The following is a 144,179-nucleotide window of genomic DNA, read 5'->3' as shown; positions in this document are numbered from 1 at the left end:
TCAGGTGGAGAAAGTAGGAACACTAATTTAGTGCCACTGAGTGTCTATTCTAGGCCCGTTGAGATGGCATGTCTCCTACACTGTCAGGCTCTCAGCCATCTGTCATTGTATCAATGCTGCGTTTCCATGTGCAGACTATTCTTTTCTTAACATGACTTGTTTTGCATAAACTCAAGAGGCCTGGTCATAATGTCTGGCTTTTTTTAAATGTGACACCAACAATACGGCATGCTTTCATTTTAGTTTCACAACAAAAAGCATTGCATGACGGTGTGGCTACATTTTGATTATGTATAGATGATCATTTCGGTAGGCTAAGAATGCAGTTGTGCTTTGACTTTTCTAATCACATTGAATTTCATCTTGCAAGAACCAGCATCCAGCTTCATACAGTGTGCACCAACAATGTTTCTTTGACAAAAATAGAATCAATAGAACCCAATCCAATGACTGTATACTTTAACTGCTTCTTGGCCACAAGGTGGAAGAGATATTACATTTAAACAAGTGGACAAACAAATATACATCAACCAAATGCTATAGGCCCCTATTTTATCCAAGTTGTAACATAGACAGAGCAACATTTTGCCTTGCATTAACAGACTAATTCGCAAATGCATATTAGTCTTATACATATTAGATCCAAATGCCTCTGAATGCAATTGGGTAGACCTACAGCCAGTCACAGAAACATAACAACTTAGTGCTGAGCAGCACAAGTTAAGGGGGTACTTGGTCTGTTTTAAAGTAGGAACAAAATAGCAGCCAGGTCACAAACTTTGTCATATTACAGATAAACAGTGCACTAAAGTATGTTTCTGGAAAACCTTTGAGAGAAATACAGTGACAGAATATTGATTCATATTCGATCAACGTCACATCCGCTTTTACAAAAACAAGCCGAAGCGAGAAAGCAGGAAATAGAGGACATTCCGCAATCAGCAGGGATGCAACGTGCACCCTCACATTTTTAATCCAGAGTATGGCAAAAACTTTGGGTTTCTCACATTGACATGACAATCTGTCATGGACACAGTGCTATGGAGACAGGGCAATGCAATGCTATAGTAACGGTAATACAGCTGACATGAGTGCCTGTCTTTCTCGACTGCGGTATTGAATCTCCGTGGTCAAATCAGCTGATGCTACAGCTGTCGTGCAGCCATATCTGTACTGACACTTACTTAAAGTCATTCAAATGGCCCAAATGGAGCTGGAGATGAGAACTGACAGGGAGAGCAGTGGCATATGTCTGGTTCTCAAATTATGTGTTAAAAGTTTTGTTGCTGGAAAAATTCCTGACATAACTGAGCTGAGAACATCTCTAAGTACAGACACAATTCAAGCATTTTTACTGAATAAACTTAGATATATTCAAGTGTAAACATTCACTATTTCTACCTTGAAATAGCTACATTCCTGAATACTTGTATGGTCACTCTATACATTTAGAAATTTTCTTTTAAAGGATTCAAAATTGCCCCATGGTCTAGTCTAGTTTCAAAAAGTAAACAAAAATTGAAGGAAATCGCAATATGTAATCACAATACTTGTCAAATCACAATACTTAAAAATCACAATACATATGGAGTCAGCACCTAAGTGTCTTGATAGTATAGTATTAGATAGTATCAAACTGGGAGAAAAAGCATATCATCCCAGCCCGACACAAGTTTGAAAGTTTGATCACCAGTTTCATGTCCCTGGTTCAGAAACTACGCTCAAGCATGATGCTCCTCTGTCAGTCTTAAACCTGCCCCACATGAAATAAATGGTTCTGATTGGCTCATCAGGTCAAGTTGGAAAACTCTCTGAAAATGAAGGGTAACAGACATGTCTGCCAGAGCAAATGGAACATGAGCTCTGCAGATATGTCTGGTTCCCAGGCTAAGCAACATTATCATCTCATTGGGGTCATGTTTCTGGGCACTTGATAAATGTAACTTGTTAATTCCAATATTTCCTCTCCAAATCTCTTTGAACCAGCATCATTCATTTTTCCTAATTATGTTATTATTCCATTCCTTAGCTTCAGCTAATATTCTTCAGCCACAGCCAACACACTTCTGGAGCCATAATTACTACAGTCTACAGCTTTCAAGTACTTCAAGTACTTCCCAACACCTGTAAGCAAACTTTGATGTGTACAATTGGTGGAGTTCCCCTTTGATATTAATTAAAGTTCCAACTCCAAATTATATCTCACTAATTATCTCCAGTACTGACAGTTGCTTAGTTGAGACAAGACTCAAGGGAAACAGTTTGGCAGTGAACAAAACAAATGTTTCTCTATCAAACAGTGAGAGGATATTCTCTAAATGATTTATTCATGGAAACAACAAGACTCAGTTGCAGGAAACAGATTGACACAAATAAGACCTTAAGCAAGGCCTGACCCACAGCCAGCCTATCAAGTTTTCACCAGTAACTTGGCAAGTACGGTGTCGACCAATAGGGAGCCTACTGCAACTTCGATCACACCATGTCATGTCACTGGTAAACCAAGCTGTGTTGTTTCAGGCACACTATGGCTGCACAAATGTTAAGTTTAAAGCCTGGAGATATTAAAATCACAGGCCTCATTAAGCTCAGTTATTTATGTTCATCTAAACCCCCACACAGTAACCCAGCCAGTCAGATCAAATGTCCCTGGCGGTGCGGTGGTCGTGAATTGTCGTCTAAATAACAGCAGCTGTGAGAGCCTGTCGAGTCGGGCTGACTGATGTCTTGGCTAAGGATGCTCCTGGATCACAATAAAACTGTCACAGACATTTTATCATCTGCATTCCCTGCTCACGACATTTCCACACATCTTAAATTTCCATGAGATGAGCAGCGAGACGGACACCTTCTCAACTTGCCAACTCGCATAGTGTACATCCTCTTACATATATTTCACTCCCCTGTGGACGTTCATTATCTCTATTAATGGCAAGAACTCTAGTCTTAAATGAAATCCTGTTCAACGTGTTCTGACACTTTTTGCATAAGCAAAAAAGATGATGGCGAGTTCAATCCATCTGCATCACACTTAAATGTCTTCACAAACTGGACCGACGACTGAAATTTGTTTGGATTGGATTCATGGCCCCTATGGGGTGATTTTTAAAGGATAATACTTTTTTTTATCGGTTCAAAAGGCAGTGCACTAAAGAGAAACAGAGGTAGCAACATACCATACATAGGAATAGAATAGATGGAAAAGGGAGTATTGACAAAACCTTTAGTGAAAAGATTAATTAAAAAAACTGGATATTTCAAAATTGTTAATAATGATTATAGCATATAATCCTTTGGCACAGACAGTGCAGTAGCGTTGGTACTAGTGTGGGCTGCACATGATGGGAGAATGCACTGTGCATGCGTAGGCTTGTCATTTTACTGAATTCCTATTTAATGGGAGGCTTGGAAATGATCTGTACATGTGATGGAAGAATGTGCTGCTTAATGCAGCGCAAGGTTTCCATTCAATTACATGGGCAAGCTTTTAACAGAAGATTCCATATGTCCTAGTATATGTATTTCTCCCCCAAATGAGCTTACTATTAAAAGGTACGGTTTTTCAATTTAAATTGTGCAAAAATTCCAGAGCTTAACTTCCTTGGAAATTTTCAGGAATTTTTCTATCTTATTGCAGTCTTACAGTGGTTTAACATTGGTGGCAGAAGTACGGTGAAGTGATGCAATATGTCCAGAGACATGTGAACAGCCAACTGACTGATTTCCACCAGAAATGTGTTTTCTCTAATCAGTAAGTCAGCCAGTGATCCTGTTCCTTTGCTGTTTTCTATTTACATGTGGTTCTAATCTCTGTCTATCCGTCTGTCTGTCCATCTGTGTGTGTGTGTGTGTGTGTGTGTGTGTGTGTGTGTGTGTGTGTGTGTGTGTGTGTGTGTGTGCTTCTGTCTGTTGCTCTCTGATTAGACACAACTGACATATATCTGGAATAAATACGTAATTAATAAATGAATAAACAAGACAAACAACAGTGATACTATTTCTGATGAAAAATAGAGCAAATGGATAGATTTTGAAATTTCATCATGTAGGGGGTCAACATTGAGGAACTCCAGGAGAACGGCAGGAAATTGAACAGGAGAATAAACAGGGTGGGCAAGTACCGTATGGGATGCATATTATATTATGATTATTATATTTAGATAATTTATTGTTTATATTATATAATATTATCTGAGTATGAGTGATCACTGTGAGTGAGAGGCATTAAGGGTGGAAAAAATAAGACCAGACACCAAAACTGCTGCCCTAGATCATGAGCCGTGCACAAACTTCTGCTGCTTACTCGCTTATTTTTTTTAGGGGGCAACGACAAAACTATGTTTCTTGCCTTTTAGTATTTAGGACTCGTTGCTTTGACTAATGATAAGAAATCTCTGAAAATACGGTTACATTTCCACAAACATTGAATAATCAAGGTCCTCAGAGGAAGAATATCAGTATTTTTGGTAACTCTGTGACAGAGTCTGCGTCAGTCCTGATTGTGCTCATTGTTCCTCTCTGTCCCTCCCTTCAGTCACCTCTAGTGCCCCATGCCCATGCATGTCCTTGTCATCACAGCAATTCTAGGTGCACTTGGCCTTTTCCACCTGTCCCAGTCACCTGACTCTAACATCCAGCCACTCTACTGTACTGTGGGCAGGAGGCCCTACAGTAACCCGACCTTTCCCGCTTACTCTCTCATCTGTTTCAACTTTCTCTCATCGACCATGCAGTACATATACCAGCCCCCTTTCCCCAGTCTCTTGCCAGATTGTGTTGCTTCTTGTCTTTTCGTTCTAGCCCCTGTTATCAAACTCTAGTTTAACCAAAACTGAACTGTATTACTCTGCATTTTAGAACTTTGAGTCTCTGCCCAAACCCATTTAGGGTTTCTGCCATATGGATCTGGCTTGGGTCCGGCTTGGACTTGAACTATATGGGTTCATGTAGCCAGGGGTGGAGATCCGATGTCAGGATTAGGGGGGACACACAAACATGTTTTTTTGGGTTTTTTTTTTGCCCGTATGCAACTAATACCATGCCACCATAAATCACAACTTAATTCAAAAAGTACTGTACAGGGAATCATTTACTGTGCTTACCTTTCTTGTTTAAACAGCCAACATATCCCTGCTTACTTAACTGTTATATCAGTAAATCATAATTTTAAGGGTCTGGGGCACCCCCAGTTCTTCTCAGCATCTTCCTTTTCTCCCAGTGTATGGGATTTGCACCCATGCAGCGTTGGGCGTGATTTTTTAGGCATGATCTATCAATGTTGCTAACAAAACATCTCCTTAAGTAACCAACAGACAGATTTTCATGAAATTTCGTCATCAAGCTCGTGCTCCCAAGAGGTTAATCCCATTACATTTTGGTGACCTAACCTTCAGGACACAATTTCAGTTTTCATCTCCAATCTATGTGTAACACAGTTAAGAAATAGTTTGTTCTTTTGTGTTGTAATGATCATTACAAGCTTTAGACTTGTGTTCTTGTATCTGTCTTTAGACTGTCATCTCCTTTTACTGGTGTCTGAAAAGGGAAATTACCTCTTGTAACATGATCCACGGAACATGGACAATCTGAGGGTGATCTAACCACGGGCTGGGGTGTGGATTTTGCCATTGATACGACAGCTCTGTACAGTCCGCAGTCATCCTGGGTGGGCGAGGCTGACCATGCCTTAACACGGTAATCTCCACAACAGGCTCAGCCCTTTGTTCCTCTTCAAAGGATCTTTGAAAGGGAAATATCCACCTCAGGTTTTACAACCAGAGTTAACCCCTAAGACAGAGCAGAGAAGTCCCCTCACCAGAGACCAGTATCCACAGTCCATTAAAGACGCTCAATGGCCGGATGACAGTTTGACTTTTTTTCCCTTCTTCTTTCTACTGGCGCCTCTGATGTCTTAGCATAACTCTGACAGTTATCTGGCTCCATTTGTATGCATGAAAATACACACGCACATACACACGCACGTACATAAGGGATAGTTTCATCCTGTGCCCTTATCTGAACAAAGCACATTGGAGGTCAGACGGACCAAGGCCATGACAATACAACTAGACAAACATGGACCTATCCTTTTAACCTTTGGCCCTGCCCCCCACCTCCAACCCTGACCACCGACGCCAAAAGAAAAAGAGGGATGGAGGGAGGACAGAATAAGGGATTTGATTTGATGAGAGCTGCTTTGAGGAAGCTCAAATTCTCTGATTTGAAATTTAAACGAAATGAGTCAGTGTTTAGAATGTACTGCTTCATGGAAACAAAGTCAATGGGGCTAATAACTTTTTATTATTTAGTTTATTTATAGTTGAGACTAATTTATTCGATCAAATCAGCGAGAAATAAAATATTTATGAAATAAAAATATTTGGGTGGAACTTTGAGAGATAAATTGAAAAGAGGAAGCATTGTAAATTGAAGAAATTAAGACATATAGTTTTGTAAACACATACATCTTGTACACACATGACATCCATGCAGACTCCATGCACTGTATAAGCAGACACACATTTCATTTTGATATCACACTATGCTGATTAGATACTACACCTTCCACTGATAATATTCAATTCAGGAAACTTAATATAAATGTAATCCTCAGCAGTATCCATTCACTTAAATGTTCAGTTAAATCTTATAGCTAATAATTTTATATTAACAATGGGTCATGAGACTGCCTGTAATAAAAAGGGGTTGTTTGTAGACATATCAGTAACTATAATAATAATATTCACATATAACATTTTTAAGGTTATTATTTAATAATAATAATTTAGTAATTATTTTTTATTGTTATACAATTACATATAGTATAATAAATCAATTCAAACTGTATTCCAAACATATCAGATGGGACCTGTTAACACCAAATAAATGAAATTGCACACACTAGACCTTTGGCTCTTGCATCCTCCCACATCGACCAACATTATCTTCCCCTTGTTCAGTTGTTCATTCCTGCTGGTGGATGTATGCTGTGGGCTACATGTGTTATATACGTTGACATACATACCGCATGAACACAATCCCCCTGGCTGGCCCGGCAGAAGCAGGGCTACATGTCACCATGACACGCAGACTAATGCAGGAACAAGCAGGACATGGATTAAGCAAAAATCCTACATGGGATTCCATTATGCTGCTGCGGTCATGATGGAGACTAGGCAGGTGTGCTGCAACAATGAGCTCTTTCAAATGTGGAAGTGGGAGCAGTGTGTGTCTGCGTATGTGTGTGTATGTTGTATTTTGTTAAAGTAATTTGTATCTTTGTTTATACTTTATAAAGAACAAAGCCATAACAATTTGTGTAAATATGCAACAGCCAAAAGCATTATCGTACATGTTTACACCGATACATTTCACACAATATGATCCACACAATTAATAACCAAAAAGGAGCAGGCTGAATCCCAAGGCTTACTTTTGCCATACCTATACAAACAATAAATATCCCAGAATATCAGCAAACGTGCATGTGTTCCTGGCCACTTGACAAGTGTAGCTCCAATATTCACCTTCCTATTAGGGAGAGTGAATATTTCTCTGCTTATGTCTCCACCAACTGAGAAAAATATCTGGCTTCTCTGCTGTTAAATGCTCCACTGTGTTCACCAGCCAGGCACTAACTGTGGATGGTGCTTAGGTAGTGCGCAGTTGGTTTATCAGTGAAAACAATTGCCTGCTGCTGCTGGAGACCAGGTTGATGGGAGTGCAGAGACCAAACCAAAACAACTTGCAGCCATACAAAAACAACACAATAAGTTGAAAGATGCAAACACTTGCTATAGAGCTGAGGGGAAAAACTGAGGTGGTGGTGATATTATTCTGTGGGGTCCTCGTTTTGAGTGACCCAATTCACTTTAAACATAGTCATTTGATTCATTGTCAAATACTGATTAATGCAGTCTTCAGGAATTGAAACCTCTTTTTTTGTGCTTTCACAAAAAAAACCTGTACTAAACAAATAGTCTACATATTTAGTTATGCATGTAACAATTCATCATTAACTCGACACAACAAATGACGCTCATATTAAAGGTTATTATTAAAAGTTATATTTTTTTTTAAATAATACACCCACGGGGCATTTTGAGGGGTACAGAATGAAAGTATTGCTTTTCCATTAAAATATATATTTAGTCTGAATTAAAACATTTTGACAGGTTTGACAATGACTTTCTGTCACGTTCTGTTTATATTTTACGAGCCAATAGTGGACGGCATTGTCTGTTGTTACAGAAAGAAGGAATCATTTTGAGTTGAGAGCTAGCTTATCGATTACACACCATTCAAAGGAAGACTTCCAGTTAAAGACTGGCTAACATTTAATACTGTTGTAGATTAATTAATTAGTCAAAATTAGTCATTACCCTGTATGATTCCTCACTTGACATGGTGCAGGCCAATCGCTTGATACACTCGACAACAAACCTGGCAACCCGACTGTTGGAATTATTTTTTGTTTTTGTGACTACGACACTAGAGGGTGGTGTTCTGCTTATTCTCCATATTCAACCTTTAAGTTTTCGTGCAATATAAAAATTCCAACATTTGCTGGAGATATCAAAGATTATTTGTTGTGATCAGGATTCCACCCAGACGCCACAAAATGGTAGCACTGTGTTTGTCTGCAAACCACAGATACTCTGTTTCTGAAGGGCTGCAACCCGTTTTGTGGTTTGGGTTCAAATAAGTATGTCTATTATGTCATTAAGTTTGTTTTTCACATGGGATGGGACACCAACCACGGTCTATGTATCTATCTGTATTGTGTGATGTCTTGACACAAGATAAGTAGATCCTTACAAGTAGAAATATGAGCATCACCAAAACCTTGAGAGCATAAGATATACAGTATATCTAAAAGATCTAGAGTTGACTTACAAAGAATTTTCATGAACATGTTCAGTGGGCTTCCAGAGATATTGCTATTCAGCGTCAGAAACCCACAACAGTCAAACCCAATCGTAAATTATGCTCAGACAAGACAGACCACACAAATGAAGAGGTGACGAGAGCAGCTACCTGTGGCGAGAAAGTCACTGAGGAAGGATAAAGATTTTAGAAGGCTGCATGTTAGGTTGTTGTTGCTTTAGGGGGGGTTGAATCTGTATGCTTTGACCTCCTGCTCCGCAACATCTTTATTTCATGGCTGACAAAATGAATGCCAACGTGGCGTAAGGAATTCTGCCTCCACATCTGATTTATGGTCCTCAGCTGCTGTCAGCCACCAGCTGGTCTTTAGATGGGCCTCAGAAAGACAGACAAGAGAGAAGGGGGCACACAAGTTGGGTAAAAGAGGTACAATATGAATAAGAAAAGGGGTTCAAATTAAGTGTTAATCTTTGCGGCTGACTTGCATCACCTTTTAATAAATGTGTGTCTACTTAGTATGGTAACTAGCAGCAACATAAAATCAAAATAATATCTTTAAGCAGAGCTCAATCACGCCTGCACTCTTATGACATTGCCGGACGCATGATGGACTGTTGAAAAAGGATACAAATTGATGCAGTAGAACCAAATATGTGGTCTTTTTTATTCCACACATTCTTTTCAAAAACAACCCTTTACATAACCCACCATGCAACTGGACCACCGACTGATTCAGGTGTGTTGTGTTGGTAGAGGCTAATGTACCCTCATGTCTGTAGCCTCCAGCAAAGATAAGGAGCGGGCTAGGTCTGGTAAGATCCCTTCTTTCTAACTCCACACCCTCAGATTTTTTATTATAAACTGTAGTCTTCAGACCCAACGCACTAAAACGACATCACTTAAGGACATTACTTAGATTACACACAGCTCCCCCTTGAGACACCAAAGGCTTTATACGACTTTTTTCACATATGCTGTAGTACTCCCCAACAACTGTAAACAGACCCTGAAGTGTAAAGTCGGTGGAGTTCCTGTTTAATACAGTGAGTAATCTGTTGCCCCGATGTGTCAAGTGTTCTCATATTCAGCAGCAGAGCTGCTGGCATGGCTAAATGCTTTATAAATTGTAGCTGAACCGTCCACAAACACTTAAAGGAACATTCCAGCAATTTAGTATTGTTGATTGTTGATTGAGTGTAAACCAGCCATACCAAATTAGTTCAATTTGACAGGTCCGTAAAATTGGGGAAATTTAGAAAGACGTGTAGAAGTTATTGTGCAAAATTGAATCAGCAGAGACTGAGATATCCTGACCTTAAATCCCTAGTATGTCCAAGTTCCAAAAATACTACACAAAGGTGAATCCTACACTTCCCTTAGTGCTACTCGAGTCTCATCTCATCTCATCTTCATCCGCTTATCCGGGGTCGGGTCGCGGGGGCAGCAGCTTTAGCAGGGGACCCCAAACTTCCCTTTCCTGGGCCACATTAACCAGCTTTAACTGGGGGATCCCGAGGCGTTCCCAGGCCAGTGTGGAGATATAATCTCTCCACCTAGTCCTGGGTCTTCCCCAAGGCCTCCTCCCAGCTGGCCGTGCCTGGAACACCTCCCTAGGGAGGCGCCCAGGGGGCATCCTTACCAGATGCCCGAACCACTTCAACTGGCTCCTTTCAACGCTAAGGAGCAGCGGCTCTACTCCGAGTTCCTCACGGATGGCTGAACTTCTCACCCTATCTCTAAAGGAGGCTCCAGCCACCCTCCTGAGAAAACCCATTTCGGCCGCTTGTACTCGCGACCTCGTTCTTTCGGTCATGACCCAACTTTCATGACCATAGGTGAGGGTAGGAGCGAAGATTGACCGGTAGATCGAGAGCTTTGCCTTCCGGCTCAGCTCTCTTTTCGTCACAACGGTGCGGTAGAGCGACTGCAACACCGCCCCCGCTGCTCCGATTCTCCGGCCAAACTCACGCTCCATCGTCCCCTCACTCGTGAACATGATCCCGAGGTACTTGAACTCCTTCACTTGGGGTAAGGACTCATTCCCTACCTGGAGTAAGCAATCCACCGGTTTCCTGCTAAGAGCCATGGCCTCAGATTTAGAGATGCTGATCCTCATCCCAGCCGTTTCACACTCGGCTGCGAACCGATCCAGTGAGTGCTGAAGGTCACTGACCGACGATGCCATCAGGACCACATCATCTGCGAAAAGCAGAGACGAGATCCTCAGCCCACCGAACTGCAACCCCTCCCCACCACGACTACGCCTTGAAATCCTGTCCATGAAAATCACGAACAGGATTGGTGACAAAGCGCACCCCTGGCGGAGGCCAACCCCCACCGGAAACGAATCCGACTTACTCCCGAGGATCCGGACACAGCTCTCACTTTGGGTGTACAGAGATTGGATGGCCCACAGAAGTGACCCCCTCACCCCATACTCCCGCAGCACCTCCCACAGTATCTCCCTAGGAACCCGGTCATATGCCTTCTCCAGATCCACAAAACACATGTAGACTGGATGAGCATACTCCCAGGCCCCCTCCAGGATCCTTGCGAGAATGAAGAGCTGGTCCGTTGTTCCACGTCCAGGACGGAATCCACATTGTTCCTCTTCAATCTGAGGTTCGACTATAGGACGAACCCTCCTTTCCAGCACCTTGGAGTAGACTTTACCAGGGAGGCTGAGTAGTGTGATACCCCTGTAATTGGCACACACCCTCTGGTCCCCCTTTTTAAAAAGAGGAACCACCACCCCGGTCTGCCACTCCCCTGGCACTGTCCCAGACTTCCACGCAATGTTGAAGAGGCGTGTCAACCAAGACAGCCCCTCCCAACCCAAAGTTTTCAGCATTTCTGGACGAATCTCATCAACCCCTGGGGCTTTGCCACTGTGGAGTTGTTTGACTACCTCAGTGACTTCCGCCAGGGATATTGACAATGATTCCCCATCAGCCTCCAGCTCTGCCTCTACAAAAGAGGGCGTGTTAGTCGGATTAAGGAGTTCCTCAAAGTGCTCCTTCCACCGCCCGATCACCTCATCGGCTGAGGTCACCAGCGTCCCGTCTTTACTGTAAACAGCTTGGACGGTTCCCCGTTTCCCCCTGCTGAGATGTCGAATGGTTTTCCAGAAGCACCTTGGTGCCGCCCGAAAGTCCTTCTCCATGGCTTCTCCGAACTCCTCCCACACCCGCTGCTTTGCCTCTGACACAGCAGAGGCTGCAGCCCTTCTGGCCTGTCGGTACCTTGCGACTGCCTCCGGAGTCTTCTGGGATAGCATATCCCGGAAGGCCTCCTTCTTTAGTCGGACAGCTTCCCTGACCACCGGTGTCCACCATGGTGTTCGAGGGTTACCGCCCCTTGAGGCACCTAAGACCTTGAGGCCACAGCTCACCGCTGCAGCTTCAGCAATGGAAGCTTTGAACATTGCCCACTCCGGTTCAATGCCCCCAACCTCCACAGGGATGCCAGAAAAGCTCCGCCGGAGGTGTGAGTTGAAGATCTCTCGGACAGGGGCCTCCTCCAGACGTTCCCAGTTCACCCGCACTACTCGTTTGGGTTTACCTGGTCTGTCCAGAATCTTCCCCCATCCTCTGATCCAACTCATCACCAGATGGTGATCAGTTGACAGCTCTGCCCCTCTCTTCACCCGAGTGTCCAAAACATGCGGCCTCAGATCAAATGATACGATCACAAAATTGATCATCGACCTTTGGCCTAGGGTGCTCTGGTACCACGTACACTTATGAGCATCCTTATGTTCGAACATGGTGTTAGTTATAGATAATCCGTGACTAGCACAGAAGTCTAATAACTGACGACCACTCAGATTTAGATCAGGGAGGCCGTTCCTCCCAATCACGCCTCTCCAGGTGTCTCCATCATTGCCCACGTGGGCTACTCGATAGTATCTTTCATTAAACTGTCCCTGCCTGGAAAACACTCACTCAAACTTCGTTTGTATGGCACACTTTCTGTTACAAAAGTTTTCGTCTTAATCATCAACTTACCCTGATGATATCATCAGAGTCATTTTGTTACACTTCAACAAACATCTACCTTGCACAACGGCTGGATTCTCACAATATCACAAGATTACAAATAGATCTTGTCAGGTTTCAAGTAAGCTTCAGAACAATCAGCGTCATGTGAGTAGCTACTGGCACCTACAACAATGGTTTAGGTCTGTGTGATCACACAGAGGGAGAGGTGACTGTTATTTCAAAATGTCAATGGCGGCTCATACAGAGCTAAGAGTAGATGCTCCAACAGCATCAATTATATCAGGACTGGAAACTATTTTTTCATTGAAAGAAATGCAAAGAACAGCACTTAAGGCTTTTCTTGATGGCAAATAAGTTTTTGCTCTCTGGCAAAAGTTTGACAGTTCATCCAATCAACTGCGAGGTACTGTTTGAAAGCGCCTGTCCTTTGCCAAACAGTTTCCAATGACAGCTTCTTTTGTTTTTCTTTTTGAAGTGGGGTGGTATGAGGTACTTATCCATAGTGTGTCAGCGACAGTAGATGACGTTAACACGCAGCCAGTTTGGAGAAGCAGGCAGGGTTACCAACATGGAAGCTAAGCATTGTACTGCTATGGATGGGGACAGCAACTTAACAGATTTTAGCCACATAAAGAAAGGCACACTTCAAAAAAGTCTACACTATATTTAGAATATTTTTAATGATTTACCTTGCCATCAGACCGCCTGTTCCTTTCCACTGAAGTCTCCACTCTCTCTCGTTCAGCCATTCAGTTTCCCCCTACAAAAGTACTTTGCCGTCAAAGGGATCCTCTTGTTTCCACAGTCAGTGAACGGCATTGTGTTATAATCACTTATATCTATTTTCTTTCATTTGTTTATTCTATTAACCACTGACAGTCTGAACAAAACATCTGGTCAGCAGCATAATACATAACACAGAAAATATATTGCCAAAGGAAAGGGCTATTTGTCTGCAAGGTAAAGCTGTGGAAATACTCTAAATATAGTGTACACGTAAACTGATATTTTAGGTGACTAAAATATATTTTGCTGCTACCGTGGTCCACAGAAGCTTTCTTGTGGGTAATCCTGCTTGCTTCACCTAATTAACAGCATGCTGACCAACATCTACTGTAGACAGGTGAGTCGCTAGCTAATGAAAACATCCGGGGCTGTAGCCCAAAAGTTAGAGTCCTTTTCAGATAGGGGTTCAGGGGTTTCTGCTCGGAGACATTTTTGAAATTGGGCTGATGAACATGCAATTGTAACATAGTTTATGGGACAGGAAAGGAAAGACCAATGGTCATGTCTGACTCCGTCTGGGCAGGCCTACTGAGTAGGTTAATGTTTACGTTAAGGATAGGAAAGGTCAGCACAGACACCAGCAGCCAGCCTAATAAACACTATTATGCATCGACCTGATGTCAAGTGGATCGGGTTGCATCCACTGTAGGTCTCCTGAAACTGTGCAAACTCGAAGCCATCACTGCTCCGACAGACGTTTTCTCTCCTGACAGGTATTTGAGTTTGACGAGTGACCCATTAGCTGGACACTTTGAGCTGAAAGCGTCTGCGGTTGCCATAGTGACGGCAGATATTAATAACAGCAAGAAAATGTAAAGCTGTCCTTGTGAATGCTCTATGTTTAGTCTTAATGAATGTGAAACATAACATTACCTACCTGATCAGTTTTCATAGTATTGTTTTGTACGTTGCTTGTTGTTACGGAAGAGAGCAATCTATCTCTAATTAATTTTCTAAATCTAATGCAATTGTCTTTGAAACCTGCTTGTGTAAACACATAATATTTTATTCACTCCAAAAAAATTACTTTTTTTAGGAGATTGGTAGTCATGCCGTTGTGGAAAAATAAATGAAAGTCAGGAGATTAACCCAGTGCACCACCAGCCACAATCCTGTCAGCCCGGTGTAGTAAAACATATCTCAGAGTATCTCCTTTGTATACAGTCTATGAGTATCTCTCTTATAAACATAATCCTGTTTTCATCATCTGCAGTCACTATGGCAACTGCAGAGGCACTTAGCTGAAAGTCCCCAGTTAACAGGGTCACTAGTTAAACCAAAACACGGCAAGTCAGTCTGCTTTAACTTGTCAGTGTGGACATGTATGTATTTTGCAGTTTTCACCTACAATGTTGCATCTGTGGCTGCTGGTAATGCAACCACATAAAAAGTCTACTGTACTTGGCTATTTTATCAATTTGATGGCACAGAGAGTGCTATTCCCAAGAGATCCGGGGCTATAGCCCGAATGCCCAGGTAACACTCCGACTACACACTAACTTGGTTTGGCAGAGCATCTAATTTGTGTAGCCTGACCATTGTGCAGCCTGACCATTCTGCAGCGCTGTGGAGATAGGTCTGGCATTGCTAGGATACTGCTAGTGCAGTACTGAACTTCTTAATTCTTCCTACTTCTTAATGTATAGTGATTTTAAGTGTAAGCTCATGGCAATGATCGCCTCTCTATAACAACTTTTCTTTTTTTTTTTTTGCTTACTTTGGTTTTACAGTCATGATTTTGACCATTATTCATTTTCAGTTACACTCATGTCTCTCTTTTCTGCGAAATGGAAATGACCAATAACAAATCTTTGAAAAATGAGAAATTAAGAAAGGATACAAGGGTGAGGCATTGGAGATCGAGTGGGGGGAAAAACTCAGCTTAGCTTGTTAAGAAAGTCATCTGAATTCAGGCCTCATTCCTTCCATTGATCTGACTGTTGAGAAGGAAACCAAAATGTTTGGCTTATTTTAGCCAATTAAGCTGTGAGAGCGCCAATTGTGGATGTGCTATTGAGCGTCTCTTTTCCCAAAGTGCTTATTGTCCGGCTGCTTGCAGAAGGATCAATTGGAGGCTCTGTGATCAGATTAGCCAGGTAATCAATGCTGGTTGCTAATATATTAACAAGGTAATTATAGTGCTGTGGAAGAAGTGGCCCCGCTGCAACAAATGCAACACACCATTATTCTAAGATATTACAGGCTTGAGTGAGAATGACAAAAGATACATCCCCCCTCCAAACCCACCACATAATTGTCTATTTTCTGTCTTACACACTAAACACACACACTCACACAAAACGTTGCCCCCTACTGCCCCTGTGGAGAAGGTGTTAATCACATTACTAATGATAACACTTCACACTCCTGCCATAAAGTCGTGCAACAGCAGGGCCAGGACTCTTAAATCTCCCTGCAGCTCACAGCAATTATTCTTCCACATAAACAGTATTGTCTGAAGCCTGGCTGAGAACGCGTGTGTCTCCACTGTATACCCGCATTTTACACACAAGCAATAGATGAGCATTTCTTGCTTTAACATCACATCCCGATACTGTCATCATTTCAAAAACTCATCACAATTAAATCATGTCGCACAACTCTTAAGTACACGATAATGCTTTTGGCTATCTTGCCTTCATCAGGCTGTTTCCCGTGGCTGTGTTTGGTTTCCAGATATACACATTGATATTTCATGATCACCATAGACAACATGTATATAAGACTTTGCAGTCATATATATCTTCGAATTTAATCAATTTTTTATGTTTTTCTTGTTTTTTTTCATTAATGGCTATGTTAATATGATATTAGGATAATCAAAACTGTATAATTCAGTCAACCAATGTACATATACATGTGAAATAGTGTGAACACCAAAATAATATTCCATTTAGTCCATGTCCCCACAGTGTTGCATGACACGGGAGAATACTGTTGGAACTTGAATATTAAATATGTTTTCCAGTTGAGAAAAGCGTAAGTGGCCCTCAATCATTATTGAACCACACTGGTGCAATTGGGCTCTTAATATTTAGCTAGTCCATTTATCTTCAATGCTTAGATTGAATAAGATGAAAGTGATATTCCCTTATCCAATTCAAATAATGCTAACCCTAGATTGACCTTCTATTAAATAGTGGAGTTTGAAGAATAGCTTTGCTAAAACAACACACCTGTTAATGCCAACATGTTATAGGCATTATTGGCACTGAAACAAGAACCTGTTCCTATGTAAATCTGCACACATCATTTTGATGTTAAGATTTCAGTTTATTTGACCAATGACTGGTGATTTCTTATGTTCTTATTCAACGGTTGCTACAGGATATCTTTGTCTCTTTCTGTCCTTTCAATAGTTATTCCGGTCGAACCATTTTGTTCTGCAATATACAGTAAAAAGAAAAACTCATAAAAAATAACATTTATTGTGAAAAAGATTTTCAAGAACCAAAATTATGGAACCTTCAAAAATATAGAGCTCCCTGACTCTACCCAATCAAGCTTTTGTGGAAGAGAGTTCAAACTTTGGAACATTAATTGACATATAACCATAGATACAGAGTAGAACATGCAATGTTGGTAAAGAGGAAAGATGAAACTAAGCTCACATGAGTTAATCTTGTCAATTTTCTCTTTTGACGTCAGGGAGCAGTGTGGGAGATCGTCAACGGTTTAGTAGTGCAAAGTATTCTCAAACACTGTCACGTTTAAAAGCGCTCACTGCTGTTAACTGTTTAAAGGCCCAGCACTGCTTTGAAGAGCTGTCTCTTTGTCTAGTGGATGGGGACAGGGGCTTAGCTGAGCTGCTTGGTATTCCCCCTGAGGCTTTGTGCCTTTGGCCGCCATATGGGAGAGAGAAAACAGCTATATAAGTACTTAAGCAAAGTTTATATTTACCCAGGAATTTTCTCAGCTTTGCTTTACTTTAGTGGAAAAACAATAACCAGGCTGAATCGACGCTACCATTATAAGCACTTATACAAAGTTCATATTAGCAATGGAAATTTCAACCTTGGCAGGAATGAGTACATAATGCTTCTCCTGCTGCACAGATCTGCTTTTCTCTCAACTCGGAGCAAGCAATGTTGTGAAGCCTAGTGAAAGACGATGTGAGAAAACCCCAACCATAATTACTGTTCTGCTTCTCCAGAATGTTGTGTCTGTTGGTTCCTTTTTTCATTCAATTAACATCTGTTTCCTCAAGCTATTTAAAGAAATAGTGATAATCAAAAAACCTTCAGTTTTCTTCCAGATAATGTTTGGAAAAACTGAAGACTTAAAAGGTGTGGAAAAAGTGCCTGCACAAATATAAGTTTTAGTGTTAATGATACTTTGTTGTCACATTTCAAGCTATTTTCACAGATGCAAATTAATTTTATTGTAGATTTAAAGTTTAGGAATTACCAAGAAGCTTCCCTAAATTACAAGAATTTAGAGAGATATTTTGCCTTTTTAAATCCAGCTCTGTGTTATGGCAATGCGGGTAGTGTGTGCAGATGAATTTTGTTTGGTTTCCCTTCATAACCACAGCAAACGATCTGCCCAAATCTGATTTTGACTGCTGCACACAATACCACATTACCATAACACAGAGCTGCTTTCGAACGGGGTAAAGCATCCCTTTCACTTACAGAAAAAAGAAAATCAACAGCAATATCTGTTTCACTGTTGTTTTTAATCTGGGTAATCCATATTTTTTTGAAGTAGAAGTAGAAGAAGATTATTCAGAGAAACAAGGACATTTATCTTGGGAAGACATGTTGCAGTAAATCTTACTTTAAATTAAATTTTTTAAAGACTGTGAGCACCACATACTGTATGAAGTTCCATTCACTTTCTCACCTGTAGCTGCTATATACATATTACATTGTCACCCTTAAATGAAAATCAGATTCAAATTAAAACAGCAATTGAAGTAGTTTATAAGCTAGCTTGCATACTCACTGACACCAATGACAGCATTTTAGGCCACAACTGGGGAATTTCGGACTGACAAGACTTTTCAAAGGGACTTGAGAAAGAGGATGTTGTTGGCTCCACTTGTTGGCTGAGTTATTCGTGTATTTGTCTGGATTGCAACATAGTAGAACATATGAGAGTTGTTTACCAAATAACTCCCAGCAAAGCTATCCATCTGGATAACTGAGCATCAGCCCAGTGCATGCTGGGAGATTAGACTGAGCCTGCTTGACTAAATATTTACCAAGGAGGCTGCTGTCAACACGTCTCGGTTACTGTTAGCCTCCATGTGTGCGTGTGCACTGCATGGGAAAAATAGAAGGTCTATCTGAAAAAGTTACTGGCTTGGAATTTTGTATATGTGGGAGGTTTCTGCGTACATTTGGCTAATGTCCTTTGTGTGGAAATTTTGTCTTTTCTTAAAATCTTAAATTCACAATTGAGTTAATGCAAGAGTCTTCATCTTTTCAAAGTCTTGATTCTGTAGCTATGAAGACACCACATGTTAGTGAAGTGTTTAAATTTGGAGGTGGGGTGGGAGCAGTGAAGTGGGGGTGTAATTGATTACATATGATAAGCGGTTACTGGCCTTTAATACTTGACTGTGTTTCTGTGTTCCGTAAGAGTGCAAAATTATTTGTGATTAAACCTCATAAGTTTCAGAGAGTTTTGGAATTGATCACCCACACATATGAAAGTCATCATAGATTAAACACAGAGAGGGGAGGGCTCTTCAAGAGTGCCTTGGTTAGTGGAGTCGCATGTTAACATAAAACAAAACAACACAGGGAAATCGCAATGATGGAGTCATTGTGGATTTAAAATGTTGTTATACTCTTAAATTGGATCAATACATTGATTTTGAAATGATTCTTTACATGACCTATATTAAACTAGTTCTGTTCTCACACAACTTGGGTCTTGTTTTCATAGTTTTAGCCATTGTTTCTAAGAGCATAGAATTATTTCAGGCATTCATCTTTCTGAAATTAAGAGTCACATCTGATTTGTGCATGGAGCACTTCCAGGCTTGGATGAACCGCAACTAGCAACACTTCAGCAAATATGCCGGACTACATCCAATTAGTTCAAAAGACAAAAGTAGACTAAAATACAAGCCAAAGGACATAAAAACAACAGGAGGTGTAAACTAGGACTCCTAAAGGGCATTTTGATAGGAAATATGAAATCACTGATCTTACAATTCAGTTTTAACCGTTGATTACCCTTTTCTAACCAATCGGCAGCTTATTTCACTTCACAAATGGATTGTGGGTCACTGTTAGATGCATTCGACAAGTGTCATGATTTGTTCCCAATTGTAGCGATGAAGCATTTCGGATGTGTCTGATTTTCTTCTTCACCATAGCAGCAGTGGCCAAGGTTAATGAATAGTATAGTATTTCGAGCATACTGCTATGCCATTGTGATGCTTATACTAAGTTAAAATCCTGTTAAAATACAAAGTTTGAAATAAAACGTGTAGCATTGTTACATTTGGCAAGATGCTTGTCTGTTAAGGAAAATGGAGGATATCACTAAATCAAAAACATGAGCGGGTAAGTTAGAGTGGTAAAAACTACCAACTGATTGTGTTTACTGTAGTAGCAGTAGTGTGTATGCCACCAGTGTTCTTGTACAATAAAGGATTATTACTGACATTTTTAGTGCACACTTTTTCAGGTGTAGATTCAAATATAATTGTTTAGATCAGTCGATCCCTAACTTTTAGGTTTGACATACCTCTAGCACCACCATGAGTTTGACATTTTTTGCTGTTGGTGAAATTCTTGGTAGCCTACCCACAGAATGATTCTGCTGACTTTTCTTCTAGGGCCACCAACAGGTCCACATTTATCATTTGGAGTGAAATATTTCTACTATTGGATGAGATGTCCTGATATTTGGTACACACATTTATGATCCATTCACAATGAATTTTAACTATGGTGGTCCCTTCAGTTTTCCTCCCTGCTCCATTATCAGGTGAAACTTTTACTTTGTCCAAAACTCCAAAACTAATGACAGTCCCATCAGCCTGAGCTGCTATTTGTGTTTCTAATTAGAAAATGTTACCATGTTAACATGCTAAACTAAGATGGAGAACATGGTAAATGTTATACCTTCTAAGTATCAGCATGTTAGCATTGTTATTGTCAGCTTGCTAGCTTGCTGAGGTCAGCATTAAGCTGAAAGTACCGCCTGTAAAAATGAGTCTAATCATTGAACGTCATCGTTTAGGCTTGGTGGTTAACATACATAAAAATATGTATGTATATACATATCTTTCTCCCTGCTTTCTCCCTACCAAATCATGATCTCTACTTTTTCAAATAAGCTGTTTCCACATACTGTTCACTCTGGCGGATAAAGGTTTGCCTATCTGATCTGAGTGCTCATATTTTTTCTCCCTGTTAGATTAATTTGGATATTGCCCAGATCTTAGCAATTACTTTGGTCAATATAATGTTATCATAATCAAAAGGAATGATGGCCAAAAGTACAAAAATTAGACAAAAGCTGTTATAAACTGAAAGAGTGTAGGAGTGTGCCAGATTAAAAAAAATGACAAGATGCTGCTTTGGTTATATATACATGCAAGGGATAAGTGCATCAGTAGTCATAAAGAACAAGTCGTATTTCTCTCGCTTCCCCTAAGTTTATTTATTAGGGTTAGTAGGGATGCTCTCTGCATATCGACAAATGTTTGTTTTCTGAACCATCTGTCTGGCATCAGAGAAGAGAAAAGAAGAAGAGAAAGAGAACTGACAGTATGAGAGAGGTGGAGTACCCAAGAAAAGACACAGAGAAGAGACAGTGAGGGATGAAAGGGGGGGGGGGGTAGCGTTCACAGCCAGCTCACTCTCTATTCATGGATCTTAACCAGCCATGAGATTGGCCCGGAATACCAAACACTGAGACCTCCCCGTATACGTCCTCCTCTTCCTCCTCCCCCTCATGGGTTGTCCCCACGTCTCCATCCCGACCCTGCTCATCTCCACAGAACAGGTTTCCAAGGCAACACTAAAGGAGGTCAGAGGTCAGGTGTGGTGTAGGATTGGGAGGGTGTGTGGCTGAACGTGGGTCCATCTGGATGAGTGACACAACATAATCAGATATCAATCCTACACTAGGTAGTAGGGTGAGAGACACAGCGAGAGAATGCTAAGCTGATTAGTAAAGCATTGGCTTGCTATTGATGTGTATTTTTTCGTGCTAGGATGGTGTGCTGGGGGGTTCGTGAAATCATATGTCACCCCTCCTTGATATTGACATTTACAGCAATGAACATAATGGAGAAAAGAGAAGTGATGGAGCCAGGATGTTGGATGATGAAGATGAACTCTTCTTTAAAAGATGCCAGATGGTTTGTTTTGCATGTTGGCACTTTGCCACAACAGAGCACAGTTTCCAGACCAGCCTTAAATACTCAGACAAACGTGCTAATCAACTAGGCATTAACCAGTATGGCTCTATTAGTGCAAATACCAAGAAGATATATTTTGGGATTGAAACTGGGATTGAAATGATTGAAAAGAAATCACTATTCTCTTTTGATCAATCCTGTTCTTGAATTTAAATAAAACAAAGTGGCAATACTCTAAATCAGAGAGATGTACATGCAGCATTTGAGCTCAAGAATTATTCATTTTTTAGGTACAGAATTATAATACCATCATTTAAGGCAATGAACCTGCACATTTAGGTTCTCTTGAGACAGATCACCACATTTTCTCAAATTTGCTCCTGTATCTGCACACCCAGTACTGTACCTTGATTACTTCATCTGTTCTTTTTCCATCAACAAATGCACTCCTGATACCTCCCTGCCTTCCCACAAATGCTAAGAACAGAACAACAAACTTTGTTGTTTGTCATTTTGCTCCAGAATGACACATAGAGCCGGTTTCTGATTTGACACCAGTATCAACAGGACGACATAATTTGTCAATGCCTTCCGAAATCCTTACAAATCACTACTGCAAACAGGATAAAAGCGTTTGTTAAACTGACGCCTCTAATGTTAATGTTTGGTTAGAATTAGGCATAAAAACGACTCAGAAAGCAACAACGAAAAATGAACAGCAGTCGGACATGTTGTTTTCCCATCAATCCACCCTGACCTTCTCCCTCTGTGGACTTGTTGCTTAAATATATATAACTCTATCCTACTATGCTCCTAATAAATAATTGCTTCCTGTTTTGCACAATTACTCAACAATCAATCAATGTTCTTTTCTGTCATGAAGCTTGGGACACCAAAGGCTGGCTTTCAAAACAAACATACAACCTATTCTTATTCTTCTTAATTGACATTTGTCTGAAGGAAATCTATTCCAAAACACCTTTATCATGGGCCGTGCTTAATCTGTGCAAAACAACAAGTAAAGTCACATCTGACTGTGTGTAAAGACATTTTTAAAGCAACACACCAGCAGTCATGAGGCGGCAGCATGGGGGAACAATGTCAGGGTACACATGTAGCACAAAAGGAGATACACAGATCTAACAACCAACAAACATAGACTGTATTGCTATCTGTTCAGCTATAGGTTAATTAGAAACATGCTGGTCATGTCAGTGTTGCAAATTATTTTTTGTTTTTCAAAAGGTTTCAGAAGACATATTATCAGGTTATCTTTATTTTTGCTAATATCTTTTCCCTGCATCTCTCAAAGAAGTGTTGTGGAGCTCCGAGGTGATGGTGTTTTAATGTTTTGTGTACACACTTTTATCAAGGGATAATAGTCTCAACTTATCCAGCGTATGCACTTCCACAATGACAGGCTGGTCTCATTTGCCCGGCTTTAAAAAGTTGCGTTAAACCACGTCATCCAATTTGCTGACCTCTGAGGCCATGTTTGAGTTGTGATCAGGGCCTGAAGTTAACTTTTTTGGCCACCAGCCACTGTGGCAGGTGGATTTCAAAATCCACCAGCCACAGTGGTTTTTTACCAGCCAAATTTTTTTTAGTGCCTAAGACTCAGAAAATGCATAAGAATGCTTCTTGAACTTGTACAGAATACACATTAAAGTGCTGTTGAGTTATTAACCAACTAAGTCTCATTAATGACTTGACATAATGACTTACAACTGTGTCTGACCTGGTGTGGCAGCGTTTGGAATAGAAAATAACAGAAATTAAAAAAGTAGAGCATCTCGCTGATCTCATTTATTTAGTTAACACCCAACTGCAATCCATTAGTCACTGTTTATTTGTCATTAGATACCCAGTTCCAACATTTTTTTTATTTATTTTAGATTAACAATAAACATTACATTTATAAAAAATGACTTATATGTTGATGTTGCTTTTCAAGATAAGACACATTTTGACTGAATAACATTTAGATAAACAACAACAATAACAATCATAATAATTAACAGAAACCAAACTACATTTCACTGTAATGTGAAGGTCAGGCACTGATTAAAAACCCTTTCACAGACCAAAGAGTGAGGGCTTTGAGTCTTTAAAGAGGAGCAGAGACTCCCCTCTGCTTCCTCCACTCTCCATACATACGACAATCTCCACAGTGCCTCTCCTCTGTTGTGGCATCGTACACAAGCCAGTCGTGAACCTTGCCATCCCTTTACACTTTTCACTTTGTATTAAAACATCTTTTTTTATTATCCCTTTAATCGTCCTCCTCATCCTCTTATTGTTCTGTTGCAGCCAGCGGCCTCTTCATGTCAGCAGTATGCTGCCACATTTTTAATTTTTCTTTGTCTCGTTTTTTTATTTTAAAAGTCCAAGAAAATGGCGGAGCTTGCTTAGCAACAATAGGCTACCTGATTGGTACACGCCAACATGGCAGATAGATTGACAGTTTCACAAAAGTTACCCTCATTTGGCGTGTGGGCGGGTGCCAATTTCATGCCCAGCCTATTTTTATTGTTAATGCTGGTGATGAGTCATGCTGTTCTTATCTATATTGCTAGCACGTGACTCTATGTATGTTGTGCAGCACTTTGGGCAACTAAGGTTGTTTTTTAAATGTTCTATAGGAATACATTTTGAGTTGAGTTATAGTTTTCCGCTTTTTTTGCATGGAGGCACTTGAAGAAGCACTCTTAACGCTCTTATAATCAATTATATCCTTAAGTTTCATTTTTAGTTAGTTTTGTGATCCGTAGCACGCACATGGTGACAGAGAGGTGACGTAATGCGTAAATCCAGTAACCCCTCCCACTCCTGGTAGAATACAGGAATTTCTTAATCCTGTGGGAACTGGCCATTTATATCACAGATGTCCTGAGATAAGACTATTTTACCCCACGTCCTAATCCCGTCCGAATAGGACTTTATAAATACTTTAACGCTAAAAAAGGTGGTTTTCACATGATGGAATACGGTGGCAACTGTATATTTCTTTGAATTCACTACATTAACCCTTTGACCGGAGTAAAACTGGATCAGCAGAATTTAAATCCCAGTTGAATATTAATATGAATATCTCTCCGGGAACCATCACCTTATAGTGGTGTAGAGGTTTGTGTGTCCCTGTGAACCTGAGGGCTGTGTTGTCTGGAGCCTAGTGCTCCTGGTAGGGTCTCCCATGGCAAAGTGGTCTCAGGCGAGGGGCCGGACTAAGAATGGTTCACAAAGACTCAATGGACAAACAAGGAAGTGGAAGAGAGACCCTGCCCGGAGGAAGCCCGGGGCCCCCATCTGGAGCCAGGCCCAGACGGAGGGCTTGCCGGCGAGCGCCTGGTGGCCGGGTTTGCCACGGAGCCCGGCCGGGCACAGCAAGAAAAAGTGACGTGGCACCTCCTTCCTCTTCATCCTGTGGGCCCACCACTCGCAGGAGGAACCACTTGGGTCGGGTGCGCTGCTGCACGGGTGGCAGTGAAGGAGAGGGGCCTCGACGGACCAGACATGGGCAGCAGAAGCTGGCTCTTGGGACGCGGAATGTCACCTCTCTGTCGGGGAAGGAGCCGGAGCTTGTGCGGGAGGTGGAGCACTACCAGTTAGATCTGGTGGGGCTCCACACACAGCCTAGGTCCTGGAACCGTACTCCTGGATAGGGGTTGGAGCCTATTCTTCTCTGGAGTTTCCCAGGGTGTGAGGCGCCAGGCAGGTGTGGGGATACTCACAAACCCCCGGCTGAGCGCCGCGTTGTTGGAGTTCACACCCTCTGACTGTTGTTTGTGCATATGTACCGAACAGCAGTTCAGAGTATTCGGCCTTCTTGGAGACCCTGAATGGAGTCCTGCATGGGGCTCCGGTAGGGGACTCCATAGTTCTGCTCTCGATCTACCGGTCAATCTTCGTTTCTACCCTCACCTATGGTCATGAAAGCTGGGTCATGACCAAAAGAACGAGGTCGCGGGTACAAGCAGCCGGAATGGGTTTTCTAAGGAGGGTGGCTGAACTCTCCCTTAGAGATAGGGTGAGAAGTTCAGCCATCCATGAGGAACTCGGAGTAGAGCCGCAGCTCCTTTGCGTTGAAAGGAGCCAGTTGAGGTGGTTCGGGCATCTAGTAAGGATGCCCCCTAAGCGCCTCCCTAGGGAGGTGTTCCAGGCACGTCCAGCTGGGAGGAGGCCTCGGGGAAGACCCAGGACTAGGTGGAGAGATTATATCTCCACGCTGGCCTGGGAACGCCTTGGGATCCCCCAGTTAGAGCTGGTTAATGTGGCCCGGGAAAGGGAAGTTTGGGGTCCCCTGCTAAAGCTGCTGCCCCGTCGACCCGACCCCGGATAAGCGGATGAAGATGAGAGAGGATGAGAGATGAATAAACAAATTAATTAATAATCAGCACTTTTATTGGATCAATCCTTTTTTACTTGCCTATTCTAAAGAACCACTCACTGGTCTCTGTCCTAAAGAGGCCAATCACTGGTCTCCGTCCGAAAGAAACCAGTCACTGGACAGGTTCTTGAAAATGGACTTGTCCAGGGTTTTGAATGTTTTCGGGGTGATTTCAAAATCTTCTCCTTTGATTTCAGCCCATATGTTGTCAAACAGACGCTGAATGACGGTCTCCCCGATTGTCACATTGCGACTCACCTTTGCATTGTTGGCGATCCGTGAAAGCAGCTTATCCTCAAGTATCATGACAGACATTTTCTTCTGTGCGACAGTTCCTGTCTGAGCTTGCTCGCTGACTTCCTGTCTGTGGTTGTTAGTGTCACCGACTTTCTGTCTGAGGTTGTTGGTGTCACCGACTTCCTGTATGAGGTTGTTGGTGTCGCTGACTTCCTGTCTGAGGTTGTTGGCGTCGCTGACTTCCTGAATAAGTCTGTTGGTGTTGCTGACTTCCTGTCTGAGGTTGTTGGTGTCGCTGACTTCCTGATTAAGTCTGTTGGTGTTGCTGACTTCCTGTCTAAGGTTGTTGGTGTCAATGACTTCCTGTCTGAGGTTGTTGCCGTCACTGACATCCTGTCTGAGCTTGTTGGCGTAACTGACTTCCGGTCTGAGGTTGTGGGCATAACTGACTTCCTGTCTAGAGTTGTTGGTGTCGCTGACTCCCTGAATAAGTCTGTCGGTGTCACTGACTTCCTGTCTGAGGTTGTTGGTGTCACTGACTTCCTGTCTGAGGACGTTGGTGTCACTGACACCCTGAATAAGTCTGTTGGTGTCACTGACTTCCTGTCTGAGGTTGTTGGTGTCGCTGACTTCCTGTCTGAGGTTGTTGGTGTCACTGACTTCCTGTCTGAGGTTGTTGGTGTCACTGACTCTCTGGCCTTTGTAAATACATCCTCACTGGGGCGTTCAGCTTGAGTGGTCTGCCACCAATTAATCAATCCCAAACATTGTGATGCTTTACGCCGTATGTCACCAAATAAGACATTAGGTGACGGGGAAATGCGTAGAACTTGTGGGTTTCCTTGTGGCGTTTTCCAAGAGGAGTTCAGTGAGTTCTGTGGATGTCAGGGATTTCTCACCTATTTGTCTTGTACCATTCTCTGTCCCCAGCATGGCATCAACGCCATCGATTAAGGACTTCAACGAATCCTTGCTCTCAGCTTTGGTGTCAGAGTTGCATTTGGGCTTTGCATCTTGCGCAGTGCGACAAATGAAATTTTTGGTGTACATTCTGGCAAAAAATTTGCCTCGGTCTTCACTCCATTCAAGAGCTGATTCTCTGTATGTTCTGGGTTGGCACTTGCAGAATCTTCCTCTTCCAGACATTTTTTATCAACGGTGCGATTGCATCTGTGATGTTTTCAATGTCCAGGGACAAGGCAGTTTGCATCTGTTTATACTCGGAGTCGGTCAAGTCTTCTAGAAGAGGTTCTGAGATTTTTTCAACCTCTTCCCTGATTTTATCCTGGATTGCTTGAGTTGTTGGATCCACAACGCTGTCCTGTGACCCTCTCAAGGTGTCCTCAGGGGGTTTTGGTTCACAGGGATCACCACTGCACTCCTCCTGATCCTTCACGGTGTTGTCCTGACTTGTTCTCTGTTCTTGTTCCCTTGTTCTCGGCCTACGTGGTCGAGGTGGGCACCGGACATTCATCTTGCCAATGAATGATTTGAGCATATTGCAGGCTTCATTGACCATGACATTCAGTTTGTTGGGGGGAGTCACACGGTCATCAAGATCCAAAGAGTACTTGTTGACTGAGTTGACTTTTTCTGCAATCGCATCAGAAAGTGCTTTTGACAACCTGTCTGAGCCGGCACAGCTGTCTGGGTCTTTTACGCCCTGTAAAGCTCAGAAGATCAAAGGGACTGTGTTGCCCAGACGGGACAGAACCTTCTCTTGAGAGATGACTTCTTTCTTGCTCGTTTTTGCCAAAATTAATTCTGACAGTAATCTCGTTAGGTCCAGAAACAGCTCTGCCAACAGCCGCTGTGCCTTTTCTCAACAATCCCAACTGCTCCTCTGTGATCCTTTCGTAAAAAGATTCAACCAGTGGAGAAGGTCCACTCCAATCTCAGGCAACCGTTGCTATGCACTGGGCACCTTAAGCCCGCTGTTGTTGTTTCTCTTTCTAGAGTCACTGGAGGTTTTTCTCATCAGTTGTCTGTTGGTGTGTTTGTCCGCTCTCAGTCCCTCTCTGTCTGTCAGAGAGAAGATATAATTCCCCGTATGGCAGGTTCATCTCCTGGAGCCCACACAGCCTCTCCTTTAGTCACATCACAGATGAAACAACAACATATCTTCTCTAAATAAAGGTGGATGTTCTAGTGTTCTAATGAGACTGTTCCCCCAATGTTTTTCATTGGTCGTTTGTTCAAATGTTTAAAAAATATATATATTTTTACAGTTATTTTGTATTTTATATTGTTAATATAAAAAATGGACGAAACTTTGTGTTCTGATCCTTAGACATTATGTTACACTAAAAAACAAGTTCTTAATAAAATTATAATATATCAGTACTTTTCATTTTTTAAGTATTTAACACAAGAGTGTACAAACAATAGACTTTACCACATGCTATATCATACTATATATTTTCAAGATATGAAATTACCTGGGAAGGATCGAGATAGAAGATTTTAGATATATTGCCCAGGCCTAGTTCCTTTGGACATCCAAGTAGTTGGCTACACTTTACAACTTCCCCATTGAAGTGGCAGATCAGAAAACACAAGTCATTTTTTCTCATATGGGTAGTTATGGATGCACTGACAACCTTCTTTTTTTTAACAACAAGCATCACACTAGTAATTTTGCTAATAAGCAGTAAACACAAAGTGAAGGTGGTGCTGATGGGAATCTCATTAGTATTTGGTCAGGTATTTGGTCCTAAACCAAAGTAATGAACTAAGTGAAAGTACGACCTGATGATGGTGCTAGATAAAAAGAGAATAAAACAGTAAGTAGTTTTCTTTGTGGTCACCTTTCTCGGAAGATGTTGTTTATACATTTATATTTATGCATGCACCAAAGATATTTTTTCATATTATTCTCTTATTTGTTTTGTGCCAACTGAGTCAATCAATCTAGAAAAAAACGGCGACCCACAGCAGCCTTTGCTCTGATCTTTGTGCCTTACACTTCCCATAGATCATTTGTCACGCTAACCACCCACTTCTATTTATTCCAGTCATCCAGATGTGTAAATTAAACGAGTGTGCTGGAGCAGTTTATCTGTGAAACAGCCACTGGATGGTCAGAGCTACAAAAGTTTTCATGCAACAGCTACAGGTTAAAACACCACTATGCTTGTTTGAGCAATCATATCGACTTAACAGAAAGAAGGTTCTTAACACTTTGCAGAATATGTTTATATCACATGCTGATCTAGTGATTTATGGCATCATGGAAATAAAATTACATAAAAAAGGGAGGAAGTGAGAGCCAAGCAGATGGGAATGTATAGCATGTGGGTGTTTTCAAGTAAAATAAGCTCTAATTATGCTGTAAAACGTAGCCAGAGGCAGGAGAGAACAATGCAGGACCTACGAAGGGAGACGGTGTGACTTAAACACTATCAGCTGTGCTCACACTGTCAGCTTATTCAACCACTGTTTACACCCCTAATCTGGCCTCTCTCTCTCTCTTTCTCTTTCTCTGTCTCTGTCTCTCTCTCTCTCTCTCTCTCTCTCTCTCTCTAAGTCATTATAGTCTCTTTGCCTGTCTTTATCTCAGTCTGTGATAGTGAAGTGTGGGAGAGTACATATTTACTGTTGAGAGGTGAGAAATTTCACCATCACGTGTTGGTAAACATGGGCTTTCCTGTAATCAGAGCCAAATATCATTTATTATCCACGAAAACTGTGGTATGAAGCATCTGTGACAAAGTGAAATAAAGTGTGCTATATCAGCAGAGCTATTCCTCCCATTTACAAGTAACTACAACTCCTATGTGATAGTGTTTAGTAACACTGTCATTTTATGTATTCATATCATCAGGAGGACATTGTTACAATATGATAATTACAGCATAATGTAATAAACATACGCAAAAGATAACATAGAATGTGTTGGGTGTATTACCATGTGATGAAGTTAAATAAGTAAGTTGATCAGTTCTCAACATCCTCATGAAAACTTTTCTTTTTGGTGAAACTTTGGCCATACCTTAAGCAAGCTGTTGTTTCATCTGCCAAAAGTAGACCCTTACCTGCCCAAAACAGATTAGTCTGTCTGACCTGACCTCCCAGGGCTGCATGGAATATCATTAGCACCCAGTTAGCAGTAATTAATGAACCCTGTTCTACTTTATTAGGACTGTCACCGACAAGAAATGGAGCAATTAGTGTGAGCGTGCTGCTTCCATTAATTACCACAAGTGCAGAACATTTAAGAAGCAAAGGTCAGACTCCTCATAGAGGACAGTATTTAGTGTCAGCTCCATTGTCTCTTGCTTAATGCTGGTACTCAAGACGAATGAACCCTTTCAGGACAAACGGTTACATTAAGCTATTTTTATAGAGACAAGAAGGCGGCTGTGGCTTGGTGGCAGAGTGGGTCGTCCTCTGATCGAGAGATTGGTGGTTCGATCCCCATCTCCCCCCGTTCCACATGTCGAAGTGTCCTTGAGCAAGACACTGAACCCCAAATTGCTCCCCGTGCTGCGCATGGGTGTGTAAATGTGGTGTGAATGGTTAGATCAGATTAGATGGTATGTAGATGTCCACTGCCATCAGCGTGAATGTCTGTGTGAATGGGTGAATGTGACAAACACTGTGAAGCGCCTTGAGTAGTCAGATGACTAGAAAGGCGCTATATAAGTACAAGTCCATTTACCAAGATGAAACAGAGCATCATGTGGAAAAAAATGTCAGATATAACCAATTGTTTCGACATATATGGATTAAACAACTTTCAGAGGACAATAGTAACCAAGTGTGTGAATAGAGTTCACGATAGAAGAGAGAAACGAGAGGATGCAAACACTAAGGTTCCCGAGCTGGGTCCAAACCCATTGGATTGCCACTAAACACTCACAGAGTGCAGCAAGGTTATTCACTCTCACTAACTAATTTGTAATTTACTAATAGCCTGTAAACAATATAATAATGATAATAACAATAATAATAATAATAATAATAATAATAATAATAATAATAATAATAATAATAATAACAATAATAATAACAATAATAATAATAATGATGATGATAATAATAATAATAATAATAATAATAATAATAATAATAATGATAATAATAATAATTCTATAATTATTATTACAACAATCATTTATATATATAGCACTTTTCAAAGACCCAAAGTCGCTTGCCGTGACATGAAAACAAAAACCACAAACATGAGAGGGGTAATGACAGTCATGGCGGGACAAGCAAAAGACACCACAAAACTTCATCATAATGAACTAATGTGCTAGTGATCAGTGTGTCATACTCAGTGGTGTAAAGTAATTAAGTATTTTGAGGCACTTGTACTTTACTTGAGTACTGCCATTTTATGCTACTATACTTCTACACCACTACATTTCAGACGAAATATTGTACCTTTTACTCCACTGCATTTATTTGGTAACTTTAGCTACTAGTTAGTTTAGAGATTCACATTATTAATACAAAAATATCATCAACAAATGTATTGACATATATTGTTTTATATTAAGCTACAAAGCACTATATAAAGTAAATCAAATTATCCCCATCTTTATCAGCTGCAACATGAAAGTGATATTTACATGAATCTATTCATAATTTTAGTCCAATAATATAGTATTCTGAAATGGAGTCTGCATAATGAGTACTTTTACTTTTTTTCCACTTTAAGTACATTGTGATGCTAATTGCTTTTGTACTTTTACTTAAGGAACATTTTGAATGTAGGACTTTTACTTGTAGCAGAGCATTTCTACAGTGTAGTATTATTACCACTTTTACTAATGTAAAAGCTCTGAGTACTTCTTCCAACACTGGTCATAATGAGTTAGGAATTATGGTGAACTATGTTTAGGGCATTTGAGAGAGTTGTGGAATAATGATCAACCTGCTGCTTTTGACTCAGGGATCTTGTAGATTACAATCAGTGCCTTAACTCCTAGACTACCAGCGATTTTCCTGATCTGGGTGTCAGCCCAAAGAGTAAATACAACAAAAGGTTGTGAGAATTAATGTAGTGAAACACTTAAATATTCACATGTACAGATTAAAACCTCTGTATCATGCCATCAGGAATGACTGCAATAAACAGAGAAATGTTCTTTGACTGTTTGATCACATGTTAGCGGTTTGATCACATTTGGCAGGACATGATGCTTGTGCAGTGCATATTGCTGTTACTGTACATTCTGAAAAATATAGAGTGACAGACTGCAATTGTCCATTGGTTGCAGTAAAAACAAAGTTTCAAATTTTTCAAGATGTGATGCAAAATGATTGTCTCTAGCACCCTGCCCACTTTGATCAATCAGAATTTATTTTTTTTAGCAATTTTGATTTATGGTAGTTTTCATAAAAAGTACTTTGACAACACAATTTTAAAAATGTATAACTGCAAAAGGATCAATGTATCAAAATCAAATATAATCACTTTTGTTAGGCTTCGTTCAGAATTTTGATTTGTGTAATTTTGTAAAGAACCTGTAAAAACTTTTTTTAAGATTTGGAGATCATTCAAATCTCTTTTATTCAAAATGGTGGAAAATCCCAAAAGATGTGAAATCATCATTGCTCCTGCAGTTCAGAAGTTATATGCAAAACCTGAAAGTTATTATAGTGCCACCATGAGGTCCGTTGATTTATTTTTGTTGCCTGAGATGTGGGTAAGTTTAAAGGATAAAGGATAGAAACTGGCATCACATTAGCATCAGTACTTTTATCACATCTTAGACCACCGCATTTACATTGTATCCTGGAAAACAACTTTTGAAGTTGGTGAAATCAAGTGTTAAGGCTTATTATTATTATTATTATTATTATTATTATTATTATTATTATTATTATTATTATTAATGTCACTATTTTATGTATTTACACACATGCAAAGTAAAAGAAAAAGAGTCAATTCTAATTTTCCCTGAAACATTAAGACAATTTGCTTAACTTTTCATACTGTAGAAGTACGACTGTTAGTGTTCCACATTTAAATGATTACATTATAGCACATATCACGTCAAAATACATCCTTGTCATTTTATATGTAAATGCTCTTATATATCTATTTATATTATTTTGTCTGGCTCTTATTGTTTAACTTGTTGTACGTACATAGTAGCGTTATTGAGTGGAGTTTTGAGTTCTGTACAAATAATGCATTTTTATTATTATCATTTTCAGGCTCTGTTGGAAGTGGATCAGCTACGGTCAAGGACTTTACCTCTGGATATTTTGACAGTTTCAGTCTGCACTACATTGAAACAGAAGCCTGCTTCGACAGGCAGGCTCTGCAGGGTCACAGGTCTTATGGGCTCTCAGTTGTTTTTGTCGTGCTGAGAGTTTCTCTACAGGGTCGATCATATAGCCTTCACACTGACAGGGCTATTCCTGCATTTCCTCCCCTTCCTGCTGACCCACCACGGTGTGCACGGGATTGTCACGGCAGTTAAGTTGTATTGACATCTCAGGAGACGCAAGCAGGCACATTCTTGGCCTTTAAATGTATTTTGACTGGTGAAGCCTGAGAACATTCCATGTCATTTATAAACTACCAGTTAAACTGCTGCAATGACTGAAATGATCTGTTTTTTTACAGGTCCACAAAATGCATAAATCAGTACTTCTTAGCCGGATAAGCCTTAAATCATGAAAGGGGCACTGCAAAGCATTGTTTTATTTAGATAAATCCAGGCTATAAAACATTCAACATATGATGAATTTGATGAATTGTATTTCAAAGTGAACGGAAAAGAAACCTTCTCTGACTTGTCTGAGTGATTTATTGGTTACTGACCTGCTATGAACATGGTTCTGAATTAGACACAGTCAATCAGGTTGAGTAGAATCACTTCAAATATTTGGGGTACAATAGATTGGTTCAATGATGAGTGAGTCCCTGAACTGGGGTCAGAGGTAAAGGGTCAGCAAAGCACCCAGGACAAAGCTGGGAAGCAGTGCTTGTTCAGAGAGCTCACCTCTCACAGAAATCTAGATGAAAATAATGTTCACATTGCTGGACATTAAAACGTATCTATTGAAGATGGATAGTTTTACTGCTGTTTCCATTTATTTGCTGCCCCTAAACACAGGATGAAAAAGGATTTCTTAGAAGTTTTACATTATGTTAAGTAAAGTCCTCTGTCATTACCCTGGAATGACTTCACTGATCAGATATTAAAGCTTCACTAAATTAATATTTTCATACAAAGAATGGATCACATGACTGTGTAGCTTAATGTGATGGCACTCGCCATATTAACTTCATCAGTAGATAATATGTCAGGTGTTGTGTTTTCAGCTTGTTCTGCTTCCCCCAAGTGGACAAATAAATCTATTAATGCAGCTTTTAAAAATATATACTTGATACATATAAATAATATATATTAAAAATACATTACACAAGGTTAAAGATAAGCTATCTAAGTGTAGCCCACAAACATCAAATGTTCGAAGTAACACACAATCAGACCAAGCTGCATAAAGGTTTACAAATGCAAACACTCCCAAATGACTGCTTGAATTAAAGCCCCCCTCCAATGAAAACCACATTTTTAACTTGTTGCTTTATATGCTACAAGACATATCATGAGTGAAATGGGCATCCAATACTGAGTATATCTGCCTTGAAAATGCAATGCACCAATGGCATTCTCTAAATTCTGGATCCAGACAGCCAGGGTTTCATACACACATACCTGGAACCAATCCCATCTATAATTTCTTAATAACGAAGAAGACTAGATGTGCCTCCAGAACTTTTTTCAGAGTTTTTTTTCTTTCATTGTGTGAAGCATTTTAAACAAACAAACAAAAATGAATCATAGCAGAGTATTTTACTTAAAACATGTCTGCTTGACTACTTCATAACAATATTGATGCTTTCATAAAGTTGTCTTTTAGAGCTGAAATGGGACTATAACAAATATTTCCAACCCTGGCTTTGATGTTTACATATTATTATTTATGTCATTTTTAAACCCATCACTTAGGCTGTAGGCTAATATTACTCTCATCCCAATGTATTCAGAACCTAATACATCAGCCTTAACTAGCTGCCATAGTTGTAATTATAGTTCGAAACCAGGATGGCACATATGGATGAAAATATCTTGGCTTTTGCAGCAATCAAGACTTTTGATATGACAGACAAATTAAAACACTTGTGCACACAGATTAACCACGTATGTGTTTAGTAAATATTATTGAAAGTGTTGGAGTGATGATGGCAAGTGTGCAGCACAATGGATAAAATGGTTGCCAAAGCCATTTGTTGATCCAACCGCCTCAGCCTCATACGTTGTCATGGAAACTCTGTGTGCTGGTATCACGAGCTGTCTGGTCAACTGACCCAATGAAGGAAACACATACAACCATATGGCAGTGTGTGTGTGTGTGTGTGTGTGTGTGTGTGTGTGTATGTGTGTGTGTGTGCCATTGTCAACAACAACAGCAAACAGTCCATTGGGTGTGAATGTTTATGAGAAGATGCTGGCAATAAGACTTGAACATGTAGAGGAGGAAACAGATGGACATTAAGGTCTAATGGGTTACTTTTGGTAAGACCCAAGTGTTTCTCATGCTGCCTGTCTTCACGGCTACAATGTTACATCTTAGCCCAGATGGAGAGTCCAGAAGGAAGTCAGAGAAAACTACTGTTAATTTACAAGGATACTACACAAAAATATGTTCAGCATTATTTTGGTTGGAAATGAAAATCAGGAGAAACACTCAACTACTTTCTTTTGCATATGCAGCTTTCATCCATGTGTATATAGACTACTGTATACCTGCATACAAATCTAACTACAGAACTGGCTGTAATATTAAAACATTTGTAGCATTTTGAAATAATATAAAAACTGAGCCTAGATGAGTTTACCTACTTCACATTATCTACAGTTAAATATGGGAGGAATTCAATCAAAAGTATTTAGGGTTATGAAAATATCGTTGGTATGGTTAAAATAAGTACATTTGTAATGAAACTCAAGTGACACACAGAACACAAACAGCGTTAGCCTGGGTAAAAGTCCTATGTTTGACCTTTTCACTGCTTTGACGACCTCAATACATGGACTTTGTTGCTCTTACTTTTGGAGCACTTGGTCTGAGCGTCTGATATTGCCGCAGATGGGTTTACAGTTGAAGCCCGGTGTGTTTCATACAGACACTCAAGCGTGCCTTGTGCATCAGTACCAAGCGCTGAGTGCCATGACAAAAGGGCGGTATATGATGCCCTGGGAATGGAAAAAGGCTGGTATTTGGGGGTACCCCATAAGAAGAAAACATGGAGATATGATACTTTTAAATGCTTATATGCTTATATACTTATATCTGAATGAAACCACATGTTTTTGATTCTTAGGTGTAATTAACATGACTTAAATCAATATTTTTATACAAACAAAATGATCACATCACCAAGTATAATGTTTAAGGTGTCACTAGTAGAGATGAACCCACGGAGAATTTGAGAATATGTAAACATTTTTTAATATAGAAATATTGATTTGATTTGATTACATTGATTCTGTAACAGCTCAGTATTACCAGGTTTGAACTCACGGAGAATGAATGGAGATCGGCCACAATATATACTGCAAGGCTAATGGGAAGCCTGGAGATAGGAAATGGTGGGAACACAGGAGTTACAGGAGTTACTACAGGACAGGACAGAGTGGTGGGATCTAAAATGACAGGAGAGTTAGTACATGGCAAGAGAAACCTTCTATGGGATTGCCCCTGAGTCCTCACGGTCTTGATCTTGCAAAAACAAGAAACACAGGGTGAATTTCAACCCTCAAAGGTAGGTACAGCATAACCAGCCAGACCCTTTATCCAGGGAGGTAGTGACGGAATAGTGCAGCACTGGGAAACAAAATAAGGCCAATAACTAAGATGTTATGCTTTGGGAATGTCCTCTATGTATGATATGTGTTAGAATATTCTCCAAAAATATATTTAATTGGCTTATTTGGGTTTTTTAAACTTGTTTTGGCAAAATACGGGGGATTCAATAATAGATTTTGAGGTTATAGGTTAACGTTTTTTTTTACAATGTAGCACAAACTGCAGTACACTTTACTACTATTCCATCCGTCCCCCTTTTTATTACTCAACAGGTATGGAGTAAAGTGAAGGGGGATTTGGCAATTTTATATCTGGTACATAGTGTAAACTGATGTAGTTTATATGAAGAGAGGGCTTCCAAGGGGGAAAAGAGAATAAAAAAGGCTGTCACCACTAGTGCAGGACTGCTTAAGTACAATGCTTTAGACAACATAATGATGCCTTTTAGTGGATACAATCTATTCAGGCAAACACAAGTCTAAATGATTAAACAGCTTGTGTAGATTCACACTTAACACCCTGTCCTCTAATTTCCACTGGGCTGGGTCCTGTGATCCCTCGTGGTCCCAGAGGAACACCCTACCCCCAGCGGTCTGTTGGCCCCACAGGGCAGGCCAGTGGTCTGTGTCCAGTGTTTGTGAAAGGGCCCAAGCTGCCCCACACCATGGCAAATGAGGCGCGTGACTCATCAGACCAAACATGGGATTAGCTGGTAATGATCTGGCAAATGGTTTTGAAATAATAATTATCTGCCCCTGTGCTGGACCTACACAAAGAGAGGGATAAAAGAAGGGTAGAATACATGAGAAGGCAATCGATGGCAAGAGGATAGGCATAGAATACAGCGCTATAGGAACAAACAAACTGCACTAGTTACATCACTGGCAGAGCATTTAGCCCCAATGTGTAAAATAGACTTTAAATAAAGACCCATATGGAACAAGCAATGTCTAACAATAATGGGATATAACTCAGAGTTGGCTCATCTGTGCTCATGTTGCTATGTTATGGAAGACAACAAAAAATCAATCAAATGCAACAAAGCCATGAAAAATGTTTCTGGCAATTGAATCTTTGTTGTTGATCTTTGCTGCCATCTGTAGGACGTTGTGTAGAAAAACATGTTGAACGGCATGCTGTTATAAATAAACCTTATTAATCCATGTGTTCATGCTTGCACCCCAGTGCCCCGCTTAGGCCACCTGAGTCAACTGAATATTGTGTTTAGCAGAAATCTAATGAGACAGCTTATGGACATTCAAATTCGTATCAAATACTAACATTGCTGCTGTCTGACTGTTTAATTGTGCATATAACTTTTTCACAGCAGCAAAAAGAACAGCTGTAATTCACAACAACAACAAAAACAACAACAACATAAATTGTATTCTAATTAGTTCCAGGGCCTTGGTATTATGTATTGTATTCTAGATCACTTATGGGGTTACTTCAGTGGCTTACTGGGGCACTTGGTGAAACACCAGTATTAAGTCAGTTTGGTTTTCAACATTCATTTGATATTCAAAATAAAAAACTATTATACACTTAAACCATTTCATTAAACTGTGTTAAACCAGCTGTTTAACACAGATAGTAATATCCCTCATGGATATTAGTCTTTATGTTGCACAAGAGGTTTTACATCCACAGATCAAAAGATAAGGAAGATTTGCAGAAAATCATAATAAATCCTTAAAATATATGAATAAACAAGCTAAAAACAAGCCTTGTAGTACATGACGGATATTACTATCTGTGTTGCACAGTTGGTTTGACAATTCAATGAAATGGTTTAAGAACATAATATTTTTTTTATTTTATATAACATTAAATGCATGTTGAATATCAAACTGACTTAATACTGATAAAAGAAACAGAGTAATCATTAATGTTATTATTCACAGTTGTGCTTTTACTGTAAGTAAAATCATCTGCCATGAAAAAGGTCTAATACTTTACTTCAGTTCATAAACATTGCATCAGCTCTGCTTGGTCTGAGGTGCACATGGACCTTTATTTTGAAGTCAGAGAACTCTTGTCCTTGAATCCTCTTAGCAGATTAGCCTTTCAAAAGCAAATCAATCACTTGCCCTGATAGAAGTCTCAGGTACACTGTATTACACCGTAAATAAATACTACATCAAAACTGTGTGAAATACCATGTTATCACAATGTCAGATGAAAACCAGAGAGATTCAGAAGGGGATGGCGATGATGACAGCGATAGTGGATCAAGCAGAGGAAGAAATGGTTCGTCGTTTACCGCTATATTGAATGGTTTAATTTCAGGTGGGTTATTAGCATTTATCGCGTCAATAATTAATTAAAAACATAGAAGTAGCCGCATTAATAACTACTGTTAAACTGTTCTCCATTTGTCTTGTGGCGCTAAGATTAGTGAGCCCGCATGTGCAATAGTGTACTGGAGCCTGGGGACTAGCACACCTAATGCAGCCATTATTAATGTTATTACATTAGTGCTACACCTTCTTTTGCCTGTCAAAATGTCTGCGTCATGAAAAGGGCCATATTCCTAGAGGAACTCGTATTACTTTCTTGCTCCTTCATGCCTTTGTAAATGCTGTTTCTTCAAGCAATGTGTGATACGAACAGTAGAGGGCAACGGAGGACCGTCGCAGTTCGATGACAGCGTTTGTTGACGTTGTCGTCAAATTGTGCGACACTTAACATTAGTGTTATGTAGTTTTTACACGGTGGTGGAACCACGAAGGAAGGAGTTCGCTCGAGATTAACCACTAACGTTAAACAGCGAGAAACCAATGTTTCAGCTTGTCAAATAGTATTAACAAGGAAAATATGGACTTTAATCGACATGTAATGTGACGATGTATATTAGCTGTTATTAGTTAGGAAGGTAGACACCACGTAATGTCTTCTTAGCCTACCGCAGTTAGCCATTCAGCTAACTAAAGCAGGATTGCTCAACACACTTTCAACAGAGATGTGTCACAACGCGGGAGGAACTTGTACAACTAACATCTAGCAGCCAGTGTTACTAAGTCACAGAAAGGTCGTTAATGAGTTAAACCGCCGTTGCTTAACGTTAAATAGGTTTTCTTCAGAACTGGGGCTGCCTCCCAAGCGTTCACAACATGCTGAACATCCCGACCCAGTCGTTCCCTGCGCCGTGTTCCCAGCAGCGGGTCGCTCCCTCCGGCCAGTCCGGGAGGAACAAGGTAAGACTAGACCATTTCACTGTTGTAAACATTAGAAACATACAGTATATCATATATTGCAAGTGCATGTGTCATTTTAAAAGTAGCAGCCACGACAATAAGTGGTATGTTATCTATATTATGTCGCCACGAATTGAAAATGACGATGCTGTGTCTTAAATTTGGTCCTAACATGGCACATCTCCTGAAGAGAATACATAACCAGGTTATCCTCTGTTAACTAAACAAATGCCCTTTCCCATTAGGTGGCATTGAAGCCTGGCCACAGTCTAATGGACTGGATTCGGTTCGCCAAGAGTGGAAAAGATCTGACAGGGTTCAGAGGGCGCCTCATAGATGTGACCCAGGAAGAGCTACAGAAACACAACACAAGAGACGACTGTTGGACCTGTATACGAGGTGAGCCTGCATGGTTGTCTGAAATAGGTCAGGGGCTGGTTCCCATGTAAGGGGGCAGTTAACTCTAACTAAAAATACATATCTTCCCTCTTACCTGTAGTGCTATTTATCAGATTGTTTTGGTGCGAGTTGCCGAGTGTTGGAGATACCGGCTTTAGATATGTCTGCCTTCTCTTGAATATAATGGACCTAGATGGCAGTTAATTGTGATGCTCAAAGTGCCATAGAATATTTGAAAATCACAACAGCAATGTCTCTTTCCAGAAAGCATGACTCCTGTTACTCAAGATAATCCACAGATCTGGTTGTGAGCAGTTTCATGTAGGAACTAACGTCTTTTTATTGAACTAACCCACCAACCGTATCACTGTGCAGAAGTTCCTTGTGGTCTGACATTTCTAGCTTGTGGAGATTAGTTCGTAGCTAACCCATACTGCTACCTCAACCAAGCTAGCTGATGAGCCGAGGAGTATGTCATTAATGTTTACAGTTCAAGTTGTGCCCTTCTCTGTGGAGATGCACTTGGCTTAAGTAGTTTTTTGGTGTGATAAAGAGTCGGCACAAGATCCCTGGTAACATCTAAAACTATTTCATTAGATCTCATTAGATATTTTTACTGTCAGCATTTGACATTTGGATCTGGGCTGTCATCAGTTTCTGTCAGCAGAGGGCACTAGATGGTGATATACTGTACATGAAGCTCTTTTTACTCTGGATGTTATCAGGTATGGTTTACAATGTGACCCCCTACATGGACTACCACCCTGGTGGAGAAGAGGAGCTGATGAAAGCAGCTGGGATAGATGGCACTGACCTATTTGACCAGGTATGGAAGGTGATGGAGAAAGAGCATCATTGTTTATATGCTTCTATTTTCACCGAAATAATGAAAAAGTTGTTTTATTTTTACATTTATAACTAAAAAATGAAGGACTGCACATTTATCAACTTGCTTAAAACAGTCCCAGAGTTCATTTTAAATATGCTATAATTATTTTGGATGTCTGAAATGGATGGCTAAATTCACAATGGTACACCCACCGACCTACAAGTGAAGAGACTAGTATTATTTGATACCAACAGCTTCTCTGCTAATGAGCTGCAGCGCTGCTCAGCAAGGTCACAATTTTGCCAGTTATTAGCAGCCATTCATTGTTTAAAATTCACAAGTTTATGAATTAAAATATCCACTTTAGGTATGTCTTTAATTTACCAGTAAAAACATTTTTTGAAACATTATTTCTAGTCTGCATTTGGTTCTGTTTTCATGTTGATCTTTTTCAAAATACATTTTATATATATAATTTTGTTGTGTCACAGCTGGGACAGAATTTGCTGCTGATAAAAATATATCATTCTTATCTGATAAAAACTGGTCCCTTGCCTGCTCTTTGTAACTCAGTAGAGCCAAACTAAAGGATGCCTGCCCAACCAGTGAGTAAAAGTTGTCCTGAAAAGACTCAGCAGGAGTGAAAACAAGCTCCGCGACCTTGAGACAGCCGGAACATATTTCGTTTTGGCTACCTTCTGAGCGCTGCAAGATTGGATGTAATTCTGTAAGCTCTTTAATGTGGGTATGAGTGACTTGATGGGTTTACATTTGTTGCTATGGTTGCTTGCATGTGTTTTTATATGCTATCTATTGTTTTTATGCATAGGTGCATCGTTGGGTGAACTATGAGTCCATGTTAAAAGAGTGCCTGGTGGGCAGGATGGCTACCAAGGCCACCACAGCTATTAAAGGTACACACACAAACAAACACATACACTATCACTGCATCTCGTATATGCTTGATATATATGGGTCCTGAGGCTGTTTGGTAAATTTTGTGCACAAAAATGTGATTAATAAATAACTGTTGTGTAGGATTGCTCATCTCAGACAAATGACCACAGCTTGATTTTCACAGAGTATTTAAAGGAGTGAATGTGACTGTCTGGAAATCTATCTAAAGAATTACAGAATGCCTTAATAGTGGTTGACATTCACTTCTGTTTTTCTTCTCAGCTATTATCTCTCCTACACCACCGACAGGACTCACCCCACCGATGTCATTGGCTCCTCCCTCAGACAAAGACTCTCGACCGCGGTATGAAAGAACATAGTACATCTAAAAACAAATATAATACAGACACATCAAAGTTTAATAAATGTTTACAATGACTGCATTATTTTCTTCTGTTGTTTGTGTAGGTACGACTGGTTCCAAACCGATGTGACTGTTCATCTGGTTGTTTATGCTAAAAGGAAGGTAATCATTCATCGACCATACACACATCATTGAGGCATCAAATAGGTTACTAAGCTGTGTTGTCATACAGTGGAAACTGCAAATTGAAAATGTCAGTAGGTTGTTGATTAGATATGGAGGGTGTCATAGCCTGGCTTCAGGCTAGACAAAGCAAGGGAGACCACACAGACTCTAACTAGTCAATTTTAATATCGTAATTTGAAGGATGATGTTACCAAATGTCTAAAGATAGCTAAAGGTGACAAATATATATGTATTGTTTTTTTCTGTCAGATCCCCAGCTCAGGCTGCACCATTGTTGACCTTGAGGCAGGTGTTCTACGAGTGGAAGTGCTGCTGGGGAAAATGTCCTATATGATACATTTACGTGAGTAGAGATGTGGCTGTCTACATTTTAATGTGCTGGCTTCTGCGTTAATGAAACACACTGAGGCACAGCACATATATTATACTTCTTTCTCTTTTCTTTGTTCCTGTAAAGCCCTTTGTAACTTCTGTTTTTGGAAAGTGGTATGCAGTACTGTTAGTGCCAGGGTTACCTACTGATTTAGAGGGTGGTCCTTTAATAAAGTACAATTTAATTCCTATAGTCATCTGCAGACAGCAGAACAAGTACTGTGTGTGTGTATAGAACTTTTCAATGAAATGTCATTGCTAGGCAACAGCCTTGGTCCTTGTTAACTTACTGTCAGCTGATGTCAACTAGAATACTTTTATAATGTTTATGTTTAGATCTTTGAAAAGTCTATAGAATGAAAATTAGTAGAGCCAGACCGAGAAATATACACCTCTATGAAGATCATTTCAGAGTTATGTGTCTTGCTCTTCATCACTGAACTCAGTCCTGGTTCCACATCTAAAAATGTGCTACAACAAAGACTTGTGGTCTCTACCTCCTCACAAAGGTTTTTCAAAAATGATAATGATCACATTATAAATTGTAACAGAGGACTAACTGTGTTGGAAACAAACATGATGTGAAATAGAAGAATCAAAGCACAAATATGTTTGTTTCTGTTTTGACAAACAGCAGGGGAAGTTGTTCATGTCTGTAATCATGTAGGAAATAGTTGTGGAAGTCAACACACATGAAAATCTGCAATAAGATCCTGCAGTTTGCTGAGTGTGAGGAAGTTTGAAAGATTCCTGTAATAAACAGCACCATTGCAAAACTTATGTTAAGTATGTTTTGAAACTAGCTTGTGGTTTTTTAGTACACTGCTTTATATCCTCCTTATAGAAAAGTGAAGAGGAACTCAGAAATCAGCTAAATTTCATTTGAATGTTGCATTTACTTTCAAAGTATGCTATAAAACAAGGTGCTGACACCAAATCACTAAACATAATTTGTGAGCAAGCATATGATTAGACATGGACACACTGCACAAGAAAACGCTGAGTTACACATTATTTTGATTGTAAAATATTTGAACTTTCATGCACTTTCAGGTCTAGCTGATGAAGTTGAGGGAAACGTTTCTGGTAAGACATCAGGTTTCGATAAATAAATAAAAAAACACTGTGTATATATATATATATGTGTGTGTATATATATATACATATATATACATATACATATATATATATATGTGTGTGTGTATATATATATATATATATATACATATAGATATATATAAATATCTGTATATATATATATATATATAGATATCTATATATATATAGATATATATATAGATATATAGATATCTATAGATATATATAGATATATATATAGATATATAGATATATAGATGGATAGATATCGGCCAAACAAAAATAAATTTCATGTTCTTATTCTTAAATTGTCATTCCTTCAACAGTCCACAATGCCTTCTCAGTGGGAAAGATCCAGGTCAGCATACGCAAACAGGCTAAAGGAAAATGGACAAGTCTTGGTCAACCAATGGAATTCCACAATACATTTCTACGCAAAAAAGACAGAGGTGAGATCCAAGATCAAAGAAATCAGTCCACTGGAATTTCTTTTACTACCCTTCACTTATTTGTAGCCTATTATTTGAATGTGAATACCATACTTTGTGTCACACTAACTAGTAGGGGTGGGTAAAGAAATTGATTCATGTAAATATCGTGATTCTTATCTTCTAAGATTCGAAATCGATTCATAACCACCAAAAAACGATTTTTACAAACTCTTTTTCCCATCTCACCGTGCACACTTTGCGGCTTCCATAGAACACCGTTGCAGCAAGCTACTGGCTAGTCAGTCACTGCTAATGCTAGCTCTTAGTTTGACTAAGAAAAATGCCAAATGGAGCAGCAAGTACTTCGGCAACTATGAATGCCCACTGCAGTCAAGTAGTGCGCCTGTATTCTGACATTTATGGTAAATGCATTGAAACTTCTAAGAGCTGACATGATGGGTAGACACTTTACTGTCATTCTTTCTCACTTTGCAGTAAAAAACTCTTACCTGCAGAGTGAGGGGGAAGTATTAACTTTACACGAGGACACCACGTGCGTGAAATACAACTCATCAAATTAATTTGAAAATGTATTTGTTGTGTCCACGTCCGGTTTAGAGTTTTCAGAATAAAGTGTTACACAACATGGCCCAAATACCAAATAAATATGGAGAAAGATTTATTACTAATATGACTTTGCAAAGGTACTCTGAAGGCTGTTTTTCTAAACCAATAACTGTTGTTGATTATTATAGTTGCAAGTTAAGCATGCACAAATTACTTTTGGTCATAGATTTACCTTTGTGTGTTTACATTATTACAATTTGTTGATACCTTTTTCAAAAAATAAAAAATAATCTTATGCTTTCATTTGCCACTGCATTTATTAACTCACAGATGACTGGATTAGATCCTGAAGCATGTACTTGTTCAAAAATCTATTTTGAAACAGGAAGAACCGAGAATCATATTGAATCGAATCGTGACCCCAAGAATCGGAATCAAATCAAATCAAATCAAAGCGTGAGACATCCAAAGATTCCCACGCCTACTAATTAGTAACTTAAAGGTTAAAACCAATACAGGCACACCTTTATGTGGGAAGAAATAATGATTATATTTTGTAGGCTCAACTCAACCAGTGCCACTTCCTCCTCCACATTCTGCATTTTATTTTTTTAATCAGATAGCACTGGATATTTGCTTGCTTTTTAGGAACCCATGAACAAGTCAACAATGTTAATAATGAGTCTACATCAACTGATATTTTTGCAGCTCTCCACTATCGGGAATGTGTGTTGGTGTCTAAAACTGAGGTGAACCATAACACCCATGTGTTCAGATTGCAACTTCCACGTGGGACTGTCATGCACGTGCCTGTTGGAAAACATGTCTACCTCAAAGCCCTCATTCAAGGTAAGTAACCTAGCGAACAGACTACACTGTACAGTGAACGTTGTCCTCTATGCTTAAGCAAAAACAGTTGTTTTGCAAACATTCATTGTTCGTAAAAAAGTTTTTGCCAAAATCTTAGTTTGAGAAATGCTTCATTTTATTTCATTTTTTTATGTTTTCAAGGTTAGGAATATGCTTTAATTCGAATATACTCCTTGGTGACTCTAATCTTGAAACTGTGCTGATTGTAGATATTTTCTGTGCTGCTGGGTTGAAGATGTGTGTGAAGCATCCATTTTTCACCAAAAAGTACATTTAATACCTATGATTAAATTCCTTCAAAATCTCTACTTTATATAGTATGTAAGTCTGGACAGTTTGGATGTTAATTGCTATAGGCACACAACAATACAATAGGATAAATAAATAAGACATTTTCTAATATATTATTTTTGGCAATTGCATTTACAGTAACAATTCAGATGTGATGATAAAGGCTTTGAGAGTCTGGAAATGTTTGGTTTAGGTATCTTGGAAGCGTTAGAAAATCTCTTAAAAAGCCGTACGAACCCCAAACATTTTTTCACTTAACCCACTAAAAGAAATATATACAATCGAAAGAAAAGGTGTATGCTGCTACCTTCAGTGGTGAGGCTGCAGTACACAAGATTCCAGCATGCCTGGCCAGAGCTTCTAGGGTCAAGAGAAAGGGAATTGTTAGTCTATCTATCTTCCAAGGTTCCCTTGTATATCAGTGAGTATCCCCAAAGCAATTTCAGTCAAAAGCAACTGAACATGGTTATTTGTCTAGGAAGACGTTTCACCTCTCATCCAAGAGGCTTCATCAGTTCATGTACGCATCTGACCAGGCTGGTCCAGACCAGTCCCAGCCTGCAGATAGACTGGTTTATTTTAGATGATGCGTACATGAACTGTTGAAGCCTCTTTGATGAGAGGTGAAACGTCTTCCTAGACAAATAACCAAATCCAGTTGCTTTTGACTGAAATTGCTTTGGGGATAACGATGACCTGGACAAATGAGAACATTCACAGGCTTATCAGTGAGTACATTTCCTCACCATCCCAAAACACTAAGATCGTTTTCACACCTGTTTGGTCCACTTTAAATGAATCCTGGTTAGGTTATGTGGATAGACCGGTTTATTTTAGATGATTGGAATTCTCAACCAATCTCTAGTGCTGACCAAACAAGCAAACTCTGGTATGCAAACATGGTTATCGGTTCGTTTGCAAGTGAAATCTGGTGCGGTTCATTTGAGGTGCAAATTGGACTAAACAAAAGGAGGTCTGAAGGTTATGGCCAGCGATGGTAGCGGTAGCTCCGGGTAGCTGAAGGGCTCGGCAGGCAACATTTGGGATTTTTGCACAACACTTTTATTATAATAAACATAAACCATACCAAGCCAGGTCTTCACAGCATCGTATACATACACACAAGAACAGAAGCCTTGGTTCCTACACCAACACATTACAAAAAAAAAGTACAGGGAGCCGTCACTTGTAGTGGAGAGCATAGGTGTATGTGCTCTTCTTCATTTCCAACACTATCCACTAAACCAAAGTTAGCCATCCTTGCTCCTGGAGAGCTACTGCCCTGCATGTTTTAGGTTTTTCCCTCCTCTACACACCTGATTAGAATGATTATCAAACCCCTGACGAGCTTCAGCTGCTTGATAACTAGCAGAATTAAAATCAGGTGTGTTGGGGAAAAACCTATAACATGCAGTAGCTCTCCAAGACCAGGGGTCACTATCCCTGCACTAAACAATGGAGGCACCACCTAGTGGCACAGTGCACAAATAACCATAACTTATTATGACCATACCTTGCTCGCTTGTGTAACAAGTTCAGCACATCGTAGTCTCTCGCTCTCATCAGGGCCAGTCCTCTCCGTTTGTGCTGTCTGACTCGTCTCATTTGAAGCATGAACTGCTCCACAGCAAAACCAGAAAACCCCAAGATGACATAAATGTGTTCATTATTACATCTGTCTTGCTAACAAGCGTGTTGCTAGATTACTGTACGTACGCAGCTGTATCAACAGCGTGGCGTTACAGTGTTTGGTTCACTAAAAAAAAAAATCGAATTTGAAAGAAAACCAAACTAAATGAAAAATGAAACAATGTTGCAACTGCACCCTGTTCTGTTAAGAAGACAGTTCCATGGCTGCTTCTTTCAGCAGCCTGCTTTAAGGTCCATCCAGAAATGTCTACTGTTCCCATCTCTCTGCGACAGATTAGCCTTCAAATCCTTGCCACTTAAGCATATGTGCTTCCCCTTCCCTTGGCACTGTGCGCTTCAGAGAAAACAGTACAATCTCTGACCACAACATCAAATTGGCCTCTAAATTTGAAGTGTTTACTGGGCTGTTGCATTTTGATAACATGATTATTATATTGTTTGTTTCAAATCTATATAGTGACAAGATTCTCATGTAGAGATTCTGTGGTTCACATTTATTTAAATGTAATTAGTGTGAAATTACATGACTTTACAATTTATGATACACTACCATTCAAAGGTTTGGGATCTCCTGCCACGAAAGCTTGATTCGGTACAGTCAGATGGCTAAGAGGACTGCTCTAAATATTTGTATGGTCTTTCATACTTTTAGGTTGTAGAAAGTCCTCTTTACAAATAGATGTTATTTTGTACGAGAGGTTTGTTTTGTACATGGAGAACAAAACACTGTACAATGGTTCAACCAGACTAACTATTGGAAGGAAACGAAGAGACAAAGATAACCCATAGCAACAGTTGAATAAAAACAGAAGAAATCACCAGTCATTGGTAAATGAAACAGGAAACTTAGCATCAACATGTGTGCAGATCTAAATAGGAACAGGTTCCTGTTTCAGTGTCAAGTGCACAATTATGTCTAACAAGCTGAAATGAACAGGTGTGTTGCTTTAGCAAAGCTTCTCTTCCAACTTAGAAATAGAAGGTTAGTTTATGGTTAGCACTATTTAAATTTGATCATATATCAGCTGAGCATACTATACATTCACAGTTTAACCCTTATCAGTCTAACCACTGTGTGTGTGCGTGTGCGTGCGTGTGTGTGTGTGTGTGTGTGTGTGTGTGTGTGTGTCATAAGGCGGCATCAAACAGTGTAAAGCAAGTCTTTAATGTACAGATGCATGGAAGTATTATTAATGCACTGACAGATGAGGACTGCAATTTCTCAGAAGGAACAGAGTGGAATTAACCAGATACTTCATAATGTACAGTATATCATAATAAGTTTTATTTCATCATTACTTTTGTCGATATCCAGACACGGGGGTAGTGAGGCCATACACTCCAGTAGATCAGAACCTGGAAGCAGCTTCCCACCACTCCGCACAGGAATCTGACATCTACCTCATGATCAAAGTTTACCCTGATGGAGTGTTAACCCCACATCTCAACAGCCTGCACATTGGTAAGTCACACTGTGTCATGCAAGGAAAGAAGATAATGTGGTATAGAGACGGTAAAAATGCATGCGCTTGAAAACTCAGGTTAGCACTACTTCTTCATCAAGTTTCGCACACAATCTGTGTTATTAGTAAGGCAGCATAATGGAGTCAGTGTCTGTGACTCCCATCCACCTGCATTCTCAATAAATCAATATTCCTTATTAAAGAATATTGAATTAAAAACTTGTTGAGATTAAAAACCTCTTTGCCAAGAGGGACCTGGCAGCACAAAAGCAGCATGGTTACACACAAAACCCAAATAAAATACGATCACACAATTACAATTGAGAAAGTGGGATTACAAGATTACACAGTGACATGACAGGATCCGATTGAGTTTATTTCTCGTTTTTTTTAGAATTGTCTTGAACTCCCCCAAAGTTACGAGATGTGACTTTTTCAAGTCCTTCTGCACATCGTTCCAGGTAGACGGGCAGAAAATGTTTTGACTCTCAGGACCTGCATCTTTATGATGTCCTGAGATCGCAGGCGATATCTTCTGAGGTTTCTACATGTGTAAACACAAATATGTAGGTAGAAGTCCAGGAATAGATTTGTAAATAAAAGTCAGCGGGATTGACGCTGGCAGTATGCGACTTGTCTTGTGCATGTTGGATCGTCGAATAGCTTCAGAAATTCCCATCCGCCCACACCTTTCATCCATGGGTTTAGATGGATGGGATGCTTTACCCAGTTGTGCGGGGTTGAGAAAGGAGCCAGGGTTTGAACTTCTTCGTTTTTTATATTCTTTAACACACTTGTTTCACTTTTTATGTGAACAACAAAGTGTAACAAGTTGAATGTCTTCCAGGAGAGACATTCTCACCATATTTAAACAATATTGTTTCTCCCCCCTCAATATGGCAGACAGCTTTTCACTCACTCACATTTTGGATTTGTTGTACAATCCACTTCTTTTCTAGCATAACTGAACTAAACCCTGAAAGAGAGCTCTGTTGGTGGTTAAGTGTTAATAATAATGTGTAATTTTTCTTTATTTGTATATCATACACATTCAGCATCCTACCTATTTTTGTGGTTTACCCAGTGTGGAATACACTAAATACACCTGCAACAGCTCTTTCGAGGTGGAGAATTTCACATGCAAAATTGTGTCCTTATCATAAAAGGAGAGAGACACTCATTGGTGCTGCCACACACAGTGTACAACAGACAAGGCAAAACACGACACACAAAGGATTAAGTAAATCTGGCAGTGGGAGAGAGGCACATTCTTACTTGTGGTCTGTTGGTGCACTTTGTTCCCATGGTTTCTGACAACAGACACTGGCCTCCAGTGGCCATTTTTTTTGGTGAATTTCAGAATTTGGATTCAATTGTGGAAACGTCATAGGCTACAATAGTAAGAAAGAAAGAGCAAAATAAGAGCATACCTTTATTAGTCCCTAGAGGAGGAATTCAATTTTTTCATTCAGTTTTTATTTTACACATCAAACACAGGCCTGAAAATACACGCATGCATTAATGTAGAGACATCAGAGCGAGGGGGCTAGATTTCTTGTAGGGTGTCAGGGTCATAAAGGCTGTAGTAAGTAAGTAGTTTAATACAAAGTAAAAAAAAGTTCCCTTCAGGTGGAAATTAGCCTATCTGAGCACCAGGAGAACCTGCTTTGTGCTTCAATTATTGTAAGATGGAGGTAGTTGTATTCATTGTTTTTCTTCCTGATATTATAGCGGTTAAGTAAATACTTATCATTACAATTTCGGCTGTCACTTGTTTATGGTATGCAGTGGTTTACCTGAACACATCTTGTGTAGAGAGAGAGGAAATTCTGAAGCTGCCACTGATATGGTATTGTGTTACTTTCACTATGCAGCCTGGGTAGACATTATGTTACCTGCATCTGCCTATCGTTCTTACTTTTTTCCAACTTTAAACAGTTGAAAAATTAGTAAAATATTTTTTTATCTTTCAGTAGGTTTCTGCTGCTGAAGGAAACAGCACTCTTAGTTAAACCACTTACACCGAACAGAGTTTCCATTTAATAGAGTCATAAACATGCCTAATGCTCTGCCTTTTCAAATACCTTAATTATATGAATTCTATGGACATTTATTTTACATTAGCACTCTCATGGAGATGTTAAATTCATATGTGCACCATCAGAAGCTATTGAGGGCTAGTTTTAGGAGTCAAGTGGGAATAGGTTTGCAGTGATATACCGGTATACTTTGGTATGAAATATAATATAATGTACATTTGCTGTCTTCATTCCTGTAAGGGTCATTCTAAGTGGTAATAATAATAATTATAATTGTGATATATTCTGAGGCGTGAGCTATTGTATTATTTACATTTTTTGGTTCACTAATTGTTGTTTCTCTCTAGGTGACTGTATATCTGTTAGTGGTCCTGAGGGTACCTTCAGTCTCCGCCCTCTTCGTGATGTCACATACCTCTACTTATTAGCAGCAGGCACAGGGTTCACGCCTATGGCTCGCCTCATCCAAATGGCCCTACAGGACGTTGACACCATCAGGTGGGAACTATCAGATGACTAGGGGCCTGGTCAGAGACGACCTGGAGAGTTTTTAAAAGAATTTCATCCTTAGTTATGTGTTTATTGTTATCCGTTTATGTAGTAAATTATTTTTATTCTCTTTCACTATATGTCCTCTATCCTTAAACACTGAAAATCCCTTTCCGATATACAATATACCCATTAATGTTGGAAATTTAACATGTCTGAATAAACACGCTGGGCTCAATGATCATCTTATTAGGTCGTACATAGTAACATATCTGTATCACGACCACAGAAGCACAAGGGTAAACATGCAGGGAGAGAGAAACGTCCCGTACCGCCTTCTGAGATCATTGTTATAACTTTAATATCTCAGTCTTCATCTCTTTCGCGCAAGAAAATAAACTATAAAACAGTGTGAAAGTGCTAATTTTCTTGTCTTGTTGCAGAAATTTGTTTTAGTAATGTTTCTCTGGGTTTAAATCAGACATTTAAGAATTGAAAATATTGTATGACTGAGAAATATTTTTGTTGTTTGAAAAAAAAAAAAAAAAGACTCTTTGTCCTCTGCCGTACCAACCTTTCACATTCACAGTGCAATGCGAAAACATCCACAGTGTGTTCCATTTTACTCTTTGCATCATTGATCTTCCAAGGACTCATAATCCAAAAATTGTTTGTGTGTCCTCAGCGAAACCAAGCTGCTCTTCTTTAACCGGCGAGAGGAGGACATTCTGTGGCGCTCTAAGCTGGATGAACTGGCTGCTAATAGTGAACGGTACTGTAGATGTCTGTTTATAGCTTCATACTGTTTGTCTTTATCACAACCCAGCCTGCAAATGTTATTACTTTAAATACAAAATTAAATATATTGGGTTATGGATTGTGTAAGTGCTTCACCTAAGTTGACTGCGTTGGACTGTTGGCCTGTTGGCTGAGGGTTAAGTGGGTTGAATAACACACTCAACTGTCCTGCTGTTTTCACAGATATGTGAACTAACCACCGACACTTCCCTCCGTCACAGACTCGCTGCAGAATGAATATAGGGGGAATCACTGGAATAGATACTTGTACTTAGATACTTGAAGCATCTTCAGTAAGCATAGGCTCACATGAAGATTCAGGATCCCCTGGACTTTAGATGCAGGTAGTAGAGGAGTATTAGGCGTCGCTTAATCTCCCTGACATGAAGGTCAAGGGGACGGAGGGAGGTAGGTCGCACAATATTAGGTCTTAAAAAATCAATGGCAGAATTTCAGATATTTAAAAAAACAACATCCAGGGACTGATTAGCTCTATGAAAGCAAGCAGTAGGATTATTGGTCTGATAAGGTGACTTCAGGATTGTGAATGTGGAGACTTTGACATTGATAACAATGGGAAGAGATATCATGAATGTAATAAAAAACAACTTGACTATTGAACTCCTGTAAAGCTTCAAAATAAAAAAAAATTCTGTATAGTGTGCAGTACATCAGAATAGACAATGCTGAGGGATCTTAAACTTAAGCTTAAAAATAGAACATCCAGATCCAAATTGAGAAAGTGACTTTGTGCCTTTTATAGAAAACATGACATGTGTCAATAATGGTTTAAAATTTGACAAACTGGGGTCTTTGTACATGTTCGGAATGTGTGTTTGTGTGTGTCAGGTTTCAGGTGGAGTACGTCCTCTCTGATCCCTGTGAAAACTGGACCGGCAGGAAGGGTCGTGTTGATGATTCCGTGCTCAAGGATTTCCTCAACAGGCCAGAAGGGTCCAAATGCTATGTGTGTGTGTGCGGTCCCACTGCCTTCACAGAGCTAACAATAGGGTGTGTAATATAATCATTATTGTATAGACTGTATCTCGCTATCCTAGTGCTCTAAGGAAATAGTGCACCTTAACACATTTTTTCCCTTTACTACAATTTAGGTCTTATGTTCAAAGGTTTGGAAACCATCAGTTATGACAATATTGTACTCAACAAAGATTGGCGTCACTACAAAAAAGTCGGACAGAGTAAGAACACAAGCAGTTATTACAACCTGTCTGATCAGGCTGTAAACAAATAAACAGTATATCCAAATTATATAAATATCAGATTTTCAGTCAGTGTCTCTCACGTGATACTGCAACACTGGTTGTGGCTCTTCCGGATAGGTTTGGCTAAGATGGAAGTTTGTTTAAATTCTGTCTCCTCATCTGACTGTTTCTTAACTTCTTAACAGGGATATCATCGTGTTCCCAGAACTCAGCAATTCACTTGGCCTGTACATTGGTAAAATTACTCAGTGTCAAAAAAACACCCACGTTTTTATAAATCCGAATCATCGATTATTATAGACAGTAGGAGTGGTGATTTGGTCACTAAAAATCCTACATTTAAAAAAAAAAAAGATGGTATTTATGTCCCAGCCCTAAATACACACCTTTCACAAGACAAACGCTATTGAGAATTTGAAACACTGTAGACCTCAGACTGCAATGTATCAACTTTGTCTCTTTGCACTCAGCATTTTCTTGCCATGTCCTCCTTTCAGGTTATTGAAGCAGCAGGGCTTCAGTGAAGAGGAGCTCCACGCCTTCCAGGGCTGATGAGCATTGCCCTCGATGCAACTCCACCCTGCAAAGACTGTGCCTGTGAGGGAGAGAGCATGTGCGGGAGAGAGTCAATTTTAATTTATAAACTTGGATTTGTGAGTGAAATGAGTCGAATATTTCTGTATTTCTATGCACCAAGGATCTGATGATGCTGGCAGCAGGCAAAACACCCCAGGCATTGATTGGCTGTAAAGACAAACACAGTGCAGTGAGATTCTTATGATTCTGGACAGTTTGGTCAGTGTCTGAATCAAGGTTAATAGAGTTTGTGAATACTAGTAAAGTTTACCAACATTGTAAAGGTTTGTACCATAAAAAGCAGTAAAATGTACTGATACACAGAGACTTTAATCAGTTGTTAACTGATGGAGTATATGCAATATATAAATATAATTGATGTGATCTTTGAAGTGTGTATCAGATGATCTTCTGAAGTTATAACTAATAAGTTATATAAGTTAAAAAGATATACATTTTTTTAAAGGTTAATCTCCAATTCATTAATACTAGGGCAATTTTCATTATTGCTTCTGCTTGGAGTCTTGACTCACCCAAGTTTAATTTTGAGTCAAGTTACACTGAACAGGTCGCTCTGACACAAAAAAAAATACCTGAGTTTCTATTTAATAGAGTCATTAACATGCCGACTGCTAGGCCCTTTGCCTTTTCAAATACCCAATTATGAGCTCTAATGACTTTAATTTTCCATTAGTGCTCTGATGGAGATGTTGCCTAATAATAATATCTTGCTTCTTCATATGCACTCCGTCAGAAAGTATTATGGCCTAGTTTTAGGAGTGGGAATATGGTTGACCGTTACAAAAATAGTGGATTTGTTTGACTTTATTAAAGGGTAAATACACACAGGCTAAAACCTGCTTCTGCTGCCTTATTTACATTGAACCTTGTCAAATGAGCACTCTAAATCCTCCTGACCTGTATCATAAAAACCTAGTTTAAGAGAACCTGGCATCTCCCCTCTGGTTAAGAAAGCTCAGAAAAGCTGTTATTTCTTAAGGGAACTTAACTTAAAATTTGCCTGCCAAGCTTTTGTCAACTTCGAAGATCATTGGTTCCCATCTACCGAGCATCACTGATATCGGTTAGGGGAAGGGCCGGTTTAGAGCCCAACGGATATAGAAAAGACAATACCTAACCAAGCCACCGCCTGTTTACCCTGCTGCCATCTGGCAAGTGATTTCGAACTATCTGCTGTTTTACCAAGAGACTACAGAGCAGCTTTTTTCCTCAGACTGAGACTCCTCAACTCTGTACTCCACTGTAAAACATTGTTTTGTTTTTTCTTTTGTTGCAACCTTGTGTTGTAAAATGAAAATAAATTAACCTTGAAATGTTGCAGTGATTCTGAGTACGCTTTATAGTGCACTGTTACACGTCATCAGTGATGTAACCTGGGTTAAGTCCTCCTACTCAGAAGCCTCCGATATGGTCCTAATGCTTCCTCTGTGCAGCGTCCGCAATGCATTACTACACTTCAGAATGAGCGGCTGCCAAAACATTCTACCTCTATGGCTATAGAGTAAGCCCTATATCCTGTGCACCTCCGATCTTGGCAGGGCACAGTCATTTCTAAGACAACCACCTGTCTTGAGGCTTTTGCTAAACCACAGGTAAAAGATACAAGTGTGTGCAAGAAAGTGTTCAGCAGCACATTCTCCCACATTTGAAAAGGAAGAAGGCCCTGACCAGTGCACAGAATCTGTGGTCACATGGAAAACATTACTTCAACTGAATTGAAATAATTCTGATAGAGATTCTAACCTGTTGGATGTTAATTGAGGCGATCAGATAAGATGTGTGTTGCCAGGGGCATTTCTAGGTTTCTGAAACATCCGAGGCTTAGCCCAGAGAGAAATAGAAAATTTGCGCTTATTGCCCACAGCAACTTTCTGTGTATGCTTTATTGCGCTTGCAACGTTTTTCAGAATGTTTTATTGGACATGCAAAAAAATTTCATACGGCTTAACCTAAATTTTAAAAAATGCAGTTTATTATAGCTTTAAATAACTACCTGGCTGCTGTGCTGTCAGTTCCCTTTAAGTTATTTCAGAGTAAAATGAATACAAGTGAGACAGTGAGTGATGTTTGTAAACTGTTTATTATTCCCATTACCCTTTTGGCTACCAACCACCTTTGGAACAAAAAACAATGAAATCCTTCTGTGTGACATATTGTTGTCGTTGCAGGTCCCAGGGGGTTGGTATTCCACAGCAGCAACTTTATAATCTCTATTGTTCACAGAAATAAATGAGTCAGTACAATTCAGCAGCCGGTCTCATTCTCTGTTGTCATGGTAATCAATTATTAACATACATATTTATGTTATTCCTTTATTTTAATATCATACAGTTTTACCCCTTTCATGTACAAAGCAGTCATGTAGACTACAGAAGGAAATAATAAAAATAGCAGCAGGTGTTCTAGTATAGCTCTGGTAACGTTAGCTAGCTAAGTTAGCTAGAATTCTAACTGCAGACAAAGTTCATGATATACATTTACATTAAATTATACTTACATTATATACATTTACCATAAGTCTCATCTCATCTTCATCCGCTTATTCGGGGTCGGGTCGCGGGGGCAGCAGCTTTAGCAGGGGACCCCAAACTTCCCTTTCCCGGGCCACATTAACCAGCTCTAACTGGGGGATCCCGAGGCGTTCCCAGGCCAGTGTGGAGATCTAATCTCTCCACCTAGTCCTGGGTCTTCCCCGAGGCCTCCTCCCAGCTGGACGTGCCTGGAACACCTCCCTAGGGAGGTGCCCAGGGGGCATCCTTACTAGATGACCGAACCACCTCAACTGGCTCCTTTCAACGCAAAGGAGCAGCGGCTCTACTCCGAGTTCCTCACGGATGACTGAACTTCTCACCCTATCTCTAAAGGAGGCTCCAGCTACCCTCCTGAGAAAACCCATTTCGGCCGCTTGTACCCGCGACCTCGTTCTTTCGGTCATGACCCAGCTTTCATGACCATAGGTGAGACCACAGGTGAGGAAGATTGACCGGTAGATCGAGAGCTTTGCCTTCCGGCTAAATAAGGGGCGTTCAGGGACCGTCGGAAAGTTGACTCTTTTTAAGTATTTTTTTATGTACGGGGCTAGTTAAACAATATCCGGGGCCCCGAATAAAACAGCCCAGTGACGCCACTGTGTGTTACTTCTTATTACTGGTTCTTTTTTCCACCTGAGACGTGACAATGGAGCTACAGTATAACAAAACGCTAATGGAAGGCCATTGTCACACAATATTAGATTATGTGATTTATCAAGATGAGCTCTCCAAAAGATCCCTGAGTTAAGAGTTAAAAGATGCCCCAAGCCCAAAGACTTTGGTAGACATATACAGGCACAACCTCACCATCAGATGCAAGACACCATTCATGGCGGGGAAGGCAAGAGTGGCTCCTCTCGAGAGGATTACACTCCCCAGGATGGAGCTAAATTGGGCAAGTGGGAGGTAATGAGAGAAAGAGAGAGAGAGAGGGCATTCGCAGGGAGATGGAGTGGGGGGAGGTTGGCCGAGGGGGCTGAGTGTATGTTGCATCGGCGCTCCAAGAGAATTGGCGCCATTACGCACTGAGATGTATGCGCGACATACTGTATGAGTCAGATCTTTCAAGGGAACCCAAAGCCTCAGTGGAAACGGTCCGTAGCCCATAGTTGTCTCTCTGTCTCTCTATCGCTGAGATGTCAGGTGCCGAACGTCCAAACGGCACCAGTGCGTCTCCACTCCTGGATTATGAATGGAGATATGAATACTATGACGATGAGGAGCCGGTATCCTTTGAAGGACTCACGGCGCACCGCTGTGAGTAGCCGTTTGTTTATGTAGCCTACCTCACTTTAATGTAGCCTAACTCACTGTAGAATGATCGCAGGCGTACTGCAACATCATCTCTGGAACTTCAGCAGCAAGTATTATAATAATAATAATAATAATAATAATAATAATAATTATTATTATTATTATTATTATTATTATTATTATTATAAATAAGAATTATTATCCTACTAATTGTACTTATTATTTATGATAATTATTAGTATTACTATTATTATTATAACTGTAATAATAATTATAATAATAATAATAATTATTATTATTATTAGCCGGACATGGATTTCATCATTTTTGAGCAAAATAAGCACAGACACAAGCAAATTATTTGTTGAACATGCCCCATCATGCAGTGCTGTTCCAGAATATTCCCTTAAATTACAAATGAGAGGTACTTGTACTGTGCTCGAGTATTTCCATTTCAGGCTACTTCCATTTCAAAGACCAATATTTGTATTCTTACTCACCTGCATTTTGTTAAAAGCTTTAGTTCACTTATGTATTTCCTTTTTTTAAATCGTAGATGTAGGCCTCCATCCATTTTCTTTTTGCCTCCATCACACTTTAAGGAATTCTCATCCCTGTTTACCTAATAATCTGTGTGTGGACCCTGACAACAAGAATTAACTCATAGTATTATATGTCAGAGCTTCACTCACCACCACATTGACTGAATTGACCATCCTTGCTATGTCTGAGGGATGTATAACTCATTCCCTTTTAAAGTAAATGTGAAAAAATAAAGTTGGTTAAGACATTTCATGTGTTCATTATATGTGGATCACTATTTTAAACACAATTCATATATGCCAAAAATGTAAGTGACACGTTTTTTCCAACATGTCCTCGTACCTGAATGACAGACTAGGTTGTTTGCCAATGACTCCAAAATCATCATACAGTACATGTCGGTTCTAGTTAACAATGTAAAACGGTTGCAGTTTTAAACATGTGACCGTTCTGTTTAATGTTGTGAAACGGTCACAGTTTGAAACATGGTTAACGCTGCAAAACGGAAATACTTGATTAGGTTTAGGCAACAAAACAACTTTGTTAATAGTGTTCATTCTGACAGTCTTAGTCTTTAGACGAAAAGGCTTATTAGCGATTGGGCGTGTACAGCTGGTGTGATTTTTAATTTGGTTTTATTCATGTGTCAAATATCCTGTCAGATTATATTGAACATTTCAGTTAATCTAGTCAATTAATATGTTAACTGACTTCATCCTTTGCACCTTTGTTCACCAATCTTTTTTTGGTGAGGACTGTCCATTTATTCTCTTCATTACCCTATCCACTATGACTCATGTAAGCAGTGCTTCACCTAACTTTTGTGGCCTTTCATCTGCCCATCCATTCATCCACACAACACTTTGGTCCATAAACCTCATATTGCTATGGAACCAATTGTGTAAATTCATGGTCCTCTGGGTTTCTGTTTATGATTGTGATGGCCCTTCTCTCTAGCGCCACCCTCAGGCCAATGTGTGGCGAATCCGAACAGCTTCAACACTGACCTTTATATAAGGAAGGACAAGGCCTACTGTGCAGATTTCCAGGAAATTTACTGAGCATGTTTAGGCGAGGAAGAACCCTCTCCATGTTGTAAAGTCCATGAACTGAAGACATCAGATCAAATTGTCTCCTGAAAAGACACTCAATGGCTGAATTGCAGTGAAATTGGCTGTGGGTATTAATGGTCCCCTGTGTATGAATCCTACTTATTTCGGTGACATGCTGGACTCTAGTACAACCCCTCGCCAGGAATTTCAACTTTCACATGCTAATGCATCTTACAAAAAATTTGACTGTCATGACATTTTCTGGGTTTCCCAATAAACCATACCCTGTACCTTTTTCCTTTTCTTTTTATTTTATAGACTCTATAGTGATCTGCTTCTGGGTTGGCCTTGCTGTCTTTGTCATCTTTATGTTTTTCCTACTCACACTTCTGTCCAAGACCGGAGCTCCACATCCTGAGTGAGTCACTGCAACTACCATCACTTAATTAAACCTGGGTGACCTCTGCACCTCCTCTTGGCTCTGTCTTCAGGCTTGAAAGACTCAGGCTATGTTTACACGTGGCCGGCTATTTTCACAAAAAGACATTTCGCCATCTCCGTGTTCATAAATAACATTGTGCACACCTGTCCGTTTTCAAAAATGTTTTTGTTTGCATTAACCCGTGTATATATGCGGTCAAGAGCATGCCAAACCTGTAGGTGTCAGTGTGTAGAGAAGCTCAAGCCCACTTTGGCCAATGATCTGCGATCACCACAGCCAAATGAAAATATAAACATAGGTCGCACCTATGACGTAGGTGCAAATTCTGGCCCATACTTTGATGTCGGCTGCCGAAAACTCAGATTTTGTCTGTTTAAATGCAAACGTGCAACCAAAGATTTTTAAAATCTCCACTCTGACCGGAGTTTTTAGAAAGAATTGTTTTCAGAGGGGAATTCTCCGTTTGCGTGTAAACAAAGCGCACAAACTCAGGGAAATGTCTCTTTTTTTAAAAAAATAACAGTCTACGTGTAAATGGGCCTCAGGTCAATCACAGGTCATTTCAGAGAGAGGAGAGGAAGAGCAGCAGGAGGAGGTCTCACTGTACTTCAAATTTGTTTTTTTGCTTTTTACTTACAGAAACGTTCATTTAATTTTCAATTATGATTTTGGCTCCTGACAATGATTAAAACAAGATGATTGAGATAAAACAATTAATTTGCCTTCTGTTTTTTCTATTTCCCAATTATGCTCATGTTTTGTCTTGATTTAAAAGCTTTCAGTAGGTTGAGAGAATACAGCAGAATACAGAGGAAGATGCTGAAGCATGGTTGTACATGACTTTTTTGGTGTAACATTACTTAACAGAGAAAAACAGCATGTTTCAAAAACATATTTTCTTTAACTGCTTAAATAATACTGCAGCCTTTTCATCTTCCTTATTTTTCTCTGCTACAAGTGTTTTTGCCGCAAAAAAATTATGACCAAAAGTCACCCAAAATTGACAGGTCAGTTCCAAATTTCACCCTCTATTCAGGCCCCCAAAAATTACCCAGGTGACCTCAAGGTGCCGCTGCAGCAATCAAGTTTATGTTTTGGCAAGTATCTCAGAAAAGGCTTTATTTAGAGTCAATTCTGCTCTAAAAATGTAAGATTTTGTGACCTTTTCTAAAAAACAATTTTTAAATCCTATTTTCAACATCTCATCAAAAACTGTAAACTGAGAAATGTTTTCTGGATCCTCTACAAATTGGCTGATCTTAAATTTGTAAGGAAAATGCGATACGTTTTTTTTATCAAAATGGGTCATTGTTGAAGAAAAATGTAATATGCTATTATATCTTAAATTTGTTGGTTATGCGTGAGTGGAGAGATGGCTGTCTCCTCCTACATGTGTGTACAAGGGTAAAAAATTGATTGAACGATTGATTAAAGTGGGCGTGACCTCTGAAAATCAAAAAATCTGAAATCTAGATTTTTCACATTGCAAACTAACAAAAATCAAAATAAATGATCGCACTTCCAACAAAGCTATACATTTTACAGTACATCAACTGAATTGTGACCTACTTATGTTCAATTCAGAAATCCATCACTCTGTATTTTTCAAAATATGGAAAATCAATTAACATCACACATCCACAAATTCTCATTCAACGGTGTGGCGGTGTCACATTCAACAAGTGAACGTACACTGCACCCACTCTCTCTATCTCTGTCTTTTCCTTTTTCATGTCAGCAGCAGTGGACAGCCATGTGAGAAGCGGCCCCACATGATTGCCTACATGGACAGCAACCTCAACAATGGAGCCCCTTCTCCCCACCCTAGTGGTGTGGACTCCTCCTGCTCTCTCTTTCAGTGCTATATGTCCAAAGAGGATCAGGTGAGCTCCACGTCCCTGTGGTCCACAGCTGGTGGTGTGGAGGGAGGAGCATCAGGAGGCCGCCGCTGGAGGCCCAGCGACTGCCCTGAGGTGGGGGACGGGACACTCCTGCAGGAGTTATCAGTGGAAGCTTATAGGACGGAGAAGGAAGCCGTCCTACTGGCCCAACTCAACATTCCTAACTGTGTGAACTCTGAGCAGAGCTCAACTGTAGGGGAGGACGACCTGCTGCTTTAAGGGTCAGAGCTGCCAATCATTCAGATGGGAACAGACCGGTTGGAACGATAATGACAATGATGTCCTATAGGACTGAACAGCTCACGTATAAAATTACAGTATGCTCGGGATCTGGGATACAGATCATAATCGGGTTCAACTAAAAGCTGAATCTTGTCATTCCTCATCCTTAAAAGCCCCTGTGTAGATGCCTTCCATTTAAACTTAGACAGCAGTCCTCTTACCCTTTAGTTAATACCACTTTGAAAATCTGGCACCAAATCAGGCCTCCCCATAGCTCAAATAATTTGTACCAATGTTGACCGTGTACGTTGATGGCCTATCTGCAAGCTTTGCACAATTACGATCTTCATTCAATCTTCAGCACTCTGATGTTTTTAGGTATTTCCAAATTTTTTCAACTTTGCTAAATCCAGCACCTTAGCATTCACGGCTCCACCGGCCTCTGGCAATGAGCATATAATGGTAGTTGCTGACTTGCTAAAAAGCCATATTTCTTTCATAAACAATATTTTAACATCAGTAACTGTCCATGTTTCTCTTGTCATGCATATCTTGAGAACCGCTCATCCGATCTACTTCACACTTGGTGGGTGTATTGCTGGACAACCAGTGATGTGCAATTTGGGCAGTTGTTTTTATGTTTTGGCCTGTACCTTTGAACTATAAGTCTCAGAAACAGACTGGATTATGTGGGTCTAGTCAAATCTATCCACATAAGCCACCTCTATTCCTAGAATGTTTTTCCCTCATTTTTAATTGTGTCTAAATCATTTTTTTCATTACCTATCCTACAAATGTTTGCAATCATCACCACATATTTTTGCAGCTATATAAATAGCTGCAAAAAGTGGCCTTTTCAGATTTTTGATGCCCTCAAAGTTTACACTGTGGGCAGAGCTTATATAACAATCAATGTCATATCTGCTGCACGTTTTGTGCTGATGCAACCACATTTGGCAGATGAATAGATGTTTGAGAATGTAATTGAGATTGTCTCAGTGGACATGACAAATTTGGTGCCAACAGGTGGCGCTGTAGCAGCATCATCTAACTATAAAGGCCTAATCCGGATAATAGTTGCTAATAGTTTTAGCAATGCCAGATTATCCAAGCTTTATCCAAACATCTCATCTCTGATTTGTGATAGATACTCTCAGGCACCAGCAGATTTGACTCACATGTTCTGGTCATGCAGGAGCTAGAAAGAGGTCTTTTTTGATTTTATATCGGAGGTATTGAAACTGACTCATCGCCTCAGGATGCTGTGTTTGGTGTCCCTGAGGACGGTCTAACAATGATTGCTTAACAAAGGAATGTTGTCCTGCTCACTCCCCTCAAACACATTCTGGCTGAGGCTCAGGGTCATTTCTGAGACTGGAAAAGATAAAGTTTGCTGTCCATGGCTCAGCTGGGGGATGCAGGCAATACTTAAGGTTAGGCTGACATGTGGATTTTGTGTTGTGCCTGTTTCTTATGTAGCTGTACATTTATTATTTGATCGAGGGGGGAGGGTTACTGTATTTGGACCTGGAAGATGTTTGAATTTTACCCAGAAGGTGATCACTGCCCAGCAGTAACAGCTTAATGTGATGCTGCAGTTTTTACAAAGTAACATGGGTCTTTAAGTTTCCGAACTTTGTGTGCTGCTCTGAGATGAGGTGTCAGAGGACTGCATAGCCGGAACTGTATTATCAGATCTGGTTTCTTTTGGAACCATCATAGTAAAACTCCAACATGTATCCTAATGAGAGCTCACTCGTATGCAAAGTGAATTAACAGCTACACTCACACTGCAGGCAAAAGTGATCCCAAACGTAACTCAGATCTATTTCTTCATAACAGTATGAACAGCACAAATCAGTGTTTAGGTATGGGCCATTTTCCTAAATCAGATACCGTATAGATATGTGGCATTCTATATGCATGTGTGTATGTGGGCATAAGGTTCATTAATATTTGTAATTTTCTTCGCTGAATTTTACTTATTGTATCGAACATTTCTAGATTCATAAATAAATCTGCCTTGCCATTGTCTTTGAACAACTATCTACATATCACTATGCAATCCTCTTCAGTCTTTGAAGCAGCAATGTTAATTTGAGTGTTGAGTATATCACCTTCAAGGCCTGTGCATGAGTCACTACTATGAAAACCTGCACAGGGTAATGTGTCCAAATGAAATTCTGCTGTTGAGTCGGAACACTCTTGTTGTTCAGGTGTCTTACCGAGCAGATAAAGCTGGACTCACCGAGAATGACTGAACTATTTCACCACTACACCCAAAAATACAACACAAGGGCTATAGCTATCGATACATTTTTCAACCGGGACCTGTTGAAGCAAAAAGTTGATGCTGTTTGATCTCTAAGTCAAGGAATCAGTGACACTATGAGACTCAAAGATTAGCACAGGTGAATGGACTTCATTGGCTTCCTGGGATATTGCAGTCAAAAAAAGCATTTAGAACAGTCACACTCATTTTTTCAAGCCTGCACAAACAACCTTGACTTCTATATTGCCACCGTTTCTTTGCCAGATATCATTCACTTTGTGAGAGAAACACACTTATTTCAAAAAAGCAGTCATCACAAGATCATTTTAGCATGTCTGCCTAACCCTGGTTGTCCATACAGGGACATTTCTGATCTGGCCATCTTCTCTTATAGTTACAATATCACAGTGACCCCGCTGAAGCGATATGAGTAAATAACCTGGACATCTTCTGCAAGCAGTGTGTTGTGGAACATCTGGTTTCGCAACCAATATTTTCCTGGCATAGAAAATGTTATTCAGTTCTTGGCTGTGGGTAAGTATTGCATCCAAGTACAATGCTATTGTTATTCTCTCTAGTGGTACATTGTTCATACAGAGATTATGACCTTTCCCATTGATACTGAGTTATACAGTATGTGACTATTTATATATCAACATATCTATGCATTGACTGTATCCCTACAGACTCTATTTCCCCAGGCATTTCTGTGCATGTTTACAGTACTGCTGCTTTTTCAATTCACATAAATATATAAAAAGAGAGAAAGTGGGATTACAAAACACACTCGGGACACCAGTATTCCACTTTATAAATCCCACCCATTATTGACTGTCTCCGACTCCTGATTCATACACTTTCAAATTAAAATTTAAAAAGGATGTAATTTTTAAAAATGTTTTTGCTCACTCTATTCAAAGTCTTAAAATACATTCCATGAAATATTAAAATTCTGTATTATTTAAAATTTAACATATATATATTTTTTGTCTGTCCGGATGTTGGTGTTAACTCTGTTATAAAACTGCATTAAATCTCCAAAGTGTTCACATAGAACACTTTTCATCAGTGCACAGTGATGTCAATGTGATGAAAATCTATTAATTTCAGTTTTAAGAAATGCTATCTGATATTCGTTGTGTGGTCAGCATATAGAGTAAAAGTACAAAATGTTTGTTTATGTTTCAAACATTTTGTTTGTAACAGAGTTAACGATACATAACAGAGTCACATATAACATTTAAGTATGTGGCAATTATTGATATTATTGGTATTGTTATTATTTTGATTGATTATAGGATATTTTACTGCAGCAAGTACATCTCTGTTATACAATTCCAGGATAAGGAAGTGGGTAATTTTTCTTCTAGGGAGATGAATCTTTCAGCAGCTGAAATGCAGCGGCAGTACAGGGCCCGGCGAAATGCCGACCCTTAAAGGAAGGCAAAAAATTTGAGAAAAGACAGGATTAGATGGAAGAAAAGGAGAATTGCAGCATGGTTGCAGAGTTGGGCGGAAGGGAGAAAAGATCAAAGTGCAGGTATTGGAAGGAGGGACAGCAGTGCTGAGCAAGAAGGCTTAAACTTTTTAGAGATGACACCAACACAAAGTACTCCCAGTAGTTCCTTTGACAATGCGCCTTCATCACTCTGACACCAGAAAGGTCATCTACAGACATGTTAGCTGTCTCTTTTCAACTAGGCAGATATTGAGTGTGCATGTTACAGCACACAAAGGTTTGAATTTGATGTCCAGCCCAGCCTTTTTGTCCCCACTGAAGAGCAACCAGTGCATGCAACACATGACGTTTTGTGGGATGGCAGGTATGTCATTGGGCAGCAGTGTGTCATCAGTTATGATAATGACATTTATCCTGGAACCATTGTCAAGGTCAACGAGACACACAAAGGTCAAATGCATGCACAATGGGGGGAGGCATCACAAACCGCGATAATACCTTATGGTATCTCTTCGATGATCATTCCAAAACCAACCGAAGTGACAGGACGTCATGTGGAGATAGAGCAAGAAATATGGGCCGAAATTTCTGCCAACTAGCTAAAAATAGTGAAACATGGATGCCACGTTTCCTGAATGCTTATTGGTCTTGGATGACGGTCCTAGTGTTAGTGTTGACTTGTGTTGACTCTGGTTTTGGGCTTAGTTCTAGGCTGTCAATATTGTATGAAAACACACGGTTATTCAGGTTCATAAAATATAAAAAAATGTTTCTGTATATAAAATGGTGTTTAAATGTTCAAACTAAGCCTAAAGTTAAGATGAATGTGTAAAAGCTTTTGTCTTTTAACTATGGGTGGTCAACTCTGTTATGTACCGTACGTCATCTCTGTTACAATCATCTTGAGTGTTTTAAAAATGATTAGAAAGTGTGTAACAACCAACATGTTTACCACAACAAATTACAATTTATTTAATACATTTTTAAAGCTACATTTAATGAAAAAAGGACACGATCTTGACATGTCATCAGGTAAATGATTGGCATGGTTTACTTTTTTTAAAAGTCATTCTTATTTGTCTAAAAGTTTTATTTATGGATATAGAGACAAAAATTATCTTAGGAGGGCAAGGGTTTAAATTTTATGTTGATATTTTACTCTTTATTATTGACCCAATATGTCCCTAACAGAGTTGACTGACTTTATGGTTAGTATGTTGTTTTTGAGAATAAATCTTTTTAAATCATATAAGTTCGAGGTCAGAAGACAATAATTATACATTACGATTTTGTTTCCCGTGTTTTTTCAATGCCTGCTCTCTACCCGCAATTCTGGAGTGACCCTTATGTACAGTGCCTATAGAAAGTCATGATACCCTTTTGAAATAGTCCCTTCTTTTATTTTACAGCCTGAAATGATAAAACATAAAACGTACATTTTCACTTTTCCAACACTGCTTTTCTAGTTTTTCATTTTTTAATAATTTTCAGAAATTTTGAAAAAAAATGTCACTCGAATGTTGTAAGGCAAAATGTGTAAATCACCCTGGAAAAATATATATTTTTATGCATTATCATTTCAGGCTGCAAAACTAAAAAAGTGACTATTGCAGAATGGTATCATGACCTTCTATAGGCACTGACACAGCACATATTTGTGTACTGCTAAATTGATAACGTTCTGAATGTTGAGTACAGCTCCTTTAAGAAGTTGATATAGTGAGGACTTGGGTTCCAGTGTAGAGTGCATGAAAGAAACAACTGAATACAATTTATCAGAAAAACATTTATTTTGACTACATCTTAAATAAGTTACAATAATTTAAATGGAAACCAGTTGCAGTTGCAAAATATACCCGAAAATAAGGACATTATAAGTATAATGTTTTTTAGTTTAGACACTCAAAGGCTCTGAATATTTTTATCTTTATTTCTGTTTGTATGTGTTAACAATATCAATTGCTGATATGGACCAGTGAGCTATGTCTATCTCAGATATGTGTGATACAGACTAATATTATACTGGCTTTAAATGGTCCTTAATAAAGTCCTTCACCTGAACTCATTCTTATGCCGAGACATTGACTGTTTCTTATGTTGTCCATCTTTAGCTTCAATACACAATTATCAGCATTAGCCTTCACAAAAAGGCATCAGTCTATCCTTGCGTGTGCATTAACTCCTCTGAGTGACGGGGGCTGTGATGGAGGGGTCAGAAGTGGGGAGGACCACTCCCTGTCTTTGGAGATGTCTCAGGATGTCCAGGATGGAGTCCAGCTCCAGACGGAAAGCCTCTAACTCTCTGCTCTTGACCTGAGCCAGACGCTTCCAGCTCTCTGCCTCTGACTGCTGCTCAGCATCTAACGTCTGCCACGATGCACCGATCACCTGCAGGGAGAGGGAGAGGGATGGGGATGGGGGGTTATTGACGTTAGCCTATGTCTTTAGTATATTCTCCAGTGTCTTCACGACAGGAACTTCAGTGGAGCTTTTTTCTCATGAATAACTGCATATCTCAAGAACTGTTCATCTGATCTTCTTCAAACCTGGCAGGTGTATTGCCAAGGAGCCAAGGTAGCGCAGCATGAATTTGATCGGATGAGCGGTTCTTGATAACGCTCCAAGCAGCAAGCAATCACAGGGTTAAACAGTAAAGGCTGGTGGCCTGGGGCCAGTAAAAGTTTATATAAACAGTAAATGATGCCATTATTTGTACCTGCTGCAGCTCTTTCTCTCTGTGTTGGTGTCTAAGCTCCATGTTGAGGATCTTCCTCTCCAGGCCACAAAGGTGTTTCACCTCTGGGCTCTGAGCTTCTTTAGCTTCCTTCAGCTCCTGCAGCAGTCTGGTCAACTAAATACAAAGCAGCGAGTTAAAGAGGCTCTACTCAACATTCTAAATATAAAATTAGCAGCAAACTATTATTTGCTTTGTAAAGATAAAGTGGAGTAATGGCGTCCTGAGCAGAAAATGAAGTCACTATGTGTGTTGTAATCTGAGTTTCTGTTTGTCTTGATAGACGGTCCAGACACAGGTGCATGTTAGTGCAAGTGAGTGCCTTGGTGAGAACCCTGTAGAGGCAATCCCAGCCAACCCACCCCAACCACAGTACAGCTCCTTTTATGTTAAAATATCAAGAAAAACTATTAAACAAAATAACTTTTATCTTGGACAAAAATATATCTGTATATCATTTCACCATTCAATGGCATTTCTGTCATTCCTGCATTGCAGCTCAGGCACCCATTTTTGCATGTGTCCCATAGTGTATTGGGGGTCCGGCAAGCTCCCCTCACATTTTATTTTGCCTGTCCTTCATATGTTGCATGCTTTTTGTGTATTTGTGCCATCAAGAAATATTGTATGACCTAGGTCAGTGTGCGTATGATTTCAATGTTGTGAAAATGCTGACTTAACTATTTGCAGGTCTTGTGGAAGGTATGGGGGGGGGGGGCATTTGGTCCCCACTGAGGTAAAGGTGGGATGCAGTTTTTTTATTTGCTTCTTACAAAATCAATAATAAAAAAAAATATTTAAAAAAATCCACAAGATACACAATATGCAAAAAAAATAATACAAAAAAGTAATAAATAAATCATGGAGGGTCTTCATTTAATCATTTGTGTTTTTTCCATCAATGTGTTTCTGGAAAGCAAGCATTCCAATGAGGTTTTATGTAGATTTTTTACAATCTTTTTTACAAAAAAAAAAAATGCATGAAAGAGACAAGGATAACTATCAGAACTGAACGTAACCGCCACCTGCTTCTGCAGAGCGTCCTCTCGGGTCCTGGATATTACCAGTGCATCTTTAGCTCCCTGCACTTCTCTCAGCTGCTCTTGCAAATGTTTCACCGTTATCTGCAGGTAAATGTGAAGGATAAAGCATCAGGATCATTTTCAGGACTTCCTGTTGACATTACAATGTGTAGTTAAGTGAGCCAGTACCTCCTGAGCGTTAAGCTTATTGGCCAGTTCAGCAACCTTTGAGGACGAGTGTTCTAGGGCATGGGTGGCACGCAGCTGGTCTAACACCCTGAGTTGCTCTACTTTCATGGAGGACAGCTGCTCTGCAGAGTGCTCCTTTAGCCTAACAGATTACATTCAATTCAGCTGTTAGCGCGCATGTGTGCTCTGCAGGAAATGTCAGGTAGTGTTCACGCTGATTGATACAGACCTGCTCAGCTCCTCCTTTGCTTGTACAGCAACAGCTTTTAATGCCTCCCTCTCCTGCTCACTCTGCAGCTCCAATAGCTCTAGGCGCTGCTTCAGAGCCTCGTTCTCCTGCAGAACCTCTGAGATATGACTGCCTGTAAAAAAGATGCATCAATAATAAATTGGAGTGTCCAAATGCATTGCTTGATCAATTGCCCTTTACTTAAGACAGTTATTTTGTTGTTCTGCTTTCTTTTTTGAAAACAGGGCATATAAAACATATACTAATATTAATCTCAGCATGCAAAGGAAACAAAACATCCACATTTATACCTGTAAAGACAGTGGGTTGGTAGGTCTTATCATAATGAGCAGCTGGAAAAGTTTCTTCCCCTCCACATGTCTCTCCTGCAGTAGAGGAGTGTGTTTTGGTTGGGCCTGGCTGTCGTTTTGTTTCTGGTCGTGGGTTGGGGACAGACAGCATGTTCCTCCTCTCCTTCTGCACTCTGTCCACAGTGCGGTGCAGCTCCTGAATGGTCCTAGTCTTGGAGGCGAGGTCTGTCTTCAGCCGCTCTATCCGGGTGCCAAACGCTGAGTCGTCTTGACGCTGGTGACGGCCTGGACTTGGTTGTACCTGGAAAGGCAGGTATGATTTTATTTTCTGTCCTTGGTTTTGCCTATTCACATACAGACAGAGAGTCCAATATGTCAAATGTCCAGAGCAGAGAATCCCATCGTGACTTGAGTTGACTGCCTGAATTGACTCGCAAGCATCACTCCATTTGTGTTTAATGAATACACCTTTCATTGACACATCACCACAGACCAACTTGTGCTAATATGCTAATAACCTGGGTAGCTCCAGCATTCGGTTTGAGCTGCAGCTGAAGAGACTCAATCTGGTCCTGGAGGGATTTTTCTTTCTCCTGATGGCTTTCCTTCGCACGCTGCAGCTCTTCCTCCAGTGTTTGAACCTGTGACATCCATGGCTCGGTCCCACCTGCTGAGTTTGCTGCTTCCAGCTGCTGTTTTTGCTCCAGCTGCTGCTCCAGCTCGGAGATCTGCTGCTCATAGCGGAGCTGAATGGTGCGCACATGTTGAAATGTCATGTTTTCATAAGCATTTCTACTTTGTCATTTTCTTAAATCAATTTGAAAATCATATATATTATTTTACATTCAAGACTTTGATGCAGTTTTGATGCAAAGTCCTGTGATCCTATCTCCTTTTACAACCTAACACAACTCAGGCACTAGTGATCGACTTTAGCAATTACTTGTTTAAGCCAAATACAAATGCATTATTGCAGATGTTTATACAAGAAACACTGACAGCCTTTCTTCACTGTGATGTAAGGAACTGTTAAACCGATAAACTCAGTGTTACTACGGAACACCTAGAGGTTACTACATCATACAGTTATTACATTATTGACAAAAAGCCATATTGACTTTAGTTGTACCTTGATTCTGTGAAACTGTTGTTCCATGGCCCGCAGGCAGCGCTTAGCCTCCTCATCGTGACTCTCTAGCTCAGCCTCCAGACGCTGAATCCTGCGCTCCAGCAGGGCATTGATCCTTCTGGGTGGGGACGTCTTGGCAGCCATATCCTCTTGACTTGATCCAGCTGTGGCTGCAGCGTAGATCAGAGCAGGAAGGGAGTTTGGGTCTCTTCGTCTGAGTATTTGCTCCAGCTCCCTTACCTCATAAAGAGAGAAATACTCAAGATAAATATTGAAGAGATATAAGCTGGAGGTGGAAAACAGAGAGTGTAACAAGTTTGATGAGTAAGCTTGGTTGTTTTCGTGTGAGAAACCTGTCGCTCAAGGTCCTGCATCCTCTTAGTCTCCATTGCTTTCTCTTTGGTCTTTCTCTGCTGCTCACTGCTTCTTTTGGTCACATCCATTTTCAGTTTTTCCACCTGAAATGGAGACAACTGTCAATTCCAACACAGTTAACAACAACAACAGCACACAACAGTTGAACTTTAACTGGCTTTCAGCACACTTTCTGCATCATAGCTGATACTGCAGGAACTCAGTTCCTTTAGAAACTGCAGCCTCTGAAGGTGATGCCCACACATGACAGACACGCTCAACATTAGTGTTCTGCTCTTTCACAAAAACTACAAATGGGAAATGCACATTGTTTTATACATTTCCAGGATATGTTTTAATGTTTAAGATTGTCTGTCATGGTTGCTATTAAGCTGTAAGCATGGATAAGATCGATTAAAATATGTAGTTTGCGGGCCTGGAAAGTGAAGCCACTGCAGAAGTGCCTGCATTCGTTTTAATGTCCAGCAGCGGGCGACTCCACTGTCTCCAAAAAGAAGTCCCATTGTATACAAGGAAATTACTCTACTTCTCACTTGATTTAGTAAAAATCTTTATAGGTTTATGTCTCAATCGCTAGTTTTAAGTCTTCTTTAATACTGCATGATGTTAATTTAGTAAATTAAGGTCCCATTTAGTTTAAAACAGACTATGAAGAAGAGTATGCTTTTAGGCAGGGCAACAGTGACCTGTCAATCAGAATAAAGGCTTGCAATACATATCCACGGCACTGTGTACATCAGTGTTTTTCATTTCATCAGAGGTGAGAGATGACTAGCATCAGCTGGTTGAACATAAGTAAAAGTTTCCCTCTTTAGTGTTTAGCTTAGCGCTGCACCACTGAAGCATAACTTGGTGTAGCTGTGGGGGACCGCTACACCCTCTTCTCCAAAATACCAAAATGGAGAAAGCCAAATGATAAATTTCTGGCCTTTGAAACACTAGTTCATAAACCAATTGGTGATGTCACGGTGGCTATGGTTCTGCCTCCAAAGCTGTGGTTGGACAGGTGGTTGTGAACAACTGGGAAGGTTAATGAGCATCACCTGCTCTTTGAGTTGGTGTATCTCAGCTGTAGCAGCCTTCAGTCTGCCAGCATCTCTGTCCAGCAGCTCCTGGTTCTCAGCGAACCACTGCAGCTTCTTCTTCAGGGCTGCAACTTCATCTCTGTGCTTGTCCTCCAATACACGCATCTCAAAAGTCTTGTCACCTTGAACAATCAGAAAAGATAAACATTGTCAGTGAAACCAAATATTAGTAGTCAGAAGTCATTCAGAGATTTCAGTGGTCTTTGGATTTAAATTTGACCACTAACACTTTAATGAATCCAGTTTTACCTGAAGCAGACATGGCCTGAGCTTTAGCTAGGTCCCTCTCTTTTTTCATTAGCTGCAGGTCTACATCCAGAGCCTGCCTTTCTTGCTTCAGTCTGTGAAGGTCCTCAGACAGCTTGGCTTCATTCCTCTGCACACAGAAACATCTCTATGGTAACTGAGCAGGCTGAAACACTACTTAAGAAACAGTGTTTCAGTTATCGTGGTACTTACCTGAAATGTATTAATTTGAGCTAACAAGTCTGTAATGCGTTGAGTGTGATTCATCAAGCACACATTTCCCACAGTCCTTGAGGTTTTATTCAGCTGCTCCCTGAAGATGGAGAAATGCCATAGAGACTATAAGCAACATTAACAACACATTTTCTGAAAGATCAGAAAGACAGACAAGCAAGCATGCATTCACAAATCTGTCACAGCTCTGATAGAAACACCTTTAGTGTACCCACCTTGTGAAAGCCAGCTCACTCAGCAGCCTCTGGTTTTCATTAAACATGGCCTCTTCGTTGGCTTTATTCTTAACCTGCTGAGCCTTCATCTCCAAATACAGCTTCTCGTTCTCCTGTAAAACACTTTCAGTTTTACTGCAGCACAAATATTCAAAACACAAGACAAAAAAGGGAAAAAAAAAAAAAAATAAATAAACTACACATCATGTAATTGAGACATGTTTTTGGTGGCAGCCCCCTCATTCTTTTTAAGATTAAATTAATTAAGACTACTGAGCTGGCAACATTGGAGGTACAGACGTGGATGGCTTCAGAAATATTAATTCTCTGCCAACGCACTGCTTTGGCCAGTCAGACTGTAGTATGTAAGTGCATATACAGAAACACATTCCAGGTACGCAACAAAATAATTCTAGGCTGTGAGTGAAATCCCTCCCTCGTTCACTACTCCCTATATAACAGACACTTAAGTTTACTCTGTAGTGAGCAGAACATTGAGATTTTGGACTCATCATTGTCACTGCATCAGCCTTACTGTGATTTCTGCATCAATTAAATGAAGTGCATTATGGGATTAAGTTAGGTACATCAATCAATCGATCAGTTCATTTTTAAATTGTACAAGGTACAATCCTAGTGAAATGATCCCATCAGTTCCCATCATGCTCCTAAATGATTCATCAAAAAGCAGAATGTGTCCATAGATCAGCACACAGAAAAAGTGCCACCTGGTCGAATGGTGCTATCTGACACTCCAGGATCCGGCCAAGCAGGGTTCCCACGCCTACTAACTTAAAGAAATGAACATCAAGTTCTATTCTTTAAAATATATAAATCAAAGAACTTCCAATAATCCATGGTTATTTTTGTCTGTTTTCGGAAACTTTTAAGTCCTTCCCGCCTTCAATGCACATAACTTTTAAGGGTGTCAAGGGGCCATGGGAACCATGGCAAAATGTGAAAAGTGACCATAGCTGTCAACATCTCGCTGGAAACCCAGATCCTGCTTGTCCATGTAGTTGGGATCATAGCTGATAGCCATCCTCGCCACCGTTTCATCTGTGTTTACTCTGATGTTTAAATGTGAAAACTCTGACCATCTGGATTAGCAGTTGACAGGAGCCTAGTGAGTTGATTTCCCTATCCTGATGAGTGACTTGTGCCATAACCGCCTCTTGTGATTGATTATGGAAATCAAATCCCCCTCCTCCATGGAAGTCAGTTAGAGTGCAGGCAATGCTAGACTGAAGACAAAAAAGTATAACTTGACAATTATTTTTGATATCAGGTATATATTTGCATGAATGTAACAAGAGCTGATAGAGAGGCAGCTGGCGAGGTTTACACCTTCTAGAAGTGATGTGGTGCCAAAGTTGGTAGTGATTTTGGACACAGCCCTACTGTTAACCTTCACAATCTTCGAGAGGGAGGATAGAATGATTGTGAAAACTGAACATCATAGATTGATTTCATCTTCTCACGTTATATGTAGCAACGTGCTGCCACCAGTGCAGTGGTGTATCAGTCTGGGTGGGCCCTTATTTATCAAGCATCTCAAAGTAGTCAATCAGTCCTTGTAATCACTTAATGACATTAAGCCTTGTTTAACAAAAACAGAATCATTTTTCAGGCCGACTTTGTGAGAGATTCCGAGAACACATTATCTCTTCTGAGAAACGGATGTCCTGACAACCCCAGAACCCCGGAAAAGCAGCTGTGCAACACTGATGATTCTGTCACAAGCGACGGTTTGCACAGTAGTAAATCTGATACGGTTTATGTGACTCATAATGTGCAAAATGAGGGTCCTCACCTCAGTCAGAACAGAGGCATAGTGAAGGATATCTCATCTCAATTACAACAGGCAAAACCTAATTAATTTGAGTGCTTTTTCTTTTTTTATTCATTATTTTAAATAATAATGGGGCTACACAATTTGAGATATGTTCATATTGCTATGGTGCATTTCTTAAGACTAAAATAATAACCACTGAATATCCACTTTCTCTTACATGTAGGGAAAATTAAAGTGGTGTAGTTGAAAGTTGAATTGGACAGTGGAAGAAAGGATAAGGCTCTTTCAATGAAGATAAAGGCTACAATTAGTTTACTTAGGCACCTACCTAGGCACACTTGTATCCATAGTATTAGTTTTCATTATTTCTGTCATCATATAGCATATACAGTACATATTTAAGTTACATTGGTAAGTTACCCACGGCATTTGCCTTTACACATACAGTATAAAATATAGGGGTGTCACATTTATATATTTATTTATATTCTAAATCAAAAATCGACCGAAATCTCTGTGGACCGAAAGGCTTTCAATTATCTAAATCAAAAGCAGTATTGAGAATTCTCCCAGTATTTTTTCCTCTCTCCATTCCAGCATACATGCGCACGTCCAAAGAAATAAACACCAATGCACAGACGACACAGCATAGGCAGAAGCATGCAGCTAAAGACACAATGTAGCTTAACGTTAGCTTATCAGTAGCCTGCAGCAGCACTCTTCCGAGACACAATGGCCACTGATGGAGTCGGAAATGACAGAGAAACCACAGAACTGGAAAATCCTCTTGCTTCTGAAGTGACTGGTGTTGTAACATTTTGCCTTGAGTTATACAAACAAATAAATGGTAGATAAACAGGACTTCATGGTGCATTTAGGTGTCTCACATAAATTCATGGTGTATTCAGGTGCACCTAGTAAATTCTCTCTCACTTTTTTTGTGGTATAACTGTCAGTACTATAAAAACAACAGTTGCATCTGCTCTGCGTATCCTGGGCCGCAACCACGTTGCTGTTTCATTGATTCCGCTATCAGGATGTTACAGTTAGAGGCATTCGCTAAACTATTTAAAAAAATAAACGTTACCAATTATTTTAAAATGTGAAACCAATTACATCCGGAAACCCCCCCCCCCCCGCAAAATTCCCTACTTCCCATGTTTTTGAATTAATAAGACTTTTGAAAGTTTGATTTACGACATTTTAATAATAATTAAGTTCTTGTTTTTTAGATGAATGAATTCAATGCCTTTTAAGACTTTTTAAGGATCCTTTGGAACCTGTGCAATTTTCCACATTTCCATTTGTCCGAGAACTAAACATCATATGAATTTCTACTTTGCAGATGTGTGTCATAAAACAGTAACATCACAGTCTCTTTCTGGAGTAACTTATTCCCTCTCTTTGCTGAAAGTCAGGATAGAAAGATTCATAAATAACCGTCAAGTGCTACTCTGAGGCAGGCGTGTTTTTTTCTCCTTGGTGAATTTGATACCTGCAGTCACGATTTCATGCTATTACCCCAGGCTCTCTCACCAAAAAGGACATGACCTCTAACCAATTTCTCAATGCCAACTGAGTTTGATGGTGTGCACATTGAAATCCAGATGTTGCTACAGCTGGAAACACACTGTGAACCATGGCTGTGGTGAAAAGGATTTTTAATCTGCATACCGGCTCCCCAACACTTTAAATGAAGATCAGAGAGAACACCACACAAAGTGACAGTGAAGACAATCACATTAAGAGTTAAGTGTTCAGGGAAACAAACCTGCTGATAACCTTTTATGAGTGTCTCCTGCTCTTCTATTTCTTTAGCTATCTGTTGGAGCTTCTCCCCCGAAGCAGAGTCAGTGGGCTCGGCCCATCTTTTCATCTGACTTGCTTCTTCTGCATTTCGCAGCTGGGGAGAGTAAAAAAAACAAAACAGCTTATTTACTACTTACTTATTGATGTATCATTGTTGCTACTACAGGTGTCCAAACCTTTTTTTTTTATTATTCTAATACACACTACACACACTAAGCCTACATTCAAATAATTAGGGAGGTTTAGATTTGGGCAGATTTTAGACAGTTAAACACAGCTTTTCTTTACTCCTTTATTTTGTCCTGCAGTCTTTGAATAATACCCAGCAGATTGTTTGTGTTGGTGTGTAACTGTTGAGACAGGAGACTTTGGACAGCATTTTGATAAACTCCTGTCATGTACAGCATGAACAAAACACTGTGTTTTCAACATACCACGGCTCTTCAGAGGCATGGGGTACATAGAAAACAGCTAGAAATGGGTGCAAAGTGACCCTTTCTGAACCTAGAGCAGCTCTGCTGGCATCACTCATTGACTCACTCAAACTCCTGCTTGTTATGTTGTGCAACCAATAGTAACAATACATTGGCAGGTCTCTAATTATAACATTTTGAGATGCCTTTCTTGTTTCTCAACCTGAAACTTATATATTGTTATGAACTTATTGGAACATTATGTAACGGATTTACAATAAATGAGTGTAAGGCGAGGTGTTTTTTTGGCAAATCCAAATGTATACTTTATCATACAAAAACCTGGTACTGAGTCTAATTCTAACCTTAACCAATTGTTGCTCTTTCAACTCTTATAACATCTCTTGACCATCATTGTGCTTTTAACTGTAAAACAGGTAGTATTTCAACCAAAAACTCTACAGCCAACCAATTTCAGAAATAAACGAGCAACACAAATGGCAAGGAAAAAATGTTTTGTTGCAAGTGTGTTTTGTGCACCTTGCTTTGCAACAGGTAGTTCTGCTTTCTGAGTGAGTTGACCTCTTCTGTGCCTTCCTTCATCATCTGCAGCTCCCTCTCTTTCTGAGCCAGCTGGACTCTCAGCTCTTCCACCAGAGAGCTGCCCTCCTCCCTCTGCAAGTCAGACATCAAAAGTGACATCAGATGCATGATGGCCTGTGGAGAATCAAAGCTGACATAATAGAGTTTGTAGAGGACAATTGGTCATGGAAGAAAAGTTTTACTGTTTTTATCACGCTTCAGTGCGTGCTATGCCGTAACTTCCCAGCCTTTCATGTCTGCTGTTTCTCTTCTTAACTAACTTCTAGCTAAATGTCTCTAGTGCTAGATCTAAAAAAGTATTCTGGATCACTTTAATAAACCTATGGATCACAAAGTATTTTCCTACATTGTGATTTGGAAGATGATGTGTGAGTCTGGTTTCTTGAAGACCTCTGACTTCCTGTGTGTCTGTGGCATCCTGGTGACTGTTGGTGTCTATCTGCTGTTGGAGGACAGTCACTAAGGACTGAACAGATGCCACCAGCTCACTGCTCACCTTCAGACCTGACTCTGCTAATCAAACAAACATAAAAAGGTATTCAGGACCTTTATATCAAACACAGGCATATCAGACAAAGCTCCAAACATGACTCATTCATTCCACACCTCCACACCATGACCCTGCATTATGAGGACACAACGGGATTTAGAAACTAGACAGATTCAAGTTTGTAAAGCAGTTTCCAAAGATAACTGATAGCATGAATAGGAGAGAAAACTTTGGGTAGATTCAAGAGCAAAGAGAATATGTTCGTAGTGACGGGAGTATCGGGAGTACAAATGTTTATACGTCATGTACCATCTCTATCATGGTACAATATACAGCAGTATCAACAGAGACATACACACTCGTATCTTAAATTGCCTGAGCAGTTTAATTACTTGACATTTTGTGTGAGTGCCACTAATAACCTGTGTGGTTGTCTTTTTCTTGGCTCATAGTGAATTTGGCTTTTTCTCGTGGATTCTGCAGAGGACGGGATACCAAAGACTGGGTTTTGGCAGCAGCAGCAGCTCTACTCTGCCCTGATGACCTGGAAGTCACTGCTGTTCTCCCCTCCACTCTCCTGCCTCTCACAGAAGCCAGGGTGGCTTTCCTCACTGAAGATGTAGAGGAATGAGAAATAGTGGAGGCCTGGGGAAAATGTCCATAAATCTTATGTTTACAGAATAGCATATTGAAAACATTAAACAAAATAATTTTCTTGACAGGGTGATGGAGGTGTTTTCTGGTTTATAAAAGCTGTCACCACACTTGTTTTTGTGAAATATTAGGTTTATCTTGTGATGCTCAAAAATGCCAAAGCTTTGGATTTTTAGGCAACATCATTACATCAGATAACCTATCTCTGCTCATGCACTTCAAATTTGATTATCCCAATAAACAAAAAAATACATTTTTATATAATCTGTAAATTTATCTAAATAGGCTGGTTCTGAATAAAATGTTAATCCATTATAATCTCTGGTCCTTTTATACATTAACCCATGTAGAAAAGTAATAGGGCAGATATACATTTTGCAATATAGCATAGTCCAAACACAACTACAGTATCACACTTCTGTTTCAAATGTTTGATTAGGCTGTCCTGAAACATGGAATGTATCTAAGGAGAAAAACAGCACACTATGTTTCATTAACAACATGTGATTTTCCCACCTGTTGTTTCTTAGCTTTGTTAGCCAGAGAGGTGTAAGAAGAATATGTGTTCTGATCCTGCATCAGCTTCTCTACTTCCTGTCTAATGCTCCATGTCATGTTGGGAGGGTCTTGGGAGCTGGACGGGTGGCTACTCAATCCCCCGGCTCCCTTTTTCCCTGGGACAGGGTCAGCCTTTCCTAGTTGCTTGAGTTGTGACTCTGGAGAAGTCACATCTGGGAAAGTTGCTTCCAATATGTGGGATGTCTTTTCTTGGTCAAGTCCTACAGCACTGTAATCAGAAAATGTGGTGAGAAAACCACAAAAACTTTTGAAAAACAATTTGTGTTACTGTTGTCACTTGGTGTGAATTAAATCCAGGTTTGGAAGTCAACAAACGCACAAATCAGATTTGTGTCTGATGTTTATGGAACAGTGTTCGATATTCCTTGGTTAAATCTTAGGTTGAACAGCTGTCATCTTACAAAAATACCTTGGACTGCATGCAAATTATAATATTGTTGTTAATTGCATGTTAAGTAACTCACAAATTCACGTTTGTCTTGTTCCTGTAATCCTGTACTGGATTATATTGATGTTTATATACATGAACTACCACGAATACTTGTGCCATTAAGTTTTACACAACAGGTTTTTTTTTTTAAATGATCTTTATTTGATTGATTTGAACTTCTAATTTAAATTGTACTGCACACAAAGGGCACCCATGTTAAAAAATGTAAAACTCTACGTTACAATTAAAGTTTAAAGTCCTCCTCCAGACATGTTATAAAGTACGTAAAACTACTTTTCTATGATGAATATTTTGTTTAACATGGTTTCCCATCAAAAACAGTTAGAAGGAAAACAAAGTCTGAAAATGGACTGGAAGCATATCTACTCTTCTCCTTCATTAAAATATTCTTGATCTGGCCATGGGCCCCGCCCACCACCACTGTTATGCTAGGGAATGCCCCAGCCACAAGTTGACAGGACTGGTTCCTTAGGTATGTGATGTATGAAACCATGCTGTCTGAATCCAGAATTTAGGGACTGTCAATGAAACACTGCAGTTTCAAGGCAGTAATGCTCAGCCATGGAGTGACTGCTCATTATATGTCTTGTAGCATATACAAAAAATATATACATACAAGACTAAAAATTAGATTTTCATTGGAGGGAATCTTTAATAAATAACTAAGGCTATTCAGCAATGCTACAGTAGATATCAGTTGTGACATGTATAAAGTCCGGAAATTTGTCAGAATCCAGAAGTCTGAGACATTGCATGTGACGGTGAGACCAACCAGTGAACAATCAAAAATAATTATCTTCATTTGGGATAATTTCAAGTAAGATTTTACAGTCTTAACCTGGCAGGCTGGAGGGAGAAGCCCCTGATATGGTCCTTCTCTGGCCGGATGGGTTTCATCAACTCTTCTGCAGTTGGTAGCTCTAGATACACAAACACAATAATTATTCAGCATACTTCAGTCCTGTCATGAGCATACAGTATGTCACAGTGGCTGATGACTTTTTCTTTAGCCCCTTAACTAGGATGCAGATTGTAGATGCATCATTCCCCCAGTTAGACCACTGAATTACACAGACAGACAAATGGAGTCCACCATCCACCCCCCCAAACACAGTTTACAGCATGATGGGTTCTGACCTGATTCATTGGTAGAAGCAGGCTGAAGAGACTGTCTGGCATGTTGAGGAGGAGAAGATGGAGACACAGGTCTATTAATGCTCCCCCTCCCATCCAGAGATGAATAATGGTCATTCTGGTCGTCTGAATCCTCCACAACATGGATCTGTCTGTAGGCCTCATGAAGAGCCTCCATCTCTGAGCCTCCGCTCTGCACATACGACTGGCCTGCACAGAAAACAGATGTAGTGTACTCTGTGTCCCAAAAAAAATAAAAAATACAAGATAAAACACATATTCACTGGGAAAACAAATTTCCTCTTGGATTTTTCTGGTGAGAAAGGAAGTTTAATGATTAATTGTGAGAGAGAAAAAATGCCCCATCAACAGTTTGCTGTTTGGAGGAGCAAACAGACAATTTTGATGAAGTCCTGAGCAAGACTGAATGATCTATGGAATAATATTTGTTGTGTAAAAAATCTGAATACTTGTACATGGGGAGCAAGATTGAGGCCTCTTTATAACCTCCTCCAAGGCAGTTATATCTTCAGTTCTCTTTGTTTGTCTATTTTTCAGCAGGATGATGGAAAAATTAATAGGAAGGGTGAAGCATGGGCCAAGGAAGAACCACTTCAATTTCTGAACAGATCTGAATCGCAGCACTGATAGACCAATTATTCTTTCACTTTCAGTAACATTGCAAAATTGGCAGAGGTCTGAACTCTCCAAGTGCCCTTCTAATTCAAGCTTGCGTCCTTTAAGTAACATTTATATATTACTAATTTGTAATAGCAAATAAGTTAATGTTCACTGACATCATATTCAACTTGTTTTCCTACAACAGCCACTCATGGCAACACCAGTATAGTTCAATTAACAAATATCTTTTGTAGTGTACAAATATAATTCTTAGTAGACCATGTCGTTTTATGATATGTATGCAGACATACCAGGTATCGTGTTTTACTTCAAGATTGCATTATATTGTCTGGTACTTCATTGGTTTTATGCTACTGGATAATAGTCTTCTCTTAGTTAGTTGACTGTATGGGTTTGTGTTACCTCTGTCTACCGACCCAGCTGTGCCCTTTGTTCTGTCTTCTCCACCCGTTTCATCCAGGGAATCATGGAGAGAAACTGAAACAAAAGTCAAGTTAGAGGGGAGCAGACTGCAGTTACAGTATATCTACGGCCACTGCAGTTAATTGACTAACATTCTGATTAACAGTGGATGGGTTGCGACTGGGTAAAATAATGCATCATTATGGAAAATATTAATTACATTCCATAAACTGTGAACATAGATTTTTCGTCAGGAAAGTGAGTCCTAGTTAACAGAGGCAGTAAAGACTACTGCTATACTTATACACTGATACAGTAGGCAGTCTGTACTTTCAACAACAACTTAAGATCATATTTAAAGAGCATTATTGGAGGAGCCTAAGATCTACAGGGGTTAAAAGAAAACAACTTGTGAGCCTGAAAAGTTGTCTGTGAGAAAATGTGTACAATGTACTGAGTTATGTATTTTATCAATTTATAACTGTTCTATGCCTGAAACCAGGCATGATGACTGAGAATTTTAAGATGTTCATTCCCAACAACTGCTACTCTATAACTATTGTGCACACGAAAATTAATAACTTGAAGATTTGAGATATGTTTATGGGATTATACGCACATACAGTATAGGTTGTTGGTAGTGAGGTCATTATTGGTATTGACATGGTTTCCACTAGAGTGCGTCATTATTTAACGGTATAAGTGCTGGTGTACGGCTTGTTTGTCTCATCAAACTCGACCACCCATCACCTTAGTGAAATGTCTTTTGTGTCTTTTTCCCTTACCTTTGGCAAGAATTGGAGACAATTTAGACTTCTGAAAAAGAGATGATAGCATGGATTACTGAATGTAGCAAAATGTCAGTTTGTGATATTTCAATAACAAAGATAAAGCTCACAATATGGAGCCTCAGTAATGTCATCACAAATTGTATTGACCCTGTTTTTAGCTCTGAAACCATACAGCCAAATATCAAGCATGTTGCAGTCCAAATAATGACTTCTCTCATGTTAACCTGGTTTTACCAACCTCCGCTTGCCTGACAGATTTACATATACATGTGTTGTTGATGTGTTTCAACTTCACAAAGGGGTCTTCTCAACTTTACTGAACAGTACTATGTGTCAATTTGGCTAACAGAGCTTATTCCATGTGAGAATGAAAAAATATATATCTGGGCAGAGTAGAACTGAATACAAAGCAAACTGAGCTTGTAAACTATTTGTTTCTGGAGGCAGTAAGGCAGCTCATCTTTGCATATTTCCTTAGCAAATAAACCCATAGATTAGGTTTTCATTTATGTGGCTTTGAGGTTGTTGTTATTTCCGTGTATATGCCAGGTTATATCCTTATCAGCCACTCCCCTAATAAACAACACATTTTTCAGTTGACACCTCAGCCCTCCTTTGGTGTCAGCACACTATAACTGAGAAGATACATTTCTACAAACCTCCTCCAGTGACTCTTTTCCATTCTCCTCTTCCTCAAAATCTTCACTGTAATGTGGAGATTCTGTAAAGGCTGAGAGAGAAAGTTTCTGATTGAGATGCACAGAAACAGAGAGATAAAGAAAACAGAGCAAGAAAGGGGGTTTCATTTTCTTACCTGGAGACTTTCTGACAGTCTCTGTGACTCTGGCATTCCTTTGATCATCATGACTCTGCTCCACTGCTTCTTTAGCCTTCCTAGAGAGTGCATATTCACCATTAGATAACAGTCACAACTTTGATCTTCAAGGGCAGAGCAGCAGCAAAGACACTGTACTGGAGAGCTTGAGGCCTGTTAGTATGCAATTCCACAGATCAAGGTTAACTTTTGGCACATCTGTCAAGGGATAATGAACTAACTGAAACATTACCTCGAAGCACCATTCAGACAGAGTTAGTATCACAGAGGGAAGAGGGTAGTAAAATATTTATCACCAACCAAATTGAAGGTGTTTTTAGTACCAGACAAGAATATTCTGCAGGAAAATCGTGTGACCCTTGTCCAGAGGTCAGTGTCCACTCTGTGTGAACAGGTAGCGTTCCTTAAAAAAATGGCGAGTGGACTGTTTGGATTATTTTGGAAGGAATCTGGACGTTGCTGCCTTTGACTTGCAGTTGGTGCTCCGGCAGTCCCCGGGGCAGCAGGGTCCATCTGCGGCACCCTTTTCTACACTGTAGCAACAACATACAGTAAACATCACTACGTACAGTAGATGATGATGTTTGTATGTATACTTGGTTATGGAATATGTGTTGTTCGGTCTGTATGATCTCATCCATCTCCATCACTGTTTAATCCCCTTAACCGGTTCAAATCTAAATTATGAACTGCTTTGATTTAACAACATTTTTTTGTAATTTATATTCATGTCAAACCATTCACTCTTTCTTTCTGTCATAGTATGGCTATACACTGACAAGGGGTCAAGGGGTTGTGCAACCCACATGACAGAAACATCACCCACTCTCTCGACGCAAATTCACCAGACAATTACCTTCCTGCTCACACACTGGCTCAAGCGGACATTACATGGACTTATTTACTAGGGAGCCAGCAGGGTAAAGAACAAAGAGAATGTTCTTGCATGAAGCCCAACCAAGTACTGTACATTGTGAAAGCAACAATGTGGAAGAAACAGCAAAACACTGGTGGAATGTGAGGAAGCAAGAGTGAAAAACACGAGGAGTAATCTAACCTTAACTAGCAGAACCTTAACAAGCAACTTAGTTTCTTCGTTAAACACGTCTTGGAAACAAAAATGGGCTGGCACCAAAACATCTTTGATTGTGTGTTATTTTCTCTAAAAAGGAGCATCGAGTGTGGTGGTTCACCTTCATGATCAATCTGTTCAGACTACTTTTGCAGTGCCTGGTGTGTGTAATATTACAGCATGGCTGTTTACATACTTGAGGATAGTACCGACGGTAGAACTTGTTGAGTCCAGCTCTTTGTTCAGCTGGGAGTAGTCAATAGTAGATAAAGCCCCTGCCTCTAGTTGTGCAAAGAATCTGGCCTTCTCCTCTTCTTCCTCTATAGTGTCCAAGCCAATATTGGTCGTGTTCACAACCGGTAACATTGAGTCTGCACACACATTAAGAGAGCACACAAGGAAAGGATTAGAAGTATGGCATATTTTTCATGTTACCAATTTCATGTTACTAAAATGTCAACAAATATAGGCTGAAAAAAATTGTAGCTCAAGTTGTAGCTCCAAGTTCTTAATCGTAGAGCATGCTTGTTGCCCAAATAGAAGTAGATAAAGAATAACAAGAGTTACAAACTATTACGGGGGGTGTTAGTCTCAGTTTTGTCTGTCTAGAAAAGCCATGCAAATAGTGTTGTTTTAATTACATTATGAAATATAGTCAAAGAAACTACTATTCAATCGGTGCTTTGTCCCCATACTTCTTACTCTGTTCATCTCTGTTGTCCTAGACTCACCTTCTAGCTCAATACTGTCTTCCAGCCTGTTTTCCTTCAAACCAGCATCTCCTGGATGCTCATCCTCCTCCCGAATAGACTTCCTTAAAGACTTCCTGAAAGTCTTCCCAGATTCCAGCAGTCCTGGAGAAAAATGTCACAGAAAATCACAAGTGAACCTTTTTTTAATGAAAGCTGGTCACGCCACATCAGTTGACCTTAACAATCTGGTATGAGCTGCAGGTGGGTACTGATTGTGATGACCCTGGATGAATCTGACTCGAGCCTTGATGCCTGGAAAAGGTCAATATAAGCAAAACAGTGTGTGAATAGAGTGTGTGTTAGGATATTTTCTCAAAACTAATATCCTTCCTCTCCTTTCTGTTTCTTTTACACTGAGATTGATAACAAATTCAACTCCTAGAGGATACAGTGCTCTGCTACTCATGGCCCAATACTGCCACCCACTGTCTATTGATATGCATGCATTCTTCCACGGTGTTTTTATATAAGTGAATTTATGTCATTTCTGTTTTGGCGTTTACAAAGCCTAACGTATTTAAAAATGTAAGCTTAAAGTGCCAGGTTAAAGATGCCATGCTTAAAAATGTATCACCCACAAATATACAATGCCACCACTAACTGTTCAGGTGTTATGATATTTTATGGTTACATTTCTTTTATCACGATATAGGATATATTTTCCATTTTTAATAATGATGTATATCACAATATAGCATGTTTTCCGTTAATTTGATAAATAGTCTTTATGAAAGAACCACATGTTAAAGTGAAATTCCGGTGTAAAATCATCCCAGGCTCTTTTTAGGCAAATACACTCGTGAAATAAGCTTTCGAGACAATATTTTTCTCATGTATGAACTACTAATGGAGAAATCCGGGACAGTTGCTAACAGCCAAATGCGGCTAACACGGATTAGCTCGGGGCAGCAAGTTGAACGCATTACGCATTATTTTAACCACCAATACTGCTCCAAATAACACCAAACCTCGGCAGTAGCATGATAAGAGTCCTTTACACATTAACCTAAGCACAAACAACGTAGTCAGTGAACACAGTGTTTTGAGAGACTTACCTACTGGCCCCCGGTACCAGCTCCTCCTAAACATTCTTCTTCGGTGCCGATGGGCTCACAGTACCCACGGTGAGTTAAAGCTACCTGTAGCTCTTCCAGCAACACAAGCCCCCACCCCCTGATTTCTTGGGTAATGTTTCAGTGCTGCAAGGAAAGCTGTGTGGGAATTTTTCAAACCTTTTACCATCTATTATTAACTTATATTTCACCAAACTGCCACAAACCAAAACGTTTACGTGCTTTGTTGGAATAAATCATCAATGGACTCCTTCCTTTTGGATTGCATTAGGTAAACGACTTGAATGGTCTTTACTACGAGGAGAAGCTGGTACCGGGGCCACTAGGTAAATCTTTCAAAACACTCTTCTACTAAACTCTGTGTTCACGAACTACGTTGATGCTTCGGTTAATGTGTAAGGACGCTCATCATGCTACTGGAGAGGTTGGGTGTTACTTGGAGCAGTATTAGTGGTTTCTCAGTTGGTAGTTCATACACAAATAATATAGTCTCAAAGGCTGGTTTGTTGAGTGTATTTGCCTAAAAAGAGCCTGGGATGATTTTACACCGGAATTTAACTTTAAAGCCTATTTTTCTAATTTTTTGTAATGATTTTGTTAAGAACTTCAGCAAAAAATTAAAATAACTTGCCATGATCAGATCGTCTCCCAGCCCTATCAGTAAGCAAACAGACCTGAAGACTAATTGTCAACGTGGCAGGCAGCAAAACTAGAACTTTTAACATACAAAATACAAACTAAATGCTGGATAGAGATGACTGAAACATAAGAGAACTAGTGGTGCTAGAGACATCTACCACTCTACTGTTTAGGGACTAAAGCGATACTACCAGAAGGTTTGAGTTGAAGTTACCGTCTTCACTGCCCCCCTGGGAATGACTATCAGTGCTGGCTGGTAGAGTATCATCAGAGAGTGTCTCATCAGGGCTCCTCTCTCCGGACACACTCTGGAGGTTTTCATGAGTGGGACTGCTCAGACTGTCAGAGTGTGAGCCATCAGATGGAGTTCTGTGTCTTTCCACAGTTTGGGTCTTGTCCAATTGAACGGGTTTATCAAGAGCTTTGCAGCGGGGTTTGGGGACCGGCTTATAAAAGGGCTCCACGCTGACTTTAGACAGCAAAAAGAAAAATAGGGTAAATAATAATGATACACTGTTGAAATTAATCTGTTATAGCTATTTTATTGTTTATTATTTATTTATTTATCTAAACTACACAAGGCATTGTTTTAATTCACACTGGCCATCAAAATTTAAATTTCCTGCAATCAATTGTGTTTTTACAATCAAGTGTTGTCCAATTTAAAAAAGAAAAAAGTCAATATTTAGCATTTTTACACAGGCCATAGCCACAAGTCTCACTGTTGATTTCACTTCAGACTACAAGGGGATTCTATTGCCACCTCATTTGTTGCTAGTGTAAAAACAATGGTGTGTAGAAAATATGGACTTCAATTCTTCACCTTTCACAGAGAACTCTAGTCCTAGGTTCTAGGTTGGAGAGCGGCATTCAAGACTCAAGGAGGACAAGAACGGACAACTGGCTAATTTAGTGTAGGTTGTGCATGGCACCTACTTAGCTCTGACCCCTTTTTAGGGCCAACATCCCACATTCCAGGTTGTGGCCTTTGATACAGGAACCACAGACACTGAACTAACAGGAACTGGTTACACATCACCATGAGATAAAGATGAGATTCTTGGTTTCACGTAGAGATAAAAAATAGGATGGGAATTAATATATATATCTATATAGATCAATAGATCGATAGATCAATACAGTAAATGCATCATAGTTTGTAAGAAGACAAAATGCAAGCTAATGCTGATTTGTCAGACAATGCATGTAATATGTAATAATAAGTACAGATTGTCTAGAAACAGAAACAAGTGAAAAAAACTAAATCCTAAATTTATCTTCGGAATTAAAACCCAGTATAGGTCATCACAAAGCAGGAGGGGATTGAACAGGGTTTTAACCAGCTGAGACTAAGTAACTGTTAGAGAAACAACCTTGAAACGCAACTGTGGATGCACAATGTTTTCACAAGTACACATGTTTATGTGGAACAGTAAATTTGATAAAGTCTAAAAGAACTCTAAGCTCTCGAGGGACATTAAACAGCATTATGCTCTCACCATAGTTGTTCTCAGGCTGAGACTTTTTAGCTTTGATAAATCTGCTTTTGCCGGTTTCTGCTAGGGAAAATGGAAAAAAACAGAAAAGGAAAGTCTTTCAAATAAAGAGATAATTAACAGACTAATATAAAGCTGTGAGATGTACACCCGGATTTCTGCAAAATTCCACATTGTTGAAGTCATTTTGATGTACAGGGCATCCGGAAAGTATTCACAGCGTTTCACTTTTTCCACATATTATTACGCCACAAGCTTATTCCAAATTGTATTAAATTTATCTCTGTCCTCAAAATTCTACACATAATGCCCCATTATGACCACGTGAAAAAAGTTTTCTTGAGAGTTTTGAAAATGTATTAAAATTAAAAAACAAAGAAATCATATTTAAATAAGTATTCACAGCCTTTGCTTAATACTTTGTAGAACCACCTTTGGCAGCCCCTACAGCCTCAAGTCTTTTTGAATATGATGCCACAAGCTTAGCACACCTCCCTTTAGGCAGTTTTGCCCATTCTTCTTTGTAGTACCTCTCAAGCTCTATCAGGTTGGATGGGAGACGTCTGTGCACAGCCATTTTCAGATCTCTCCAGAGATGTTCAATCGGATTCAAGTCTGGGCTCTGGCTGGGCCACTCCAGGACATTCACAGAGTGGTCCTGAAGCCCCTCCTTTGAGATCTTGGCTGTGTGCTTGGGGTCGTTGTCCTGCTGAAAAATGAACCGTCGCCCTAGTCTGAGGTCTAGAGCACTCTGGAGCAGGTTTTCATCCAGGATGTCTCTGTACATTGCTGCATTCATTTTTCCCTCTATCCTTACTAGTCTGCCAGTTCCTGCTGCTGAAAAACATCCCCATAGCATGATGCTGCCACCACCATGCTCGACTGTAGGGATGGTATTGGCCTTGTGATGAGCAGTGGCTGGTTTCCTCCAAACATGACGCCTGGCATTCACACCAAAGAGTTAAATCTTTGTCTCATCAGACCAGATCATTTTGTTTCTCATGGTCTGAGAGTCCTTCAGGTGCCTTTTGGCAAATTCCAGACGGGCTGCCTTGTGCCTTTTACTAAGGAGTGGCTTTCGCCTGGCCACTCTGCCCATACAGGCCTGATTGGTGGATTGCTGCAGAGATGGTTGTCCTTCTGCAAGGTTCTCCTCTCTCCACGGAGGAACGCTGGAGCTCTGACAGAGTGACCATTGGGTTCTTGGTCACTTCCCAGACCAACTCGTTTCTCCCCCGATTGCTCAATTTAGACGGCCAGCCAGCTCTAGGAAGAGTCCTGGTGGTTCCAAACTTCTTCCATTTATGAATGATGGAGGCCACTGTGCTCATTGGGACATTCAAAGCAGCAGATATTTTTCTGTATCCTTCCCCAAATTTGTACCTCGAGACAATTTTGTCTCTGAGGTCTACAGACAATTCCTTTGACTTCATGCTTGGTGTTTGCGCTCTGACATGCAGTCAACTGTGGGACCTTATATAGACAGGTGTGTGCCTTTCCAAATCATGTCCAATCAACTGGATTTACCACAGGTGGACTCCATTTAAGCTGTAGAAACATCTCAAGGATGATCAGTGGAAACAGGATGCACCTGAGCTCAATTCTGATCTTCATGGTAAAGGCTGTGAATACTTACGTAAATGTGTTTTCTCTGTTTTTTTAATTTTAATAAATTTTCAAAACCCTCAAGAAAACTTTTTTCACGTGGTCATAATGGGGCATTATGTGTAGGATTTTGAGAGAGATTAATTTAATACAATTTGCAATAAGGCTGTAACGTAATAAAATGTGGAAAAAGTGAAACGCTGTGAGGATGCACTGTATCATACAGTATTAGCAGTGAGAGATGTTTTGACTAAATGTTAAAACATATTGTCTGTATTACAATATCTCACAAAGGGTAACACTTCCCGAAGACTAATTTCGAATCTAAATGAGTCTCATATTGATTTTATAAAGGAGGTTACCAGTAATCTAAATTTTAGATTAACCTTTAAGGACTTTAGTCAAATAACTCTGTATTCTGCACACTCCAGAAACGAGCATGGTGGATACGTGTGTTTCACTTCTCAGTGAACACAAAAAAGGATAGTTCAGAGAAAGAAGAGAAGCAGAAAGAAATTAAATAGTGAAAAAGCATTTAGAAACAATCATGCCTGAGGGACATGAGTCAAGGAGAGATGAGTCAAAAGTTAAAGTAGAAGAATATAAGTTAGATAGAGAGAGATTCTCAAATTTGATGAGTGGGGCGTAGAGCAGAGGATGAACAAAAAAAACAAAGCATAGCAAGTGGCTATGTGAGGCTGTATTTAATACCATAACCCAAAGATCATTTTAAAACTTTTTTTAAAAACAGTTATTGTCATTACTGAAGAGAAAGAAATGTTTTTACTCAATCGTTTGCCCTACAAAATATCAGTAAAATTGTGGAAAATGTGCATTACATATTTTTGAACCCTCAAAGCTAATGCTTTTATTTAAACAGTCCAAATGTCAAATATATTCATTTCACTATCAAATCGGAGAGGATGTATTTCCTGCGGCAGCTTAAGATGTCCAGCCTGCCAAAGACAATTATAGTGCACTTCTAAGGCTGCTGTCACTGCCGAAGACAAGGGCAGACTGCAGCCTATCATTTGCTCAACGGAGAAGGTTCTGTCAATCTGCCGTCCCTCAAGGACCCTGAGGCGGACAGGAAAGACTGTGCCAATCCCTCCCAAACCGGACACAAACTCTATGAAACACTCCTCTCTGGAAGGAGCCTGCAGTCCATCAGGACCAAAACCTCACACCCCAAAATAAGTTCCTTCCCATCTGCAGCTAGCTTCATCAACAAGAAGCAGGACCCCCATTGAAATGGACTCTTATCCCACCCCATAGACACTTCACGTTATATTAACTTCTTTGAGACTGTAGCTAGATTCTTTTTATAGTTCATACTGTGAACCCTTGCACATTCCTTGGACAAGTTTTGCAGATTTCTGCACTTAATCACCATTTCTAAAGACTGCACAAGTCCTTCATTTTAATTCAGATATATTGTAAACGTTTTTTTGAATATTTTTTTCAGATTTTAATTGTAATTCTCTTCTGTTCTATATTTATGTCTCTTGATTTTGTATTACTTGCTTTTATTGATAATTTCATTTTGTCATACTTTGTTTATGCTATGCACCAAAACAAATTCCTTGTTTATAAAGACCTACTTGGAAATAAACTAGATTTTGATTCTCAAATAAGAGAAAGCAGCAAATCTATACAATGACTAATGGTTTCAGTTCTAACAATAACAACAACAAATGCTGTTATCTTAGTGTAAGTCAAAACCTGAAAAGTTGCCACACCATTTCAACCTGACTTTCATCCATATTGAAATAATAAACTGTGGTTGACTTTATGTCTCCATACCAACTTTACATAATGTATATACTGTAGTGCTCTCTTTTTAAGATATTCCCAAGTGAGCCAGTGGCTTTATTTGTTTTTCCACTATGGACTAAATTTTATGGGAATTTGATTACTGCCAGCTGATAATTGCAGTTTTAATATCCCACAAAATATGACCAAATCCTCTCACTTTTGTCCTTGGAGTGCAGAGCTTAAACACTAACAGAATTCTGAAAAGTCCCAGGCTAACAAAGGCTACCGTGTCCATTGTGATGGGTGTTTTATCATGGAGAATCCTCTCCTTACATTTACCTCTGCCTGTTCCTCCACCGCTGTGTTCGTCACCCTGCCACCAAGACACGGTTGGTTTCTGGGCTGATTTCTGACTGCTCTTAGCAATGGGCTGCTTGTCAGAGTCATCTGAAACGGACTGACAGGAAATCAAGTTTAATTCAGAGATTGCCATTCGGATAAGACCGTGTATATTAAACCATGAGTAAGACAATCATTCTTCTCTCAGGCTTACAGCACATTAAATACAGTATTTAGCATCCTCTCAGGGTCACTTATTCCAGGCTAGCCTATTTGTGCCTATGAAGTTGTTTAGGTCAGACCTAGAAATATACTATGTGAATGCTGTCAGATTAACAAAGAGACCACAGCAGCACATGCATATAGAGATTTAATGTGTGTCAGGTACAGCCTTCTAAAATCACTGTAATTAGCATCCTGTAACAACCCTTCAACATAAAAGAGTACTGTCCGCAGTGGAAATGCAAACAGATCTACAGTTTAGTCGGGGTGTAACGATACATGTATTCGTACCGGCACTTCTGGACGGGTACAGAGGTGGACCGCGGCCCGTAAATATATCATTAATATGCACAATGTACAGTCTTGATTTGCAGTGCGTAACTTAAAGCTTGAAGTCACAGTTCCCCCCCAGTAGCAGTCAGCGAGTGAGATTCGGTTAGAGTAGCAAAGCAGGCAGCATGCGTGGATGGAAGGCTAGCGAACAGAGCGCGGACCGCATGAAACCGGAGCCTGCAGACATCCCCCAGTCATTCAAATCCCAAGTGTGGGATAACTTCAGATTCCAGGTTAATTATGAACATGCACAGGCATTTAAAAAGGCACAACCCAGGTGTTACTATCACTGTTGCTGTGAAAAAAACAAAGCTGTGCAAACCCAGCTCCTGCCACTATTTCAAAAACCCCTACCTGGGAATTCAGAACAGGCAAATGCCATAACCTAAGTTAATGCTTATTTAAGAAGTATTTTATTTATTAGAGAATTGCAGCAGTTTTTTAAATATTTGTTATACGTTTTATTTTTATGTTTCATACTGACAGCTGTTCATACTAAAAACTGTTTACTGTTGTGTTTAATTGTTTACTAATTAAACTCATGTCCATTCTGACAACCAAGCAGTTTTTTTCATTTTCCCCCTTTACTATGAACCGTAACATCCCGTACCGTACCGTGACTTCAAAACCGAGGTACGTACCAAACCGTGACTTTAGTGTACAGTTCTAAAAAGGTAACAAAAGTGAAATGCGGCTATGTTAGATTACCTCCTTCAAAAACAGCTCAAACTGTTCATCCAGCTCCTCCTTGGTCAGTCTGTGAGACATCGTGATACTGTCCACTCCATCAGCCAATGAGATCCTAGACAACCGACAGAAAGTCAGAAATAATTTTGGGGGGAAATCATGCCTCATGTGTGAAGTAAATTTTAAAACAAATGTTATTACATATTTTAAGCATTCAGCAGCACACTCTTCCATCACAGGTGCAGATGATTTGCCAGCCTCCCAATAAATAGGAATGAAGTTTAATTACAACTCTCTGCACGAACAGTGCATTCTCTCATCACTCTACCCTTATATTTCCATTTAATTCCCGTTACTTTCCATTAAATCCTTTTAATTCCCATCGAACGTTTTCACATTTACTTTTCCTGGAATTTTCCAAATTACCAAGACTTTTTCCATTGCATTTCGTCGCATTTTGCTTTTAGCAATACACCAATGTTTCCACCTCACACAAGCGCAAAAACCTTCTTGGCCGCAAATTGTTAATGTCTATAAAAACCGGATGGAACGCGCCTAGTGAGACTTGTCAAAGCAGGGGTAATCAATGACATTAATAAGGCTCAGTTATATTTAAGTGTCTTCTTCAAGAAGTCGTTTCCTTAATAAGCATGCAGAAACACCAATGGGCACCTGCTTTGGATAACGTCCAGTTCTCCAAGAATCCCGCAATGCACTGGTATAAAAATGCTTTTCAGTAGCAGTTCCGTGTCAAAACTGTCAAAACAAAATCAGTGCCCAAGATCGTCTGCTAGTTCAATAATAAATCAACGCGCTCTTATTTTATTTTGAAGTATGCGATGCCTTACTTCTGGTGTACTGACACAGCTAAGCTAACAGGAGCTAAGTAGTTTATCTCATTAGCTAGTAATATTAGCTGGCCAGAAAAGTCAGCTAACTTTTCCCACATCAGGCAGAATACGCACTACACCTTCACGTAACTTACATGTATCGGTCCTGCGTCGACAGAACTCACATAAAAGACTCGACATGTCTCTCTGAACTGAACACTTGTTGAACCGTCAGCCTCCTTCGTTTGTTGATTTCACTGTCAGTTCCATAGTTCCCGCAACACCACCCGGGTAACAAAGCCAATCTGATTGGCTGGAAAGAAATGCGTCATAAGAAATGATAACCAATGAACTGAAGGGATCATTGAGCGAGGCTGACGCCTCGAGACAAAAGTATGTGGATGCTCTGCACAGCGGTAGCCTGTGCAAAAAATACTTTATTCACCCTGAATTGTGTTCACCATGCCATTGATCAATGATTACATTTTACATTTTATTTAGGATACAATGACCACCAGAACCCAAATGAATGACAATGATTAGATATGATTATGATATATGATATACAGTACGTGTATATATTTACACTCCAGTACACATAACTTGTTTTTTTTTAAGCGTTTTTCTTTGTTTTTGAAATATCTACAATTATATATAGGACATATTTTGATGATTGATAAATTTACTTTTTATCTTCCTTTACTTTGCTTATAAGTTTGTGATTATGCATTTGATGCTGCAGACTACCTTCATTTGATTGTAAGTGTCAATGTTGAAATGCAATTGGAAAAATGGTTATGTAGAGACCATGTCTTTACATTGTGTACGTGTGTGTGCGTGTGTGTGTGTGTGTGTGTGTGTGTGTGTGTGTGTGTGTGTGTGTGTGTGTGTGTGTGTGTGTGTGTGTATAAGAGAGTGTAAAGAGTTTTGTTTACAGTTTTACAAAACGTGTGTTATGGAATTACAATGTGTAAAGCAGAGAACGTGCATTCAGTTCAGCACACTTGGTAAATGCATTGACTACAAGTGTTAATGGTTTCAGAGATAGTGCTTCTAGACAGGACCGTTGCTGTAAATGTAACTCACCATATGTTTTTCCACTGGGTGGCAGTATTGAGCTGAGGATCAGTCTATCTCTTCCCTGTGCCTGTGTGCCTGGAAGGGCAGTTCGTCACCAGAGAGATCAGTAGTAATCTAATAAAGTCTGCCCTGCTCACTTTTGTCTTTCTTTCAGAGGTCAGGCCGGATCCATATAAACTCTGTTTTCACCTGCCTCCCTATATGGCTCTGTCTCTTATAACCTTGCACACACACCTCCAACACTCATACTGTGTGTCAAGGATGCAAGAAGGAAAAGAGTCATAGGCTGTTTTGTTTTTGCTGATCTGCCCTGAATACAGCCTCGTTCCAGTTTATGTGCTTTAAACATAAACTCAGATACACATCACACAGCAAACACAACGTTTGTTATGCTGTAGTTTTTTTGTAAATGAAGCTCATATAGCAATATAATGATGTGATGGTTATAAAGTAATATGTAAACTCAATAAAGCTGAATATTTTGTGGGGGTACTAGATATATGCTTTTCCGACTTTTTTTTAAATCTATGAATGTCCCATTAAAGCACATACAGGTGTTAATAATACAACGAATGTTCCATTTCAAGGTCCTGGTATTGTCCAAACTGGCTCACTGTCACATTGCCATGGCTTATTATAGCCACACACTTCCATCCAACAAATGTTAACTCTTTTCAATTCATTACAATCGAAGGCTGTACAATGATTAATTCAAGCATGTCTTTCCTGCTTTAGTCGTTCAGCGAAACGCCACTCAGACTTCTTTATTCAGCTTTAACCTAGTGGATATGCTTGTTTGAATTTTTTATTATTATTATTAAGTCACTATTCTTCTTTCATAGAGTTATGAAATAAGATGGATGAACAGTTTACCCAACAGCATGCAGTAGACAGACGCAGTATAGCACCTGGACCACCAAATGCTGCTGACAGGGTAACATCAATTATGTAGCACATAATGTAGGAATACAAATTAGTGGTTATACTTCTTAACCTGACCTGAAAGCACTCAGTGGTGATGTTATTATTGCACTTCCATAAAGTTGGTAGACTCACATGAGACAGTATTTTTTAAACAATAAACTCCCCTGTAGTTAACATCCACCAACCCTAAAATTGAGCTGAGATTAGACTTTGTGTTTTCAGGGTGCTACTGGGTGCTATAACAAATTCAGGGAGAGTATTTTTAGCATGGCTCTAGGGCTCTATGGCTGTAATGATAGTTGATGTTAAGCAGGTTGATAGACCTCACAGGCAGCCTCACAGAGCTGAGAGTGTGGCCGTAGACACAGTCTTGATGGGAAAATAATTATTGTTTACTATGAATGAAAGTGCAAATAAAATAATTTAATAAATTAAAATACATCAGCAAACAAATTGACACATTTTTGCATTAATAGATTTCTAATTCCATCAGAGGATGTATGATTTGTGATTGCAATTACTGTGCTTCGTGACTGAAAAATGTCAATAGTGCCAAGGAAGGTAGTGATGATCTGTATTGTAAATGTGCATTGTAAGGTCATGATATAATACCCCTGACCTTTTCATTTCCAAGAAGTCGGATATACGTAAATATCCTCTTCATTTCAGTTGTCTGATTTAAACACAAATGAGCGAAGAAGGCGGACCAATAGAGCAGTAATGGTTGAAGCTAACAATGATCGACACTTAACCCAATCGGCTAAATGAATGTCTAACATCTTCTAATATTGCATTTAAGGGTTGGATAGGACCATCGGTGTTGTATATGATTGTGTTGCTCCATGATAACTGGTTGACTGACTGAAATGGGAAATCTGCTGGCCAGCACAATTCTTTTTTTCATGTGCATCACTGATGTAAATGCACCAGTTCCCTGCCATAATGAAGGCTTTGTCCTTTCCTGTCACACTGACTTTGGGTTCACCATCTCCATCGTGAAACTGGACAGCTAACATCACCCTCCCACCCACTGCTTTTTATTCTGATTCATATTCATGAGTAGATGCTGCTCATGGAAAAGTGGTTTTTGAGGAGTATAATTGCAGGGACTGTCAGTGAGATACGAATGTACCTTCTCAGTGTTCATCTTCCTTTTTTTTATTTAGGGTATTAACATCCAGTGATGCCTTTGCAGTAGATTTCATGCTTTACCCCAGATACCCTCACAACACTGGATTAATTTGAAGGCTTTGGATTTAATTCTCATGGTGGTCATTTAGAGGAGGCAGAGTAGAAGTGATGTAGGCAGGAGCACCTCTCTGCACACGTTATCCCTCAATTTTAATATACCGAAATAGGGAGCATGGGAAGATGACTGAGTCTACATCCTGTTCCTACATCCCAGTGTTTTAAATAAATACGTATGATGTCTTGTGAGTAAAGTAATCTTTGCTTGAAATGTGACACAGCTCAATTAGTTAGTGGTTTGAAACTGAAATAGTGCAGTGGGAGTTGAAGCATGTGAGGAAGTTGAATGAACCCACTGACTTGCACAGTAGACGGATGTGCTGCTTGAGACATGTTGACCTCTGAAAGAAAAGGCAATGTCACATTATCTAATTTTATACAACACTTTCCTGGCTGAATATAGAACTAGCAAAGAAGAGATGCAATATGGCTTGCAGTGAGTCATGAGGCAGGACTCAAGTTACCCATGTGACGCTACAAGAGATAAGTAGCTTGTGGCTATAATGCCCTCCTAAAAAATTGTTACACCTGCACTAGCACCAGGACCAGAACCAGACTTTTGGGGGGCCTTAAATGAACACTTCACTCTCAGAATGATCAATTGTGTATCAATCATTTAGCCTGTGTTACCTTGAATTCTTAAAGAAAAATGTGTTCCTCCATGGTGAACAAAGGTTTCAGAGACACTGACTGTTCTACCTGAAGCAACCAAAGCGTGTGATTGGTAAATACTACTACAAATCTTGTCTCATTGCCTACAGATTTTACATTCCTATGCAGAATCTATTTATAGAGATAACTGTAGCCTACGAGTTCCATTTAAAAGGTGCATACCAGTTCTGCCAACATTAGTGCGTATACATTAGGGCTATATAAGGTTAAGTAGTTACTGGATCATACTGTATGGTAATTATAGATCCCTGAGAGGAGATTACAGGAGGTAGTTTTGAAGCTGTGTGATACAGAGAACAACGACGTGTATGAAATTTGCCACTCTAAATATAGCATAATGCGCTGTGATTCACAGGGTTTAACAGCTGGAGTGTTGATGGGGCAGCATGATAATACAAAATATCTCCATAGTCAAGGACAGACGTGCATGTTGACTGCACAATAGTTTTACGGTTGGAAGAACACAGAAATCTTTTAATCCAATACAAGAAGCTTAGATTGATTTTTAATATTCGGGTCAAATGATGAGTATTAATCTTAATCGTCGGCTCAAAGCCAAAAAGTATTAATGATTCAGCAAGAGTAATATGGGTGCCATTTGTAGTTTTAATGGCAGAAAGTCACCAGGAGAGGAGGAGAATACCATGCACTTGGTTTTGGGCAAATTGTATAAGTTCAGTATAGAGAACACATTATAAATACTTGATTTATTCTGAAATAAAGAATCTGATAGAATATCTGCTGTGGCTGTACAACTGCTGTACTAGTAAGTTTTTTTAAATAACCAAGACATTTTACAATAAAAACCTTTACTTTGTGAAAAAAGCAGTGAGCAAAATTGTTTCAGAAGAGAATATTTAAAAATGTTTTTGGGCTATAGTTGTTAATGTTGTTGTGGTGGTTAGCACTGTCCCCTCACAGCAATAGGGTTCCTGGTTTGAATCTGGGCCCTTCTATGTGGAGTTTGCATGTGTTAGGTTAATGAAATTGCCCGGTGCCGAGAATGTGAGTTTGTCTCTATGTGCCCTGCGATAGGCTGGCGTTCTGTGTACCCCGCCTCACGCCTGATGTCAGCTGGGATCAGCTTCAGCCCCCCCGCAACCTCCATAGGGACAAAGCGGTTGAAGATGAATGGACTGATAGGCCTATAGGATTAAAAAATGAATAGGAAGAGTAGGTTTGAATGACTTTAGGACTGCCAAGGATTTTCCAGAGATTTTCTATAGGGTTTAGAAAGCTAGGGCCGCTGCACTTCTTATTAGTTTTAGAATCCTATATCCCTAAGAAAACATTGCTTAAATATCTCCTGACACAAAAGGGTTTTGTTGAAGTGCCTTGGTTATTTTAAACAACATGTAAGTATAGCAGTGATCTAGCCACAGCTGATATTCTATCAAATTCGGAACGATAAGAAATAACAGTATTTCAGAATAAATCAAATACTCATAATTTTCCTCTAATTTGGATCTCCAGTATAAATAGCATAATTAAAGATGGACTATTAGGAAATGACCTATCATTTTGATATGAGAGAATGACAAACACTAATGAACAGTTAACAAATATATAACTCTAGAAAGGGAATGTGAAGAGATATGTCCCTGTATTTCATGTATAAGCTTAGCTGTTTCATTTTAGGCAGCAAAACAGAAATAACTGATCTTTTAGGTGAAGGATAAAATTAAGATAAATGAAACAATTGAGAGATAAATGGGTGAAAAAACGTGTCACACTGCAGAACTAACAATCTGTCTGAACCTCATCAGCTTGAAGCTCATTCCAGTGATTGATTAGTTCTGTCTGCACTATTTGCTTTGATGGGAAAAGCTCAAGCCTGCTGAATCCTCTCCATAACTTTCTTCTTGGGCAAACCACAAAATGTCTGCTTAGAGCAACAACAAAAAAAGATGATTGTAGGGAGGCTCAATACTTTCCTCCTGTGCTGCCTGTTCCTCCTCTGGGCTCGATGTTTAATATGACAGCTTACCCGATGGCCGCTGATGACGATGACTTACCCTTAGATCTTCTTGTGCGCTATCTCAGCTCCTGGTGACATGTTGAGAAATCTTCCTGATGCTGTCACTCATAGTTTTGTGCCGTGCCCACACAGATAATTGTGCTATTCTAAATAGGCCAAACGTTTATTCAATTTAATCCTCACCAATCTGTGCTGTATGTCAAGAACTCTCTTGTGTGTGTATCATCCAATAATTTACTATTTGGAATTAGTAGCTCAAATTCTCTCTCACCGTCTCTTGCCATTTGTAATTCATATTTATGCCTGCCAATGCCATACGGGCAAGAGATTGGCTTAATTTTTTTGAAGGGAAAGTGGGATGACTTAGGCTGGTGGAGAAGTGGTGCTATTCCAGAAAATCAAAATTGGAACTGAGTCCTGAAATGAATTTTTTTTCCAAGGTCGTAAAAAACCAAAATCTTTATTTCCTCACCAATTTTCACTCATTTCTTTCTTTCAGTTTTGGACACTTGGGGCAGAAGAAAGAAGCTAAACACAACATCTGGCAAATTATCACCTTTTAAAGTTGTTATAATGTGTTACCAAACTGTAGCATTCATTTGGAGTTGTGCTTGTTTCCACCTGATGAATGTGAGTCCAATATCCACTCTTTTCTAGCTCTGTTTTTATCTCCAACAGCACAAGAGAAAAACACATGGCTCTTTTGCTGCTAGTTTATCAGAGTTTTTTAGCTAAAAGAAAAGTAAAAAAAATTGCCTGCTGCGGCTCGAAATGGGGTTGATTGAGAATCTCAAAAGAGCTGAGGTGAACTGATACAATTCTCAGTGGCAAACCCACAGAAGAGACACCTTTTACATAAGACATTTAATTAATAGTCTAAGAGCATTATACACAGGACAAGATGGCTTTTCAAATATTGAATCAAAAGCACATTCTTTCCACAATTTTAGTAGTCTAATCCAAGCAGCATTTGTGTTTCCTCCAAACATATTTGGAAAATGCAAATTAAAGGAAAAGGGTTGAATGAAGATTCGGGTAAGCAGACGTGGACTCCCGAGCAGGCTAGGTATGTAAAAAGGACAGTTGTTCAAAAGCAAGGCAGAGGTTGGCAGGCAAAGGGTCTAAGCAAGGGATGCTCAACTTGCTTTGCCGGGGGGCCCCTTTTGCTAAATGCAGGAGGCCATGGGGGTTAGCACTGTCGCCTCACAGCGAGAAGGTTCCAGGTTCGTATCCTGGCCTGGGTGGAGTCCTGTGTGGAGTTTGCATGTTCTCCCCGTGTCTGCGTGGGTTTTCTCTGGGTACTCCAGTTTCCTCCCACAATCCAAAGACATGCACGTGTTAGGTTAATTGATGACTCTAAAATTGCCCGTAGGTGTGAATGGTTGTCTGTCTCTATTTGTCTCTATGTGCCCTGCGATAGACTGGCATCCTGTCCAGGGTGTACCCCGCCTCACGCCCGATGTCAGTTGGGACTGGCTCCAGCACCCCAACCCCGGGATAAGCGGTTGAAGATGAATGATGAATGAGGAGGCCAGGGGCCAGCTGTTAGGGGTCAGAGGGATCCTCTCCTTGCATCTTTTTTGAACAAGCTCTATGATGATGATTTTATGCAGTCTCTCATATGTTTAAAGTACAAGAGAATCCTTAGTGTGAATCGATATATTTTCATTATGAATTAGAAAATGGTCGGAGGGCCACCTTGCACCCTATCGCAGGTCACGTTAGGCCCACGGGCCATACATTGAGTATCACTGGCGTGAGCAGACAAAATTCCATGGGTAAAATAAAAACATAAGGCATAACTCCCTGCCCCTCGCCATCCGGAACTCAGAAACACTCCCATCATTCATGAGTCAGCTTAAATCCCATCTCTTCAGGATCACCTACAACAACTAAAATTCCACCCTCTGTTTTTCTATTAATGTGATGTTCTTTTGTTCTAGTGTTGTTTAATGTGCTTCCTGTTTGATTGTCTATTTTATTTTCCTATGTGTAAAGCGTCATTGAGTACTGAGAAAAGCGCTATACAAAATGTATCTTTTATTATTATTATAATTATTATTATTATTATTATGGATAACAAGACCCGAGATGACTGGAACTCTATGGCTTGGAGGGCTAAACCGATTATCTTGTAGGGAGGAATGGCTGAACTGAATCTCACCTAGCTGCCTGTTTCAAGACAAAATGAAACACAGTTATTAAAACTGCCTCAGAAGGAGGTTTTAGACCATAGACTGTCTATGTTTTAAACACATTCTAGCAGGATGTTTGAAAGGCGAAAAAGCATCCCTTTTTCAAGACTCATATATCCCTATTTTAACTACATCAGTAAGCAGTCGATGGTTCTCTGTGCTAATGTCGTTCTGTCAGTCTTTAAACGCTCTGGATTTCAACACATACAGTCTAACATAATGTTTACTGTGCTTTTCTAACATTTTATCTGATCCCTGATCAGTTCAACCACCGAATGATCTGCTTGGGTGAGAGAGCATTAAGAGCATGAAGGTGATAAAATTCTTGTCTTGCTCGTAGTTCATGAACAGTTCATAAACAGCTATTGTTGAAACTGAACGGACAAAGTTCAAACGTTATTATTCTTCTGGTCTACTGTCAGTTACGAAACAGCTTCAGCTAAAGTACCACCACCTTTTGAAATGGACCCCGATTTGCATTAAAGCAAGAAAACCAAGAGAGATAGTGATCAGATTTGTGATCCGGCCAAGAGAGACAATCTGTAATGTACTGTATTTTCCCCTTAAAGGCCAACTACTGGAATTTGTTGACACTTAGATTGTTTTATCCTCAGTTTAACCTTTACCTGGCACTCATCGCACACCACTGTTGGCAAGTTGCATTTTTCAAATAGCTTATTTTAGAATAATCTGATCATTTACAGAGATGTACAACATCTGGAAATAGCAGGTTGGGTCACCCTGAAATATAACATCCTGTAAATGTCTTACTTGGTCACATCACTATCACCACCTTAAAGATTATTTAAGTAAAACTGGATTCTCTGACCCTGCCCTCCCCTACAGAACCATTTCATCCCAGAGGACAAAACAATCATAAACCCAGTGCTTCAATAGTGGACATGTATCTGTGTGTCCTGGTTTGTGCGTGTGTTCTACCACAGAGGATCTACATATGTATGCTGTCCATGTCATATTTACTCCCCCCAGTCATATGGAAGGTGTCTGGATTGGTGTTTGAGAATAGTATACCCCACTTAGCTTTGTATTTATATTAAATATTAAATCCAATTTAAATACAAAATTACCATATGAAATATTAACCGTCAGTGTAAATATTTAATGCGAGCCCTTTACCATAGGCCTGGTATTCATTACATGCAGTGTTGGATTTTAATGGGCAATTTCCCCGGAGACTATGTGGGTTTCCTCTAACCCCCAGAGGTGCAGCAGGGGACGCTGTTGCTCTGTGCTGCTTTGGTGAGCTCATCCAAAAATAATTGCATGATAAAGAAAGGAGGAGACAAACCAAGGGACATGTTTTGAGAAATTAAAAATGCAGTTTTTGCACAGTGGATTAACTGCATGTTTTTCAGCTCTATTTCCATCCATGGGTCAAAATGGGTTCAAGTAATTCTATAGCCTTCTTCTTAGAGAATAACAAATAAGAGAACTTGTCTAATGGTGCATATCAGCTATATTATGTGAGTGGCAACTGCCCAGCGTGTTGCCCACTTAATGCATGCTGGGACGGTTGCAAACTACTGAGGAAAAACTAGTGAGGTCAACACAGGAGTGGCTAAAACCATACATCATACAATTTCCCATCAATTTATCTCATGCAAAGCAAATAAAAAAGGAATTGCAATCCAACTTCGCCAATAGACACTTGACAAATGTTTTCCATGTTTTCTTTAACTACAGAGAGAGAGAGAGAGAGAGAGAGAGAGAGAGAGAGAGAGAGAGAGAGAGAGAGAGAAAGAGAGAGAGAGAGATAATTAGAGAGAGGGAAAGAGAGCTGACACAAGGAACAAGCACCAGACTGTTTGTTTCTCTCTTCTGATTGATCTCTTCAACGCAGTGTTGATGTCTATAGTCTTGCCACATCACAGTACAAGGAGATTTCCATTTACACCCTTACACTACAAATTAGACTAGATGTAAGGCCCCTCAGGTCTAATGCATTGACTGTGACCAAAGATTTCCCTGTGAAGTGCATCAGGCAGGGAAGGTACCACTTCTTTCATTTCTCCCCAAAAAATGCAAGGAATGGAAGTTCTAGACGGAGAAATATAAAGGATGAAGAGGCAAGATGAACTTAGAGAAAAGACACAGAAAGCTGTGAGTTAAAGAAATTAGCTTTATAGAGTTCTGGGGAGGAGGTGTAGGGTTAGAGATGCATGGGCACGCCGCTCCTCTGAGGCAAGGCAGGGAGGAACATTAATCATTGGGAGACATCTGTTCATTCTGCCGCTTTACAATTATGTCAAAGAGCTAGGACTCGCCCCCCACCAACACCACCACACCCCACCCTCAACCATCCACTCAGAGAAAACCTGTCCTCCGTTAAGCATGGACAGGCAGAGTGAAACATCAGAGCAAGCCTCCACTAAGAGCCACCTTCAATTTGATTTGCATTCAAGCCCATTTAAGATGAACAAAACAAAGGACAGGAAAAGGAGTGCAGTGTGTAAATTTGTGCTATTATCTGCATTCGACCGGTTTTATGGAGCAAGGGACTTGCTGTCATGGAGGAAACAGCCCTGCATGTCCACATGTCATACGCTGACACACCCACACACAATCATGTGCATATGTCACTCTGGGGGACATTTCGTTGACTTACATTTATTCTTTGGAGGATTACTGTAAGCTTAACTGGAATTGACACCATGTCCAGCCCCCCAAACCTTACTATAACCTTAAACTAGCATGAATGAAATCCCAAATTCTGGTGACTTCATGCTAAGACAAACTGGGGACTATTAAAAATGCAAAATATTTCCTCAAATATGTTTTAGAGCAAAATATTTGGTGTCATGTGCTTGAAATTGAAAAACACATACTATATGTGTCACAGAAACGACAAATGTGAAAAAAAATTTCCTTGACTCTGAAATGATAATGAGATAAGCCTAATAAAAAAGTTATTGTGGGATACATTCAGGGAATATTGATTAAAAGTTTATGCCAAAATTAATCTGTTAATTTAGTGAGACTGACCAGTGTTCTGAATGTAAATTCTCTTTACATTCAAAACACAGTTAAAGTGCAGTGCAGTGTGATTGCTTTTCATCCGGAAGTGCTTCACAGCTTCACACTTAACACTGCAATCCCTTGAGTCCTCAGCAATACACTTGCCAAGTGTAAAGCCGATTGGATGAATGTTTCTTGAGATATGTGAAGGACAGTCATTTACATGCATACACAGACAGATAGAGGCTCCTTCCTGTATAGTAAAATGGTGCTGCTACAGCGCCAGTTGGACATCATATCTACACATGTCCAGTAAATGCGGTTTTCAACAGCACAAAGCATTTAGGATATATTTATATATATCAGTTTTATATCAGTTTTTCACCTGTCTTCCTACAAATTTTGAGCAATCATCACCAAAGTGGGTAGAGAACATCTCCGGACCAGGCCAGAAAAGGGTAGTTTCCTGATTTTTTTGATATTGAAAGTTTGCTCAAAAGCTGTGTCCAGTAAATGAGGTTTTCAACAGCACAAAGCATTTAGGATATATTTATATATATCCTAAATGCTTTCAATATCAAAAAAATCAGAAAACTAACCTTTTCTGGCCTGGTCCGGAGATGTTCTGTACCCAATTTGGTGGTGATTGCTCAAAATTTGTAGGACAGGTGAAAAACTGATTTGGACAGAATTGAAAATTGGTGATGAAATAAAGATTTAGTTTTTTGTGACTTTGGTTCAAAAGTTACAGGCCAAAACGTTTTATGTCATAGCGTTACCATCCATCCAGATTGCACCAAATTCGACACTGTACCACCTTTTATTTTGGTCTCCAGCAATACAGCTCCCATTGTGAAGTACGTATATGGATAATCAGCCAGACAGCCAGAGATGCCTTGCTTTATAGGAAGATTATCATAATATCAACCCCATTTGTGTACTATTTATGGCCAGCATTTGTTCAGCAATAGCCGTTCATTGTGTAATTACCTCTTTATGTAATAGTTTCCTATATGTCACTGGTGAAATCTGCCTTTCTTGCGTGTTTCAAATTGTGCACCCATTCACAAGGGATTCACAGCAAGTGAAGCATGCATGATGCAGAATACAAATGCCAGTGTATGGGTACTTTCCATGTAATGCAGCTGTTTTTGACTGTCTGCTTTCGTGGTCTTTATTAAAATGCGGTGTAATAAATTCTCAAAACCCACAGTTTGGATGTGTTTAAACAGATACAAAAGACTCTTGAGGGACCACTATATTGTGAAAGACAATGATCATATAACACAGGCAGCCAAAGTTACCATACAGGCTTATTTATGCTCAACGTTAGATACAATTGATCTCCCTCAGATGGTTGAGTGAAGCTAGGCGGAGTCAAGGTGGAACGAAAGTCATCTGGCGAGAGTCAGGTTTTGTTGTCTAGCCTAGCTTCTGCGGAATTTTTATATAACCCACCTGTTTAATTATATTTTAAAAATGTTTGATTGAGCTTTATTTGGGCTCTTCTGAAATCCACGGGTGATATAGACACTATGTTCATATTTTATACGGTCCATGAGGAGAACGCAGGGCAAGTGATTAACCATAAGTGATTTGGCAGAAATGTATGATGTAGCAAATAAAACAGTTTTTTAGCAATTCAATTAGAGGTGGACCTTCAAACTCACAAAACACCATAGACTAAACAGACAACTTTTGTCTATATGTTAACAGTGTAATAACAGTATCCATATTCAATGATGGCAGTAAACCATGGATGTATTATCAGAGCAAGATGCCGGACTGAAAACGGCACCCTATTTGTTCCAATAAAAATTGCTTGCCTGTGCTTCCGGGCTTACGTTCGTGATCTGTGGCCCACTGAATATGTACAGTAGTGTTTACCCCGCTGGCCTCGTCCGCAAGTTTTCACGCGAATAAGACATAGATGAACCGCTTTTCTGGACTCAAGGGAATTTTCACAAATATAAACTTGTTTATATTGTTAACTTGTTGGAGGTGTCCTGTCAATAATTTTACAGAGATCTCTTTTATAGTGGTCTATGGAGAAAATGCTTACTGTTGCAGTACCACCAGTGGCCACTGGACAAAGTTGGCTGCAAGGCTGAGCGGCCGTGCCCTATCCAGGTCTAAGGCAAGCTCGCCTACTTCTGCTTTTCTGACAGAGCTCTTTGTTTGCTGCCCCCAGTTGGTCTTACACATAACTCAGAAACAGACCTGTATTATTCTAACACATTCGCCATGCCACCATTAACCACAGGTTGTTTTCTTTTTACCAATTAACCAACATGGAAATATTAAAGATAATAACTTTAATTATGCATAAGCACAACAGTTGAGTTGAGTTTTAACATTTCAACACTAAGCTGAGAGGACATCTTGGGGTTTTGAGGCATCTGTAAAGTAGTATAACAAAATCAGGTAGTGTATCTGTTCCAGGTATTTCTGTACAAAGCGAAGACCCTATAAATCTCTCTTATCTGCTAAGATTGGTCTTGCTTGTTCATAGGCCCTTTCAAGAGCCCTGTTATATTTTCAGTGGGAGTATCAAATCAAATCTAAATTCAACCTGTGAGCACACAGCGGTCCAAATAGTGTCCTCCCATTGGCAACAGAGGAGAGCAGAAGATGAATGAGGCCTTTCTGTGGGTTTTAAGGACTGCAGGCATGAGGGTGCTTTGTCATCATAATATTGAAAGTGAGTTTTGCTAGACTTTGTGCCTTTTGGCCATGAGGGTGTGTTTCACAACTCGTTAAAGTCAACATTTTGATTGACTGCTTGCTATTCAAGCGGATGTTGGAGTTCATACAAATTTCTGAAGTTCTGTGGAATTTTCATACTGAGAGGTTGTTTTGTAGTACTTCTTTTTTTTTTTTTTCAGCAGTAAGGTCATAACATCTAAAAACCTCAGAAGAAAGTAGAAGCGGTAAGTCTAGCTTACTACTAGATGTACAGAGTGTGCAACGCCTGACGTCAGGCTATCTGGTGTCCCGCTATCTCTTTGGCAAGGGCACCATTGCATCCAGGGGGTTAGCCCCACCTAAGATGATTGTGATTGATTTAAAGAAATACAAACAGCCCGGAGCATTTTTTCCCCTATACCAGAATGTTATCTCATGCAGCCACTCCAGTGTTGGAATATGGTCTGGAAATGCAAGACTATTTTGCATTTAATAAGTAATGATCAACAATGAGTTGTTCTGATGTAAGAAGTAAAATACAGGTAAGACTGCAACTGCTACAACTTACAATTACCGCCATGTTGGATCGCATAGAACGCTCACTGCATTCTGATTGGTCGAGAGGACGTATCGCATTTAGGCTAAAAATAGGTTTGGCGCAGGTCGCGGTTTGGAAAGGAACTGCATCTTGAGGACCATTTTAAACAAGGAAATATAGCGATTTGGCATGAAACATTGATGAAGCAGTGAATAGGTTCTGCATACAGCAAAGTGGCTCAAACTCATTTTTTTTTTAAATTCGGCTTTTATCTCGTTTTGGAAAAGAGCTCTTCAAGTATTTTACATGTCTGTTATAAAGCAGAATAAGAAAAAAAAATGTATTCTATTGGTTGGAGGGTGTACTAATACTTTCAAATAAGTAGTACTTAGTTAGGCCAATAGTTTTTTTCGTTATTGTTCTAAATCAGTCTGAAACTGCGGGCCTCCTCTCAGACAAAACTTGGGGAAAATGGGCCCAGTTTACTGGATGCCTATGAGATCATGACTATATTATTTCATCCAACAGAGACTCAACGACTGAGCGAAGATATCCTAACATTGTTGTTTGACATAACTAAAAAAGGTCTCTCCTAACTCATTTATTAGTTCCTGACTCCTGAAAAACTGTGCTCATTTTTCATTTGCCTCACATTCAGAAAGATTACCAGATGACCAGGCCCTCGCCGGACCAATCACAACCCTTTATCTCATGTGCGGGTTTAAGACAATAACTGACAGAGGTGCTTCATGATTGAATGTTGTTACCTAACGTAGTTACTGAACGTAACTGGCATTCTCAGTCCAGTGCAGCTTACCAGGCTAATGAAACACAGTTTAAACTGTCCAACTAGGCGGTGCTGGTCAAATATTAATCAAGATTCTAAAGATTACTAATGGTGCAATCGGAGAACGCTTCAGCTTTTGCCATCCGGAAGAAAGAATATTGTTTTTGTAACATCATGGTGAATTGTCGTATAGTTTATTGAAGAAAAAATACTTATGCAGCAAATTTGAACATTTATTTTATTTGTCAGAAAACCAAAGCATATGCATATATACTATATGTATATAGTTTACAGCAGACAGGTTGTGCAGGGTTAGTTTCATGACTCATACTCAAGCCTTCAAATAAGCTCATCAAAGTAGGCTGGCACTTTTTGCATTCTAACTACAAATAAAAGCAGCACACTAATATGTCAATCATGATTGATTTAAAAATGTTTGAAATTCCATCACATTTTTTTTGAAAAATCACAGAGCTGTTAAAGTTGTCACAGAGAGAATTTACATCAGAAGTACATCACATTTCTATGCTAATTTGGGCTTTTTGCTTCCGAAGAGAGGCAAGAAGATTGGGTCCAATTATGTACGTCTCTTTTGGATTATAATGTGCAGATGCATAGATTTGGACAATATGTTTATTGTTGTTGTTGTATCTCACCAAAACTCTGTCTTTGTTACTTTCAGGGTCGCTGCGGTTGTAGTACTTTTTGACATCATACGGCAGGTCTTCGGCATGAGGAGAGTGGAGGTTTCCAATGGTGTAGTATTGCTTTTTGTCCTTTATTGCTGGAAGCAGACGGCTGGGCCCTAGGTTCCGAAACAGATGAAATCCGTAGTCTCCTCGAATGGGGTCGCACAGAGACATCATGTTGTTGTCCAGGCAGTCCTGAACGTACCACACCAGCAACTTGAGGCCGTGGCGAGGCGGTGGTTGACCAAATCCGCTGTCCTGCAGCTCTTGGTCTGAGTCTAGGGTTTTCAGAGCTGAGGTAAGAACGACTGACATCACCAACGCGGAATAAAAAAAGTGCTGCATCTTTTTGCTGTATGCCATGTTGAGGATATCTGAAAAAAGACGCATCCCAATATTGATGAAAACATTCCACTATACATGAATGTAACTACAATACGTAACAGTTGTATTTTTTATTAACTTACCTCTTAGTTGCTAATAAAATGTGCCTGTAACTACAGATTAAGTCTATATGTTCTGCTTTGGATGAAAGAGCTGCTGGGCCTTGTGTTTGACTTCTCTCTGTTCTGTGTGTGCAGGATGAAAGCAGCATACTTGTTATTTTGACCAGAGGTTGAGACATTTTCACTCTCTCTTTGCAATGAAAGAGGAAGTGCTGTGTTTGTTGCACAGCTGGGGCATGCAGAAAGTTTAAATTTAGACAACTTGAGACTCAGCTTGAAATAACCTTTTATGTAATGCTGACAGCTGCAAAGGAAATGTATCAAACCACAAGTCTCATGTAAAGACTAATTACCAATGTGAATTATGTTCTGTTTTGGACTGTTTTTATTGTGATATTATTGTGCTCACAGGACTTTGTAGTCATGAGGTTAAATGTTTTACTGCTGCCCTCACTCTCACTTGAATATATACATATAAAAAAAAATTAAATATATGTATATATATATATATATATATATATATATATATATATATTAAAAAAAAAAAAAAAATATATATATATATATATATACAGTATATATATATATATATATATATATATATATATATATATATATATATGTCATGCGGTTGTGTCATGGACATACTAAACCAGACCACATACTTTTTTCTAATCGTAACCAAGATGTTTTTCCTTTTGTAGGCTAAAATCGGTCACATAAAGGTGTTTGTGGTGCGTAGATTCCATGGGCCACTTCCGGTTCACCGGCTTTTAGCGGCCGACTACCGACCATCTTTGTACGACTTTAATTCACCGTTTTACAAATATCTGTCCATAACTTTTCGTACGAAGTAATTTAACGAAGTAATTTCAATAGCAATAATAATACTACCTACTATCTTCTCTTAATTTCTGTTTGGGTCAGTTTGTTCTAAACTAGTACAAACACATTATAATTTAACAATTATCAGAAGGTACTCTAATGAATTATCTGTGTATTTCTGTTATCTACATTTGTCAATAAATCAATATGGAAGCATTTACAGTGGAGATCAAAATTAGAGAACAAAGCATTCATTCTTGATTTATGTTGAAATATTGTTAGTTTTTATTGTTCAGATTTGCTAGAATATTTACTGTGGCTATACCACTGCTGTACTGGCAAGATATTTAAATAACAAGGGCACTTCAACAAAAATCTTTTTAGCTGTGGTTTGTCTAGAAAAACCACAGAAACATTGATATTTAGCATTTTTGGCAACCTTTCAAGTCTGTATGCGGTGTATCGGGCTTTTATGCTACTCCAATTAACAACATTTTTTTTTACATTTTCAGATCAAGGGCTCCAGAAGTCAGGTTTCATAGTATAACAAGCTTCAAACTCAGCGGGAGAGGTCGGGCTAGATGTTGGGGTCAAACACAAATCAGACTTTCACCCAGTAGACCGTAGTTTGTGTCCTATCCATGTCCTGTTCCATGTGAGAAGTGAAACTTAATGACATAACAACAGACACTTATTTTACCCCAAACCACAATCTTTTACTTTGCCTAAACCTAAGTAATGCTAATAGTCTTTGTTTGAATTCATAATGTTAAAAAAGTTGCGAGACTTGTGGAGCATCAAAATGTGTCTAATGTGATGCGTAGGGTTGGTATTCAATATATCTGGGGTTTGCAGAAACTTACAAAGCAGAGCTTTTTATTCAGGCAACTGTGTTGCTTTAGCTACTAAATGATACACTATATTCATCAGCTACTTTTTGCTGTTTAGTGCTGAGATGTTAGTGTAGAGTGTGCTGCCTGCTCAAAAATATTGATTAAGATTAAGATTAAACATTACATCCAAAAATACATCAAAGTACAAAAGCAAACAGCCACGAGCGTAGAAGTCAGTGCAGCAATGCTTTCCCACTGATCAAGATTTAATATATGGGATTCCTTTGAAAGACACAGCATACAATGGTGTAGCCTTCAGAGGATTGAGGCTAATGGGCTGAACCTGCAACTCTTCCCCAAATGAGATGTCAACGCTAGGGCCTGCCCCTCGCCCCACAGAGGTTGTGCTCGTTATTCACAGTGGGGCAGTTGGGCCTGATGCAAAGTTAGCCACAAAAAGGAAAGTGAAAGGGGCACCTGGCTGTGGAAACATCCAGCAGAGTCACATATGCTATAAGGCTGCACGATATTAGGGAAAAAATTACATTGCAATATATTTTCAAGTATGAAAAAGGGTGACATACAGCATCCATCCATGGTTTTCACAAGTCCAGTCAGCTACTCAAGAACTGAAATAAACACCTCTTGGTCACCAACAACAGTCCACATTGTATTTTATTTTATTTTATTAATTATTTTTTTGGCAGTTTTTCAAGCCTTTTATTACATAGGAAAGACAGGAAATGGGGTGAGAGAGAGAGGGGGGACATGCAGCAGAGGGCTGCAGGTTGGAGTCAAACCCGTGACCGCTGGGAGCTTAGTGCCATCCAAAACAATTGTGATCTTTCTGGATTAATATTACTGCTTCATTAATGTGACCCTGCATAACAAGTACTGAATATATGCGGTAGATTTATATATATAATGTTTACATAGATGAGGTTCACTACTTACTCTGCTTGCTGTGGTTGGAAGCTCTGGAAAACTTAATTAGTGGACCTTCAATAATTGTTCTCTCTTTTTCTTATTTTGGTATCCTGACTTTTTTGGAAAGATGTGTCTAATAGCTGGAGTCTTTAGAGAAGATTAACTAATTTTGTCCAACCCAATGGCGCATCAAAAGTGTACATGATTAAATAAATAGATACATATACATAAATCCATAAATTAGCCACTAAGATGTGAAAATAATGAATGAAGGCTTATTAATACTCAACTAATTAGTTTGTTTTAATACTTTTTTAATGAACCTCTGAATTGAATTGAAGTAATTTCATTCACCTGTGAGTCATCCCTCTCTCTGTGACCAGAACTCACCATTTCCAACAATTTATACGCTATCATGACATACAGTAATGTTTCGACCCCATTGCTGTGTGTGCATCCTTGATTGAGTTCATAGACTACTATAAAGTATTAATTTTCCAACTAACTTTGGATAAAACACTTCTGCAGGTTTGAGCTTAAAGTGAAATTCTGGCATAGAATCCTCCCAGGGTCTTTTTCGGCTAATACACTCATCAAATAAGCCATCGAGACATTTTTTTCTTGCAACAACTATTAACAGAGAAATCCGGTAGAGTCGCTAAGAGCTCGGGGATAGCTCGGGGCATTACGGTGAACGCATTAAAACCACTAATGCTGCTCAAAATAACTCCAAACCTCTGCAGTAGCATGATACGAGTCCTTACACATTAACCGAAACATCAATAGGCTCCTTCCTTTTCGATTGCATTTAGTAATTGACTTGAATGGACTTTACTATGAGAGAAGCTGGTATCAATCTAAACCAGTCCTTCAAAACACTCTTTTAATAAACTCCAGGTTCACTTACTACGTTGTTGGTGCTTCGATTACATGTAAGGTCTCTTATCATGCTACTGCAAAGGTTTGGTGTTATCGTGAGCAGTATTAGTGGTTAAAAAAAAGCATTTTAATGCCTTCACCGCGCTACCCCAAGCTAATCAGTGTTAGCCGCATTTCTCCGTTAATAGTTGTTACATAAAAAAATTGTCTCAATGGCTTATTCGATGAGTGTATTTGCCGAAAAAGACCCTGGGATGATTTTATGCCGGAATTTCACTTTAAGCTCAAACCTGCAGAAGTGTTTTATCCAAAGTTAGTTGGAAAATTAATACTTCATAGTAGTCTATGAACTCAATCAAGGATGCACCCACAGCAATGGTGGACTGCTAGCGACTGTCAGGGATTTCTCCGTTAATAGTGATAGGGAGACTTACATTTTTCCCTAAACAGTTTGGGTTAATGTCCAATCCTCGTTAGTATAGTGGGCTTCTGCTCTGATTATTTCTGTGTCAGTCAGGCTGCCCTGAAAACTCCCTGGCCCACCTTCAATCTGACACTGCAGACTTAAATGATAACACTCACCGTCACTTTCTTAAAGTTTATGCATTTTAGCCTATGAGATGTAAACACATCTCATAGGCTAAAATGGATCGAGACATCTTACATCTCATTGCTGTCTCGATCCACCTTCCTAGTATAAGAATCGGGGCTTTGCTGTTAGAGCCTCAGAATTGAGGTGGCTTCACGCACCACTTTGTGTTGACGACTCTTCTTTCTCTTTGGTCAAGTAATTTAAATCTTTAAGTATCAGACAAACAGGACTCTGGCATTTTCTTTGCTTTTCTGGCATCATATATATTCTTCCCTAAAAAAGAATTGTCCTAACATAGTGAAAAAAATGCAGACATGTAATTATTATTATTATTATATGTGTGAACTCTGGCTGTGTTTTGAATTCCACTGTGAGAAAAGGGACCTTTTCACACAGTGTATTCTGAGGAGAGTCGGTGAGATGGTGGATTGCTATGGGACGAGCCAATAACTTACTATGTTTTTCTAAATATATCACCAGGACAATGTTACTGTTCAAATGTATGTTAAATGACTGGATTCAGGAGGACTGCGCTCAGAACATGTTTGAGACACTGATGTTGAAGGATACTATGTGTTCACTTGCACAAGAATACATTTCATTTTTAATATAACTTGATTCTGAATCCGAACTGGTCCTTGTAAAAGAGTTTTTCTATCACTTAGCAACCCATGTGCTTATGTCACTAGGTGTAGGGTTGGAGGTGGCATCTAACAAGATACACAGAGTACTGTCGAGCATAACTAATAAGTATGTAAATCAATGATGGATATATAAAGATAAGAATGAAAATTAGTGAACTTGTCCTTGTACTTAGGGTTTAAGTTTTGGGTTCATGGTGATAGATGGAGAAAATAAAAAGCCCTCACAGGCATAGAATTTCTCTGATATGTGTTTGGGTACAGAGAGAGAAAGAGAGAGAGATAGAGAGAGAATTTTATTGACATTGTCACACTTGGCAGACGTAAGTACATCTGTGCTTTTTGTGCTTCCTCGATGGAGCATCGACATTGACTGAATCAGACTGGCAGTAAAACTTCCCTTGTGAGCCAGTCTGACACATCTATTGAGGAGCTGCCAGGCACCCCGGGGCTTGCTCTATACCTCATCCCTTTACTGCAGTGTCAGCCTGCTCCCACAGCCACTTCTGAAATTACCCCGCACACTCGATTTACACCATGTTTTCCCCCCACAAAATGGACTCCCATTAAATCTGCTGCACACGTCAGCCCCAATAACGACGCCAAAGTGCTTAATATCACTGCACATGATGACACTGTGATATGAATGTGTTCCCACTGTCCACACAGGTGTGTGTGTGTGCACGTGCGTGTGTGTGCAGGTTTCAGACATATTTAGGGCTTTCCTCCCACAACTATCTGGAACTGGATTTAAGACCAACTATTAAGGCTACAGTAAATAAACCAAGATGCTGGATCCAGCTGTGATGGTATGTAAGATGTAAAATAGAAGATGATGCCATAAAATGTTTAAACAGCACTAACTTTAGCTTTTTTTCAAAAGCAGACAGGATGTTTAATAGTCCAATGATTCGGTGTGGATTACTAAGGGATCTAGATAAAGCTGTTGAGAAAACAAGTTTGAAAGAAAGTCCTAAATGCCCTGCACACCCACACAGCTATTTCAATTACTATGGCAGTGTAAACCTCTATTCAGGTTGAAGCTGTGTAGAGCTTACTTTGAGGGAGCAAGTTGTCTCCTAGTAGCTGGTGTAATAAAAACACATACCTGTTACATTTATGTAAATCATGTAGATGTACTTTGTAAGTCAGGCCCAATTTGTACACACCCGCACACATACTGTACATGAAAACACCTGTGTGGGTGGACTATCATTACCCTGGTATCACCAGACTAATTCACAAATGCATATTAGTCTGGAACCTCTCAGTTAATTTTTGATTTCCAATGGGTGTTATCAACAGTGAAGACCAGCGATGCCTCTTGATGCAATTAGATGGACCTACAACCAATCAGAGCAACGAAAACGACGTAGTGCTGACGGTTTTCCAAACTTTAATAACAGTTTATCAAATAAAAGCTGAACAGTACACTAAAATGGGTTTCTTAATAACATTTAAGGTGAGAAATAGGAAAATGTAGGACAGTGACAGAAACTTGATTCATATTTGATCAGAGGTTGGTGAGCCTGGTAAGTTGCAGGTTATTTCAGAAGTGCACCAGTTTGGGGGTTGAGTTTTGTTTCGCTACAGTGTTGTCATTGATTATATGCTTTCGCATGCATAAAAACAATTCTATTTCTGTGGCTACTCAAGATTGCTGACAATGTCATAAAGATAAACTATCTTATACCTTCCTACCTTCTACTTCCAGAGTACACTCCCAACCGTAGAGCCCACATCATCACTTGTAAACCGAATCCCTAGAGCTCAACATTGAGCATATTATGTGTGTGTGTGTGTTTTTATTAAAGGTTTTTACAATGCATGTCACATTATAAGTCAATTGATATTTTACCCTTAAAATAATGGACTAGTTACATTATTTGTACATTGTTTATTTTGTCTGTGAAAGGAGTTGAACTCAAAATGACTTTAAGTAAGAACGAAATGGCAAATATTAATTTGTATTTCCTGTCTGAGGTGGGGAAATGTATTTTCTTAATGGTTTAACCATACAACTATCAGATAGTCAGAAATATGTCATATATTACAAAGTATTACGTATATTGTTTATATTGGCCTGCTAAATCTTTGCTGTTTTTACTCTTTTCTGCTTACTTTTAATGGTCAATGTTCCAGTGGATTGCGGTTGTTGCATTTCCTCCGACATATTTGCTGTGGTCACTTGCCTTCTTGTTCTTTGGTTTCTTCATGTTTTATGATGACTGGCAAACAATGAAGTGGCTCACGACCACCCCCTACTGCCGCGGAGCTAGAAATAGGTAGTAGTTTGTACTTTTTGTACATTCAAGACATTTATAGTTTCATTGTGATCACTTAATTACCAACTGCATAAACTTCACAGACCCTGCGCACAATTATGGTTTTCCCTTGAGAATGCCAAGCAAGAAGTTCACAGAGAGGCCTACGGAGACAACTGCAGAGCTCCATCGTTAAAGTCTGATTGTTGCTGTCAATCCTATTTCATTCAATGTAACTGCACATATACAGTGCCAGCGGGTGCTGCCCTCCGTCTGTCTGGATGATTAGCTGTGCATTAGCTAGGTAATTTATGTATGAGGGCACTTATTATGACCTGAGCCTCTTACCACAGATTGTCATGCCACATCTCATTTATTGTGAGAGACTGGCGAGTCCCCTCAGAGCAGCCATTCCATAGGCTGAGAAAACAGAGCTCAAACAAGATTGCATCTCTCAAACAAATAAAGCCATAATGAAGAGTGTTAGAGGGAAAAAAGGGATGCAGTGGAAACAATAAGTGACATTTGCTCCTGTAACCTCTCTCCATCTGCGCAGAGTATATGAAGTCATAATGAAAAATACAATTTCAATTTAAGATCCATTTCTCATTTCACCACGGGCATTTTGTCAGATGTGAGAAATTAAGTCACGAAAACAAAAACACTGTGTTGGATAGAGGCTTTTAATTATGCAATATATATCTAGCCAGAGTTGTTCTGAAGAGACATAAAAACAAGAATACAAACAAATGTCTCAAAGGTTGTGATAAACCTGATGGGTAGATGTAAAGTACCACAGAAGTCAAAGCGTACCAAGTGGCAAACTTTGATGTCAAAGAAGAAATGTGAAATATGAAAAGCAATAATGGCAATGACTTCTTTCATTCACAATGGCATTCAAGAACGTTAAAGGTCGGTGGGTCTCTGTAGACAAAATTTTGATGGACTTGTCCTCCCTTTCACAAACACTTTCAGGTAGTTTTGATTTGTTCCAACAACTTGGGATTTTTTTCTGATGAGACCGGTCAAATGAACACTATAGTGAAATTATTTAGCTGTGTCCCATATGCAACAGGACTGTGTGCTTTCTGTGTCCTTTCTTGACAGGGCATTTTTGCACCTCTATAATTGAAAATATGAGTGACTGAAGCCTTGTGTGCACTGTGAAAGGGGCCGCGTGCAACAAACAAGTTCTGTTTACGTCTGCTCATTACACACATGTATCATGTCTGACCTCATCTCATCTCATGTCTTTTCTGCACTACAGTTCTGTTCATACCTGTTTCAACAGTCTACTGCATGTTTACATTGTTTACATCATATACACCCGTTCACATGTCTGCTTACATCTGATACACGCATGTCTTTCTACATCTCACGCCGACGATGTTCTCCGTATCTAAACTGTACTAACACACTAACATCCTGACACTTATTCTACCTGTACTAACACACTAACATCCTGACACTTATTCTTCTTTTACACTTTATTCTTGTTGTTAGGTTAAAATGTTTTTGTATAGTTGCACTGTCGTTATTTGCTGCTCTGTGTGCCCTGAATTGCCCCCCGAGGACAAATAAAGTTTTTTGAATTGAATTGAAAAACAAATAATTATCACCCTCAGCTCAATGGAGCGTGTTAGCATCTTTCAGCTCAAAGTTTTGGTTTTACTGCTGCAACTTAACTATTTGGTTCAACCTCATTTCAATTTTCAGTCAAAAAGCTGTTCTATCAGGAAGACCAATCCAGGGGCTAGTTGCATAAACTTAGTTTAAGACTAGTCTGAGCTTAGTCTAAGATTGTCAGATTACACTTGTCTAATTTAGCTTGTCTGTTACATACAGTAAATATTAAGGCTGATTTAATTTGAGGTAGACAAGTAAGCTACCTTTCCCCCTTGGCTAATTCTGAGCTGAGAGCTTTGTTGTAGCACACCTGTGAGAGTGTCTGGATGGAGTTTTACTAATTAAACGGCTGGCATGTTAGCTATCTTGCTAATTCCACCATGCTTCACTGGTTACAGAAAATGAGCAAACAGCCAAAATACATGGGGAATGGAAGCTCAGCATATGTAACTGTGGTGCATTTTTTTATTTTTTTTTACACAGGTAAGCGTTTGGTTGCTGCCAGCTTCACTGAATTCCTGTTTTGCCTAGTAATAATGCAGTTGGGTATGTAAGGTAAGTAAGTTTTTAAAGTTAGTTTAACAATAGTTCTTGTTGTGTTCTTTATTAAAGAAAACCAGACTACTTAACGTTTAACAAGGTTATTATAAAAACAGCAAATCATTTTTTTCCGAAAGAGTGTTGAGCCCTCCATTCACAAGGAATTTATACAGCAATAAAGTTCATTGGGTTGTTGTGATTGGTTCAGAATGTTGCTGAGGCAGGCTTTGGAATGTCAATCACTCCCAGACAGGCTCTAATTCGTTCATGAGTTGAATTTTTAGGGACAAATGCGAGTAAAATACTTGCACTGAGCCCTGACGTCAGATTTCCATTAGATTAATTGAAACTACTAAATAACATAAGAAAGCTTTATGCAACAGTTACATTTAAGTGTGACATGCAAAAAGGTGGGTGAATATTGGATTTACATTTATCAAAAAGCACAGACATGGCAAACAATGAATGCTTATGGTAAGAAAGAGTTTGCTCACAGTAAGGCCCATCAACTTTACAAGGATACATACAAGGTATATGTCAAAATTTAATTAAGCTTGAATTACTTCCAGGTTAGTTCCAGCAGAAAATCTCTTAACTTTCTTACTTCTCACTTTCTTACATTTCATACACAACTTTGGGTCTTCCCACTGTCACTTTGAGGTTTTCCTGAACAAATCAGATCAGGTATGCCTTCAGGCTATTTGCCAGCAAAATATGGAACCAAAACTCCAGCATGTAATTGCATCATTCAAGTATTCCTAAACAGCTTTATTTTCTTTTTGTTGTCATTTTATGTTTATATTTTTTGTATGTGTATGTGTTTTGTGTGTGTTAATAGGGCCCAGTAAATGATAGGGAAGTATCTAGCTGGAGGGCTACCAGCTCTGTCGATTTTGTAGATAAAACCAATGTGAAGAAAATGAGAGCACAAGCTGATTGGACTGAGCAGGCCCTGGCTATAAAAAGAGAAATTAAGACTAATGGGACTATGATTGGCTGGGGAGATGGGACACAAATGAGCGGATGGTGGAAAGGGTGGCGGCCTGGACAATGACTAATGACCACTCCATCCAACAATCAGGACATCCACCCACTGAAAGGATCATTGGCCTTTTGGTCTGGATGGCAGGCTCATCGACCACACTCCCATTCAGTAACTCTTGCTCTCTCACACACGCACACACACCCACATGCACGTCAGATGGACACAGCATGAAGGAGACCAAACACTTGCACACCACACTCGATATTTCAGTAACGTAATTTAATATGACTATTTGTCATGATTAAATTATCGTTAACATCATTATCAGATAAATTAACTTGCCCTCTTTTTCTCTACCATCACCAACTGATATTTAATAGTTGTTCTGAACAATTATACCACCAACGACTAAACATTCATGTTGTCACATCCTTGATTATTTTTATTATAACTACTTTCTATTTGGAACTCTTCAGAATAGAATAGAAATACTTTATTGATCCCAAGCTTGGAAAGGTTACATTGCTGATGCTTGAAATGTTTGAATTTGCGACAAAGGACCGTTGTGGGCCACTTTGTCACTTGGAGTGAGCTGAATCATCTGAAGCTCAACGTGACTAAAACAAAGGAGCTCGTAGTGGATCTGAGGACCGGTCTCCATCCAGGGGGTCCCTGTGGACACTGTAGGGGAGTATAAGTACCTGAGGGTGTACTTTAATAATAAGTTGAACTGGACTAGAAACGCTGAGGCTGGCTACAAAAAGGGCCAAAGTCGACTTTTCTTTCTGAGGAGGCTGAGGTCCTTTAACATCTGCCGGATGATGCTGAGGATGTTTTATGAGTCCGTTGTGGCCAGTGCAATCTTCTTTGCTGTCACATGCTGGGGCAGTGGGCTGAAGGTCGCAGACACCAACAGGCGGAACAAACTGATCAGGAGGGCCGGTGATGTCGTGGGGGAGGAGCTGGACACCCTGACGACCGTGGCTGAGAGGAGGATGCTGTCCAGGCTACGGTCTATCCTCGACAATGTCTCCCACTCTCTCTACGTCACAATGGCCCATCAGTGGAGCACCTACAGCAGGAGACTTCTCGCACCCAGATGCACCACAGAGCGCCAAAGGAAATCTTTCCTGCCTGTGGTCATTAAACAGGAATGTGATCCAGATCAGAAGAATAAAGTAACATGACAGTGGTGTTGGGGGAGGGAAACCTTCAGTTAGCTGTGACCCACACTCAGGCAACGCAACCCACAGCATTAGTGTTGGACCCTATGCTGGACTCTATACTGGACTGCCGTGACTTATTGTTGCCAAACACGTTAAACCTACTGCAGTTTGTGCTACCTGAATTTGAGTTGTTATTGCATCTGAGTAAGTACTTTTCTAGGCTGCCAACCTTGGTTTTCCTCTCCTCCGATGTAGTCTAGCTAGTTTCTTAGCCTAGCTTGTTAGCATGTGCTCGTTCGGCTCCACCACGCTCCGACTCTTTGCACATTTGACACTGCTAAGATGGTGGCAGCCTTGCCCACTGGTAGATGCCCATTTTGAGCTTAATTTTGGTTCTTCAGAAACCTATGAGACTACATCCAAATATGTATATAGTCTATGGCTGCTGTAACATTAGTTACAGATAAACCTTGTTAAAAAAAACGCTTAACCATTAATGAAATATATATGATTACAATGACTACATGGATTTTTTTATGATATTGATTTCGCATGATAAGATTTAGATACAAGTAATTCCAAAAGTACTGCATGATTCATTAAAATACAATAATAAACAATGACAAAAGAATAAATCAGCAACTGCATGAGGTAACCATAAACTCATACTGTACATAAAAGCATAAAAAACATTATTTTGTGCTTTGTTTGACTCACAGGTGAAATGTTTGACTAAAAGTGCAGTAAATACAAGAGCTTAGCAGCACAGGGAGGGAGGAAACAATCCATCTTGATAATTATTACTTCAAGGATGAACATGATAACACATATTTTGTTGTCATGTTGCACTACACAGCACACAATATAATCTGTCACTGTAGATATTTAACTGCTCCTATTTGTTAGATAGCTTTAAGCACACTTCCTGTTTACTAAAAGCAGAGAGTGACAGAGAGCAGACAGCAGTCTTTGTTGAACTGCTAGTCTGCTGTCTCTGTCACTTTTTACAGGCTGTTTCATTCAGTAGCCTCTTTCTAAAAAAGAGCCAACCGAATGTGCAAACCTTGTAATTCTCTCTGATTAATTAGCTGGGCTTTTTCAGCACTTTGGCCTGATAGCAGCAGTGGGAGCTCAGTAATGGCAATGTCATTTTCATGCTGCTTTAAGTGGGACTTTATTATAGGAAATAAAGGGGCTGGTGGAGCTATAAATTGTCTGAGTGAAGGGAGTGGCATTCTGCTCTTATATTTTGGCTTTACATAGATCAGGGCTGGGGCACATTTGTTCTATGGTTGTCAATGGAAACATCTCCTGGACTTACAGTGGACACGCACAATTTAGCTGTAGTAAAACATATTGTGAGAGTGCTCTGAAAGGGCTAACTTACTGCCCTGAATGATTTTAATAGAAGGAATAATTTCACAGTTATCGCCGTTATACAAGCATTTTTTTTGCAACTGCAATACATTTTTGATATGAACGGTTGAAGATGAATGAATGAATGTTAGGTAAATGCCACAAGCAGAACACTTACAATGACTATGGTCTCTACAGAGATCAATGAGTTTTCCATTGAGGTCATTGAGAACTGAATGAGAGACTCTTTGTACAGTTGATTGAAGAGCAATCCATCTTGTCACTCATGATAACACCACCACACGAGTGGCCGCAGTCGAGATGACAGAGTTAGTATGCTAACTCTGACAACTAGCCTCTGAGGCGAAGTGAGGGCCAGAGGCTAGCTGTCACTTAAGAGACCACGCCCCCAATTATTTATAAACTTTAACCTCCAATAAAATAAAAACTAGCCTGGTAACAAAAAAGATTCACCCCGCTAAGTGTTGTCATATGACCTAAACATACAGACTAGAAAGGTTTTTTGTACCAGGTCTTAAATAGGTTTAATTATGCTGTGAAAACAGCCTGTTTAACATGGGGGTCAATGAGAAATTGCTCTATTGTGCAAATAGTGGCCACTCAGAGAACTGCAGTTTTTGTCACTTCTGTATTGGATCAACCAGAAAGTCACTGTGGTTGGGGCTTGGTCCCAAAGCACAAGACTTTCACCTGGGGCCTGTTTCACAAAGCAGGTTTAGTGAAAACTCTGAGTATGTTAACCCTGAAATGAGGGAAACTCTGAGTTTTCCGTTTCACAAAGGGAGGTAACTCAAACCAGAGAAAGAGGGGTAACTCTAGCCTGTTTCACAAAGAGAGGTAACTTAACCTCTCGGTCAGTTACCATGGTAACATGCTCTCTGAAACTAACCTGGTCGGGACCAGGTTTTTCTCAGAAAACCTTGAGTTTCTCTCTGTCTCCGCCCTCTTTCAGCCATACACGTTGTTTGATATCCTCATTCATTCAGTCAGCACGCGAGTTTTGGCGACATTAGAAGTTATATTAGGTGGCGACTATTTCACTACCATGACATGTCCTTTTGATAATGATCCCGTAGATGAAGCTGCACAATTACTGCGCGGAGAATTAAATATTTATTATAGATGTTCTTGCATTTCCAGGCAATTCTCTTTTTGAGCGGTACCGTTTCATATCACAGCAGATATTCTGTGTTGTGCTGCGTTTTTTTGCAAACGGGAGTTTTTGTATACAACGTATAAAAATCATTCAGTAGGCCTACATTAGAAGTTATATTAGGTGGTGACTATTTCACTACCATGGCATGTCCTTTTGACAAGGATCCCGTGGATGAAGGTGACGCATTGCCGCAAAGAGAATTAAATATTTGTCGAGAGATGATTATCAGACCGCGCATAGACGTCCTTAATGTACTGCAGCCATAATTACAAAATGAATGAAATGTATCTTTTGAGCAAGTTGAATGTATTTGACTCAGCGTTTCCTAAATATAATTCCAGCTTTTCTTGCTATTCATAGCTTCAAAAGTGTGTGCTTTTAGTTGGGTTACCTACCTATATAACTACTCCTATATAGCCTTCTGATCCAGAATATCACCTATAATGCGAGGGGGCTGAATACGGCACAACACCGTTTCATGTCACAGTCCATCTCACCCCTCCTTACATTTCCAGCATTAACAACCAGTAATGCTCTTATATCACAGCAGATATTGTATGTTGCGCTGCGCTTTTTTGCAAATGGGAGTTTTTTATACAACATATATATGTTGTATAAAAAACAGCCACTTACGGTAATATTTACTTTACCATGTAAAACATGCTCAAAATGAGGCGTCACCATGAGACTGTGCTGAGGTTTTACCTGTTTGAAAAATGTTTTTATGTTTCATCTTAAGCTGCGCTTCTCCCCCGCGGGGTTGCACTTAAATGAAATAAACTAATAGGCTCCCACTCAAGCAGTTTCCCCTGTGATATTACTGTCATTGCAACAGGACTACATTTAAACTTATGCACTGAACCGAGCCGCAATGTTCTCCCGCACCGTCTCCCTCTCTTTTGCTGCTGCAGCGGTGTAAACATGCTCAAACTCTCCGTATGAGCGCATTAATATTTCCAATTCCAGTTGTAGCGCAGCGCTCCGCTTCCCCGTTGCCATGGTGACTCGTCGAATCAGGGCTCCATTGATGCTGTCTTTTTTTACTTGTGGTGCACACGCTTAACTCCAGGTCAAACTACTCTGAGTTAGTCAACCTAAAGCAAATCTGCTGTTCTGGAACCGAAAACTCAGAGTTTCCTATCTCAGAGTAGTTCAACTCAGAGTTCAGGGTTAAACTCAGAGTTTTTTGAACCTGCTTTGTGAAACGGACCCCTGGTCAACCAGCATTCGTGTCCCAGAGGTGGTGTCTGTGTCCTCGAAGTACTAAGCCAAACCACAACATTTTTAATAAGCCTAACCGAGTTGTTTTGATGTCTAACCCTAACCATCACCTTTTCTTGCCTAAACTAGACCGGTCACGTAACTTGGTACTTATATACTGTATATTACTGTCATCTTTTGTTTCCCAAACTTAATCATCACGCTTGACCTCCAGTCGCCTCACAAAAAGGCAGAAGGTGAAATATCTGAAATGAGAGAGGAGGTGAGTATATCAGAATGCAACATGAAAATATGAATGAATGACATGAAACCTTAAGCGCAGGGCAGGACATGACATGACAAACTGTATATGTCACCATATAAATACAATACAAAAATCATTAGACTTCATTATAATAATTAGAAATATACTAAAATAATATACAATTATGTACACAGTGGCTTAAAACACATTTTCAAACCATTTCTATGGATTCTACATCAAGAATAGGAACTCCCTTTGCAACGGAACCAACTTTCACAGCTAGATGAAGTTGTGAATTATAAGCAGATTGTTCTGGATAATCTTACTGTCATGAAAAAATTTGACAAACAGAAACTTCACAGATTTAAGAGCACCTAGCTGAGATAATGAAAAGATAGAAGCAATAAAACCACAACCAGCAGAACCACAATGTACTATACCCAGCAGAGTACAGAGGATGGACTTTAATTTCCAGTGAATGAGGAATCTCTTGCCTTGCCCTCAGTATAATCAAACAGTAGCTTTCATTTCATGGCTGCAGATAAAATAAAAATACCAACAGCCACTGCAGTCATCTCTACATGGGTTTGATGACAAGCTACTTATATCTCTTTTATTAGGCCCACACCCTTTGAGATAGGTCAGGAGGGAATGCAACCTTCCATGTTTTTATTGTGCTGCAGCATTCAGCACGAGGCGTGCCTGCAGCATACTATCCAAAGAGGCACGCAGCTCCACTGACAAACACAAGAAATGAATATGCTATTATGCCACCTATCCGATGAGAAATGCGCTGCCAACGCTCGACCAGTCAACTGGATCTGATGGATACATCCCTGAAGACAAACACCAAACACATCACAGCAAGATTGAGCTTTTATTAGAAAGATGAAATCATTTAGGAAGGCTTTTTGCTTTTTGAGAGGGAAGTTATTCTATTTCTTGTCAATGTTGTAAACAGCGCATAAAAAACCTATGAGATGGCAGTGGGATGATGAAGTTGCTGTTCAATATAACAATAGAGGGCTTAATGTATTGCAGGTAGATATTAGGAACACCCAAAGCCTCTCACTGGGATGAACATTAACCTATAAGAGCTATCATTTAAATATATACGAAGCCTATATGTAAATAATTAATTTATAACAATAAGAGTGCATGTGTTCAAACTGATGGAAGAATTTGGGGCTGAGGAGGAGCTCATTTTATTTCTAAGAACGTCTTATTGAAACTGACAGCTCAAAATGTTCCGCCAAGCGTGTCTTTACAGAAATGTTTCCAGTTTGATACCAAACAGTGGCCTTATATGCACATCATTCTCACTCTCTCTCTCTCTCTCTCTCTCTCTCTCTCTCTCTCTCTCTTTCTGTGTGAATGGAGGACGGAGTGCTGGGAGCGTTGTGAGTGCTGAGAGCGTGGTGCGTGCTGAACTCTTCAGCGGTGTGAGTGAGTTTTTCAAACTTTATTCCTTCTTTTTGTTCGGTGTGTTTATGTGTTCACAGTTTGTCTTTTAGTGAGAGGTGTTTTTTGTTGGGTTTGGTGGTTTGGTGGTGGTGTAATTTAACTTTGTTTGACATCATGCCGGTGGCAGCGGCGGCTGCCTCGGAGTTTGAACGGCTGACACGTCGTCATGCCGTCAAACTCATCCCGGCTGTGCAATGCTCTGTGGAGGAGGAAGGGTTAGCAGTGGGAGAAGTGGTGGGGTATAGCAACATTAAGTCTGCCTCTCGCATGAACGGAGCCATTGTTATCTTCTTGGACATTACCGCTAAAGTTAGCGAAGTGGTGGAGAACGGTGTAGTGTTACACGACACCTTCACTCCCGTTCTCCCCCTCGTTAGTCCGGCCACGAAGATAACAATATCTAATGCTCCGCCGTTCATTAAGAATGAAGTGCTGGCTAAAGAGTTGTCTCGCTATGGCCAGCTCGTCTCCCCGATAAAAATGGTGTCTTTGGGCTGCAAGTCACCACAGCTGAAGCATGTCGTGTGTCACCGGAGACAGGTGTACATGATCCTCAAAGACCAGCAAGTGATCTCAATCTGAGCTTTTCGTTTAAAGTGGAGGGCTTTAACTACATGGTCTTCGCTTCGTCTGAGACCATGAAGAGTTTTGGTTGCGGAGCGGAGGGGCATTTAGTCCGCTCTTGCCCGGCTGGAGGGGCGGAGCTGCCGCTCCGTTGCCTGCAGCGGCAGTGGAGGCTGCCCTGACGCCCGCGGAGATTGCAGAGCCTTCGGTGGTCGGGGTGGACTCCATGAGCGCTTCAAGCGCTGATCTTGCTTCAAATGAAAAGTCCGGAAATGAAAAACAAATAACAAGTGAAGAAAACAAACAAACTGATAGTTGTATTGAAAACAGTGATAATGAAACAACGATTATGGAATTTAATGGTGAGGAAATGTCTGATGAGGAGATCTTAAAAATCTCACAAAAAAGGAAAAGTCACGAGTGTGTCGCGTCACCCTCTAAGAACAGGAGAGTGGGGAAGGCTGCAGCAGAGGCAGAGAGTGACTTCTGCCTCACTCAGGAGGAGGAGCACACTCACCTGTACACTCCTGACAATATAAAAAAGTTTTTAGAGATTACAAAAGGTGCCAGACTTCCTGCAGTGGAGGATCACTTTGATGACTTGAGACTGTTTATTCAGTCAGCTCGGCCTCTCACCAGGAAGTCTGGAAAATCTGAAGAAGTGCTCACAGACAAAGAGATGTATCGTTTAAGGAAACTATTCGTTAGAGTGAAAGCAAAAATCATTGATGATGAAGATGATTTTTAAACATAGGTGCTTTTATTTGACGTTTTTTATCACTGTTGTGTTCTTTTTAAACTTTTCTCCACCAATGTGTGATTTTAACATCAGCATTTTAAACCTGAACGGAGCCAGGGCTGATTTTAAAAGAGCTGCTCTTTTTAAACTGATGGAGATGAGGAGAATTGATGTGATGCTTGTACAGGAAACCCACAGTACAGCAGATAATGAGAGTGACTGGAGGATGGCTTTTAATGGGGAGGTGATTTTAAGTCATAAGTCCAGTCTCAGTGGAGGGGTGGGGATTTTATTTGCCAGAAGTTGTTTACCTGTTTCGTGTGTCACTGAGGAAATCCTCCCAGGTGTTTTATTAAAGGTCACTGCTGTTTTTGAGAGTGTGAAGCTTGTGTTTTTAAATGTATATGCGCCCACTAGTGGGGTGGATAGGGTGGCATTTTTAAACATTTTAAGAGATACTGTTAGAGCTGGTGGTAGTGATGATTTTATGTTTTTAGGGGGGGGGATTTTAACTGCACGGTTGATCCAACCTTAGACAGGAATCATCCAGAACCACACCCTTCTTCATCCCACAGGTTCAGACAGCTGATAGAAGAGCCGAGCTGTCTGACCTGTGGAGGGTTTTTAACAGTAATCACAAACAGTATACCTGGACCCACACAAGGGGAAAGCTTTTATCTCTGGCCAGACTGGACCGCCTCTATTGTTTTAAACACCATTTTAATATTTTTAAAAGGTGTTTTATTCAGCCTGTGGGTTTTACTGATCAGTCTCCTGCTCTGTTTTTATTAAAAATGTTAATTTAAAGAGAGCCTATTGGCATTTTAACACAAACCTTTTAAAAGACCAGGCTTTTAGAACTGCTTTTAAGTTGTTCTGGCTGTCCCACAGAGAGAGCAGGCCTGCCTTCCCCAGCATTCAGTAGTGGTGGGACTCTGGTCAGGTCGCTTCATGAACATCTCGCAGATGGACGTGCCCTCCCAGTTTTTCTTTGGGCTGGAGCAAAAAAACGGACAAAGGAAGACCATTAATTCTTTACACACGGGTGGCAGCTCTGAAGTTTGCTCTGAGATCAGGAAGTTTGCTGCCGGTTTCTACAGAGACCTCTTTAAGAGTGAGTGGACAAATAATCCAGATGTGCACAGCAGCTTCCTCAATGGTCTCCCTCAGGTCAGTGCTGACCTAAACTCAAAGCTGGCAGCAGAGATGACTCTGCAGGAGCTTCTCACTGCGCTGACCAGCTTGCAAAATGGCAGAGCTCCGGGGATGGACGGCCTTCCTGTTGACTTTTATAAGTCTTTTTGGTCCATTATAGGACAGGACCTGCTGGAGGTTATAAACAAAAGTCTCTTGACTGGAAGACTCCCTCTGAGCTGCAGGAGGGCCGTCATCACCCTACTGCCGAAGAAGGGAGACCTGCAAGACCTGAAAAACTGGAGGCCGGTCTCGCTGCTGTGCACGGATTATAAAATCCTGTCCAAAGCTCTGGCCCTGAGACTGAGGGAGGTGATGGTATCCGTCATCCACCCTGACCAGAATTACTGTGTGCCCAGCAGGCTCATAAGTGATAATGTCACTTTAATTCGGGATGTTTTGGACCTCTCCAGATCATTGGCTGTAGAAACTGGTCCTATTTCCATAGACCAGGAAAAGGCTTTTGACCGGGTTGAACACCAGTATTTATGGCAGACTCTGGCTGCTTTTGGGTTCAACCAAGGCTTTATAGCCATGATCCGGGTTCTCCAAAGTGACATTGCGAGTGTCCTGAAAATAAATGGCGGGTTGAGTGCTCCGTTTTCCGTCCAGAGAGGGGTGAGGCAGGGTTGCTCTCTCTCTGGGATGTTGTACTCTCTGGCCATCGAGCCTCTGCTCCATAAACTTAGGAATAATTTAAACGGTGTGTGTTTCCCCCAGTGTGATGTGTCTTTTAAACTATCTGTTTATGCTGATGACCTCATTGTGTTGGTTAATACACAAAGAGATATAGATATCTTAACTGATACTGTGAAAGACTTTGGTTTTATTTCTTCTGCAAAGGTGAACTGGGGGATGAGCGAGGCTCTGATGGTTGGGGAGAAGCTGGGGGGTCGGCTCAGGCTGCCCGGGGGCCTACACTAGAAAAGAGGAGGACTCAAATATCTTGGGGTCTTTCTGGGGGACGAGACCCATAAAAGAAAAACTGGGAGAATGTTGTCGAGAAGGTGAAGGGGCGCCTCAACAAGTGGAAATGGCTTTTACCAAAAATGTCATACAGAGGTCGCACCCTGATCCTTAACAACCTTGGAGACCTTTATCCTGGTGCATCCTGAGACATTTTAACAGCCTGGGTCTTGATTTTAATTTGTTTTTAATGAATGATGGAAAGGTCCTTTCACTATCTCTTCCTGGTTTTTATAAAAGTGTTTTTATTGTTTGGAACTTGATTAAAAAAGAGATGCAGCAGCAGGGGAACTCCCTTCACTGGCTGCTGCAGGAGCCCGTCCTGTACGGGTCGGTGCTGGACCACCCGAGCTGGGCAGGACCCTCCCTGACCAGGCTTCTGCTGACTGCAGGCGTCTCCACACTGGGTCAGGTGGTGGAGCTGGCCGGGCCCCAGCTGGAGGACCCTACTGGACTGGCTGATAAGCTGGGCCTGAGATCCACCAGGGTAATCCAAAAAGTGCTTGACCACTGGAAAAACAAACTGACTGGTCAAGACACCCTGCTTTTAAAAACTATCACAGACGGGTCTCCCCCCCTCAGCATGGAGCCTCAGGGAAAACTCTATATAAAATATTGGTAAAGACACTGAACAGAAAAAAACTGGATGGACGGACAGACACTCCTTGGAGGACTTTTTTACGGCTGGACCTGGGATCCAGGCCCCAGTTGAGTTCTCTCTACAAGCCTCCACTGTAAGTCCCCATGTCTCTTGCACAGTGGAGGCTTGTAGAGAGAACTCAACTGGGGCCTGGCAACGGCATCATGGTGGTTAACTCCTTTGTAGCAATGATAAATGATGCTGTGGAGGACAAATGCCAACTCTGTGGACTAAGAGAGACAATTTTCCACTGTTTTTATGAGTGTCACCGTCTGTCAGCACTGTTTCTGTTTTTACAAGTTGTTTTTACCAGTTTTAAAGAGAGTTTTAGTTAGCAGGTTTTTATTTGTGGTTTTAGATACACTCGCCAGCACAAACACAAGAGCCAGCTTTTAAACTTTGTTTTAGGGCAGGCTAAGATGGCAGTGTATGTGACCAGGAAGAGAAAGGTGGAGGAAGACCTCCAGGTCGAGTCGGTCCCTGTCTGTGTGAACATGATTAATGCCAGACTGCTGGTGGATTTTAGTTTTTATAAAACTGCAGGGGACCTGGACTCTTTTAAAGATCTGTGGTGTTTTAAAAACGTGTTGTGTTCAGTCACAGCTGGAGAATTGTTGTTTGCTGATTTCCTCATGTAAATGTTTTATTTATTTATTTATTTATCTATTTATTTATTTATCAAGATTGCGTTTTTTTTTTTGCGAGATATTTTATAGGCATTAACTTGTACATTGTGTACGGTTGAAAAATGCCAAATGCCAAATAAAGTAGATTTTAAAAATCAAATCTCTCTCTCACCCCCCCCCCCCCATTTTCGCTGTTTCATTTGCCAACATACATATACACCAGTATATTCCTTTATCTCTTGCTGTTGCCAAAATTATATTATTTTAATGTAGAATTGATGTTGCTCCATCCATTCACGATAATATATTATAGTACTGCTATATTACTAAAAAACAAAATAACAAATACTACATGACTTTGTCTTTAATCACTTTTGCATAGTTTCTGTTTTCACTTCCATTCATATTTTTGCTGTATATACCTCTTGTTATTTATTTATTTATAACTTTCTCTATCTGTACTATTGCTTATCCTTGTGCTGTTGCAACAACCACATGTCCCAACCGGGGATCAATAAAGGCTTATCTTATCTGCACCAGTGCACTTTTTCAAATGGTAATACAACATTTTGGTGGTCGGGGTCTTCATGCTCTGGCTTGTTGGGACCGGGTGTTTGTACTTGGACTAGTGCAGCCAGTCAGTCCAGAGAGCTCTGGCATATTCTCTAGCTTATGAACGAACCATTGGAGTGGGGACTGATATAAGCAGCTGGGTTGGGTGTAGTATCTGCTCACACGCACGCAAGCACACACACACACACACACACACACACATACAACTATCTGCATTTTCAATATTCTTAATGTGGGAAGAGCTGCAGAGAAATAACAATCAGTTCAATTCCATGAATCTATTTTAAAAATGTGCTCAAGGAAAGACCCAGAGCGGAGATGAAAGCAGACAGTTTCACAGCCTTTCACTCAATCAAATCCATTGAGCTTAATGATCTAAGAATTCAGTCAGGATCCAGCAACATGCTGTCCTCCAGCAGATCTGTTCACGTATTCTCTGTACTTTTTAAACATAAGACTTAAACACTGAGGTCTGCTTTTTTTCTGTCCAAAATGAGAATTCTAAGCATTTGTTCTGAGTGGATCCTTGACTTTGAACACAGTATTATCATAAAAGCAAGCAAAGCAAAGAGCTGGGGGTGACAGTAAGAAAAAATGGTGAAAATGGATGTTCCTGTGTGCGTTGGCTGTGGGGTATTAAAATATTTGTCAAAGTAGCAAAACCAAAGTCGTTTCTCTCTATCATCAGTCCTCAAGGTTAAATACAGATAAAAGCCTTTGAGTGGTGGGAGCGATCCGCTGGACCACCATGGAGGCCCATCTGTAATGTTAAACATGCTCTGCACTAAACCTCCTATCACCATATCTTGTTTCTACTGCTCCACCATTTACTGCTGGGGCCTTCCGTATCGCAGGGCTCACACACGGGGGTGACCTTCGCTCCAACTGAGAGGAAATCAAAACAGGCTGGAAACAGAGGAAGAGAAATACATGACAAAGAAGAACAACAAGAAAATAAGTCCAAGATGAGGGAGCACTGCATATGTTAATAAAGCTTCCCAACAGAGCAGCAGGGAGATAAGGTTTGCTAGTTTGTGTGTGGAGACTGAGGACTGTTCATCAACTTACCAATGCACAAGTGTGATAGTGGCTCACAGAGAATGGCTGCAAATGTTTGGATGGATGCTTTAACCTGCTTTGAAGTGTCCTATTGGGGGATTACCCACTATCAGTACATCTTGTGACCAATGTGCGAAATATTCTTTGACAGTCAGGGCTCCCATGCCCTGTGTACTGTGGGCAGTACAACATCAACCATATACATTTTTCAAACTATATGTCTATACAGCAATTATCTGTAAATCAGTTCTGGACCCGATCTGGCCTTACATGTTAATAGACTTGTGACTGGGAGGCTGCTCGGTGGTAAATTTGAGTCAAGTGTAGAGCCACATGACAGAAAACCAAAAAAGATAAAAAAATGCCATGTAAATGCAGATTACGCATTTCCTTCTGCTAAGACACACTTACACCCCACCAAAACCCTGCGTATTATTACACACAGCTGGATAGCTGTAGGCAACACAATTACTTGGTTAGGTTTAGGGCAATAAAACATCTTGGTTAAGGTTAGGAAAAAAAGGGTGTACAAAGGGTACAAATAGCATACATTGATATTTACACACAAGTGTAAATAGCAACATTATAACCCACATCCACTAGGGACATCAATCCTGTCCAAATGGGCCTTCAGCCTGAAAGCATCTGCTTTTTGTGCTTTCTGTTGAATTGGCAATGTGCTTCTCAGCTAACGTGTTCAGGCATTTCACCTAATCTCAATTTAGCTTTTAAGCCCAATGAACTCTGGGCTGTCAAGAAACATCTCCTCATACACATAAAGCCTCGTAAGAAAACAAAAAAAACCCTGCATTTTCAGTGTGTCACAGTTATTTACCTTGAAGATGATTCTTGGAAAAGGTTCAGTTTTACAGAAGCACCCAAAATACAAAATAGCATTGACAAGTCTTTTTGGAAATGTTGATATAGAGAGGCAAAGTCTTGCCCTTTGTGGTCAAACACCATGGCCCTTATTTATCAAACGAACGTACAGCGGAAAAACGTGCGTACGACCATTTCCTGGCAAACGTCGCCATTTATCAATTTGGACGTGAGCGGGAGCCATGATCAAATCTCACGTCTGGTCTGAGATCTAGTACGCAAATTTCAGCCTGTGTATTTGCGGTGCAGCACAGCAAAATCTTGCTGAAAATAATGAACAAACCTCAGCTGTCATTATGCATAAGCAGTCACATATTAAGAACAGATCAAAACGGATTCTTAAAACGAATAAAAAAAATTAAAATCGTGGTTGGAGCAATTGATTGTACTCATTTGCGTCTGAAGGCACCATCCATGAAGGATTACGCATTCATCAATCGCCAAAACTACCACTCGATATATGTACAGGTGATTTGTGATGCCAAGCTATCGCTTTTAAACGTGGTGGCCAGGTGACCAGGGGACACACGATTCTTTTATATTTTAAAACAGCTCGGCTCCAGCCCCCCGCAACCCCGACATTGAATTAATGAATGAATGTGCTGGCGCACGGCTGCAGCAAGACGCACTGCAGAGCCAAAGACATCTCCTCGGTTAGTGGCTACCCTCGATAAATTGCATTAAATCAAACAAGGTATCCGATGATTAACATCTTGGTATGGTTCTTCTAGATGACAAAGGTTATCCTCTAACGGTATACCTAATAACCCCGCTACAGAGCAAGAGCGCCGGTGTTGTGCCGTATTCAGCACCCCTGCCGTGAAATGCACCCCCTCGCATTATAGGTGATATTCTGGATCAGAAGGCTGTTGTTTCCACCTATAGGAGTAGATTATATACAGGTAACCCACAAAGTTTCTTTTCTAACCTGTCTTTCTCCTCTCCATGTTTGACCTCAGTGGGCGAGTCCTCCGAACCAGAAATATTTAAGGGCGTAACATGTTAATGACGATCGAATTCAGCCGCCGCATTTATCAAGGCCCGCTCATTCGTACGCTGAGATTGGTCCGATACGAATGTTTCATAAATCACATGTGTGTCCTGTTGTACAACCAATTCCGCGCTCAGATCTGCGCCCGTTTTCACGCAAGATGAGGACCAATGAGACCTTAGGATGGTAAAAATCTGTATGGTTATAAATGGAGAGAGATTATAGAAAAAAAAAAAATTCTTTGATCCCATTGTGCCACAAATTACACACATGATGTCTGTCAATAATAATAGTCAAGAAAGCTACTCGTCGTAAACCGTTAACCCCATAATTGTGTAACATTTTGCTGAAGCTACGATGCCTGTGTGTGTGTGTGTGTGTGTGTGTGTGTGTGTGTGTGTGTGTGTGTGTGTGTGTGTTTTGTACTGGGATGTAATGTTACTCACACGAGCAACAGGTCTTGCTTGTTCTCTCACTTCTGGACTGAATGGTTCATAACTGGTAAGATCATTTTAAGGGTGTTGTGGAACATAGCTAGCAAGGTAACTAGCGAGCAAGCAAAGTGACAAATATTGTGCAAGACGAGAGATGTCGTTAAAGTATTAAAACGACAAACTGTGACTTCCTTGACTTGCAGAATTATCTTTGAAATCATTATGTGTAACTCATGGCTCAATTCAGATGGGATCAAATCATTATTCGTCTCTCTCCATTCCCTAACGTACATATTTTCTCCGAAATAAAGTCCCAGATTTCCTCACTTTGCTTCTCCCCAAGAGTGTGCTTTGATGGTTTGGACATACATTCAGACTAATTATACAATGTGTTTATCATAGATAACGAAGAGAAATATAGATTCAATGTAGAACAATGAAAATCCTTTTCTCTGCCTCTAACTTTTTGTAGCGCTTTGTGCTTTTGGAGCCCCAAATCAGTCTGGGCACAGTTCCAGCCTGCGTGCAAAAGCAAAGAAAGGGAAAGGAGTGCTTTGAGCTGTGTGTGATGAATGATTTCTGTGAGCTAAAATTTGTGGAGCACTTGTTTATAGCAGGAACATAATGTACCATAAATTCCACCTCCACTTTTCCAGCTCCCAGATAACATTTTATCCAATTCGCCGGTGCTTTCTCTGCTGATTAAAAGGCACTCTCAAGCAAACAGTTTTGCAGCTGCTGCTACATTGCTCTCTCTCCTCCTCTCCCACAGTATCTCATCCCCATTTCTCTGACTCTAGGACTTCTTTCCCCTTCCCTGGTTGGTCAGTCATATCTTTCCTATTATTTCCCATCAGTCTTTTCCTCCCATCCCCTTACTCTTCACTTCTATAGGCAAGGAGAGAGCCACAATGCTGAACGAGCAGTGTGCAAATGTGCTCCTTTTATTTGCAATGCCTCCACACAGGTTACTGCAGTTTTTAAACGGTAGCATGATTTCAGATTGGGTATACATTATCTGTATCTCTCAGCCCCCTCATCTTGTCCAAACATTTTATAATAATGAACAAAAAAAGGCAGAGCTGATATTTATGCATGAGAGAAACTCACATTGATCTTGACAGTAAAACACATTTATTGTGACGAGCGACCTCTAAAGTAAGCTGCAGCTGTTTCCCTGCTACCTGCTCACTGTCCAATTACTGTCTGGGAGAGCAGGCCCGGTCACACTGGGACACTATCAGTGTTTAAGGTAAGGAGAGACGAATTGTGGATGCAAGAAAAACACAGAAATGGAAAGTCAGACAGGCCACTTTTTTTAGAGAAAGGAACAAGTGAGGAAGATAATTAAAGCCTCACAGGGAGTGTCAAAGCCTATAAAACCATCAAGCTCGAAGCAAGATACACAACATCTTACTTAAGCCTCCCTTTTTCCAACCGGTTAGAAAAATCAGCCCCTTTTTGCAGTTAGAAATCAGGTCAAAGCATTAAATCTATTTTACTAAATCTTTTAGCATTATATTTCTTTTGTAATGAAGGAAAATACATATTTGTGGAGATTCTTAAATCCCAAATATATAGCTTTATTTTTGTGCCCACAATCTGCATGTATTCAGTGTTTTAGTAAGGCAGCATCTCATTATGCCAACAGCTCCTGGACTGACCCTGGTACTGAACCCTTCGTCGCACTTTGCCAGTGAAGGAGAGCTCATAGTACGTATGTATACTGTATCCTTTACTAAACCAGGTTACGGTCTCATTGAGATTAAAATAAGAAGTTAAAAGAAGTTATAAGGCAATTATCTTGATTCCAAAATATTTTCTGTGGCCAACTCATATCACTCTTTACTCATAAAACTATATCAAGTTCAAAGAGAAGCAAAAAGTATTACAAGACAAATCAATGCACAAAAATTCGGATCATATTTACGAAATTTGATGTCCTAGTTAACTTTGTGAAGCGGTGACCGGAAATGGACCACGTTTGTTTAGGAAACAAAAGGTGATAGTTACAGTTTGTCATCAAAGCGACTTGGTTAGGATAAGAAAAAATGATGTGGTTTTGCTTAGTAACTACCGGACACAAACAGGACATGAAATCCTGTCTTCCCAGTGAGACCTGTGCTTTGAGACCCCTCCACCTCCCCCGACCTATCTCCCTACGTGGAATTAAGCTGTCTACGTAACTTCTACAGTAACAAATACGTACAGACAAATTACAGTGCATTATTGTTCATCGGTATATGTACGAAGATTGAATGAGAACAGCCTGGTATCTCCTACTCCGATAGTCCATGTAAATTTGAATAGTCTCTCCTGAAGTTCAAACAATGTATTAAGACAGCCTGCACTGCAACTGGTGGACAGCTAAATAAATGTAAATTAATTAATATTTCATGCTCGATCTACGAGCCATGTTTTGTACTTAGAGTCAGCATTGATATAAATATTTGAGAGAATATTTAAGATCATCATCTTTCCCATCTATAACTGAGTGAGTTAACTTTGAGTCATCTGAACATAACCATAAAAACATGAGTCAAATTTTAGTCAGTTGGAGCAGATATTTTAGAAAAACAAATTGAATGAGTCAGATTTTACCCGTAGGAAATTATGCCTCTCAAGGTGGTAGGGGCCCAGATCTTGATGGATCTTGTTTCATTATGGATTTTGTTTGTATTTAATGGTCAAAGCGATAGCTACACAATATATGGTATGTTCGGTGTATAATAGAAATAGAGCTTGATCCCTTTTTTTCCTGAACGTGAATGAATGTTTTATTTGATAAATGTGTGGTCTTTATTTCAATTGAGATCGCCCACCTCTGCTACAAAACACACACAGTAGAACCTGCATTTCTTTTTTAGTTTCTCATTTCTTTTTTATATATTTTACAATCGACAGAAACACTGATAGATACAAGCATAAAATATAAATAACCTATTTTAACTAAACAAAACTAGTAGATGCATTTAAATTGGTTTAAAAAGTAAATAATAACCGTGGTGAAAGCCAGAATGTCCACAATGATCTGTATCACATTCTGTATCCTCATTCGCTATTCGTACATATATACCTATGAAGTGAATGCACTTTAATTTGTATTTAATCTCTGTAATTATTACTGTAGAAAGTGCAAAGTAGGAAATCAGGTGACGTGGGATAAGAGCCCCAAATCTGTGTATGGAGGATTGTCGGACTGGTGGATGGGTCTCAAAATACAGGACTTTCACCTGTGGGAGCAGTCTTAGTGTCCCAGAGGTACCAGTAGCCAAACTACAACCTTTTTTCTAATCTTAACCAAGTTGTTTTTGTACCTTAACTTAACCGTCAGTTTTTGTTGGCTAAACTTAACCATCACGGTCACGTACTGTTTTGTTAAATAGCACATTTCGCAGCATATCATACGAATTGTTGCGTGTAAATGTTCCAAAGATATCATATAACCCCTTGATGATTGTGGTCGAACCTTATAAGATTTGTTCTTGAGCAGAGCCACACCATGAAAACAACCATGCATGTACTGTCAAAACATGATTTTCCTATTAAATCGCTAATTGCCATTACTTTCAAAAATAAAAAAAAAATCTGTGTTAGCAAACAGCTCCATCTGAGATATGTGGACGAGTCAAGTCAATTTAATTTATACTATATAGCTCAATATTGGAAATTTGCCTCAATGTTTATTATTTCCAGAGAGATCAGCGTGGTAGTTGAGCTTCCACAACAAAAATGAAACTCAGACTCAGAAGAGGAGAAAAACAAGGCACTGCTTTGGCTGCTTCTGACGAGCAACCTGCTGCTAGAACAACAGGTGCTCCTCTGTGGAATAATGTTAGCATTAATGATGATGATGGCGACACATCTTCTGCTCGTGATGATGACGACAACGCATAGGCGTACTTAGGGGGGGTTTGGGCACAAGATAGATCACAGAAACCTTTGCTGGAGATCAATTCAGCTGTGCGGTGAAAATATGTGCTACAGGTACAGTTGTCAGCACAAGAGAATAGGTAGAGAAATGAATGAGAAGAGCAGATAAGGAGGGCCCTGTACCTGTGTTTGCCTCAGGTCCCAGACCACTGACCCCTGCTCAATAAATCATTCATAACACAGAAACACACTGAGACCTCCCAGACTACCAGGACAGTACGTTAAAGCAGCTCTGTGGTCCCCGCTAGCTTTGTTGGACTGATTAGACAACTAACCTGAGGGCGATACTGTCCTCTCCCCTCTGCTCTGGACAACAGCCTCAGAATAATAATGGGTGCATAAAAGCAGAAGGATGTTAGAGAGATAAAGAAAGATCTGCTCACAGTTTAATAGTCTCTAATCACTTCTGGGATTGTCTTTCAGCTCCGCTCTTAAAGACGAGGAAGCTGATGTTGAGAATTTATCAAAGCGAGGAAGCCTCCATTGATCTCTCTGTGTCGGAACGCATTCGCAGGAGGGGGAAAAAGATAAGTCACAGATATTGATTTCGTGCATCACGCAATTAACTCATATGAAGATAAATATTTCCTATTGACGCATATTAAACAGTTCTAAATTGACTCGAAGGTTGAGCCAAAGTTAACTGTCAGGATCGGTTTCTGAAATTGCCTTTTCAGCCAAACCACTTTATGGAATCGATGGCCTGAATAAGAAGCAATTAATTGACCTTGCAGTTGTCTGTGAAGCTGCAGTATCACTACGCCACGTGCACAGCGAGGGCTGTTGATCCTTGGTCCTTTATATACTCCCATTTCAATATAAGAAAATACTTTTGTTAGATGGAATGCTTTCTTTCTTTGTCTTGTGAGAGTTTTGTCCAGAAGATGAATATTCAGATTTCTTCTCTCAGAGAATATTGCAACTGAAACTCACTTCTGTTGCTCTTTCACATTAAATAAATAACATCATGACTGGCTCTGCTTGTATGTTTTTCATTCTGCAATTGTCATGGCTCATATTAATCAGCGTCTCAGACTGGGAAATCAGTCCTAATTGACCATAAATTCTTGGAATTAACTATATTTTTTCCTTCTTACTGGGGTAAAAGCAGTTTAACCAAAATCTTAACTCCAGGTTTGTTAGTAATCGCCAGGAGATACATGGATACACAGTAGATGGAAGTAGAGATATGAATTGATGATTGAATGAGCTTATGAAAAGATAGTTTTGGATGGAAAAAGTTAATATGTGATAAATAGGATGCAAAAAACAGCACATGCAAAACATAAGCAGCACAAAGTCAGCAAGGCAAAGTAGAAGCAAAACCATGTAGTAGACTAACCTGTCTAGGTTATGAAGACTTTGAAGCCAAAAAGCCGTAAATGTATACAAATCGAAGTGACCTGCTTCATGGCCCTATCGATTCACATTGTTTTACTATAATATTGGGCAATACTGCACACACATCAGTGCTGTTGTGGACCCTCTGTATAGGACCTTTTCTATTGTCCAACTCACCCTTCAACTTCACCTGCACCCTGACAGGTGGACGAAACATCTGCTGTTTCACTTCATTCTTCAGTATTTTATGGTGATCTATGAAATAATACAGCATGTAATATAAATGAGATTTTTCACAAGAGTTACAACAATTAAAAAAGCAAGACTATTAGTATGGTCTTTAAAAAAACCGAATTTCTAAAATACATTAGAAGAAGAATTACTTTATTAATCCCGCAACAGGAAATTCGATTTTAGCACTGTTTGTATTCTAAATCCATTGTAATTGAATGATTCACTGTTCTGTGCTTATTAGTTCAAGTTCAGTTTATTTCACGAAAGGCATGTATGTCTTTGTTATTCTACTGAGAGACCACACTCTAAATTGTGTGTGGGTAAATTAGTGTGTGCATGTGTGCTTCACATGCTTACATGCGCACCTGTGTCTCTCAGTGTGTGCCAGTGCATACTACGGCTCAGTAGTTGCTCCTGCAGGCAGCATGGCATTGGTTTGATATTCAGCGCCACGCCAACATAATGAGACCTGGGAGAGGGGCAGCGGGCTGATGCCGACAGATGGTCACATCCAATGGACGTAAAAGCACTAAAACATTTGGAAAAGACTGCATACAGACTGCTTTGCATGACCAACAGCAGTGTTTCTTCAGGAGACTTGAAGGCTGCAGAGCAGTGGGAGGGATCCATTAGACTGAGAGCTGCTGACGTCAATGCCTGGCAGACTGCTGCTGTGAGGAGAGAATGATAGTGTGGCTGCTTTTGTTATTATTGAAATACATGGCAGGATAAAAAAAACAAAACAACAACTTTAGAGATGATTCACTTTCAGTTGCAGACACAACTGGTGCAGATAAACTTTTTTGCACATTTATTCATTGATTTTTTTTTTGTCCAAATGCAAGCAACTCAAGGGGCTGTAGTCATAAATCACGGGGCTTTGCAAATAACTAGTTACCTGGGAAAGAAATGTGCAAACCCAACATCAAATTTCACTGTGTATCTGAGTAACATGGGTATGTAAATTACTGTTGTAT

General features: G+C 39.9%; 3 protein-coding genes across 3 annotated transcripts; 2 read left to right on the top strand and 1 right to left on the bottom strand.

Annotated features, from left to right (window-relative positions):
* The first annotated feature begins 40,191 nt into the window (after positions 1-40,191).
* On the top strand, positions 40,192-56,542 carry cyb5r4 (cytochrome b5 reductase 4). The gene is made up of 15 exons (XM_083917873.1): positions 40,192-40,662; positions 40,908-41,061; positions 41,787-41,887; positions 42,720-42,804; positions 43,070-43,151; positions 43,256-43,313; positions 43,587-43,680; positions 44,763-44,795; positions 45,134-45,256; positions 46,514-46,654; positions 49,932-50,078; positions 52,466-52,616; positions 53,293-53,379; positions 54,255-54,416; positions 55,126-56,542. Exons 1-15 carry the CDS (start codon positions 40,579-40,581, stop codon positions 55,178-55,180), a joined length of 1,557 nt encoding a protein of 518 aa, XP_083773999.1. The 5' UTR covers positions 40,192-40,578; the 3' UTR covers positions 55,181-56,542.
* A 2,350-nt stretch (positions 56,543-58,892) lies between these two features.
* LOC310950612 (melanocortin-2 receptor accessory protein 2A-like) lies at positions 58,893-63,167 on the top strand (the record flags this gene model as incomplete). Its single annotated transcript, XM_083918516.1, has 3 exons — positions 58,893-59,013; positions 60,924-61,023; positions 62,786-63,167. The coding sequence occupies 3 exons, from the start codon at positions 58,893-58,895 to the stop codon at positions 63,165-63,167; spliced, it is 603 nt and encodes a 200-aa protein (XP_083774642.1).
* Positions 63,168-68,917: 5,750 nt separating this feature from the next.
* Positions 68,918-96,289, bottom strand: cep162 (centrosomal protein 162). Its single transcript, XM_083918515.1, has 29 exons — positions 96,227-96,289; positions 95,263-95,356; positions 94,000-94,117; positions 87,072-87,194; positions 86,537-86,711; positions 85,248-85,327; positions 85,093-85,163; positions 84,428-84,458; positions 83,643-83,717; positions 82,602-82,808; positions 82,303-82,384; positions 80,951-81,221; positions 80,203-80,425; positions 79,637-79,803; positions 79,228-79,362; positions 78,237-78,368; positions 74,671-74,783; positions 74,435-74,534; positions 74,225-74,351; positions 73,934-74,097; positions 72,869-72,973; positions 72,516-72,755; positions 71,905-72,132; positions 71,387-71,687; positions 71,076-71,208; positions 70,847-70,988; positions 70,661-70,759; positions 69,618-69,752; positions 68,918-69,289 (listed from the first exon to the last, which is right to left on the bottom strand). Coding segments are annotated over exons 1-29 (4,086 nt in total). The 5' UTR covers positions 96,229-96,289; the 3' UTR covers positions 68,918-69,076.
* Positions 96,290-144,179: the final 47,890 nt, after the last annotated feature.

The sequence above is a fragment of the Echiichthys vipera genome (assembly GCF_963691815.1).
Source record: "Echiichthys vipera genome assembly, chromosome: 8".
Taxonomy (NCBI): domain Eukaryota; kingdom Metazoa; phylum Chordata; class Actinopteri; order Perciformes; family Trachinidae; genus Echiichthys; species Echiichthys vipera.
The sequence above is the reverse complement of the archived record's forward strand: the minus strand, read 5'-3'. Positions and strand labels throughout refer to the sequence as shown.

Bases quoted from the DNA above. Each gene is read 5' to 3' on its own strand.
- cep162 (XM_083918515.1), bottom strand. The intron at 87,195-93,999 runs GTAAATGTAAGG...ATTTTTCTCCAG, and splicing joins CGGTGGAGGAACAGGCAGAG to GACTGCTGGAATCTGGGAAG. The intron at 79,804-80,202 runs GTTATTAGTGGC...TTGTTTGATTAG, and splicing joins AGAAAAAGACAACCACACAG to CAGAGTCAGGTCTGAAGGTG.
- cyb5r4 (XM_083917873.1), top strand. From the start codon at position 40,579: ATGCTGAACATCCCGACCCAGTCGTTCCCTGCGCCGTGTTCCCAGCAG. The intron at 40,663-40,907 runs GTAAGACTAGAC...CTTTCCCATTAG, and splicing joins GCCAGTCCGGGAGGAACAAG to GTGGCATTGAAGCCTGGCCA. The intron at 42,805-43,069 runs GTACACACACAA...TTTTCTTCTCAG, and splicing joins GGCCACCACAGCTATTAAAG to CTATTATCTCTCCTACACCA.